Genomic DNA, 144,179 nt, shown 5'->3' on the forward strand with positions numbered 1-144,179 from the left:
TGTCTTTGAATGTCTTTTGACTTTTTTTGTTGAAAACTGGACATTTAAATATTATGGTATGATTCTGGATATCAGATTTCCCCTCCTTCCCCAGAGTTTCCTTTATTACGATTATGGGATTGCAGTCCATTTGTTTACTGATGTTTCCAAGCTATTTTGGCAGAGATTTGATTCCTTATTGTGGGTGATCACTGAGTCTGTTTCTTAACTTGAAACAGTATTTCCTTGAAAGCCAGGAGCTAAAACAAATACCTCTCCCAGTCTTTGCCAATTGTCTCTTCTGGGTTATTCCCTCAACACTTACCCAGGCTCGCACTAAGCCTAACAGCCCGAGTGGAAAACTTAGGATCCTCTCGGATCTTTTCTTACCATGCTTCTTGCCCTTGGCGTACGTGTGGCTTTCTAAATTTCTTTTGACTATATGCTTTTGAGTATCTTAATTTCCCAAAGGAACTCCCCCCCCCCGTTCCCCCCCACCCCAAGCTTTTTCTCCCAGTCTTTAGGTGATCTGTTGTGTATCTCAATGATATCTTTTCACCCAGGCCTTTGTGGATTGTTGGTTTGCCTTACACCCGTATTTGAGCAATACCTGTTGCTTTCTGGACTGAGTTTAAGGTGAGAGCAGAGATGAGTGCTCCGCTTCAGTCCTTCCACCATGGATAGGCTAGTGTAGATATAAACCATAATTTGTCAGTGGTCTGTTCTGTTCCTTCCAGCAATGGGGACCAAGGTCCAACACAGAAACTACCGCTGCCATTTTCAAGACTGCTGCCCCATCAAAAGGGCAAATAAAAATGTCACAAAGATTTCCTATCATTATGTTTATTATTTTTTCCAGTTTTATTGAAATATAGTTGACCTATAGCACTGTGTAAGTTTAAGGTATACAGCATAATGATATGACTTTCATGTATGGTGAAATAATTACCACAAAAAGTTTATTAATAATCATACATATAACAAAACAAACAACAACAACAAAAAAAACATGGGAAAAGTTCCATCCGTATCGTCACAAATGGCAGGAATTCCTTTTTTATGGCTGAATAAGATTCCTGTGTGTGTTTTCCCATTCTGCATGTTGTCTTTTCTTTTGCTGTGCAAAAAGCTTTTTTAATTTCATGTAGTCCCAATCATTTTTACTTTGTTCCTTGAGCTTTATGTAGGTGGCATATCCAAAAAATCATTGCCAAGACCTATGTGAAGAATCTTTTTTCCTATGTTTTCTTCTAGGAGTTTTATGGTTTCCAGTCTTTCATTTAAGTCTTTAATTCATTTTGAGTTAATTTTTGTGGATGGTGAAAGACAGGGGTCTAGTTTCATTCTTTTGGATGTGAATATGCAAATTTTCCACCACCATCTATTGAAAGACTATATTGAGTATTGTCTGTTTTGTCATGTATTAGTTGCTTGTGTAGGCATGGGTTTATTTCTGGGTTCTCAATTCTATTCCACTGGTCCAGATGTCTGTTTTTAAGCCAGGACCATACTGTTTTGATTGCTGTAGCTTTAAAATATAGCTTGAAATCAGCAAGTTTGATGCCTCTACTTTGTTCTCCTTTCTCAGGATTGCTTGGGCTATTTGTTTTCCGTGTAAATTCAGGATTTTTTTTTTTTTTCTTTTCTGTAAAAAATGCCATTGGAATCTTAATGGGAATTCCATGTAATCTATAGATGGTTTGGGGTAGTATGGGCATTTTAACAATATTAATCCCTCCAATACATGAACATGAGATACAGTTCCCTTTATTTGTGTCTTCTTTGATTCGTTTCATCAGCATTGTATAGTTTTTAGTGTATAGAGTTTTCACTTCCTGTTTAAATTTAAGTATTTATATTATTTTTGATGCTATTGTAAGTGGGATTGTTTACTTCACTGATTTTCCAAGAATCATTGTTAGTTTATAGAAACACTACTGATTTTTGTATGTTAATTTTGTTTCCTGGAACTTCACAGAATTCTTTGGTTAGATCTAAATGTTTTTTGGTAGAATTGTTAGGAGTTTGTACATATAAAATCATGTCATGTGTGAGTAAAGTCAATTTTACCTCCTTTCCAATCTGATGCCTTTATTTCTTCCTCTTGCCTGATTGCTCTGGCTAGGATTTCCAGTACTACGTTGAATAGGAGCTGTTGAGAGGGAGTGCATTTGTCTTGTTCCTGATCTTAGTAGAGGGAAAGCTTTGAACCTTTAACCATTGAATATGTTAGCTGTTGACTTGCCATAAATGGTCTTTTGACAATTTATAATGTGTCTCAGTGTAGGTCTATTCAAATTCAACCTATTTGGGGTCTTTTGGTCTTCATAGATCTGGATGTTCATTTTTCTCTCAAGGTTTTGGAAATTTTCAAGGATTATTGCTTTAAATATACAATTGATCTTGAACAACACAGGTTTGAACTGTGTGGGTTCACTTGTACGTGGGGTTTTTTTTTTTGACACTGTGGTACTGTAAATATATTTTCTCTTCCTTGTGATACTCTTAATATTTTATCTTCTCTAGCTTAACTGTAAGATTACAGTATATGTATTATATATTAAATCCATATGCAGAATATGTGTTAATTGTGTTATCAGTAATGCTTCCAACACTCATAGGCTATTAGTTAAGTCATAGGCTATTAAGTTTTGGGGGAGTCAAAAGTTTTATGTAGATTTGCAAGTGTGTAGGGGTTGGCACCCCTAACCCCTGCATTTTTGAAGGGTCCACTGTACTTTCTATCCCTTTTTCTTTCTGGAATTCCCATAATGATATTGTTTCTTTTGATGGTATCCCATAAGCTCCATAGACTTTCTTCACTCTTTTTCATTCTTTTTTCTTTTTCCCCTCTGGATAATTTCAAATGTCCCATCTTCAAGGTCACTGATTCTTTCTTTTGCGTGGTTGAGTCTGCTTTTGAAGCTGTCTATTGAGTTCTTCAGTCATTGTATTTTTCAACCCTAGGATTCCTGTTTGTTTGGCTTTTCTTTCTTTGTTGGACTTCTCATTGTGTTTATGCATTGTTTTCCTAACTTCCTTTAGTCGTGTGTGTGTGTTCTTGAAGTTCACTAAATTTCTTTAAGAGGATTATTCTTTTTCTGACAGTGCACAGATCTCCATTTCTTTAGGGTCAGTTGTTAGCGTTTTACTAGTTTCCTTATGGTGTCATGTTTATCTGTTTTTTTTGCAACCCTTGACTCCTTATGTTGATATCTACACATTTGAGTAAGCAGTCTCTCTTCTAGACTTTTTAGGATTGCTTTGGCAGGGAAAGCTCTTCACCATCTTCTCAGTTTGAATGTTTAGACTTGTCAGCTGGTAGCATCCTTGGGCAGGCGGGACTTGCTATCAGGGTCTATTTTGGGATGAGGCCACTGCTGGAGCTCCGAGGTGGGTGTGGGATGCTGCTGGCTGAGAACATTGGATAGGACTGCTGGCTTATTTCCCTGATCAAGCAAGGCTGTAGATTGGGCTCTGTGGTTGCCTGGGTTCTCTGGTCAGGCTTACTAGGCAGGATGAGGTGCTATATTCAGCAGCAGGTAGGATTATGAATTAGCCACCCTGTGCTAGCAGGGCAGCAGAACAGGTCCCAGGTCCTGCACCGCAACTTGTTTGGGGACGTACATGGGACAAGACTGTGCACTGAAGTCTCCGGCCCGATGGAGCCAGCTGACCCTGCTAGAGTCTCCACTTAATTGTTGCTAGGCTTATGGAGCTTTCCTGGTGTTCCAGCCAAGCTTTCTGGGCCAGCGGGATTCAGGAGCCACCCTCAGCAGTGGGAAGGGCTGTCAACTAGCTTCCCTACCTAAATAGAGCAGGAGAGTGAGCTCCAAGCAGCCTCCCAGCTGTTCCTGGTTAGTTTTCCCACTCAGATGGGGCCAAGAGCTACTCAGCAGTGATTGGGCCTATGATGTAGCTTCCTGCCCAGAAAAAGCAGGAAAGCCAGCTCTCAGCATCCTCTTAGGTGTTCGTAGTCAGGCTTCCCGGTTAGGAGGGACCAGGAGCTACACTTGGCAGTGTTGCAAATTTTTCTTCTCCACCCTGGGTGGAGCAGGGGGCCTAGCTTGAAGTCTGGATAAGTAGGCTGTTTGTGGTCTTGACCAAAGCTGACTTGCCCCCCAGGTTCTCCCGCTGAATGGTACCACTGGCTTTGCTCGGAGGATGGTCAACTCTGCCCTGCTGCTCTCTCTGCTCGAGCACAGTGTCCAGTGTCCTGACCAGGCTTTTCCAGGAGGTAAGACTGGGTGGGAGTCCCAGTAAGTGACCAGATGTGCGGGGGGATGCCGGACGTCCATCCTGTGTTCTCTTTTCCCCCTGGGGGAACCACAGGCTCAGGGAAGGCCTCTTGCTGTGGTGCTGCCTCAGCCTAAAGAGGGGCAACGTGGTGAGCGTGTAGATGCTTCTCTTTTTTAATGGAGTCTGTCTTGGTCTCTGTGGTGTGTGTGTGTAGGGTGCTTCAGCCTCACTTCTGTGTTCCAGGTTTTTTCAGTGGTGTTCATGCATACTTGTCAATTCTCGTGAGGAGGCACGAAGTCTGGAACAACCTATGTTGGTATCTTGGTGACTTCCTGCCTTTTTATAAGTTGCCTTTTATTTGATCCTGTGTTCGCTTGGTTAATATAAACATGACTGCTTCCCACAGTTCCGCAAAAGTTGGTTGTGACCATTCCTGCTTGTCTTTCAATGTTTCTGTGGGAGGACAAGACCTTGAATCTGCACATTCCATCATGTTGCTCAAGAGTGTGTTGTGTTTAAACCTCCATTTAGCGTTGCAGTAGGGCAATTAATGGTTTAAAAGAAATAACTCCCTGAGTCTTTTGTATAATGCACAGCATTCAAACTGTTAGGTTTTTCCTATTAGAAGAAGAATGATATATTTAACTTTTCAGTTTTCAGGGATAAGCTAGTCTTTAACCCATTAGAAGGGCTCCTCTGTTCCAGACACTGTGCAAGGCATCTCATGTCTCTTATTGTTCATCAAACCTTATGAGACAGGTGCTTCTACTCCATTTTACAAATGAGATCGCTTTAGAGAGGTAAGCAGCTGTTCTGAAGTGGCACAGATGGTGGCTGGTGGGGCTAATGTTGAACCTCACAAATGCCTGAGTCAGATCTCTTTGGTTTTCTTTTTAAAGTTTATTTATTCATTTTGAGAAAGAGGGGGTGGGAAGGAGCAGACAGAGGGAGAGAGAGAGAAATCCCAAGCAGGCTTTGTGCTGTCAGGGCAGAGCCTGACATGGGGCTCGCACCCATGAACAGTGAGATCATGACCTGAGCCAAAATCAAGAGTCAGACGCTCAACTGACAGAGCCCCACCCCAGAACTAACTATCGATCTATCTATCTATCTATCTATTTATAAATGTTTATTTTAGAGAGAGCACGCGAGCAGGAGAGAGAGGGAGACAGAATCCCAAGCAGGCTCTGTACAGTCAGCACAGAGCCTGATGTGGGGCAGGAACCCACAAACTGCAATATCAGGACCTGAGCTGAAACCAAGAGTCGGATGCTTAACTGACTGAGCCACCCAGGCGCCCCCTGAGAATTCTTTTAAAATCGGTTTTTAAAAAAGTCTCCAGGGGCGCCTGCGCTGCTTAATCAGTGGTCCCTGCAACCCTTGGTATTGGGGTTGTGAGTTTGAGCCCCATGTTGGGTGTAGAGATTACTTAAAAATAAAAGCTTTTTTAAAAAAATGTAAAAAGTCTCCAGACTTTATCAAAATACCAAGGACAGTGATGGATTTTAGTGTTTTAAAAAGCTCCTGATGTGATTCTAATGTACAACTATTTCTGAGAATCACTGCATTTAACATTTTGCCTCCTATAGAAACAGCAGAATGGAGGTGAAATTCAAGGCAGGTCATTTTGCTTTAAATTAGGCCTCTAACTAAAATGCTTGGGGTGTTTTCAGTGAAGGCAGTAGAGTGACCAAATTGTTCTGGTTTGCAGGGGACTTCTCCGATTTTGGCACCAGAAGCCCTGCATCTTAAAAACACCTTAGTCCTGGCAGACTGGGAAGGCTGGCCACCCTACCAGGCAGATATTTATGAAATTTAATGGTCTATAATAGTTGTTTATGATTTAAAAATCCTAGAGGTGTTCCTAAAAATTTGAGCACAATAGGGAAGTCGTTTCCCTATGTTTTTCCCTCTCTAGCTTTAAGAAATCCAAATGGGGCACCTGGCTGACTACGTGGATAGAGCGTGCAACTCTTGTCCTTGGGGTTGTAAGTTTGTGCCCCATATTGGGTGTAGAGATTACTTAAAAATAAAATCTTATACAAAAATAAGTCCAAATGTGTCTAGGAACATTCTGTGTTTTTCAGTGAAAAAGCTATCAGTGGTTCTTTCTCACTTTATAGAACATTTAGTTTTTAAAACATTTTTAATCTTTTTTTTTTTTGAAGTTTACTTATTTTGAGAGAGAGAGAAGGGATTGGGGGAAAAGAGAGAGAATCCCAAGCATACTCCTCGCTGACAGCATGGAACCTGACTTGAGACTTGAAGTCATGAACCCGTGAGATCATGACCTGAGCCAAAACTGAGTCAGATGCTTAACCAACTGAACCACCCAGGTGCTCCTGTTTTGTTCGTTTGTTTTTGTTTTGTTTTAATTTACATGCAAGTTAGCATATAGTGCAACAATGATTTCAGGAGTAGAATCCAGTGATTCATCCCCTACATATAGCACCCAGTGATCATCCCAACAACTGGGATGGGCCCCTTGCCCATCTAGCCCATGCCCCCCACCCTCAACTCCAGCTACCCTCAGTTTGTTCTCTATATATTAAGAGTCTTTTATGTTTTGTCCCCTTGCTATTTTTATATTATTTTTGCTTCCTTTCCCTTATGCTCATCTGTTTTGTATCTTAAATTCCACATATGGGTGAAGTCATATTTGTCTTTCTCTAATTTCGCTTAGCATAATATCCTCTAGTTCCATCCACGTAGTTGCAAATGGCAAGATTTCATTCTTTTTGATTGCTAATACTCCATTGTATGTATATACCACATCTTTATCCATTCATCTGTCGATGGACATTTGGGCTCTTTCCATACTTTGGCTATTGTTGATAGTACTGCTATAAACGTGGGTGTGTGTGTCCTTTTGAAACAGCACACCTGTATCCCATGGATAAATGCCTAGTAGTGCAATTGCTGGGTTGTAGGGTAGTTCTATTTTTAGTTTTTTGAGGAACCTCCATACTGTTTTCCAGAGTGGCTGCACCAGTTTGCATTCCCACCAGCAGTGCAAAAGAGATCCTCTCTCTCCGTATCCTCTCCTACATGTTGTTGCCTGAGTTGTTAATGCTAGCCATTCTGACGGGTGAGGGGGCATCTCATTGTGGTTTTGATTTGTATTTCCTTGATAATGAGTGATGTTGAACATTTTTTCATGTGTCTGTTAGCCACCTGGATATCTTCTTTGGGAAAGTGTCTATTCATGCCTTTTGCCCTTGTTCTCTGGATTATTTTTTTGTGTGTTGAGTATGATAAGTTCTTTACAGATTTTGGATACTAACCCTCTATTTGATATGTCATTTGCAAATATCTTCTCCCATTCCGTTACTTGTCTTTTAGGTTTGCTGATTGTTTCCTTCGCTGGGCAGAAGCTTTTTATTTTGATGAGGTCCCAGTAGTTCATTTTTGCTTTTGTTTCCCTTGCCTCCAGAGATGTGTTTAGTAAGAAGTTTCTGTGTCCAACATCAAAGAGGTTTTTTTTTTAAAAATTTTTTTTTAACGTTTATTTATTTTTGAGACAGAGAGAGACAGAGCATGAGCGGGGGAGGGGCAGAGAGAGAGGGAGACACAGAATCGGAAACAGGCTCCAGGCTCTGAGCCATCAGCCCAGAGCCCGACGCGGGGCTCGAACTCATAGACCACGAGATCGTGACCTGAGCTGAAGTTGGACGCTTAACTGACTGAGCCACCCAGCCACCCCTCAAAGAGGTTTTTGCCTGCTTTCTCCTCGAGGATTTTGATGGCTTCCTGTCGTACATTTAGGTCTTTCATCCATTTTGAGTTTATTTTTGTGTATCGTGTAAGAAAGCGGTCCAGGTTCATTCTTCTGCATGTCACCGTCTAGTTTTCCCAGCACCACTTGCTGAAGAGACTGTCTTTATTCCATTGGATATTCTTTCCTGCTTTGTCAAAGGTTAGTTGGCCATATGTTTGTGGGTCCGTTTCTGGGTTCTCTATTCTATTCCACTGATCTGAGTGTCTGTTCTTGTGCTGGTATCATACTGTCTTGATAATTACAGCTTTGTAGGACGGCTTTAAGTCTGGGATTGTGATGCCTCCTGCTTTGGTTTTCTTTTTCAAGATTGCTTTGGCTACTGGGGTCTTTTCTGGTTCCATACAAATTTTAGGGTTGTTTGTTCTAGCTCTGTGAAGAGTGTTGGTGTTATTTTGATAGGTATTGCATTGAATACATAGATTGCTTTGGGTAGAAATGCTATTGCATTTTTAACAATATTTGTTCTTCCAATCCATGAGCATGGAGTATTTTTCCATTTTTTTGTGTCTTCAATTTTTTTCATAAACTTTCTATGGTTTTCAGCGTGTAGATATTTCACCTCTTTGGTTAGGCTTATTCCAAGGTATTTTATGGTTTTTGGTGCAGTTGTAAATGGGATCAATTTCTTCATTTCTCTTTCTGCTGCTTAATTATTGGTGTATATAAATGCAACCGAATTCTGTGCATTGATTTTATACCCTGCAGATGCCCCTGTTTTTTAAGGAATTTTTAATGGGGCCCCCTAGACCACAAGAAATGCTTAGTACCATTTATTACTTTATTTAAAACATTTTAATCATTATTAAAGACGGAGTGTGAGCAGGGGATGGGCAGAGAGAGAGGAAGACCCAGAATCTGAAGCAAGCTCCAGGCTCTGAGCTGTCAGCACAGAGCCCAATGCGGGGCTCGAACTCACAAACCGTGAGATCATGACCTGAGTTGAAGTCTGATGCTTTCACCAACTGAGCCACCCAGGTGCCCCATGCTTAGCACTGTTTATTAACCAGTTAGGTCTAAATATTTAAAAATAGTACATATTTAAAATATTGCATCCTTAAATTATAATTACTAATTGGGTTGTGTGTATCTGCCCCTAAGCAACTTATCAAACCTTGGAATCAAATTGGACATTACTACTCATTTTCTGTTCCACATGGACTTTCATGAGGTACTTGCTTTTATCACAGTGTCAGAAGTTCAGAAATAACAAAACCAGTGAATCACCAAAGTAGTAATTAAAAATAGTTTGTAAACTGGGAGCACTTAAACCAAAACATGGAATAAAGCTCAGGTGTGTGTGTGTGTGTGTGTGTGTGTGTGTGTGTGTTTAAGTTTTATTTATTTCAGTAATCTCTGTACTCAATGTGGGGCTCGAACTCATGACCCCGAAATCAAGAGTCTCACGTTCTTCTGACTGAGCAGCTGGATGCCCCTCAGTTGTATGTTGGTGTGAGCAGTTTATATAGTGAGAAAGCAGTGACAGTTTATTCTAAATTCATTGGTTGTATTAGAATTTTCTTAAATGATAGTGAATTGGTCAGTGGTTACCTCATACCAACCTTGGGAAACAGTTTAAGTTTTATTTATGATTTTTAGAGGTGTAAACAAGAAATGACCCAGGTCGTCAGTCTGGCAAAATAAGCTAAATTAAGCTTTGCTTGTAGGACTAAACTGGTTTTGCCTGCTTAGGGAATTTTCAAGGCTGGTCTCCATTTGCTTTTAACAGCGGCCTCTGGAAACCCAGCTTCACAAATACGTGTTGTCTTCTAAAGTACTGTAACATGATCTAACGCTGACACTGAACAGCCTTGAGCTAGAAACTCCAGTGGTTTGTGAGTGGTGTTGAGTACTGCTGTCTCCCTTGAGAATTTAAAATGTCCCACAATGTCCTGCGGGTTACGACAGTGCCCAGGGCATCTCAGCTTAGTTTGGGAACTGCTGGGTCTATAGATACTTAATTCTGTCTTGAAACCATCTATATGAAAATACTCAATTGAATCGTCAACCTGAATCCTCTTTTTACAGGCTTTTTATTAAACGTTAAATCTTTATTGACATTAATTCACATTTCTCTGGACTAACTCCATGCGACTTGACTAAGAGAATATTGTCAACATAAATTAGTCCTTGATTCTCTTACAGAATTTTCCTGGGGGCATTTCTGGTTAGCAGATCACACTGAATCCCTTATGTGAAATCCTTCAGGGCAGTGACTCTAAGGTACTATTCTTGACGGAAATGTGTTAGGTTTAGGTTCATTTGGGTGGAAAAGGGGTTGAAAACCACTGGTCTAGTGGCACCTGGGTGGCTCAAACGTCTGACTCTTGATTTTGACTCAGGTCATAATCTCCTGGTTTGTGAGTTTGGGCTTTGCACTGACAGTGCAGATTGGGACTCTCTCTCTCCCCTCTCTCTGCCTCTCCCCCACTCACTCTAACTCCGTCTGTCTCTCTCAATTATAATAATAAACAAATCCAACACTGGTCTAATGGACTAGGTATGTTAAAAACAAAAGTATCTCTGGATATCCCTACCAGTTTTCCTCGGTTAACATCTAATGACTTTAGAAAGTATCACGAAGAACAATTAGTATGGTATTCAACGGTACTCAGCCCATGGGTAACAGTGTGTGAGATAGTTCACTATTCCAGACGCTTGTCTGACCTATAAAGTATTTTAAAAAATTGATGCACCACTATCACATTCAATAAAACACACAGATCTTAGGTTTTCCATTCGATGAATTAACTTTGAATACACTCCTGTACCCATCATGCAAATCATGTTATAGAGCATTTCTATCACTACCAGATTCCTCGTCTATTTTCATTCCTTCACTTTAGGTCTGTTCTTACGTTGAATCATGAAGTATGTATTCTTTTCTAACTTCATTTAATGATGTTTTTGAGATTAAGTTATATGCATTAGCCCATTTCTAATGCTGAGTTTTCCATTTTATGAATACACCAGTTATACCTTCTGTTTTGGGCTATTAATAAGGCTCTTATCAACAGTTATGTATACTCATGTTTTTGTGAACATATATATTTTTTTAATGTTTATTTTTGAGAGAGAGGGAGAGAGAGACAGAGGGGGAGCAGGGTAGAGGCAGAGAGGGAGGGAGACACAGAATCCGAAGTAGGCTCCAGGCTGAGAGGTCAGCACAGTGCCTGACGCAGGGCTCAAACCCACAAACTGTGTGATCATGACCTGAGCCAAAGTCCGATGCTCAACTGACTGAGCTACCTGGGCGCCCCGACATATTTTATCTTGCATAAATGCTCAGGAATGGTTTTGCTGAATCGTATGGCAAGTGAATGCTTACTAAGAAACTGATGAATAGTTCTCCAAAGAGGTTGTTCATTTTATACTTCCAGCAGCAACATAGGAGTGTTCCAGTGGCTTCACATTCTTGGCATTTGTGGATGTTAGTTTTTTTTTTCCCCCAGTCATTCTAGTGTATGTGAAATGGTGTATCATGGTGGTTTTAATTTGTACTTTCCAGAGGACCTAAGATGTTGCGTAAATTTTGAATTTTAAGTCCAACTTGTCCTTTTTTTTTCTTCGTTTAGTACTTTGTGTCCAAGAAATCTCAAATTTTTTTTTCCTACATACTTTTGTTTTTGGGTTCTACATTTAAATCCATGATTTTGTGTGTGTATGTGTGTGTCTGAGTAGAGAATAAGAGTCAAGGCTCTTTATTTCGTACATTCAATTGTTTCACCAATATTGTTATACTTTCCTTTTCCCACTTAATTAACTTGCCATCTTGGTTAAAATTTGTGTACGTCTGTTTCTGGACTCTTGACTGATTCTAATACCACAGTCTTGATTACTTAAACTTCATGTAAGTTTTTTGTTAAATAGTAATCTCTACACCCAGTGTGGGGCTTGAACTCACACCCGCGAGTTCAGGAGTCATAGCTCTTTCAACTGAGCCAGCCAGATGCCTCCTTTAAATTTTGATAGCAGGTAAACATGTCTTCCAACTTAAGGTTGTTTGGCTCTTGTAAGGTCTTCGCACTTCTGCATAATTTTTAATATATTAAACGTCTTTTTTTTTAAGTCTAATGGAATTTTGATAGGGATTGCGAAGTATAAATCAATTTATGGAGAATAGACCCCTTAACCGAAAACTGTTTTCCAATTCACGAACATGATGTCTCTCAAGTCCAAGTTTTCATCTTCTCAGCAAAGTTTTGCTCTTTACTGCAGAGGTCTCATAGATCTATACATTTGTTCCTAGGTATTTGATGTTTTTTTTGCTACTAGAATGTTACTGTTTTTAAACTTTAAGTTTCTAATCAGATCACCAGCATGCCCCAGGCCTTGATTTTTCTAAGATCTTGCTAAATTCACTTGTTAGTTCTGGCTGGTTCTCTTTTTCTTGCAGAGTAAGATTTTCTGTGTAAACAGCCATATCATTTGTGAATGACTATTCTGAGCTCTTGTGTTCCAATCTTTATGACTTTTTCTTGATTGTATGGCTCTGACTTAAAGAACAGTGTTGAACAGAAATGGTGAGAGCAGACATCCTTGGTTTGCTTAGTATTTCACCATGAAGTATGATGTTAAGTGTAGATGTTCTTTTGCAGATGCTCTTTGTAAGACTGAGGAATTTAACTCCTAGGGTTTGTATTGTGAGAGGATGTTGAATTTTGTCCAGTGCATTTTCTATAATCATTGATAGGATATTTTCCTCTGTTCACAGGTAAATCATATTGATTGACTTTCTAATGTTAAATAGACCTTGCCCTCCTGGAATAAAACCTATTTGGTCAAGATGTATTATCCTTTTAATACATTGCTAGGTTCAATCTGCTAATGTTTGAAGGACTTTTATTCTTGTGTTCATGAGGGATATTGGTCTGTTATTGTTATAGCTTTTTCAGGTTTTGAATCATATATGGTATTTCTTGGGAGTCCTCTACATAAATATTTTGTCACAGGCCTAAGAAATGCAAAAATCAATTGTTTTTGAGGTGTTTTTAGTGTCCATTTTTGGGTTCCTAAGAGTCAATATAAGTTTTTTTTACAGAAGAAAGATGACTTTTTAAAATTTCATATTCTTTATATGAACAAAAAGCTGAAAAAAATCCAGGGAGAGAATTGAGATGTGAGATGAATTGTTAACAGGAAGAAGAGAAAAAATCTGCACTGGGGATTAAGGAAGTTTCACAAATGTTTTTGATTATCCTCCATTATAATATATGACGGATAAAAATCTTGAGGTTCAAACTCCAAGTATAATGAAGCCTACTATAATGAAATTTAAATTATTGGGAGTTTAAAGCAATTTGTAGTTTTGAAAGCAGTTCTAATATTTCCCATTCTACAAAAAGAAAAATCTCTCTAACCAAGTTAAAAATGTAAACATGTCCAACACAGCTTTAATTAAAAATGCAGGGGCACCTGGGTGGCACAGTTGGTTAAGTGTCCGATTCTTGATCTCAGCTCATGAATTTGAGCCCCATGTTGGGTTCTGTGCTGATGGTGGGGAGCCTTGTGGGATTGTCTCTCTTCTCTGCCCCTCCCCTGCTTGTGTTCTCTTTCTCAAATAAACTTAAAAAATTTAAAAAAATACAAAAGTCAGGGAAATTTCCAAATGTACACTTTATTAAAACTAAAATTTCATATGCAATAAAGATCTGCCTTTTGTGTTAACACACACATGTATGTTTGTGTTAAGTAGAGAAAAAGTCTGAAATGGTAACATTAAAATGAAAACAGCAGTTACCTCTGGGACAGTAATTGGTGCAGGAATGCTAAATGCTTTCTAGAAGAGATCCTATTCTTATATAATTTGTGTAACTAAAAGAGCAAACTGTTCGGACTAGTGAATCACAAATAGAAATAACACATCAATCTGTTAAAATATACACAGCTTCAGGGACACCTGGGTGGCTCAGTCGGTTAAGCATCTCACACTTGATTTTGGCTCAGGTCATGATCTCATGGTTTCATGAGTTCGAGCCCCACGTCGGGCTGTGTATGCTGACCATGCAAAGCCTGCTAGCATTCTATCTCCCTCTCTCTCTGCCCCTCTCCTGCTCATGTTCTGTCTCTCTCAAAATAAATAAATGTTAAAAAAAAAAAAATACACGGCTTCAAAACTAGAGGTGAAAATGTCAAAAACTAGAGGTGAAAATGTCAGAAGCCACATGCTGAAGTCCTTCAGCATGAAGTCCATGCTGAAGATAGTATTTTTTTCCTGATATTCTTTGGGGCAATAATTTACAAAATATATATTCAGGGTCACCCTGGAGTTAATGAACAGATTTAAGAAAAAATTATTAGTAAACTCATTTTGAGAAATTTTCAGTCTCTTTTCAATTACACAAATATTTTATCGGAAAGTTTATTACATGTTCTGAATATTCAAAATACGTGTATCCTAAGCCTATCACCAATGACAAAAACCCTAACAGAAGAGAAATCTAAGTACTTAACAAGTAATGTTAGCACACTAAAAACATCATACATTAAGAGAAAAAATGACAATATGGAAAACAGTAACATAGGATAGACAAAACATTGGTATCTTTAAAACAAAGTTCTTACAAAGCCATTAACATGAGTGGATTTCAAAAAGAATTACAAATGGCCAAAAAAGTACTGACAGCCAAAAGAATAATTAAAATTTTTTACATCTACTGAATTTGTACTGAGTTAAAAAAAAACAAAAACAAAACCTATGGCAGGGCGGGGGGGGGGGGGGGGGGGGTTTGCTGGCTTATTACACTTGTTTTGGCACAATACATTGGTACAGATTTCTGAAGGACAATCTGACAATCAATAGTTATCAAAAGCCTTAAAATACCTTAATCAGTTAACCCTTAGCAAATGATTCATTCCAATTAAGATTTCCATTTTAATTTTTTGTGAATAGAGATGGGATGAAGAGAAGTAACAGATGTTGCTATGGTCAGTTCAGAAGACTTACCAAAGCCAAAGCAGCAAGGTTTCCCCAACTCCTCTCTTACAGTGGAAAAGAAGTCCAAAGAATCAAAGGGAAGTATGTTAACTCTTACTGCTCCTGTGGGCTTACTTCCTGCAAACACCACAGAGGGGCAGCCTTTTGCGATACCAGAAGGTAAAATAAGGCGAAAGAATGGAGGGAGTCCTGCGGGCACCGCCGCCCCAAGCAAATGAGCCATGAGTGATTATATTAAAATCTCACGTTAGTACTTCCCACAGTTTGCTCAAACTTCTTTAATTACTGATTTAAGATGGTCTAGGTGACTTTCTTCTATGAAGGATTCTGCTTGATTCAAAGCTTTTATTTTCACCAGAATAAGAATTATTTCTTTGACTTCATCCCTGGGAAACAAAAAAGGAAAATGAAGTGCATGAGACAGGGAACCATTAATTGTTAATCTGAAAAAAAGTTTCAGCCAGTATCTCATATTCCAGACTTTACCTTTTCCAAATAAGCATTCCACTATAGACTCTTATTAGATGTGTATGCTGGCAAATTTTAATGTGAATGGCTGTAAAAAGTTAAAGCTATCATCAGAAAGCTGAGTTGCGGCATGGGGGCTATCAGCTTGTATGGGCTATTATGGTGGGAGTCTCAGTGGGAATATTTACCCACAGAAATGCAACAAATCTAGGTTTTTTTATTAAAAAGAATTTTTTTTTAAACATTTATTTATTTTTGAGAGACAGAGACTGAGAACGAGCAGGGGAGGAACAGAGAGTGAAGGAGACACAGAATCCAAAGCAGGCTCCAGGCTCTGAGTGGTCAGCACAGAGCCCGACGCGGGGCTCGAACCCGCGAACCGCGAGATCATGACCCGAACCGAAGTCAGTTGCTTAACCGACTGAGCCGCCCAGACGCCCCTTGGTTTTTTATTTTTAAAAATGCTTTAGTTTGATTTTGGAGAAGTGCTTAATCAGAACGCAACTGTACTTAAACCCCTAAACATCTAGTGAGGTGAATGAGACACCCAAAACAGATCTAGCTACTCCTGGGTAAACATCAGGCTGCAGACCTGCACTTAACAATTACTGAGGTTTTAAAATGGCTAGGAAAATGAAAAACACTTTGAAAACCTGCTATAAGAGGTTTTTGATTTATAGTTTCCCAAATCCCCTGTGCAATAGTTTTCTGGAAATGCTTACTTTGGAAGAGATTTACATTTAAAAATACGAACTACTGGGGCGCCTGGGTGGCTCAGTCAGTTAGGTGTCTGACTCTTGATTTTGGCTCAGGTCATGATCCCAGGAACTGTGAGATCGAGCCCCGTGTCAGGCTCTGTGTTGCACTGACAGCGCAGAGGCTGTTTGGGATTCTCTCCTTTTCCTCTTTCTCTGCCCTTCTCTGCTCAAAATAAATATGTAAATGTTAAAAAAGACATGAACTATTATGCGTGAGGTGTGAGTATAAAATAGTGATTCCTAAGATTGCACATGAAAATATCTACTAATTCTACAGTGATAGTCTCTAAGGACTTATTATTTATTGATTTAAAGATTTTGTTTTTAAGTTATTTCTATGTGGGGTTTGAACAACCCCAAGAGCAAGAGTTGCATGCTCCAGCCGAGCCAGCCAGGGGCCCCTCCACAGAGTTTTTCCAGAAATAGAGTGAAAGTACAAATTTTCCTAAAAATTGCTGAGTGTAAAAAAGAAACCTTGAGCTATGCTTATGGAGATACAAATGTGCACAATTACCTGAATTCACTTCTGGATAATTTCTGTGCAGACTGCAACAAGAACTGAATGAAGTTTTCTAGCTGGGGAATAGACGTTCTCATGGCAGAGCTTTGGAACCATTTTGCTGGTAAATATGCTGCTATCTGTTAATCAAAATACACATTTTTTAGTAACAACAGTTATCTAAGGCCTTTTGCTAACATCAATCATCTCATTTAATCCTTATAGTGACATGCAGGTTGTATATTTTCCCATTTTATGGCTTATGGTTGATTATATTTGGAGAAGTTTTCTCGGTCAAGGGTTATACTTTCAAAAAAATCCTGTATTTTAATGCTAAGAGCTTAAAATAGGCTATTCTTTATGACTAATCATTAGTGGTATTTGTGGTACAGAATAAATTTAGTGGTACAGAATAAAAGAATTATGGCTCTGATCTTCTAATTTAATACACTGCTTTAAAAGTTCATGGCAGCATATAGAGTCAATTACATTCAATTTTTCTTTTTTGGGGAAAATACCACTTTACCATTATGCTATAGGTAATGCATGATTGGGGGAAAGTTTGGTAAAAACAGAAAAATGTTTAAGTAAAAAAAGAAAATTTCCTCAGAGCAGAAGAAGACTAGAAGGAAAGAGAGAATGAGAGAAAGGAAAAACCTGAGATCATATACAAAGAAACTCTTTGACAAACAGGTTATGCTATAGTTGGTAATATCAAGATCAGTACTTACAAATGTAAAATTGGGGGGGAATATATACCCTGTACACATTACAAAATGTTAAGTGGAAGTTCTGGAATGTATGCTTTTCAAAACACAGTTGAGGCAAAGATTTAGCCTATTCTTTAATCACCTTTTTCAATTATCCAGAAAAAATGGGGAAACATGGACTGCCGAGGGGTAGAAATATTTAGCTCTTTTCCAAGGTTTAAATACTAGCCCTTACTGGACTGAAATTTAAAGTTATTTGCACACGCTTTTCACTTGTTTGTATCACCAATCTCAATCAGATTTCCACAGAACTCCTTCACTTTTCCATAAATGATCCCAGGACTTAAAGCCACACTGTCTTAGCATGGTTATCTAGCCACAAGCTGTGGAGAGAATGTCCTGTGTCGTCTTCTCTACTTCTGATAGTAGACTCTTCTGGTCAAAAAGGACTAAACTGAACGTGAAATACAGAGCATGGGCATTGAATTCAATTTTGGGGAGATAATGTAGTTTAAAACTATGTGATATAAAAACCATAGCCCAAGAAATCAGAGTGGGGTAGGAATTGCTATCCAATGTTTTATGTTGTTTTAAAGTTTATATTATAAACATTTTTCCATATTCTGAAATTCTTAAAAATGACTTATCTGATGAACAATGTTTTTGGATATCTAAGTTGTTTCCGACTATTATAAGTAATGCTACAATAATATTCTTTGTACTTAAATTCCAGTAGAAACAGCTCTTTACAACAGCAAACCCAAGACTTCACTGTAGTTTCAAGTCAGCCCAGGAATGCCACTTCTTAACCTTCAATCTTAACCTCCAAATTTCTGGAGAGGCACTAATGAGGTTGTCATCATGATTAAAAAGGTGGCCTTCTCCTCCCCAGTATAAGACAAACTCCTGGCCTGAAACAATCCTTTTCTTTTGCTAATAGCTTTTTTGCTCCACCCTCTTTCTTATGAAAATCTTCCATTTTGTACAACTCCTGAGAGATCTCTCTGCTTGCTATGTGGAATGCTGCCCAATTCATTAGATCTCAAATTTACTCCGCTGAATTTTCTGTTTTAACAAATTTTTATGTGCATCTCGGATTTTTAACTTAGGATAAATTCCTTGAGGTAAAATTACTAAGTCAAAGGTAAGAACTTTAAAGGTTTTGTAGTCATCATGCCAGAAGTCTCCAGAGTTCTATCCCCTATTGCAGCAGTGGACTGTTTCTCAGAACCTCTGCACCACACGTTGGAGGTGCCCCTGACATGATGTGACTGTGGTTTCCTCATGCTTTTGACAATACAAGCAATTAGGAAATAACAGAAAAAAAAAAAAAAAAAGAAAAAAAAAGCAAAACAAAACCCAGCCAGCGTAACAGGTAAAATAATATCCTTACTGTATTATTTTGCATTTCTCTGATTATTAGTATTCTTAATCTTTTCTATCTATGTGTTTAGGAATTATTAGAAATCATTTTTATATATTCTTTTTTTGGTGAATTTCCTGTTACATGTCTTTTGGCCATTTTTAATTGGAATACCTGAATTGTTTACTAATTTTAAAGAGCTTTTTAAAAATGTAGATATTAATCCTTGTTATGGTTTACAACTTTTATCAGTTTTTTAGCTCCCTTTCTTTTAAACTTTTCATTGTAGAAAATTTTAAACTTTTCATTGTAGAAAATTTCAAACAGGAGAAGGAATAAGTATGGTAACCCCAATGAACCTATCCTCCAGTTTTAACAATAATCAAATAAATAATCCTGATATTTAATGCTTTTTGATTCACTGAAGTTTTACACATTCATCATCAAATCACTTACCTTTTTTTGCTCATTTCTTCTTTTAAGTTCAAAAGGATTCCCTTACCATCAGCTATATTTATCTTCTTGGTACAATATTTTATAGTTTCATTTTTATACTTTATTTCATCTGAAATTTATATTGGTATTTACTGAGAAGTGAGGATTTAATACTATTTTAGTTGGTTTACCACTATTTACTACTTTTTCTTCTCCCTGCTGGTGATAATTCAAACCAGTATACTAATTCTTACTGAGGTGTTGGTTGCTTTTGGGTTTCTAGACTATTAAATTGATTTGTTATTATGTGATACCACAGTTCTAATTATTCTGTTACAAAATAGATTTTAAACTTTAAAGGAAAAAAGTAATCTCTACACCTAAAATGGGACTTGACCTCATGACCCTGAGATCGAGAGTCACATGTTCTACTGACTGAGCTGGCCAGGTGCCTCACAAAACAGATTTTAAGAATCCATTCCTACATACTTACCTGGCTGCACTTTTTAACAACATCTGGCCCAGGACTGGCAGTAAGAAGAGCTGTCATAAGGTAGCGATTCAGCAGCTTCCCGAGTCCTAGTTCTTGTAACGTGTCATCTGGGAGGAGTCCATTCCAAAGAAGAATATTGCGGAAAAGCTAAAGTACAGTATCAAGTGAGTATGTGTAGCTGTTTCTCTAAAGAAAAACCGTAATAGTTTCCAGCAAACATAAAACACTGGTCAAATTCTTTTAAACTCTCCTTATTAGTACTGGTAGAAGTGTCAGTTTTATTTATTTTTTAAAGTTTATTTATTTTGAGAGAGAGTGAGAGTGAGTGATCATGAACAAGCAAGCAGGGGAGAGGCAGAGAGAGAATCCCAAGCAGACTCCCATGTTGTCAGTGCAGAGCCCAACATGGGGCTCGATCTCAAGAACTGTGTGATGGTGACCTAAGCCAAAATCAAGAGTCAGATGCCTAACTGACTGAGCCACCCAGGCACCCCAGCTGTGTCAATTTTAAAAACAGCAGAAAAGATTTTTTATCAATTGCCTAATTCTTCCCAAACTCTATATATTTGCTCATCCTATCTCAATTTTTAGGACTATCACCTCAAATCCATCTCAAATAAGTTCACTGGAGCCTTCCTTTCCAGATCAAAAATTTTCCTCCTCAATTTACATGCCCAGAGCCTGGGGCCATGGGGAAGACCACAGGACTCAAGGAAGGATTCATAAAAGACTACTGTTAAGCCAGTGGTACTGGGGCACTTGAGTGGTTCAGTCAGCTAAGTGTGTAACTCTTGGTTTTGGCTCAGGTCATGATCTCACACTTGGTGAGTTCAAGCCTTGCATCAGGTTCTTTGGCACTGGGCTCTCTGCTGTTAGCACACAGCCCGCTTTGGATCCTCTGTCTTACCCCTCCCCCACTCACTCTCTCAAACATAAACACTTAAAAAAAGAATGAAAAAGACAACTCCTCAAAAAAACAAAGCCAGTGCTAACTGTTTCCAATGGATGATCCTGATATACCATCAAAGCTGACAATCTTATTGCTCTGATATATAAGATTAATAAGAAATTCTAACAAAATTAACACTGGTTGCCTTTTTTCCTCCAAATCCATCTCTTTCAGTGCATTTTATGGTGTTTTCCATTTTCTTTCCACACTTTGTGCTATATTTACTGCAGTGTCTTTCCACACTTCGTTTCATTGTTGATGCTGCTCCCTCTTCCTGGGAAGTCTTTTCCCTGACTCAACCATGTGATAAATAATGGATTCACCCTATTAAAATCTAGACTTGCTGAGGTCACTTACAACCTTCCAATTGTCAAACCCAGTAAACATTTTCAGTCTTTCTCCCAATTCTCTTCGGTCGCATTTAATACCCTGCCTTCATTCTTAGAAACCCTTTGATTAGTTCTCATGATGCCACCCTCTTGTGACCACTCTAAGCTTCACAATAAATTCTAAGGTTTCTTTTAAGACTTCATTTCTCTGCCTGCCTCTTACGTCAGTGTTTCCCAATGTTCTGAGCCTTCTTCTCGTACTTCACCTCATGAACCTCTCCTCAGAGGCTGTCATTTCTGACCATGGCTCCAAACACTGCCTAGATGTGGCTGACTCCCAAATTCCCAGCTCAGATCTGTCCCCTGCAATTCAGACACCTATATCTGTTCCTGTATTTGTCTCACGGGTATCTTCAATTCACTATATCTGAAACAGACCTTTATCTTTCTCCAAACCTATTCCTACTGTATCCCCTCCAATGCCCTCAAAGAATGTCATTATAAGTTGCCAAAGTCAGAAACTTGGCTGGCACCCGAGTCTTCATATGTAACTAATTAGTCATTAAGTACTTTCAGTGCTTCATCCTAAGTATCTTCTGAACCCAACTTCTTACCATCCCTCCCTATTACCACTAACTTAGCCATGACTTCATCCTTTATCTTATTTTTCTAAATGTTTATTTATTTTGAGAGAGAGAAAGCAAGCACGTGCCTGAGCAGGGGTGGAGCAGAGAGAGAGAGAATCCCAAGCAGGCTCTGTGCTGTCATTGCAGAGCCTGACGTGGGGCTCGAACTCACAAACTGTGAGATCATGATGTGAGCCGAAATCAAAAGTCAGATGCTTAACTGACTGAGCCAACCAGGTGCTTGCCTTCCTTTATCTTTTACGCCAGGATAGGACAATGAGGGATTATGGGTTAAATCTAGCTGACTGCCTGGTTTTGTAGAGCCGATAAACTAAAAATGGTTTTTATATTTTGAAATGATTAAAAAAAAAAGTAAAAGGGTAACGTGAAGATTATGATGTTGAGATTTCAGTGTCCAGAAGTGAAGTTTTACTGAAATACAGCCATGCTCATTTGTTTACAAATTGTTTATAACTGTTTTTGCACTACAAAGGCAGAGCTAAATGGTTCAACAGAGAATGTATAGCATTCAAAGCCTAAAATATTTACTATCTGGTCCTTTACAGAAGTTTGATGATCTCTGCTCTATAGTACTCTGGATTTAAAATTTAAAAAATTTATTTTTGTAGCTTTTGCTTACCTTTACACTCGACCAGAACTGTCTTTCTTGGAACTTTGAATGTGGTGATGTTTTGTTTTCTATAGTGCTAATTTGAAACAGAGAAAGAACAAAATGCAAACTGTTAATCTTCCAGAACCAGAGTTTAAAAAAACTCAGTTTTCTTTAACCAAACTAAGCCTTAACACATTAACAGAATGTACATGGAATGCTCTGATGACATCGAAATTACAAGTACACTTTGATCCAACAACCCTATTTCTGAGAATGCCTTCTATACGTATACAGAATGGTAGGTCTATAAAATTATTCCTAGCATTGTTGCTAATGGTTTATCACTCACATGCCCACCAGGTACAGTACATTATATGAAGGTATATTATGCAGCTTAAAGAATGAAGAAACTACTCTTGTGATGACGTGAAATGACCTCAAAGATGTACTAAGTCAAAAAAAAGTAAGGTACAAGACAATGGTTATAATTGTACTCCTTTCCTATAGAAAAGGGGGGGAAATAAAGACTCCACCAAAACTACTAGAACTGATAAATGCATTCTGTAGTCACAAGATACAAAATTAGAGAAATTTGTTGCATTTCTCTACACTAATAATGAAGTAGCAGAAAGAGAAATTAAGAAAACAGTCCCATTTATAACTGTACCAAAAAGGATAAAATATCTAGGAATAAACTTAACCGAGGAGGTGAAAGACCTATACTCTGCAAATTATAAACTATGGATTAAAGAAAGAAACTGAAGACGACAAAAACACATGGAAAGTTAATTCCATGCTCAGGGACTGGAAGATCCAATACTGTTAAAATGTCTGTATTACCCAAAACAATCTATATAGATTTAATACAATCTCCATCAAAATACCAATGACATTTTTCACAGAACTAGAACAAATAATACTAAAATTTGTATGGAACCACAGAAACTGCACAAAAAGTCAAAGCAACCGTGAGGAAGAAGAACAAAGCTGGAGGTATCACAATTCCAGATTTCAAGATATATTACAAAGCTGTAGTAGATAACAGTATGGTACTGGCACAAAAACAGGTACATAGATCAATGGAACAGAATACAGAGCCAGAATTAAACCCAAGCTCATATGGTCAATTGATGTACAATCAAAAGGGCAAGATACACAAAGTGAAAAAGACAGTCTCTTCAACAAATGCTGCTGGGAAACTGGACAGCAACATGCAAAACAATGAAACTGGACCACTTTCTTACAACACACACAAAAATAAACTTACACCACACATACACAAAAATGGATAAAAGACCTAAATGTGAGACCTAAAACCACAAAAATCCTAGAAGAGAGCATAGGCAATAATTTTTTGACATCGACCTTAGCAACATTTTTCTAGATCCGTCTTCTCAGGCAAGGAAAACTAAAAACCAAAAATACCCTACTTGTTTCATAAAGTAAATCCACAATTCACAGATACTTTCTGGCTTTCTGTGCCAGGCACTGTTCTGAGCACTCTCTTTATCTTCACAAGGTCCTGTAAAGTAGGCATGAATTTACATACAAAGATACTGATGCACACAAAGGCCCAAAGTCAAATATCTAGTAATGCTAACTCTGGGCTCCCAGAATGTGTGGACTTAGCTACTCTGTGATGCCACCTGTCATGTTCTTAACATAAAAAAGCCTATGTCCAGGTGTCAGGCATCATACATGGCATACAAAATGTGACTAATATTTTTTTGAAATCTCAACTTGCATCTTAACAGGTATATTTATATTTGAGAACACTTAATATAGTTCTTTTTGCATTACTTTCTTAAATCTGTATTACATGATTAGCTATTTCATATAATCTAGATATTAACAGCTCTTACCTCTTTGGATATAGAGGAATAAAAACATCATCTTCTATTGCTTTCTTCACTCTCAAAACAATGGATTTAAGTAAGTCCTATTATATAAAAATTTAAAAGCATCAGTGATAGTCATAGGTCTATTTACCAAAAGAAGTAATTTTAACAGTATAGTACAAATATCAATTAGGTACAAGAGAACTTTATTCACCATGTTGGTGCATTTTCATTGCTATATAGTATATTCTGTTGCATGAATACTAATAATGGGACATTTAGGTGGTTGTGAGTTTGGGGGCTATTATACACAATACTGCATAAAAGTTCTTGTACATGTCTTTTAACATACATAGGTATAAATTTCTAATGGAATTTAGTTTATTCCATTAGATGTTAATGTCTCTACATTCAACTTTGTACGCAATGCCAAAATGTTTTCTGAAGCAGTGATATTCCATTTACATTTCCACCAGCTACGTACAAGAAATCCTGCCTCCCTACATCTTTACTAATAGGTGGTATCCTTTTGTTTTTTAATGTTTGCAATTCCTGGGAAATGCAGTCATACTTTATTAAATATTTTTTTTTACTTTGAGAGAGAAAGAGAGAGGTTGGGGGGAAAGGGTCAAGAGGGGGGAGAGAGAATCCCAACCAAGGTCCATACTCAGCCTGGACCCAGTATGGGGCTCATTCCACAACCTGGGGATCACAACGTGAATTGAAATCAAGAGTCAGTCCCTCAACTGACTGAGCCACTCAGGTGCCCCTGTTATGGTTTAATTTTTATTTTCCTTTTGAGTAATGTCATGATGAGTGTCCACTCATTCTTATTTGGCATTTGGACATGCCATTTTGCTAAGTACCTGATTAAAAGCTACTTGTCTATTCTTTTTTTAAAATTAGATTCTTTCTTACTGATTTGTAGAAGCCTTTTATATATTCTAGCTATGGGTCCTCTGTTGGTTTATCAATGCACTTTGATGTAGTAAATTCACTTTGGCACATGCATTTTATTGTTTGTGTATCAAAAATTGGGAACCAAAATATTCAATCATAGAGACTTTTTAGTCATCATGATATATCCATCCATTGCAAGAAAATATTAAAGTTTATAAAGACTACTGTAGTAACATACAAAATTAAACATTTAATGAGATAAGGGAAAGAAGTAGGATACAAATGTACACAGTCACTAAGATTATAATTTTGAAGTAAAAGGCTGGATGAAAACATCCTACAATGGTGTCTAGTCCTTGTACTAGAATGAAAATATAAAGGGAGTTTGAATTTTTCTTCATGTGTTACCAAAATTTCTATATTACCCTTCTTCTTAAAAAGAAATCCATATTTGAAAAATAAAAATTCCACACAACAGGCTATTTTTCAAGTCAGTGACAATGTGTGTTAGTACAAATTAAGCTGTCAAAAAACTCTATATTGGGGCGCCTGGGTGGCGCAGTCGGTTAAGCGTCCGACTTCAGCCAGGTCACGATCTCGCGGTCCGTGAGTTCGGCCCCGCGTCGGGCTCTGGGCTGATGGCTCAGAGCCTGGAGCCTGTTTCCGATTCTGTGTCTCCCTCTCTCTCTGCCCCTCCCCCGTTCATGCTCTGTCTCTCTCTGTCCCAAAAATAAATAAACGTTGGAAAAAAAAAACAAAAAAAAAAACAAACAAACTCTATACTGACCAAATTACTCATAAATGTAGAATTCAACCAAATATATTTTTTTCACAAAAAGTATTTCTAACTGAAGTCCTGTTTCTTTTTCCAGATATCTATGACATATTCCTCCATGGCTACATATCAATGTTTAATTAATATTAAAAACAAAAATTCAATTTTTTATACTCCAGTTCTTAAACATTCTGATATTTTAAAAGAATAAAGATAATTTTTCTAGGCAGTCTCCATGGAGTAGTATTTGAACTTATACATATATAAATTACTGAGTTAGTGTTTGTACTAGAAAAGCTATGCTCTTTTTTTTTTTTTTCCATTTAATTTAAATGTTTTTGAATGCTGGCCTGGACAAACAGTTTTTTTCTTTTTTAAGTAGGCTCTATCCGGGCTTGAAACTCACAACTCTGAGATCAAGACTTGAGCTGAGATTGAGAGTTGGATGCTTAACTGACTGAGCCACCCACGCACCCCTCCGTATTGTTTGAACTTTTGTTTCTTAAAAATAGTTCTCTCAATGCTATAAAGGACATTATTGAGTCAAACAATGGAAGTGGAACAGGGATGGTAGATTAAATATAGTCAAGTTTACTGAAAATGATTAAGTGTCCCATGGTTATGTAACAGACTATCTTCATTCTTAGCAATTAGGCAATTTACTCTCAAATTTGTTCAGGAGAAACAAATCATCATGTGTATATATGCAATGGGACAGCAAATAGTAAAGCAAATGGGGCAAAATATTAATGATAAGTGAATCTGGGTAAAGGGCCCATGAGCATGCTATTTTTACTCATGAGAATTTTCTCTAAGTTTGACATTTTTTCTAAAAAGACTGTTTAAAACAAATTAGTATATTTTAAAATTCTGAGCTTATTAACTTTCAGTATTCAAAATACATTATTTTGTGGGGAAAAAAAAGTTCTCCAAACAGTAACCACACAACCACACACACACACCTCTATATATGCTTTAAACTAGCTTTGAAAAGACTCAGAAGCTTTAGCTAGCTGGTTTTTACACTGCTCTTTATATTCACAGATAATCCTGGGTGGCTTGGGCAGATGTTGAGGCCCTCAAGGGAGAGCGTGGGCAGGCACTCACTACAGCACGAGCAGCTGTGCTTTTGTGTGTTTGTGTATAGGGGTATGTAAGAACTAATTTGATAAAAGGTCTGTTGATGAAAAAAAATTTTGAAAATTAGCAATCTAAATACATAACCGATATTATTTTCACATTTGCACTAACTAGTCAAGTAACCTATGCCTAAAAACATTTAATGATAGGTAATCACTATCTCGTGAGGCCACCCATATCTCTGGGCAGCTATTAACTATTAGATTTCAGTTAACAATGAGAAACAAACTTCTCTCCTGTTCTTCCACTCGCTGGTCCTAATTTACTTCTTAGGATTATACAAACAAATCTAATTTCCCTTCCACATGACAATTCTTTAGATTCTAAGACTAATACCTCACTTTTCTACATTTTCTCTTTCCCATACCATCTTAGATACTCTCCATTTAATATACTTATACCCAGAATTAAATGCAACACACCCAGGAAAATCTTATCCATGAGTACAGCACATATAACATTTTTACTCAAAACAGCACACACCCAGTAAAAAGAATTCCCCTTAGTCTTTCTGTTACTCAAGTGACACTGCTGACTCATATTGGGTTTACTGTTGATTATAGATCTCTCTCTGGTTTACCTATATTATTTCAAAGCTATTTCTTTCCTTTTATTTATGCAGCTGAATTTTTGAATGCAAGGGTAGTACATAATGTATATTCCTTTCACATCGCATATTTTGAGAGTCCATTTTCTCAGTATTTGAAATCTTTTTGGATACTATTCTACTATCCAGAAGTCTGTGATAGAATTCCTAGCTTTGTGCCATTGACAAACTTTATTACCATGCACTTTACATCTTCATCTAGTTCAAAAAAAAAATATTGAACAGGGCAAATACTGAGAAGATATCTCATACTAAAAGACTACCTCCATAGGTAGCCACATCCCTCTTGGTCAGTATTCTTTAGGTATATGCTACCAGTTTCTTGTATCTCACCATACCACTGTTAAGCTTATCATTCTCCATTTGATCCATAGGAACGATCATAGCATACTTAAATATATTACCTGCTCTAACTGCACAGTACCTTATTTATCATGAAAGTAACTGAGACAGTATGAGAGAATTTGAGTTTATAAGCAATCACCTGTATTTAGGCACTCTATCAATGACAGATTACAGTAATCACTACTTTTTTTTTTAAAAAAAGTCTTCATAATCCACCTCTGTAATCTATTTTAGAACTTAACAAGAATCAAAACTATTCTCACCAGGGATTAGCTTACAGAATCATCTGGTTCTTACTTCGAAAACAGGAACTATGCTGTATGATTCCACTCTTCTGGAACCTTTTTCATGTCTTCAATTTCTTACACATCACTGAAAAAAATACAGTGATCTCACTGGCAAGGCCAACTGTGTTAGTAGCCAGAAACATTATGTAGTTCAGTGATTCTTAACTAGGAGTGACTGTGCCATGCCCAGGGAATATCTTACGATGTCTGGAGATATTTTTGGTTGTCAAGACTGGGGAGCACTACTGTCATCTAGTGGGTAGAGGCCAGGAAAGCTGCTAGCATGCTACAATGCACAGGACAACTTCCCACAACAAATAATTATCTGCTCCAAGTGCCAAGGCTGCTGAAACTGAAAAATCCTGATATAGTCAAGTGTCTTACTAATCACACAAAGAACCCATTTTCAATATTCATAGTAGGAGGGCTTCCAGAATAAAAAATTACTGGTCTAAAAACTTCATGAGTCTATCTGTAACACTTTTGAAAGATTTTAGTTATTATAAGTTGCCAAGTATCAGACCTATTGCTTAATACCCAAGTAACCTTTTACAAGTGACATGGCCCTCTGGGCCCCACCTTCTTCCATCTGTAAAATGCAGTTAAAGTCAACACATTTTACAAGGTTGTGAACATCAAGTGAGATAATGTGAAAGTGTTTAATAAATGGTAAAGCACTGGGGTTACCTGGTGGCTCAGTCGGTTAGTGTCTGACTTTAGCTCAGGTTGTGATCTCACAGTTTGTCAGTTCGAGCCCCACATAGGGCTCCCTGGTGTCAGCACAGAGTTCGCTTCGGATCCTCTGTTCGCCCCTGCTCTCTGTCCCTGCCCTGCTTGTGCTCTCTCACTCAAAAATAAATAAACATTAAAAAAAAATGGTAAAGCACTATTTATATTTAGGTTATAATTACATAGTCTCATATAAGGAGCAAACACAGGATTCCGTATCTACTTCCTTATAGATCTTCTCTACTAATCATGGTTCCATGCTCTGTAACAACACAGAATAAATCTATTCCTTCTTCAAATACAGAATCTTCACGCATATCTTCTTCTAAGTTAAATATCTCTACTTTCTGCAATGATTTTCATATGTTATCTGTCTTTATCCTTTTGGAGAAAGGTGAAAAATGCCCTCTTTCCCATCAGTTGCTATGTTTAAATCCTTTACTTTCCATTAGGTCCTAGTTCAAATGCACCTTGAACATAAAGTCTTCCACTGTGAAACATAACTTCTTTCTCCTGTTTCTCTTTTGAAGTTTCATAGCATTTTATCCGGGCTGCTCAGGGAAGGCCACGTGGTCAGTGACATGGGCTTAGGCTTTAAAATAAGATTAATTAAGGTTCAAATCCTGGCTCCTGACTCAGGATATTACTATGAACAAATTTCTGACATTCAGGTTCTTCATCTGTAAAATGAAGCTATCATCCAATTTTTAATAGAGCTGCTAGAACCAAGTGAGATGTCACAGGTATAAGACCTAACAGAGTGCCAAGTACACAGTGGGAATTAAATAAGTGTTCCTTGTCCTCCTCCACCTCTCACTTCCTATTTAATTTATTTTTAAAGTTCATTTATTTTGAGGGAGAGAGAGAGAGAAAGCAGATGGGAAGGGGAGAGAGAGAGGGAGAGAGAGAATCCCCAGCAGGCTCCACACTGTCAGAGTAGAGCCCAATGTGGGACTTGAACTCACAAACCATGAGATCATGACCTGAGCTAAAATCAAGAGTTGGTTGCTTAACCAGGAGCCATCCAGACGCTCCTCATTTCCTATTTTAAGTAACAATTTATATAAATCTTATTTCCTTTAAGATTACATGCTTCTTGAAGGCAGAATCATGCCAATTTCCCTCTTCTCCCTCCTACTTCTTACAGCTTCCCTCCTTCATAATAATTCCAAGTGCTAAAATTTAATGGTGTTCAGAATATGAATGTGACATGTCTCCTTGCTTCTCAACCACCTTGGTTATTCTACTCCAGATACTCTCTAGATAGTCAATCTCTCTCAATTTCTTTAAAGTTCAACATATAATTGGTTTACTGAATTAACTGCATGAATATATGACATTCTCATCAACAGAATGATTAAAAAACAGAGTACCACAATAAAAGTATAAGATTTACTGGACTCTCATCAAGGCCTCTATAAGGTCCCTCCTTATATGTTAAGTAAAACTCAATTCTAAATCATGGTAAGATAAAAACCTATACTCTGAACTTTTTTTAAGGATTTTTTTAAAAAATTTTAAGTACAACTACACCCCAATGTGGGGCTCAAATTCACAATCCTAAGATCAACAAGACTCACATGCTCTACCAACTGGAGCCTACCAGGTGCCCCATATCCTATTGAACTTTGAATCTTAAAGGGATTACTGTTCTTAACTTTGGCAGACTACAAATATACAGTTAATATCATGAGTGTTAACCCAATTTTAAAATAACCATTAAAGCAAAGCCAAAATACTCCTAGACTTTTGCCAAAAGAACAAAGGTAAAGAATTATTTTCTTTTAGAAGGAACAAATTTGCACTAATTCATTTATGCCTGCTCATCTCTGCAGTGCCAATGTATATTCACAAACCTAAAAGATGGCTGGCTGGACCATGAGAACAAAAATCAGACCACTGAACAGAGGAATAAACTAATAAGAATAAAAGCAATAATATGGGTCTTATTACATGTATGTGTATTTTATAATTAATAACGATTGCCATCCCTGTTAAAGTGTTCATAAATATCAAGGTATAGTCTTTCATCTAATTATTACAAAGAGCAAGAAATGGTCAATCCTAGTTTTTATAAATCAAAAGTAAATCTATCTTTCACCAAACTGCGTTCTGGTAATTATTTCTTCTGCATCTTCTGTAAACAAACATTTATAACAAAATTACATTAAGTTATAAATAAATCAAGAAGTTTGTAACTCTAGAAATTATTACCTGTTTGCCTTTACTAACTTCATTTCCACAAGTGGAAAGTTCTTCAAGAATCACTGTGCAGTGTGTTATTAAACTTGTTGTCTGTGAGGTCGACAAGGGATCCCAAATGAATTCTACAAAGTCTGAAACAAAAGTTTCAGTAGTGTACAATTTATTTCCTAGATTGCTTTGCCTGTCACGTGTAAATAACTCAGGTCTTCAGAAAAGACTTCCCTCCTTCGTATTAAAATCCATGCCATTCATTACCATTATGTATTTGCATACATCTTCAATTTCCTTGTCCTTTTTGGGCTCTGCTGAACTTGTCTCACTCAATCACAGCCCTAGTTAAATCCACTGGTCATTGAGTCTGTGGCTCCAACTATGTGGCTAAAACATGGCTAGAAAAAAATACACTTTAAATTTATCACTGTGAAACTCCAGTGAACTCTTCAAGCTGTCTAGTAATCATTGTTTCCCTGGCCCATTCCCCCTCCCTCCCATGCAGATGATTATTTCCTGTGCTTTCCTTCCTCTTCACTCTGTTAATGGACTTGACTCTTCTAGATGACTATTTACTTTTTTTCTTCTCTTCCCTTGCTCTCATCTTTAGCTGATTACTTCCTCAACGATGAGAAAATAGATCAGAAGAGATGCTCTACAAAGGACTACCACAGAATCTACACACCTACCTGCATCTATACCCACATATTCTTGTCTTCCATTCTCATGGATAAAGCACCACACTCCTCGCTAAGGCCAATCTTTTATTTGTGCAAAAGGTATCAACCCCTTTGGCTTACTGGAAGATTCTGTTCCCAGAATTCTACCCTATTTAAATATTTTTAAAATATTTATTTATTTTTGAGAGATGGTGGGGGGTGGGGAGCAGGCAGAGAGGGAGACACAGAACTCGAAGCAGGCTGCAGGCTCTGTGCTGCCAGCATAGAGCTCAATGTGGGGCTTGAATTCACAAACTGTGAGATCACAACCTGAGCTGAAGTCAGGTGTTTAATTGACTGAGCCACTCAGGCACACCCAGAATTCTGCCCTCTTAACTCCGGTATTGCCATTGCTTCTACTGGATCTTCCCCATCAGTCTCCAATTATTCTCTTATATTAAAAATAATGCCTCCCTTGACCCTTCTTTCCCCTCTAGTACGGCCTTATTTCTTTCCTTCATTTTATAATAATTCTTCAAAAAACTCTCTGAACTATTTCCAATTTATCTCCTCCTATTAACTCTCAAATACACTTCAATTAGGCCTGATCTCCAACCATTCTACCTAAACAACTACTTTTACCATCACAGGTGACCTTCACATTGCAAAACCTAATGGTTGATTCTAGTCCCCATCTGATTTATCTGCAACAGTTGATCATTTCCCTCACAAACATTTTTAAAAATTTTTATTTATTTCTGAGGGAGAAAGAGAGAGGGAGAGAGAGAACAAATGCAGGAGGGGTAGAGAGAGAGAATCCCAAAAAGGCTCTGCCCTGTCAGTGCAGAGCCCCATATAGGGCTCGAATCCACGAGCCACAAGATCATGACCTGAGCCACCCAGGCATCACCAAACATTTTTTTTCTTGGCGTCCGGGATACCACTCCGAGTTTTGCACCTACCTCTCTGGTCTCCTTTGCTGGCTGCCTTTCATCTCTTTTGACTTTAAAAATGCTAGAGTACCTCAGGACTCAGCTCACTTACCTTCTTTTTCCTATTCATGTTTATCCCTTAGTATTTAAGGTCAGTTTTGCAGCTTTAAATGTCATCCACGTGCTGATAAATTCCAAATTTATGTCTGCTACTTGGACCTCTCCTTTATGCTGATATATTCAACAACCTAGCTGATATCTCTACCTGGATGGTAGGCATCAGAAACTCAACATTTGTCAAACTGAGCTCCTGATAACACCTCCTTACCCTAAAGCTCCTCTCAGTCTTTTCCATTTCAGGAAATGGCGAATCTGTCCTTCCAAATGCTCAGGCCCAATGCCATGCGGTCACTCTTGATTCCTCTCTTGCTCACACAACCAATCCATTCTCAAACTGTTAGTGCTGTCTTTGAAATGTATGCTTAATTCGACCACTTTTCAGCACCTCCACTTTTAACACTCTAGTCCAAGCCAGTATCACCTGTTGCTTAATTACTGCAAAAGCTTAAGTAGTCTGCCCACTGTTCATTCTCAACACAGCAACTACAGCGATTCTGTTAAAATGTTAGGCAGATAGTATCATTCCTCTGTTCAAAACTCTCTGGGCACCTGGGTGGCTCAGTCAGTTAAGCAACCAACTTCAGCTCAAGTCATGATCTCGTGGTTTATGAGTTCAAGCCCTGCATCAAGCTCTCTGCTGTCAGCACAGAGCCCACTTAGGATTCTTTGTCCACCTCTCTCTCTGCCCCTCTCCTACTTGTTCTCTCTCTCAAAGTAAGTATACTTAAAAAAAAATAACTCTTCAATTACTTCTCACTTTTTCACTTACAAAAAAAAAATGAAGTCCTTACAAATGATTATAAGGACTCACATAATGTAGCTCATGTCATTTTGTTAACTTCCACCTGCTTTCCACCCTTCCTCACTCTAGTATAGCTACACTGGCCTATGTGCTGTTTTTCAATCAAATTAGGCCAGCTCCTGCCTCAGGGCCTTTGTGTTTGCTGTTTCCACTGCCTTGGATTGTTTCCTCAGATATTCATATGGCGCACTTCTTCCTTTCGGAATTGGCCAATCTATTTAATTTAATTTATTTATTTTTTATTTTAGAGGGAAAGCATACATGAGTGGGGAAGAGAGGGAGAGGGAGAGAGAATCTTAAGGGAAATCTTAAGCTGGCTCTAGTCTAGGGCTGAGCCCAACGTGGTACTCTATGCCATGTCCCTGGGATCATGACCTGAGTTGAAATCAAGAGTTGGACGCTCAACTGACTGAGCCACCGAGGCACCCCTAGCCAATCTATTTTACATTGCACTCCTCTTCAATGATTTGTATCCCTTTCCCTTACCTTTTCATCTTAGCCCTCATAACTAATATGTTCTAGATTTTATTTATCTTGTTTATTATTTACTTTTTTTTTTTTTTTTTTTTACAGAATATAAGCTCCTGGAGGGAAGGGATTATTATTCACTATATATGCTGAAGCAACAACAGGGTCTGACATAGGACAGACCCTTGTAAAACACAAGTCAAATAACAGAAAAAATGAAATATGTTAAAAAAAAAAAGCAAAAAACAAAACAGTGATTTCTCAAGCATCTGGAAAGTTAGGCTTCTAATAACTTTAGAGATAACTGGTCAACTAATACTGAGAGCCTACTATGTACCTAATGTTCAGTACAAGAGACAGCATAAACAAGATTATTAGGCAGGTAGCTGCCTTTGGAGAACTCTAATGGCAAATACATTTATATCAGCAATTACAATTCAATGTGTAAGTATCACTACAAGTTCAGAGTGCTACAGGAACCCAGAAAGGTGTGCCTAAACCAGTTCCTAGAAGTGATGTCCATACTGAGTCCTGACAGATAAAGAGGAGTTAGCAAGATAGAAGAAGTGGGCTGGGAGGTTTGTCAAAAGGATGAAACATAGAAGATACAAGAAGAATACAGCTGAAATGCACAAGTGGGGATGAGGGAAAAGAGGAGTGGAGCTTAGCAAGAGATGGGGTTGGAGAATTACTAAGCAGAGAGGTGATTCTGAAAGACTAAGAAAGTCATATTAAAGAGTTTAGACTTCATCCCAAGGGCAGTTAAGAATAATAAAGTGTTTTAAGTGAGGTATGACAGAAGCAGATTCACATTTTAGACAGATTACTTTGGTTGTTGTATAGAAAATAGGTTAGAAAATGGAAAAAAAAACAGATGTGGCAATTGCTTATGGAAGGAAGGAAGGAAGGAAAGAAGGAAGGAAGATGGAGGAGCGAATGACTTGAAAGTCCTGGTTTGAATACACGGGTGGATAGATGGAGATGTCACTTTCTAGACAAGGAATACAAGAAGAACAGATCTACAGCAAAGGATTTAAGTATCATCTGATATGTGGACTGTGAGGTGCCTGTTGAACATCCAAGTGGATGTATTCGGAAGGTACTTTGATAAGAAAGATCCGGATTTTCTCTGGTTCCTTTGGACTTAAAATTGTGTAGAGGAGTATCATCCAAAGTAACTTTCTAAATGATGGAAAAAACACATTATATCTGCACTATTTGATGGACACAACCTACATATGACTACTAAGAATTTAGTGTCATTAGTGTGACTGAGGGACTGAATTTTAATTTTTATTTCCTTGAAATGTGTATTTTAATAACCACATTTAGTTACTGGTTACCACAATGAACACAAATATAGATAACACTAAAACAGAGTATGAAAGAGCCTAGGGGTTCATGAAGAGTACAGAGGCATCCAGGAAAGAACTTAAGAATACACAGTATTAATTTCTCATAATTCTACTTACTTGAGGTTTAATTTTAAGTGAAGTATTTGGAATTTTCAGAAGAGTATTTAAATCAGTCATATATATTCTGTGCTATCATTAAGACAACTAGATAAAAGTAGTAACTTAATACAACGATGACTGCACTGCAAGATATGCTGAGAAAAATCTTAAAGTTTTAGCCAAATTGGCTAAGAAGCAATAGAAAGTAGTTGCTTCATCATTTAAGACAGTTCTATAGACTTTGCTATCAAAATCCATTCTCAGGGCCATGGTGAAACAGATCTTTATCAAGTACAATTTCAGCTTAAATAAGCCTTCAGACTGAAGCACAAGCATCAATGCTAAATGCAGATATGAAGATGTAGTAATGTTTTTTAAAGAAAAAATAACAAGGGGCGCCTGGGCGGCTCAGTCAGTTAAGTGTCTGGCTTTGGCTGGGGTCACAATCTTGCAGTTGGTTGGGTTCAAGTCCCTCATCATGCTCTGTGCTGACAGCTCAGAGTCTGGAGCCTGCTTTGGATTCTGTGTCTCCCTCTCTCTCTGCCCTTCCCCTGCTCATGCTCTGTCTTGCTCTCTCAAAAATAAACAAACGTTAAAAAAGAAAATAACAGGAAAATAACAAATAAAAGAAAGAAAGAAATAAAAAAGAAAATAGAAAGAAAATAACAAGAAGTCAAGGGAAAGGAAGAAATACATGCAATAGGAATCAAATAAATGACTTAGGGGTTATAAAAGCAACACTAATGTCACAAATGCTAAAGGCTGAAGAATACTAGCTAGTCTGGTAGCCAATCACTTGTGCAAACAAGCTCTTTTAACCACCTTCAGTTATGACATCTCTTGATTTTTAATGCATATTACTTTCCTTGTATTTGAAAACTTCTGATAAAAGAATCTGTGACTGTAACAGAAATTAATGATCTTCGATCTGCCAGAGAACAATTTAATTTTATCAAGTTTACAAAGCAGTACCTGTAAGTCGAGGAATAACTGTTTTATTGATGATAGCAGACAAGATTTTCTTATCAGAACCATCTTCCTTCTTTGAATCTTCCATACTGCTAGCCATATATTCTTCTATAGATGTGAACCATGGCATCTGTTTTAAGCCTACAGCATCAAACTTATAAATAAAATTATTAAAGTTATCAATAAATTCTTACACAGTTTATTTTTAAAAAGTTAGTTTTTTCAGTAATCACTAGAGCTTTTCTGAGGAAAAAAAAGAGTAATTCCATATTTTAACCCCCTGTATAAAGCACTAGACCAAGGGTAGGCAGGATGGCATGACTAGGACAAGATGTCTCAAAAATATGACAGAAAACTACATTCCATGCATCACTCATATGACAAATATGCCAAAAATGCCACATTCAGAACCTACCACACTTTACTACTGAAAAAAAAAAATACATTTGTAAGAATATCACTTAAATACAGATTTTGTTTACAAAAATTCAATTTACATCATACAAAATTCACTTTCGGTTCCCTCAATTCTCATAGGCACAAATGTGTATTTTATAGGCAGTTTAGTTTATGAGGCAAGTAGCAGATAGCCAATTATGATCTGTTGAATGAATGAATGAATGAACAGATCTCCACTAGGTGTAACAGAGTACTCAATTTGGCCTGAGTGCTTAACAACGAGGCTCCTGTGCAACAAATTGCTTACCATTTTCTTAGGGATAAGCTTAGTTTCTATATTATGAAGACTGCCTGGCCCTGAACCCAACACAGTGAGCAACAGACATGCATGACTGGGGCAGAGAAAGATAAAAGGACATGGTTCTGTCGCCTTCACTTCGTTAAATTTTTATCTTCAGTTTTCCTCTATTCTTATAACTTTGTTTCCTCATTTCCATTTTCTTACTAGGCACATCCACATGGATGTTCCACTATCATTTCAGCATCCATGTACAAAGTAAAACTTCCTTCAAAATCTTTTTCCCTCTGGAAAGTTCCCGTTTCTATTAATGGAACTACCGCTGTTCTAATAACCCAGAATCAAAACACTGAGGTCACCTTTCAATGTGGTGTGTTAAGGTTATTCTTGGTATTTTACTAATTCTTTAATTTTAATTCCAATATAGTTAAAATAGTTATATTAGTTTCAGGTATACAATATAGTGATTCCATAATTCCATACATCACTCAGTGCTCATCACAAGTGCACTCCTTAATCTTCATTGCCTACTTCACCCATTCCCTTAACCCTCTCCCTTCTGGTAACCATCAGTTTGTTCTCCACAGTTATGAGTATATTTCTTGATTTGTCTTTTTCCTTTGCTCATTTGTTTCTTAAATTCCACATTTGAGTGAGGTCATATAGTATTTGTCTTCCTCTGACTTATTTCACTTGGCATTATACTCTCTAGCTCCATCCATGTTGTTGCATATGGCAGGCTTTCATTCTTTTTTATGGCTGAGTAATATTCCATTGTGTATATAGAGACACACACACATACCCCACATCTTCTTTATCCTTTCATCAGTCGATGGACACTTAGGCTGCTTCCATACCGTGGCTACTGTAAATAACGCTACTACAAATGTAGGGGTGCGTGTATGAATTAATGTTTTTGTATTTTGGGGGTAAATACCCAGTAGTGTGATTACTGGATCAGAGGGTAGTTCTATTTTTTAACTTTTTGAGGAACTTCCATACCATTTTCCATAGTGGCTACACCAGTCTGCATTCCCACCAACAGTGCACGAAGACTCCTTTTTTCTGCACATCCTCGCCATCACTTGTTTCTTGTGTTTTTTATTTTAGCCATTCTGACAGGTTTAAAGTGATGTCTCACTGTGGTTTTGATTTGTATTTCCCTAATGATCAATTATGTTGAGCATCTTTTCATGTGTCTGTTGGCTGTGTGGATGTCTTCTTTGGAGAAATGTCTATTCGTGTCTTCTGCCCAATTGTTAATTGCATTGTTTATTTTTTTTGAGGGTGTTGAACTGTGTAAGTTCTTCATACATTTTAGATGCTAACCCTAATTTATTAGATATGTCATTTGCAAATATCTTCTCCTGTTCAATAGGCTGCCTTTTAGTTTTGTTGTTTCCTTCACTGTGCAGAAGCTTTTTACTGATTCTTAATTCACAAAACCTCCTATAATCAACCCTTTATTTCTCTTCCCTTTATCACTATCACTGTATGTAAGGGATTCACTACCTTGGACTTGGGCTACAGCAATAGCCTTCCAGTATTATCTCACATTTCTTCCCTCCAAGTTAGCCAGCTGCTAGGAATTCCTAAAACATTACTTTCATAATTCTACTCTTCCCATTATTTATCAAAATAAGTTCCTATCTCTTAATTTAGGATCTGAACCTCTATGCAGCCTCTAGCTCCTGAACTAGGATTTCTCCTTACATACCTTTACAAAAAAAGTTTTCCTTTTTTTCTCCTGTTTTAAATCTTATATAACCTTCAAATCCTCATTTAAATCCCTCCTCCTCAGTGTAGCTTTCCAAACCAAATAGTCCCAATATAGCATCTCCAACTTCAAAACTCTTGGTACCTATATCACACAGACTAAAATTCTTAAAAGCTAATACTACCTTCACATTTTTCAATGATTTAAAAATGACCTTAACTTACCATAGAAGAAGCTGAAAGACAACAAAAAAGTGTTTCCTTGACAGATGTTTAGTGCTATTCAGCCTTAAATATAAGAGAAGAACCAAGAAAACATGAATGCAGACTACTACCCCAAAGCACTAATTATCAATTCCAACTCTGTGTATTTTAAAGCTAACCTAATAACAAGGGCACTTCAGTAATGAACAGGACAGAATTATTTCTTTCACATGTTAAGCTTAAATACCTTAAGAGGATTCCAATCAATCAGCTGAAGTCGGATTAGGGGATTTAAAAGCTTCGGTATGCATAAACTAATGAAAGCTTCATAATAAGAATCAGGAAACTTTTCTCGCCATTGTTGAAATTTCAACAAAATATTTTGGATATTACAAAAATCATCATGTACATCTTCAAAAATCTGCTTGTGATCCCGTAAAATTTCACCTGTAAACAAAAGGAGTCTCTGTATATTTTGCATTTTAAGGTTGTGAGCTTTGCTTCCTATAAACATCATCATATGTAACGACATATGTACTCAACAGAGCTGAAAACTTTCCTTTGATATTAACAGATAAATTACCTTTTATTTTTAAAAAATCACTTTAATAGCAATACTGACACTAACAAAATCGACCACTTATTGATTCCCTGCTATTTCGCCACCATAACTATCTTCTCTACAAGGTAGGTGTGACTATTTATAGACAAAAAAATTAGCAAACAACATGAGGGAGGTCAATGGATCTAAGATCACACAAAATAGAGACAGATGGGTTTGAACCCATCTGTTTGACTGTAAAACCCACATTAAAAAAATTTTTTTTTTAACTTTTATTTATTATTTGAGAGAGTGGGGGACTGGAAGGGGCAGAGAGAGAGAAAGAGAGAGAAAGAGAGAGAGAGAATCTGAAGCAGGCTCCAGGCTCTGTCAGCACAGAGCCTGACGCAGGGCTCAAGACCATGAGCTGTGAGATCATGACCAACCTGAGCCAAAGCTGGACACTTAACCGACTACACCACCCAGGCGGCCCTGTAAAGCCCACGTTCTTTCAAATATGTGACATTTTACCTATGAATCACTAAAATAATGTTATTAAATTTAAATGTTTTATTTATTTTCAAAAGATTTTATTTTTAAGTAATCTTTACCCTAAACATGGGCTCTAACTCCTAACCCTGAGATCAAGAGTCGCATGCTCTACCAACTGAGCCAACCAGACACCCCTAAATTTAATTGTTTTCAATTAAAAATGGTAATAGAGAAGGTATACAATAGAGAAATGAAACCAAATTGTTCATGGCTCCTTTATAAAAAATGAGAAAAGCTGAGGGAAAAAACTATAAGGATGCAGAAAACTCACAATGTTCCTCCATTTTATCCCATTTTTTCAAAGGTAGGAAAAATCTTTTTTTTTTTTTTTAAGTAAACTCCACCCCCAGTGTGCAACTTGAACTCATGACCCCAAGATCACAAGTCATATGCTCTATGGACTGAGCCAGCGAGGCACCCCAGGAAGTCTTAAAGGGGAAAAAAATGTGTTCCTTTTTCCTTGAATTTCCCCAACGATATTTAAGAGCAATCACAGCAAAGCATTTCCTACCATTTCGATACTTCAAATTAAGACATATGAGAAACCTGGTAACTGACCTTGGGTTTTTTGGAAGTCAATCATGTCTGCTGAAGACAGTTCATCATCACTAGATGTCCCTTCCTGATGATCACAATTCCCAGAAAGTGCCCTTGCTTGTCTTCTTTGTGACCTATGTTTAGCAATAAACCGAAAACAAATTTAAAACAGTTCCTAAAAACAAAAACAAAACAAAAAACAGTTCCTGCTGAAAAGAAATACTTTAAAATAAAAAGTAGGAGTCATCATTTATTTACAATGTCTAGAATATATACCATATTATTATTAGCACACAATTTTGTTATTATTTTTGGCATTTTAGCTTCGTTAATCTGAATTGGTGGTTCTCCCTCTTTTTCTTAAAGTACATTCCCATGGGCTACCCAGATTTTAAAGAGGGGGTAACAATATAATAACCGGCTTCTAGTTATAAGCAAGTCCCAGACTGATAAATGTCATCTTACCCATTCCTTTTGACTGATCCAATATACCAATGTGTCTTTAAACCCTGGGGGTAAGGAATGTTTAACTAAATTTTGGTTTTATGTCATTCTCACAAATTAATGTTCAGTTACGGTTATTATACCATATGGGCTAACTATGGTTAAGTAGTGAAAAATACTTGCTCAAGTCTTCACTTTATATATAGCTACCTTCGAGATTCAATCTCTTCCAAAATCCATGGAGTTTTTTCACCTACAGCCAAATTTCCATTTGTTGATGTCTCAGCTTTGCCTGTTAACAAAAAAAATTAATTTCATACTGCAAATTCTTAGAAGAAATAAAATGAAACATTCTGAAAACAAAAGTTGCATTTTGGGTGTATATACATGTAGGTATATAAACACACTTACTTTGCTTAAATCGCATACTTCATCATATAACAAAATTATAATGTTAACTCCCTATCACAATATTGATAGGCATTGAGCCGGCTAGCCTAAGATACCCTGGCTGGTGAATATAGTTCAGCACTTGAGAACAGTAATAAAATTCTACCGTGTTTCTTTTTCTTGTATTCTTTTTCAGGTGTTTTCACCAGTTTTTTTTTTTTTTTCTCATCCCTGAATTACTAGAAATATTTGCATTACCAGTAAGTTCTTCATATTATTTGTTACTTTGGTATGTACCATAATTTATAACTAACTACAAGTCATGTGTTTGAAAGTCATTTTGCTTTAATCAGCTACTTGGTTACAATCTCATCTCCTTCACTATTCCCCAACAGAACCTAATCAAAGGAAGGCATCTCTGAAAATACAAAACCAGTGTGAGAACTAAAAGGCAGCATCCAAATCTTATTTGAGATCTTACAGATGATTCTCTACTAAAACCCACCAAAATGTCTTTAACCTCCACACCTAATCCGTGGATAAGCCATGAAATCTTTAAGTTAGATTTCTGACACAGCCTACAGACTTATGTCAACTCATCTCAACAAAGTCATTATATAGCCATATACTGTCTCAAATACCAAATGATTAGAAGTTGTAATTTTTATTTTTTTTTGTCTTAGGCTTAATTCAAGATATTTTGAAGCCCTAGTTCTAAATATTTTGGGGTTTTTGCAAAGAAATAGGTGAAAGGTTAGTGGGAAAATACACAAAAAGGCATTTTTTAATACAGAAATAAAAATATTTTTATTCTCTAGCTGATAAATCATAAATGATATTGAATATGAAAAACACTAACGTGATGATTGTTGTAAATACGTTGATTCATGTTTTAATTCATCTTGCCTGCGTTTCATAAAGGTCATGGCTTGTTTTAAAAGGAGTGCATGCATGGATGACTCTATTTCTTGGATGCTGATAATCTGAAATACACATATAAATAACATTTTGTAGGTCATCAATAATTATAGAAAGTAATACTCAGATAAGCATATGTATGTGCTCAATACTCATATAAAAGAAACATTTCCAATACTACCACATTTTAATTAAAAAAAGATTGTGAGATAGAGACCTGGCTGCCAATACTTTAATATTGATAATCAACTTACTGCACTGAAACAGCTATAAATATCATAAAAAATGAAAGCAAATGGGTTCGAGTCTGGAACATGGATAGGAGTGAATAGATAAGAAATAGGATTTTTTTTTTTTTTAATTTTTTTTTAAAATTTTTTTTTTTTTTCAATGTTTATTTATTTTTGGGACAGAGAGAGACAGAGCATGAATGGGGGAGGGGCAGAGAGAGAGGGAGACACAGAATCGGAAACAGGCTCCAGGCTCTGAGCCATCAGCCCAGAGCCTGACGCGGGGCTCGAACTCCCGGACCGCGAGATCGTGACCTGGCTGAAGTCGGTCGCTTAACCGACTGCGCCACCCAGGCGCCCCTTTTTTTTTAAATTTTGAGAGAGAAAGCATACGTGCGTGAGTGAGAGGGGTGGGTGGGGGGTGGGGTGGGGAGAGAATCCAAAGTAGGCTCTGCACGGTCAGTGTGGAGCCTGATGTGGGGCCTTAACTCACGAACTGTGAGATCATTGACTGAGCTGAAATCAAGAGTCGGACGCTCAACTGAGCCACCCAGGCACCCCCAAATAGGATTCTTTTTTATTTGAGATATTAGGAGGAGAAAATAAAGGGTGCAGATATTTTTCATAAGCCGAGGGGGCAGACTGTAGGAGAGCACTTGAGGAAACTGTTAAATCTGAAAAAAGGGGAGAATGGAAGAGACCTAATCAGACAGGTAAGAAAGCTATGAAGCAAAAATGAATGATTAGTTTCTTACATTTCTTGAGCAACAATTCTCCCCATTCCAATGATGTTCCCATAGCAGCTGCCCTGGGTACATCAATGTGTAGGCCAATGAAACTTTAATTCTTCAAGGATCAATGAATAAAGTTGTATTGCAATAAATACTTCAGAAAGTAACTACCAAGTGACAGTAAAAGGTAGTCAACTTGAAACAACTGGAGAGAAAAAAATCCAATTATTTGGTAATATTTTAAATGTAAATAAAAAGCAATGAAGAAAGTAGAGTGTATTTTTTAAATGGTTTGTCTACTTAAAAAAAAAAGTCAACTCAAGACCCAAATGTAAGGACTTAGTATGTATAAAACAAAAGCAGACTTATAAAGGGAAAGAATGATTCATAAATCTGATTAACACAAAAATGTCAAATGATCAGGATGTCAAAAAAAACACTGCAAACGAAATCAAAAGACAAACTGGAAAGTTTACCTATTATCAAGTGGCATCAAAAATTTTAAGCAGTAAAGAATTTTCACCATATAAGGAAAAAAAAGGGGAAAAAAAAGAAAAATTGCCAATATGAAAAAAGATAACAAGGCAAAGACAACTCACAAAAAGAGACTGCATGTGTTAATAAAACAAAGGTTTTGTTTGAGATCAAAATAAGTATGTACAAGCAAAAAACATTATTTATTAAAAAAAATTTTTAATGTTATTTTTGAGAGTATAAGTGGAGGGGGGGAGGGCAGAGAGAGAGAGAGAGAGAGAGACAGACAGACAGACAGAAGATCCTAAGCAGGCTCTGTGCTGACAGCAGAGAGCCCAATGTGGGGTTCCAACTCATGAACCATGAAACCATTACCTGAGCCAAAGTCGGATACTTAACTGACTGAGCCACCCAGGTACCCCTGCAAAAATCATTTTTTAAATGAAGTAAAAGTAAAACTGATGCAATCTTTCTGGTATTCAAATAATTTAGCAATGTTTCATAGGCCTTAAAAGATATTTAGAAACTTTGACTTAATAATTCACTTTCTAGGAATTTTTTTAAACAAATGGAATTTTAACACAAAAATTTATATACAAAACTTTGTTATTTAGAATACCAAAATAATTGCAAAAAAACCCCCAGCTGTCCAATATTAAGGGGATACTTAATATCACAGCATGTCAAAAATGTGTAGGAAAACCCTGAAGGAAATTAGTTGTGGGATTTTAGACTTTCAAAAAAAAATCTCATGGTAAGGGGATTTCTTTATAAAAAGGAAATATTGTATTTATGACCATGTACCTTTTCATTAAGACAGTCAATTAAATTTTCCACATAAATTTTCATGCTTTTATAGAATTTAAAATTTAGAGCTTGATTTGATGAATTCTCTAGTTTCTGGATGGTACTCTTCGAACTCTTGACATCTTGTATGTATTTTTCATATTCCCTCAGGTGTGAGCGGTGAGTATCCTGTAGCAGTGTTAATCTAAATAAACAAAATAAAAATAAATGAAAACTGCCTTGTTTCTCCAACTTTGATTTCTACCACGATAACTATCAATCTAATGAAAATTTTTTTAAAGCTATCTTACAGAGCCCACCAAGGAAACGGACAAGCCTATAAACCTGTGTTTATGAGACTTGCTGAGCAAAGGACACCACAATGAAAAAGGTCTCAAAGGAAAAGGGAGGAAAGGACACTTACAGGTTTCAGGTGCTTCAGCTAATCAGAGGATAATTTTACAGTGAAAGTTAGTAAGTGTGGATTGATCAGAATTTGTAAACTAGGTGAGGTGCTAGACAATCCAAGGTCTTATATTTGAAATACGGGAATCCATGTGGAGTTACTGTTAAATCAGTTTGTGGTCTTTCTTCGAATATGGGTATTACTGAATAAGCTGGTATTAAAACCATTTGAACATGTTATGATTTGGTATAATTTAATGTTTTATGACTCGATGGGTTTTATCTGTCATTAGAATTTGATGTTCTTTCACGCATATTTCCTGTTTCTGCTGTAGTCCCCCATACACTGCTTTATTGATAACACAGCCTACTTTTATTTTATTTTTTTATTTTTAAATATTTACATCCAAATTAGTTAGCATATAGTGCAACAATGATTTCAGGAGTAGATTCCTTAGTGCCCGTTACCCAACAGCCTACTTTTTTTTTTTTTTTAACTCTTATTAGTATCACATGTACCAACTAACGTAGTAAGAAACAAATGTCAAATATAATTCAATGTCTGCTTATTTTTTAGAAGTCAGTTATCTCTCTGTATATTTGCCAGTAGAGGAATAAGAAACACTATTTCTTTAAAAATATCTGGAATGTGTTTTCCACTAATATTCGACACTGTGAGTACATTACAATTTGAGAATTAACTACAAATGAAGTAACAAATTCATAGTATGTAGACTTGAACTTTCTTAAAAAAATTCAACTCCTTCAGCTAACTTGCTGTGTATAATGAAAAATCATTAGTAAACACTTGCTTAGACCAAATGTCATCTTTTTTTTTCTTAAAGACCAAAAATGTCTTCTAAGTTTCCCTGGAACAATGACTAATGCATTCGTCTTTCCAAGTTTTTCCTTGCATTATGTAAAGAATGCAGACAGTTAAGAAATAAGACAATAATGTACAGAAAGCATTAAAAAACTGCTTTAAGTGGAATATTATTGGTTATAGCAGTAAGATCATAAATACATATTAAATGAAAAAAGCAAGGTAGAGAACAGGGGATATAATGTGCTTTAGTTTTGTATAAAAAATGGGGCAATATATAAGTATATATGTACTTGTATAGACATACATACAGACTACTTCTGGAATGAAACATAGGAAACCGGGAGGAGTGGTTCTTTGGGGAAGGTGACTTCCTTTTCTCTGTATATCCTTTTGTACCATTTGATTTTGTCTAGACAATAAAAACGTATTTTCTTCTTAAAATAAACTCAGTTAATGAAAAAATAAAATACACTAAATTTAAAAATAAAACCTATCCAGATAAAATGAAATGCTACTCTCTATTAGTGATCTGCTACCTTTTTTCCCTATAATGCATGCAAGACAACTCTCTCAAACACAATTCCAAAAAAGGCAAAAAAACAAAAACCGCTAAGTCCTGAATTATATGCAATTCTAGATGCAACAGCTGTAATTCTAGCTCTTTTCTTTCAGTTAACGAAGGACTATCAGAAGGACAGTAAATAGGGAAGTTATTACAAAAATAATACTGACTCAAGGCAATTTTCATCATTTAACATCACTACTGAAAACCAATCATCTAGAATAGAGGTTGGCAAACTTTTTCTGTAAAGGTCCAGATAGGAAATATGGTTGCTGTTGCAACTACTCAATTCTGTGATGTGGCTAAAGCAGCCACAGACAATATGTAAATGCACAAGTATGGCTGTGTCCCAATAAAACTTTACTTACAAAACAGGGAGTGGGTGGGGAGTTTGCCAACTCACTATAATACAGAGGTAGCCTAATATCTAAAAACTGGTATCATCTAAAGACTTTTATGTTTATTTCACTATACAATGCTATTGAATGTCCTTTTCTTTGTCAAACCATATAAATGAACAACTATGACCAATATATTTTAGCTGCAATATAATTGAGAAGTGAAGCTACTTTAAAGCTGATTTATATAAAAGACACAGGGTAAGAAAATTTTGAACCTATTACCAAGTATTAGAAGAAAAGTTCCTAAGTATTAAAAAAAAAAAAAAAGGCAAAGAAAACGTTTTTTTTTTTTAATTTTTTTTTTTTAATGTTTATTTATTTTTGAGATAGAGAGAGACAGAGCATGAATGGGGGAGGGTCAGAGAGAGGGAGACACAGAATCCGAAACAGGCTCCAGGTTCTGAGCTGTCAGCACAGAGCCCGACGCGGGGCTCGAACTCACGGACCGCGAGATCATGACCTGAGCCGAAGTCGGCCGCCCAACCGACTGAGCCACCCAGGCGCCCCGAAAACGTTCTTTATGAATACTAACTTTGTCAGGAGAACCAAGTTCTCTCTTTGTATCACGTTACATAAGACTATTTAAACTTTTCCTATCATACTCATTCTTTCAAATATCTAAAGAAGCACACTAGATTCTGAGTAGTAAAACAGAAAAATATTTAAGGCAAAACAATCTATCATGATGGGTTTGCCTTATCTTTAGCAAAACATACTATTTATATTAATACTCTCCACTTAAGAGATAAGTTTTAATAGGAGAATAAAAGTTAGATGTGTCCAGACTGGCAATCTATTTCAAGAGCCATAAAAATATGCATCATTTTACCCAGGTCACCTTTCCTCAGACATTTAAGAAATAATGTAACAGATTAAATAACTTACAAGAACATTCATTATCTTTAGCATTTATGAGAGAAAACTTAGAAGTCAGAATGTCCAACAGAGAAATATTTAAGTAAATTATTATAAATCAAGTATATTAACAAAATATGCTTATTTTACTGCAGTCAAAAAACATGTAACAAAATTTATAATCTTAACCTTATTTTTAAGTGTGCAGTACAGTATTAACTTTATGCACACTGTTGTGAACAGAACTCTACAACTTTTCATCTTGTAAAACTGAAACTTTATACCCACTGATCAACAATTCCTCCTTCCTCTCCTCCTCCTAACCATGGCAACCACCATTCTATTTTCAGTTTCTAAAAGTTTGATATTTTAGAAAGATCATGTAAATAGAGTAAATGTAGTATTTACCTTTTGTGAATGTCTTATTTCATTTAGTCCTCAAGGTTCTTGTTGTAGCATATACTGAGATTTCCTTTTTTTTTTTTTTTTTTTTTTTTTAAATTTTTTTTTTTTCAACGTTTATTTATTTTTGGGACAGAGAGAGACAGAGCATGAACGGGGGAGGGGCAGAGAGAGAGGGAGACACAGAATCGGAAACAGGCTCCAGGCTCTGAGCCATCAGCCCAGAGCCCGATGCGGGGCTCGAACTCACAGACAGCGAGATCGTGACCTGGCTGAAGTCGGACGCTTAACCGACTGCGCCACCCAGGCGCCCCTGAGATTTCCTTTTTTAAGATTGATAATACTCCACTGTATGTAAAGATATTCTTTCTTTTTTTTTTTTAAAGGTTTATTTATTCTCAGAGAGATAAGCACATGCTTGTGCACAGGGGAGGGGTAGAGAGAGGAGAGGGAGAATCCCAAGCAGGCTCCACGTTGTTAGTGCTGAGCCCTACGCGGGGCTCAATCCCATGAACCCATAAGATTATGACCTGAGCTGAAACTAAGAGTTGGATGCTCAACTAATGAGGCACCCAGGCGCCCCTGTAAATTGTTTTCTGTCTTATTTTGTGCACATACACACACACACAAAAGTGGAATTGCTGGATCATATGGTATTTCTATTTTTAATCTCTTGAGGAATCTCCATACTGCTTTTCACAGCTGTGGCACCATTTTACAGTCTCATCAATAGCGTATAAGGAAGGGTTCCCTTTCCTTTGCATCCATGAGAACACTTATCGTTTTCACAGTGGCCATCCTAATCATTGTGGCTTTGATTTATAATTTCCTGATGTTTAGTGATGACCATTTTTTTTTTCATATGTTTTTTGGCCACTAATATGTCTACTTTAAGAAATGTCTATTTTTCAGTTGGATTTTTGTTGTTGCTGAGTTGTACGAGTTCCCATACTTTGGATCAGATAGTTTGCAACTCTTCTTACTCCACAGTGTGCCTTTTCACTGTTCATTACTTCCTTTGCTGAGCAGAGGCTCTTTAGTTTTAGTTTGATGTAGTCCCACTAGTTTATTTTTGCTTGTATTGCCTATGCTTTTCTTTCTCAAGACTGTTTTGATTATTGGTTTAAATAATCAAAACAGTCTTGGGTCCTTCCAGATTCCATATGAATTTTAGAATTTTTTTTCCTATTTCTGCAAAAATTGCCACTGAAAATTTGATAGGGAATGTGCTGTATCTGTTGACTGCTTTGGGTAAAACTGGGTATTTTAACAATATTAAGTCTTCTAATCCATGAACATGAAATGTCTATTTATGTCTTCTTCAATTTCTTCCAGCAATGTTTTATAGTTTTCATTGTACAAATCTTTTACCTCCTTCATTAAGTTTATTCCTGAATTTTATTCTTTCTGATGCTATTGTAAATGACTTTTTTTAAACACACTCTTTGGATTTTTTATGGTTAGTCCATAGAACCATAACTTTTTGTGTTGATTTTGTATCCTGCAAATTTGCTGAATTAGTTCTAACAGAGTTGTGTGTGTGTGGAGTCTATTTAGAGTTTATGACATATAAGATCATATCTATATAGAGTTAATTTTACTTCTTCCTTTCTTATTTGGCTGCCCTTTATTTCTTTTACTTGCCTGAATTCTCTGGCTAGGACTTCTAATTCTTTGTTGCACAGAACTGGCAAGAATAGGGGTCCATGCCTTGTTCCTAATCTTACAGGAAAAGCTTTTGGTTTTTCACCATGGATTATGTTAGCTGTGGGCTCTTCCTATATGGACTTTATCATGTTCAAAAATTTCCTTCTATCCCTATTTGGTTGTTTTTATCATGAAAGGGTATTGAATTTTGTCAGGTGCTTTTTCTGCCATCAACTGAGATGATCATGTGGTTTCTGTCCTTCATCCTGTTAATGTAGTGTATCACACGAACTGATTTTTGCTACCAATCATCCTTGTATTAAGTAGATCTCACTTGGTCATGATGTAGAATCCCTTTAATATGTTGTTGAATTAGGTTTGCTAGTGTTTTGTTGAGGACTTTTGTATCAGTTTTAATCAGGGTTAGTGGCCTATAATTTTCTTGTTAATATTTTTGTCTGGGCTTTGGGATTAAGGTAACACTGACCTCATAAAATGGGTTTGGAAGTGTTCTCTCTTCTTCAGTTTTCTGGAAGGGTTTGAGAAGGAATAGTGTTAATTCATCTTTAAATGCTTGGTAGAATTCTCCAGTGAGACCATGTTATCCTGGGCTTTTGCTAGTAAGGTTTTGATTCAATCACCTTACCAGTAATAGGTTTGATTAGATTTTTAATTTCCTCATGAATCAGTCTTGGTAGGTTGTACATCTCTAGAAGTTTAACAATTTCTTCTTGGTTATCAAATTTGTTGGTATATAATTGTCCACATTAGTCTCTCTCTCATGATCCTTTTAATTTCTGTGACATGTTTTAATTTTTTGATTTGAGCCCACTCCGTTTTTTACTTAGTATAGAGCTAAAGGTCAATTTTTGTCAATTTTACTAATCTTTCACACAAAATAACAAACCCAACTTTGTTGATTTTTTTGTTGTGTATTTTCTGTTACCTCTGCCTTGATCTTTATCATTTCCTTCCTTCTGTTAATTTTGCACTTAGTTCTTTTTCTAGTTCACTGAGGTGTAAAGTTAGGTTGTTGATTTGAGATCTTTCTTTCTTTCTAATATAAGTGTTTATTGCTATAAATTTCCCTCTCAGTAATGCTTTAGCTGTGTTCCCTGTTTTGGTATATTGAGCATTTGCTTTCATTTTTCTCAAGAGATTTTAAAATTTCTAATTTGATTTCTTCTTTGATCCACTAGCTGTTCAAATGTGGCTTAATTTCTACATATTTATGAATTTTTGCTTTTCTTCCTGACTTACAGTTTCATTCCATTGTGTTTGGGAAAGGTACTTGGAAAGACTTCAATATTAAACTTGTTAAGACTTGTCTGTTACCTCACATTAGATCTACCTTGAAGAGTATTCCATGTGTGCTTGAAAAGAATGTATATTCTGCTGCTGTTGGGTAGAAATGTTCTGTATGTCTGGTTAGGTCCATTTTGTTCAAGATCACAGTTTCCTCATCGATTTTCTGCCTGGATTTTCTATCCATTATAGAAAGTGGGATACTGAAATCTAATATTATTACTGTATTACTATTTCTCTCTTCAGCTCTGTCAGTATTTGCTTTACACAGGTGCTGTAATGTTAGAGGCATATATAACTGTTTACTATAATTCCTGATAAACTGATCCCTTTATATCCTATGTCATTCTGTCTTTTAAAATAGTTTTTAACGGGGAGCCTGGGTAGCTCAGACAGTTGAGCATCCAACTTTGGCTCAGGTCATGATCTCACGGTTTGTGAGTTCAAGCCCCACGTTGGGCTCTGTGCTGACAGCTCAGAGCCTGGAGCCTGCTTCAAATTCTGTGTCTCCCTCTCTCTGCCCCTCCCCCTCCTGCACTCTATCTCTCTCTCAAATAGTTTTTATGTCACTACTGTTCTTTAGTGTACTATTTGCATGTGATATATTTCTCAATCCTTTCAATCTCAGTCTCTATGTATTCTTAAATCTATGTCAGTCTCTTACAGACAGAATATAATTGGATTTTGATTTTTTTAATCCATTCAGCCATTCTGCTTTTTGACTGTAAAGTACTATTAATACAGAAGGACCTGCTATTGCCATTTTGTAAACTGCTTTTTTTTTTTTTAAAGTTTATTTTGAGAGCGAAAGCACCCATGCACACTACTGGGGGAGGGGCAGAGAGAGGGAGAGAGAGAATCCCAAGCAAGCTCCCTGCTGTTGGTGCTGAGCCTAATGTGACGCTCAATCTCATGAACCTGTAAGATTATGACCTGAGCCAAAATCAAGATTCAGATGCTCAATGAGGCACCCAGGTGCCCCTGTAAATTGTTCTCTAGCTTGTAGTTATTTTGTGCCTTTTCCTCTCTTGCTACTTTAGTGTTTTGAATTTGTAGTGACATGCCCTCAGTCTTTTCTCATTTTCTTTTGTGCTTCTATACATTTGTGTGTGTGTGCACACACCATGGGGATTACAAAAAACATCTTATAGTTCTAATAATCTATTTTAAGCTGATAACAACTTCAATCACATACAAAAATTCTTATTCCTTATTTCCTCCACTTGTTACTGATGTCCCAAATCACATTTAAAAAATTGTTATTCATTAACAATGTTATAGTTTTTTGTGTTTATCTTTTAAATTTTATACCTGAACTGATTTTTACATCACCCTTAGAATACTACATGATTCTCTATTTGTCTACATAATTAATCTTTACCAGCTTTATATGTATGTATTTTAAACCAAAGCTGTGTCAAATTATTATTTTCTTTAAGTAAACTCTACACCAAACATGGGACTTGAACTCCCAACCCTGAAATCAAGAGTTGCATGCTCGCCTACTGACTAAGCTAGTGAGGCACCCCAGACAGCCTTAGATTTTCATATGCTTCATATGCTACTGGCTGGCCTCCTTCCATTTGAACTCGAAGGACTTTTTTTTATTTTTATTTTTTTTTTAAGTATACTTCCTTTATTCAGGGTGATAAACCAAACCAGAATCCCAAACATGTAAAAACCCAAGGTGCTAGAAATACAAACTTAATTCACATTCAAGCTTGTCCAGACCCTGGCCACAAACCCTAGTGAGGTGCATGTGAATACTAAGTCATGGAGAGGGGGACAGGAGTGAGGCCAAGAGAAAGGGTAGAAAGGGGCTCCCATAGTCCCCCTAGGGATCACTTGACAGTGGTACCTCTACCTTCCCAGTGACAGTGAAGGCTAAGTCCTAACCTTTTAACCCCCACCCATCCCTAGCCAGGGCTTTGAATGCCAGTCCCAAATGGTTTTACCCTCTCTTGACCCATCCTCACTTGCTCAGACTTCTAGCCTCACTCTTCTCCTCCTCCATACTCTTCTCTGTGATTACTACCAGATTAGGGTACTATTTGAACTACAGTGAAACTAGGGTAGAGAAGTTAGGTACTACTTGAACTACAGTGAAGCAGGGTAGAGACAGGTGAAAAAAGAGCAGTCCAAGAATCTCCCTCTTCATGGGATCCCAAACTATACAATCAGCTCCTCTTTCGCATCTGCTTGGATTTGAGCAAGTGCACTGTAGGCATAAGCAGCTATCCTGGAGACCCGCTGCAAGTCAGAAAAGGAGATGGGCTTGCTGGCCAGCACTTGGGACTGGATGGTAAGACATGGCAGCGGCAGCAGCTTCTTCCAGTGGGTTAGGCTGCTCAGCACAGCCAAGTGGGTGCGGTACTCCCTTGGCTGGCCCGTGTACTTGTGCTGCTTCATGCCCTGGGAGTCTGTAGCAGACACGTCAATGATATTGCTGGCTCCCTTAGCAAGCATGGGGAGAGCAGGGCCTGCTCATCTATGTGAGTGGAAGGCAGGCTGGTAGTTGGGCTCAGCTCCATTGAAGGCTTTGGTAGGGGGGCTTCTAGGGTCAAGCAGTAGCAACTGCTCCTCTTGATCTTTATCTCAGTCCTTATTCTCACTGCTCTAGCAGTGACCCATGGCTGGGTTCAAGTGTTCAAGTTGCGCCGAGGGACATGTCCAATGGCAGCCCTTTTAGTCACATCTTGAAGGACTCTCTTTTTTAAAAAAAATTCTAATATTTGTCTTTTATTTATTATTACTTTATTATATTTTTAATGTAATTTATTGTCAAGTTGGCTAATATACACTGTATACAGTGTGCTCTTGGTTTTGGGGGTAGATGCCCATGACTCACTGCTTACATACAACACCCAGTGCTCATCCCAGTGCCCTCCTCAATGCTCATCACCCATTTTCCCCTCTCCCCTCCCATCAACCTTTCTGCCTCCCCCCTATCAACCCTCAGTTTGTTCTCTATATTTAAGAGTCTCTTATGGTTGTAATAAACGATTTCACATCATGATCCCATCTATGACCTAAGTCATATACGGATTATATCCTTCTTTTAACAGAAACTAAAACATAAAAAGGAAAAATGATCTGTTTAAGATTACTTATTGAGTCAAAGACATAGAACTCAAATATAAGCTTTCTGTTATTTAATTCTTGTTCAACTTTTTTTTTTTTTTTTTTTTAATTTACATCCAAGGTAGTTAGCATATAGTGCAACAATGATTTCAGGAGTAGATTCCTTAGTGCCCCTTACTCACTTAGCCCATCCCCCCTCCCACAACCCTGCCAGTAACCCTCTGTTTGTTCTCCATATTTAAGAGTCTCTTAGGTTTTGCCGTTTTTATATTATTTTTGTTTCCCTTCCCTTATGTTCATCTGTTTTGTCTCTTAAAGTCCTCATATGAGTGAAGTCATGATATTCGTCTTTCTCTAATTTCACTTAGCATAATATCCTCCAGTTCCATCCATGTAGTTGCAAATGGCAAGATTTCATTCTTTTTGATTGCTGAGTAATTCTCCATTGTATATACATACACCACATCTTCTTTATCCATTCATCCATCGATGGACATTAGGGCTCTTTCCATTGGTTATTGTTGATACTGCTGCTATAAACACTGGGGTGCATGTGCCCCTTCAAAACTGCATACCTGTATCTCTTGGATAAAAACCTAGTAGTGCAATTGCTGGGTTGTAGGGTAGTTATAATTTTAATTTTTTGAGGATGCTCCATACTGTTTTCCAGAGTGGCTGCACCAGTTTGCATTCCCACCAGCAGCGCAAAAGAGATCCTCTCTCTCCCCGCATCCTCGCCAACATCTGTTGCTGTCTGAATCGTTAATGTTAGCCATTCTGACAGGTGTGAGGCGGTATCTCATTGTGGTTTTGATTTGTATTTCCCTGATGATGAGTGATGTTGAGCATTTTTTCATGTGTCGGTTGGCCACCTGGATGTCTTCTTTGGAGAAGTGTCTATTCATGTCTTTTGCCCATTTCTTCACCGGATTATTTGTTTTTGGTGTTGAGTTTGAGTTCTTTATAGATTTTGGATACTAACCCTTTACCTGATATGTCATTTACAAATATCTTCTCCCACTCCATCAGTTGCCTTTTAGTTCTGCTGAGTGTTTCCTTCGCAGTGCAGAAGCTTTTTATTTTGATGAGGTCCCAACAGTTCATTTTTGCTTTTGTTTCCCTTACCTCTGGAGACGTGTTGAGTAAGAAGTTGCTGTGGCCAAGGTCAAAGAGGTTTTTGGCTGCTTTCTCCTCGAGGATTTTGGGCTTTCTGTCTTACATTGAGGTCTTTCATCCATTTTGAGTTTATTTTTTGTGTGTGGTGTAAGAAAGTGGCCCAGGTTCTTTTTTCTGCATGTCGCTGTCCAGTTTTCCTGGCACCATTTGCTGAAGAGACTGCCTTTATTCCATTGGATATTCCTTCCTGCTTTGTCAAAGATTAGTTGGCCATATACTTGTGGGTCTATTTCTGGGTTCTCTGTTCTGTTGATCTGAGTGTCTGTTTTTGTGCCAATGTTTATTTTTGAGAAAGAGAGAGAATGAGAGAGAATGAGAGAGCGAGCAAGCAGGGGAGGGGCAGAGAGAGAGGAAGATACAGAATCCGAAGCAGGGTCCAGGCTCTGAGTCGTCAGCACAGAGCCTGGCGTGGGGCTTGAACCCATGAACTGCAAGTTCATGACCTGAGCTGAAGTCAGCGTTTAACTGAATGAGCCACCCAGGCTGTCCTTGAAGGACTTGTAATAACAATTTTTTGTAAGGCAATTCTAATGGTGATGGACTCTCTTGGTTTTTATTTATCTGAGGTCTTTATTTTTCCTTCATTGTTGAAGGACATTTTTACTGGTTATAATTATCTTGGCTGGGAGTTTCTTTCAGCACTTTGTACACATCATCCCAGTCCTTCCAGCTTATCAAGCTTCTGTTGAGAAATCTACTGATAATCTTAGGGGGATCCCTATTACGTGAAAAGGTGCTTTTGTCTCGCTGCTTTCAAATTTTTTTCTGCCTTTGAAAATTTGATGGTCTCAGTGTGAGCTTCTCTGGTTTATCCTTCTAATCTTTTGAGCTTGAACCTGGATGTCTACTTCCTTTCTCAGATTGGTAAGTTTTTGGCCATTAGATCTTCAGACAAGTTCCTGCTCCACTCTCTTCTCCTATGTGGACTTCCATAATGTGTACATTGTTCTGCTTGATGTGTCCTGTAAGTATCTTATGTTTTCTTCACTCTTCTTCATTCTTTTTTCTTTCTGTTCCTCTGACTTGTAATTTCAAACCAATGGCCTTTACTGCTTCTTTCTTCTGCTGGATCAAGTAGGTTGTTGACCCCCTCTAGTGAATTTTTCAATTCACTTACTGTATTGTTTGGCTACAGAATTTTTTTTAATAGTTTTGTTTTGTTGATATTCTCACCTTGTTCATGTATTGTTTCCCTGATATTGTTGTGTGTGTTCTCTTATAGCACATTCAGCTTCTAGAAGTAGATTATTCTGAATTGTTTGTCAAGTAATTCATAGATCTCTGTTTCTTTAGAATTGGTTCTAGAGATTTATTTTGCTCCTTTGGTTGTGCCACGTTTCCCGATTTCTCCGTCTCTTGTTATTTTTTGTTGTTGTCTTGTACATTTGAAAATGCACTTAAGGGAAATAGCTTCATATAGTGGAAGAACATCACCAATCAGCCTGGCTAGAGATTTGGAGGGCAGGGAGAGGTCTTCTCAAATCTTTTACAAGGAATACATCTCCTCTGGGTTTCTATATGAAACTTCCCTATATGAATTTGTGGGTTTTTTAGGTGTTTGCAGTCTCTTGCTCCCTTTGGTGTTTGTCTGAAGTCCTCTAGGCTTTCTGGGTGTGCAGCAACTGAGCTCTCTTTTGTTCTCTGTGGCCCCCAGATATCCAAGGTATGACATTCAGGATGCTGACATAGCCAAGGCAGGAAACAGTCCCTCAGGCAGTTCCTCCAAAAGCCCAAACATTAGATGTATGTTTCACTCTTTTTTCCCTCTCAATGGAGAAGCTGTGAGCTGGGCTTTTTTGTTCTCTCACAAGTAGTGTGGGCTTGCAAGAGTGGCTGATGCCACTGAAATGAAATGGCTTTTCTACCCATTACAATGTGGCTCTTGGCTTTGAGCTTGCTTGGGGTAGTGCTACTTTCTAACTGGTTTCTGGAGTTCTCATAAAGGCTTTTTGGACTGTATATTGCTAAGTTGGTATTCTAGGAAGAAATGAGGTATGGAGTTTCCTACTATGGCATCTTGCCATCACTCCCAACTTATTATTTTTAAAAATTAAAGGTTATTTAACAATGCAGATACAAGCTTACAAAAATATTAAAACAAGAATTTAATACTTATGAATTTAACCATGTGGTATGTATCTATTATAAAAATTAAAATGACCTATATAGAAAGGAAATCAGTTGTACTAGTGGGGTAACACAGGTGATGCTATTTTTTCCTACAAATATGTTTAATATTAGTGTTTGTACTTAATAATTAAAAAGAACATAGTGCTTTTTTCACTATTAAATGTCTGGGACAAATTATTTTAAAATCAATACTACTTACCTAGTATTTAATTGCTTCTTTATAATTTCTAAATTTACTGGTGGAAATGAAGTGGAAGTATCAAACTTCTTCATTGTCTGAGATTCACTGTTGTAGGAAAGATCTAGGTCTCGTCCCTAAAATTATGAAAATTTGTATTGTTTTAAAAAACTCGTTAATCTTACAAATATCAACAGCATGAGAGAAGACTGGGTATCCAATGTCTCACCAGCTCAAAATTCCATGCCTTTGACATTTTTCATAGTTACAATAAAACGTTTTTATAATTCTCACAGTTTTAAAATATGGAACTTTAAATATGCATGCAAGAGGCAAATTACAAAATCTTACTTTTCACAAAAGCTTGCTTTTTGGTTATTATTTATTTTAGAGAGAGAAAGAGAGAGTGCACAAGTGGGGAGAGGGGCAGAGGGAGAGACAGAGGGAATCTTAAGCAGGTTCCATGCTCAGTGAGGAGCCTGACGTGGGGCTCAATGCGATGACCCCGGGATCACGACCTGAGCCGAAATCAAGAGTTAGACCCTCGACCAAATGAGCCACCTGGATGCTCCCCATATTATGCAATTTTAAAATTAGTTATAACTATGTAATAGAAACAGGGGAAAACATTTATAACATGTCAAGCAAACAAACCAGAATTTGAAATTGTATGCTATTGTGGTTCCCAAACTACATGCCAAGGCATCCACGTGAACTCAAAGGGATGCTATGAAATATTTTAAATATACATTCTATTTATTTATTAAAAAAAATTTTTTTTTAATCTTTATTTTTGAGAAAGAGAGAGAGAGAGAGAGACAGAGCATGAGCAGGGGAGGAAGAGAGAGAGAAGGAGACACAGAATCCAAAGCAGGCTCCAGGCTCTGAGCTGTCAGCACAGAGCCTGACACGGGGCTTGAACCCACGAACTGCGAGATCATGACCTGAGCTGAAGTCGGATGCTTAACCAACTGAGCCACCCAGGTGCCCTTAAATATACATTTTAAATATAAATATTTTAAATATTTTCAGGGAATACATATTCATCATTTATTGAACTACTAGTTTTAACTAGTTCATAGCTCCAACATTAGATTGTGCTACAGTCCTTTGATGAAGTCTTATTAGCAAAAGTGGGTTTTTGGTGGATGTAATAAAAAGTAAGTACCTACTGAAAATTAATTTAGAAAGGAGAATGGCAGTGTCTAATCTTGAGGTGTCATGCAGTGCCCAAGAGATGCACACATTTCATTAGTAAGTGTGGTTATTTAAAAATGAAATTAAAAGATTTTTTTTCTTCAATTTATCAGTGTTATTTTTTCCAAAGACTACTGAGTTATTAGGACATAAATAGTATTAAATTCTATCACCCTAAGTACTCAATAAATGGAATTGCTTTAGTACTTCTTTTGGCCTAAGGGCATCAGAATAAAGTTAAAGACACTGTGGGTTCCATGAATGGGAAGTCTGGGAATTTCTGATATACACTATGCCTATAATTAAACAAATACTTAAAAAGGAATTATGCAAACCTGAGCAGAGTAAGGACTGTGACATGTTTTTTTCTCCAAGTATTTTTTTTTCATGCTGTTGCTACACTGATTTTACTAAAAAGGGGAGGGGGAACCTAAATCTATTATAGTTATAAAAATAGCCCTCTAAATCATTTCTCTGGTCAGAGATTTCTAAATATTGTTACAACAAAGACTTACCTTTTCTTAGCTTCTTAGTTTTAATAACACGGAGATCTTAACAATACTTTATTTAGAAAAGCAAATAATCTTTCAAAGGACTGTTTTTTGCTTTGTTTCTTGTGTGTGTGCAAGCAGGGGAGGGGCAGAGGGAGAAATTCTTAAGCAGGCTCCATGTCCAGTGCGAAACCCAACATGAGATCTCATGACTATGAGACCATGACTGGGGCTGAAATCAAAAGTCGGACACTTAACCAACTGAGCCACTCAGGTGCCCCTCAAAGCATTACTGTTAAACAGATAAAAAATAATAACTTTATATTTATGTAATGTATCAGCACTTTATTTTAAATCATTATGATTTTGAGACTTACAGCTACCTACTCATGTAGGTAACATTATCTTCCCATTTTATTGATGAAAAAACAGATTTAGAAACTTTGGGGAGCCAAAGTAGCTCAGTAATGGACCGGTAGCTCAGTCCATTAGGCATCTGACTTCGGCTCAGGTCATGATCTCATGGCTCCTGGGTTCAAGCCCTGCATTGAGCTCTGTGCTGACAGCTCAGAACCTGGAGCCTGCTTCAGATTCTGTGTCTCCCTTTCTCTCTGCTCCTCCCCGCTCACACTCTGTCTCTTTCTCAAAAATAAACACTAAAAAAAGAAAATTAAATAATTTGCTCAAAGTTTCACAAATATTTATTGACCACTCACCACATTAGGCACAGAAGGATAAAACACTGAATAGTTCATAATTGTCGACCTCATGGAGCATATATTTCAGTGGTGTAGCCAGTACCCAAATCCAGGACTTTCGAGCTCAAGAACAATTATTTTTTTTTATTAGTTTTGCTCTAAACATATTTGTTTAAACTTTACATTTACACACCTACCGTATGTTGCAGTCACCATAAAACTAAAGATAAAAAAAACATGGTCCCCTTAAGTGGCCTAATAATATGTGGAAGGTGTTTATAATCTAGTGGGAAAAGAATATGGTATATAAGGTGTAGTGAGTTGAACAGTGACTGAAAGATAGGTCTATGTCCTAACCCCTAGAACCTGTGAATATGACGTATTTGGAAAAAGAGTCTCTGTGTTTGTAATTAAACAAAGTATCTCAAGATGGGAACATCCTACATTATCTAAGTGGGCCCTAAATCCAATGTTAAGTGTTCTTGTAAAAGACACATAGAAGCACAAAGAAGAAGGCCATGTGAAGGAGACAGCAAGGGGTTATGCAGTCACAAAGCAAGGAACACCTAGAGTGACCAGAATTTGAAAGACAAGAGAAGATTCTTGCCCCTAGGTCTTCAAAGGGTGCACAGTCCCGCTAACACCTTGCTTTCAGATTTCTAGCCCCCACAACTGTGAGAAAATCAATGTCTATTTTAAGCCATCAAATTTGTGATAATTTGTTATAGCAGCCACAGAAAATTAATACACATGGTATAAAAAAATTATTACCTCTGTGATTTTAACTGCTTTCCTCATCTGCTGCCGTTCCCAAATATCCTGAGTTTCATCTTCCTGACTTTCTTCACTTGTTTCTTCATTTCTAGGTGCTAGGGGAAAAAAAAAAAAAAAATCATGAATGGTATTTATCTCTTCTAATAGCATCAGCTAACATTTTTGGGGGGCTTATAATGTGCTGCTGGCTTAGCAGCTTTACATATGTTAACTTATCCTTCACAATTCAGGGAAGAAAGCACTATTATCATCCTTATTTTATAATGAGGACACTCCTATCAGGAATTTAATAATAACTTGTCTGAGGAATGTGCTGAAGTGGAGACCTGAATCTGGGAATCTGTACTCTTCACCAAACTGTCCCACTAAAAACACTTCCATAGTTTCACATATGGAGAAAAAAACTTGAAAAAAAATGAAACATTTGGTATTCCTTAACAGAGATTATAAATTCTTTTTTTTAAATGCTTATTTATCTTGAGAAACAGCAAGAGCCCACACACGAGCAGGGGAGGGGCAGAAAGAGAAGCAGAGAATCCCAAGCAGGCTCTGCGCTCGATCTCATGAACCATGAGATCATGACCTGAGTGGAAATCAAGAATCAGATGTTTAACCTACTGAGCCACCCAGGTGCTCCCAGAGATTATAAATTCTACCTGAGAATCTAAATATTGAAAAATAATTTCTGGGTTATAAAGAACCAAAAGTCTCATTCTGAAAAAATATTATTTGAAGTGACAAAAATTTTGGTAAAACATATTATTGTTTATAAATGAGAAATGTGAGAATAGTCCTTCGAGACCCAAAGACTATTGGGTGAGGAAATTTTTTATTAGAGCAGGGGAGATTTTAATAAATGAAGCCTAAAATCTCTGTATATGCTTCCATGTTAAAAAAAAAAAAATCTTTACAAAGGTTATAATGAAAGTTTTCAATGTCAAAAATAAGACTGCACAATTCTTTAATCTGTCAAAAAAGATCAAGTGGAGGTCAGACAATATTAAATATTATTACACGTTATGTTTGGTAATAGTATTTTAATAGATTTATCTTTTATAGACTATGATGTCATTGACCAAATTGGTATTAAATAAAAACCAACTTCTAACAACTTTTAAAATATGAGACATTACATTAAGTTTTTATGGAGATTTGATCATGATAGTATATTCCAGCGAAAAATCCCTTAATGTTCACATATTGTAAATAAATTAAGTATGTACTTGTTTCATCAGCCATCCTTTGTCTAAGTGTTTGAGGCTTTGGGGTAAACGGTATTCTCTTTTCATGGTCATCAGGCTCACTCTCAGGATCTTCATCACTGTTTTTCTTCATCCCAGTGATGATAGAGGTATGTTTTACATCCAAAGAAATATAGTCATCTTGGGTCCTGGCCAATTCACGTTTCCTGCGGGCTGCCTGAATAAAAGCTGCATCAGGGATATTTACTGAAAGAAACAAAGAAGGAAACACTGAAAACCAAGTACCAACAAAAATACATATTCCCTGTATTTAAATAAAATAAAAAGGCATATTTTTCTAATTTTTTTACTATTCTGATAGAATGTAACTACACAGCTCAAAACTTACATCCATTATGAAAGAAAATTATTTTTTATAGAGATTAAATGTAAATCAGAAAATTAACCAAGTCTAGAAGTTTCAGAAAATATACTGATACCACTTCATTTTATCTTTGAGCTCTCTTATTCATCAGATGTTGTTGCTGACTTTTTGTTGAGGGGTATTTCTCACTTCCAGAAGCTCTGAGATTGTGAGGGGAGTAGGGATGTGGAGAGCTGAACATGGAGTTGCTGAGTCAATGAGAACTGTAGACGTGAGAATGATGGGGGAGAGGCCAGTTAAGACTCACAAAGACGGAAGCTGTAATTATGCCCTGCCCTACCCCAGACCATCCAAGCATATAGGGAGTGAGAAAGAAACTAAAACCACACAGCCAACTCAGTCTCTAAGGTCCTGTGGTGATTTCCACATGAATAAGTGAAAAAGTGTAAAGAAAATAATCAGGTTCATTGAAGAATATTTAAGTGACAACTTTTAATAGAGCCTTGCTTTAGTCTATTTTTGTTTTCATGTTTACTTTTGAGAGAGTGAGAGCATGGGTGGAGTAGAGAGAGAGAGACAGAGGATCCAAAGCAAGCTCTGTGTTGACAGCACAGATGTGGGACTCAGACTCACGAACTGTGAGATCATGACCTGAGCCGAAGTCCGATGCTTAACCAACTGAGCCACCCAGGCGCCCCTAGTTTTAGTTATTTTATAGAGTATAAACCACATTAATGTGGACTCTTCCAACTTAAAACAAGTTTCTTCATGCATGATCTAAGCTGAAATTTATCTTAACTTTCTGGAAAAAGAACAGTTTCTTAAGCAAAATACTAAGGTAAACAAAATGGGAAAAGAAATTTTCACTATTTGAAGCACTTCAAAATGTTAATTAGGGATGTCAAGCCACCAAGGCTCAAGTAAAATGTTCTAAACTTTACCACAAACTGATCCAGATTCTTTTTTTTTTTTTTTAAGTTTTTTTTTCTTAATGTTTACTTTTGAGAGAAAGGGAAAGAGACCCAGAGCATGAGCGGGGAAGGGGCAGAGAGCGAGCAAGACACAGAGTGCAAAGCAGGCTCCAGGCTTTGAGCTGTCAGCACAGAGCCTGATGTAGGGCTTGAACCCATGAACTGCAAGTTCATGACCTGAGCTGAAGTCAGATGTTTAATTGACTGAGCCACCGAGGCACCCATGATCCAAATTCTTTGAGAAATAAATAGAAAAGGTCATGTGCCTGGAGACGTGAAAACGCTCCAACTTCTGAAACAGAAAAAAAGAGACAATTCAGAAATTACTGACCAAAATGCTTGACACTGGTCTAAGGAAAACAAAAAGTGCTTGAATTATGAAATGATAAGTGGTGATCACTAAAAATCAGTATGTTCATTAAGAACAAGGAATATCATGGGGCGCCTGGGTGGCGCAGTCGGTTAAGCGTCCGACTTCAGCCAGGTCACGATCTCGCGGTCCGGGAGTTCGAGCCCCGCGTCGGGCTCTGGGCTGATGGCTCAGAGCCTGGAGCCTGTTTCCGATTCTGTGTCTCCCTCTCTCTCTGCCCCTCCCCCGTTCATGCTCTGTCTCTCTCTGTCCCAGAGATAAATAAACGTTGAAAAAAAAAAAAAAAAAAAAAAAAAAAAGAACAAGGAATATCAAATCAAGTGATTTACTTTTTACAGACTAGTACTAATTTAAGATCAGGGAAATGATGCAGGTCAGATGTTTCTCCATCCTCCCAAAGCATTTAATAGTTTCCTTGTGGATAATGTTAAAATACGTGGGGAAAATTACATATTGCACTGGATTCTTAAGTGGCTGAATAATTACTAAAAAAAAAAAAAAAAGGTGATCATGAAGCACTGTAGTCATCAGCTACAGGGCCTCTGTATTTTGTCTTGTCTGCACTGCCCCTGTTTTAATGATCTTAATGTGATATGAAGATAAAAAGACATGTCTTTAAAGCTGGGAGGGACAGCTAATATAACCTAAAACAGAATTAAGACTCAAAACCTTCACAACAGGCTATATAGCATTTCTTGATGCTGGTTACACATTAGTATCACCTGGGGATCTTGATAATCTACTGGCACCCAAGCTCCCCATCCCAGAGATTCAGATTCAGTTGATCTGAGGTGGAGCTGAGCAACAGTGTATTTTTACAGCCCTCTGGGAAACTTATTGTAAAATCAGGGTTAAGATGATATACTCAGGTTCAAATACTCAAGTGTATGAATACAAAAACAGAAATACTTGAAGTGGAAATGATGTTTGCAAATGACTTGGCGGGGTTTAATAAGTCACAAGAATGGACTCAGCAGTGAGATACTAGTTGTACATAAAGCTAATCCTCTCTCAAGCTACAATAAAGAAGTAAAACTTCAAGAGTATTATCCTCTCTTGTCTAGGCACCAACATCTACCTCAAAGGTTCCCACAGAGCAGATGCTGGCCAGACATGGAATGAATTAATAAAGTTAGCATACTGCTGTATAATAACAACATGCAGATTTATAAGTTAAATAATTTTCACATATATCATCTTATCTAAGGAGGAGAGATTGAGATCATGCTCCATGAGTAACACACTGTATCTGCAACAATATCAAGGCAGATATTTCACTACTGGATCATTCTAATAATTCCACTGTCTGAACAAAAAAATAAATGCACTCCTTGGTCCATGTACCAATCTCCAAACTTCTCCCATGCCTTCATGTTTTCTCCAGAAGAAAAAAAAAAATGTATCCCTCACAGAACAAGTTTTCAACATTCAGTGTTTCTGAAATGCACATTTCAGAACGGAAAATTCCTCTCTGTGCTGTACTGTCCTGTACTCTGGGAGACACTTATCATTTCTTGTCTCTAGGGCACTACAGGCCAACAATACCTCAGTCACAATGATGATTAAAAACTATCCCACACATTTGCAAACACTGTCTTCTGTCCTTAGGTGGACATTGCTACCAACACTTTATAACCACTGGCTTAAAAGGCCTAATCTACCATCTTCTATAGCAGTACTGTGACCATTTAAATTTATCCAAATTCAAAATCCAGTTCCTTAGTTGCATCAGCCACATTTCAAGAGCTCCACAGCTCTATGTGGCTAGCGGCTAATGTACTAGACAATGAAGATACAGACCGTTTTCATCATCAAAGAAAGTTTTTTTTTTTTTTTTTTTTAAATTTTTTTTCAACGTTTATTTATTTTTGGGGGGACAGAGAGAGACAGAGCATGAACGGGGGAGGAGCAGAGAGAGAGGGAGACACAGAATCGGAAACAGGCTCCAGGCTCTGAGCCATCAGCCCAGAGCCCGACGCGGGGCTCGAACTCACGGACCGCGAGATCATGACCTGGCTGAAGTCGGACGCTTAACCGACTGCGCCACCCAGGCGCCCCAAAGAAAGTTTTATTGGACAGCCCTCTATCTAGAATCTAGACAAGGCTTCACCTATCTACTAGGTTTCAATTCTTAATACTGGTTTCATCATTAAGCACTTCTGTACCTTGTGAACTTGTATAAGAAAAAAAAAATTACAAGAGCCACTGTTTGTTATTTAATGTTGATAAAGCAGTTATTACTACATTGCAAGTGTTTAAAAACGCATTTAGGGGCGCCTGGGTGGCTCAGTCTGTTTGAGCGTCCGACTTCAGCTCAGGTCATGATCTGATGGCTCAGAGCCTGGAGCCTGTTTTGCATTCTGTGTCTCCCTCTCTCTCTGCCCCTCCCCAGCTCATGCTCTGTCTCTCTCTGTCTCTCAAAAATAAATAAATGTTACAAAAAAATGTGTAAAATAAAAAAAAATGCATTTAAACAATTACATTTTAAGTTAATTTATTTCTTTTATAAAACTACATAATTTTATTTTCTCAGAAGGGGTCCCAGACTTTATGAGACTGACAAGAGTCCACAGCACAAAACAAGTTACAAATCCTTACGCTTGAGTAATAAGCCAGAAAAATATTTTCAGCTCTGTGAGCCATCAAGTCTCTGGTACAGCTTCTAAACTCTGTCGCTGTAGAGCAAAAGCAGCCACAGACACTTATTTGCAAAAGCAGGTGATGGATCATATTTGGTTCACAAGTGGTAATTTACCAAGCCCTAAACTGGACTGATCTTTCTAAAAGACAAAGATGGTCATGCCATTTATTTGCATAAAATTTTCAGTAGTTCCCCCAAATCCTGTATTATCTGACTCCAATTTGTCTCTCTGCATTTTTTGTTGTTCCTCTATCTTACGCTCCAACCAAATATTTTCATTCCAACAACTATTTTTAGTTCTCTGCATATGCTATGTTGTCTTCCCTAGAGTTTTACATTTGCTATGTCCTGTACCCCAAACATCCTAACAAATTCTTACCACCCTTCAGACATTGGCATTAATCACCAAGTGTAGCACACTGGTTAAGAACACAGGTTCTGGGGCAGACTGCCTGGGTCTGAATCCTGGCTCTGCCTTTTACAAGCAGTCTGACCTTGGGCGTGTCATGTAATGGAAAAGAGCAGTCAAATCTGGCACTTAGACAATCATTAGTAATGATGTACTTGCCTCATGCTTCACTAGAGTTGGTTGTGTTACCAATAATAAGAACCACTGGTATAGAAAATACTATTAGAAATAAAGTTAACCAAAATCACAATATTTACCAACCTATTGACGAAAATTCCTCTTCCAGAGAGCTAGAGCTGTTGGATGATGAACTGTGATCATCTTTACTTTCTGGGGAATGATGTGTTTCACTCTCTTCATCCGTTGAAAGATCAACCATTCTGGATTCTAACAGGACATTTTTTGAATATAACAAAGAGTCAAGATAGTGTAATCAATAACCTAAATTCTACACAACACATAGCATATACACAGTACAGTGTTTTAATTTTCCTCCATGTATTTGAAGCAATGTACAGATCTTTCTCCATTTCCATTGTTTCTGAAACCAATGGATGATCTAATACATGTACAGACTTACCCTATTTATACAATCTACTTATGTAATAAAATATTCTCTTAAAATATGCAATGAGAAAAGGAAACCATACAGAAAAAAAAGGCAACAAAAAGTGAAGGCACATTTAAACAAGAAAGAAAAATAATGGTGGTGAAGTTGAAAAAAACCTAATGTACACTTACTATATGGTAGGCACTGAAATCTGCTTTACAAGGTCTATTTCACACAATTGTAGAATTTCACAATTCCGTAAAGTAAATGCCTGCTATTATTGATGAGGACATTAGGGACTAGAGAGGCTAAGTAACATGTCCAGTGTCACAAAGTTACTAAGTGGAGAAGAGGGCTTTCAATCTAATTTCACTCAACTCTGGAATTTAGACTCTCTTTATACCATACTTCAATGGCTGGTGGCAAGCAGTCCTGTAATGAGCACTGTGGTCTCAAATCACGAATCTCTTTGCTTCTACTCTGTGATTTTGGGAAGGACAGTCTGCCAAATAGTCTATTGAACAAAGATAACATTAAGAGATAACACCCATAAGGGTGTTGTGAGAACTGAATGAACAAAATGTGAAGGAATTCATGGTATTATTGACAAGAAAGGGCTTGTCAGTTTACAATTATTTTGTATTTTTTTATGAATTTTAAAACTTAAAGACTACATACATAGTACTCTTTATCTTTTTTTTAAAATTTTTTTAATGTTTATTTTTGAAGGAGAGAGAGACAGAATGTGAGTGGGGGAGGGGCAGAGAGAGAGGGAGACACAGAATCGGAAGCAGGCTCTGGGCTCTGAGCTGTCAGTACAGAGCCGGATGCTGGGCTCGAACCCATGAACTGTGAGATCATGACCCGAGCCCAAGTCGGACGCTCAACCAACTGAGCCACCCAGGCGCCCCAGTACTCTTTATCTTAAAAATGTCCCGCAATTAACAGACCTAGGTAGAGTTAAAAAAAAAAAAAAAAAAAAAAAAAAAAATCTGAAGATCAAAACTTAGAAGACAAAGGAATACAAGTACAGATTCCCTCTTTCTTTGCTACTATTTATGACAACCCCTACCTGTTCCCAAAGTGGATGAACACCAGAGCAGTGGTTCTCGGAGCATGGTCCATCAACCTCTGGAAGTCCCTAGGACCCTTTCAGAGGGTCTGTGAGTTCAAAACTACTCTCATCACAATATTAGCATGTTATTTGCCCATTTTAATCTGATGCTATTTATATAATGAAGCAAGAGCAGAGGCGGGTAAAACTCTTGGCTTCTTAGTATAAATCAAGACAGTGACAGCAATGTGTAGTAGCAGCCATTGTATTCTTCACCACCATGCATTGCCAGGAAAAAAAAAATCCAGTTGCACTTACCATCCTCAATGCAGCAGTTAAAAGTCACTAACTTTATTAAATCGTGACCTTTGAGTCCACATCTTTTAAATATTCTGTGGAACAAAATGGAAGTGTGTATAAAGCACTTCCGGGTCACGCTGAAACACAATGGTTGCCTCACTGAAAAGCACTGTGTGAGCAGATGCAAGGTGAACTAGTCACGGTCTTCAAGGAGCAACACCATTTTACTTGAAAGAATGACAAATTCTAGTTATTTCTACATGTACACCTGACAAACTGTCTCAGAAATGAGTAAAGCTGTGCCTATCACTTCCAGAATTAGAGATTTCAAGTGAAAACTGGAATTTTGGAAAACATATCCTGCACCGTGAGCATCTTTGCAATACTTAAAGACTGATGATTAGCAGTAACACAGCAGTAACACAGTAACAGTAACAGATTTTGGGGGAGATACTGTATCATAAAATGTACCAACTTTTGCAAACTCTGTGAACCAATGCTTTCCATAGTCCGTGCATGATGTAACCAATCATGCATGGGCAAAAGTTCCATTCAAGTGCAAAACAGACCAGTGGATTTTAATGCAACAGACTGGGGAAAAAAACCTGACAGATAACTGTTTCAGCTGCTTGTTGCAAACTGACCTTTAAGAAAGTACTGTTTGTTGACCTTTGTTGTAACACCAAAGCAGAACACCCTCAATCATCTAAAAGGCTATTAAGTATTCCTATTACACCCTGTACCTGCGGTTTTCTTTTCATATTTCAAATGAAACAACCTACCACAAGACTGAACGCAGAAGTATCAAGATTTGCAAATGGAAAACAATGTCACTATTTTTTTGTAAAATTAGTTATGTGGGAGAGACAATTTTTTAACCTCAAAACTAACTGAAAACTGCATTCTTATTAAGCTCCAATTCTAACTGGAACACATTTTATGTAAACATCTTCATGCTGCTTAAATTCTAGATTTAAAAACGCAAAGGTACTTCAAAACTACTGCACTGTAGTTCCCGCCATTATTGGTACAGTCTACGGCGTCTTCAATTCATTGTGCTACCTGGTGACATCCACCGTCGTTGTAATCTGCGTTCCTGCAAATAACTGATGAAAAATACAACACGCAAAGGAAACGTGCCAAGTCTGTCACCTAGATTCTTCTGATGTACTATTCTGGTTAAGTGTTTTCTAGAAAGCTAACTGGGGACGTTTCCAAAAGTACATGAAACTTCCCCCTAACAGTACCAGAAAGTTTTTTTTTTTTTTTTTTTTTTTTTAATTCTACGACGATTAGGTTCTTCGTAAACAGCAAGTACCGCACTAAACCTATAACTGGGGAGAGTTCACCCGACGGTGCGAACACACACGAGCGACAAACCCCAAAGGATTCTTTGTGGTCGCCCCAAGGAGCCCGACTTGGAGATGCGGGCAGCGGGCGAGTGAGTGCTGGGAAGCGTGCAGTCTGGCTCCAGGTCGCCGGAATTCAGCACTGCTGTAAGTTAGAGCGGTCACGGGAACCACCGGAGAAGCCCGAGGGCCTCTTCCCGCAGCCCCGCCCCTCGCCCGGCGTCACGTCGGCTCCTCCGCAGCCCAGCCTCACCTGGGACGTCGGAGCCTTCAGCGCGCGGAACCGCCCCCGCGGCGCGCCGGGAACTTGCCCACACTCGGCCACGACCGCGAGGGCCCCGGGCCCGAGCACGCCAGTCCGTCACCTCCGCGCGGCCCCCGCCACTGGGCGGCCCTTCCTCTGTAGGGCCCGGGGCCGCCTGCTCCCCCGGAGCCTCGGGTTCAGCAGACCGCTCCTCGGCGTCATCGCTATCACTGGAGTGGGCTCGGCGCTGCCGGAAAGTCCTCTTCGGCCTGTGAGCCATGGCTGAGGCGCACGGTCTCTTCCGGTACCCGCCTGCGGGATCTCTGGCGTCCACGCTGGTGCGCGCTCCCGCTGATAAGGCCTGGCCGCCGCGTGCGCGCGCTCGTTTCTCGCGCCGTCCGCTCCGCCTTCGCCCTGCGCATGCGTATTCTGCCTCTTTTGCTCTTTCGAGTTCGGGTCCCAGGGCTTCCCTGGTTCCCTGGGCTGGCCTTGCAAAGCGTTCTCTTTGCAAGGCTTGGCTGTGCTGTAGTGTTACGTGGTTGAAAGAGTCCCGTAGCCTCCTCGCGGTGAGCGCCACGATGGGCAGCACTCACAGGCTCTCCTTGTGCAAACCCTATCTAGGAATCAGGCACTATACCCACATCCTAGACTGGAACTGCATCTGCTCTTCTCTCTCCAACCAAGAATTAAACAAAAAACCTGAAGTGTGTGGGGGTGGGGGATGGGGTGGGGAGGGTGGTAGGGAGATTGCTTCTGAAAGCTAAACAGTAAAATCTACACATAAATGGTAGGTGCACGAATGAGCAAATATCAAACGATTGCTCTCAGGTGGCAAGGTTTCAACAGAACCTGGTTAAATGCTTTGATCCTTAAGAAAAAAGAATATCTGAGAACAGAGAGTGATGTTGACAAAGATGCACAGCTGTAAGAGGGATGGCAAAAACCGTGGGAAACTTGGACTGTATTCATTAGCTCTTGGGAGAGAGAGGAAGCCTTCACCAGGGACTCTGCGTTGTTGGTCTCCTTGGTAAAGCCCATTCTTATTGGATGCCTCTGATCATACCATCTGAAGCAAATAACCATTCAGTTCATTTAAATTCTCTTGCTGGGCTTTTCAGTCCATGCTTTAAAGTTCAGGAAGTCTTTCCAAGAGGCTTGTGGAAAAGATTGTTTTAAGAGAGAAATTTCCAGGTGCTCACCTCCCTCCGTACGTAGCTGCCTGAGAACCCCTACATTCATGCAGCTTCTGCCAATGTAGCCTTTCCTCCCCTTCTTATGAAGAAGAGACACGATTCTTTGTCCATTCCAAATGTACTACAGTACATACCCCCACATGTAAAAGCCTTTGCAGCATGTAAAATTTTATTGTAGGATAAGAAAAAAAAAATACCTCTGAAGTCATCATAACAATTCTGGAGGTCAGAGGTTTCCAATGGCTTACTTTCAACAAAAATGGAGGACCAGTAGCGTCAGCATTGCTGAGTTGGTTAAGTAACCTGCAGATTCTTGATTTTGGCTCAGGTTTGTGGGATCAATCCCTGTGTCAGCCTCTGCCCTGATAGCATGGAGCCCGTCTGGGATTCAGTCTCCCTCTCTCTGCCCCTTCCCTGCTTGAGTGCATGCACACGTGCTCTGGCTCTCAAAAACAAAACAAAACAAACAAACAAAAAACTTTTTAAAAAGTGGAGGGCCAACTTGAGCTGTCAACTACTCAAAATAATGTTTAATTACGAATCACTGATTTTTGCATGGAGTTCAGAAAGAGTTCTAAGAATAGATAGGCATTGAGAAAACATACCCTTTCATATGTGGAGGGTTTTCTCAGTGCCTGTATAATATAAAATCAAAATATAATAATGTAACAATTAACCCTATACCATTGTAGCAATAAGTTACAGCTGTCTGTGGATGCATGAACTAATGTGTGTGGGCAGACCATCTTTGTCATTATGGGATGCATTCCCAACAAAAATGTTCTTTTGTCAAAAAAATGTAATGTGTTTTGATGTATTTATAGTGTGTTTTTCAAGTGTGTTGAAGTCCACTGGCCAAAAGCTACCAGGAGGACACTAAGTCAAATAAAGTTTATTTACCTTGTCTCAGAAAAAGAACATACAGACCAAAGAAACCATGCATTTCTTTGTAAGAGGGAGTAGAGTGTGGCTTATTAAAAGATTTAAGTTTGTGGTAGGAACTTTTTTTTTCAAGTTTTTAAATTCTAATTATTTAACATACAATGTATTATTTGTTTTAGGTGTAGAATTTAGTGATTCATCACTTACACCCAGTGCTCATCAAAAGCACCATCTTTAATCCCCATCACCCTATTTAACCCATTCCCCTACCCTCTCCCCTCTGGCAACCATCAATTTTTTCTCTATAGTGAAGAGGCTGTTTCCTGGGTTTCCTCCCTTTTTGCCCCCATGTTCCTTTGTTTTGTTTCTTAAATTCCACTTATGAGTGAAATTATATATTTGTCTTTCTCTGTGTGAATTATTTCCCTTTCTGCTGGCAGTTTTTTTTTAATGTTTTATTTATTTTTGAGAGAGAGAGAGAGAGAGAGAGAGAAAGAGTGTGAGTGAGGGAGGAGCAGAGAGAGAGGGAGACACAGAATCTGAAGCAGGCTCCAGGCTCTGAGCTGTCAGCACAGAGCCTGACTTTCTGCTAGGAGATTTTTGAGAGCTCGGGGAAGCAGGGTCAGATTTCGATTGCATAATGTCAAAAAGCTGGGAGAGTTCAGCACCTGGGTACTTTAGTAACTTTTTTCAAGAAATGGGAGGAACAGAACAAGAATCTGGGGTTGGAGTGTCATTAGCAAGAAAGTGGCAGTCACTCAGAAGAAAATTTGCAGTCACAGTATGGTCTTGACTTCCAGTTAAGTTGATTTTCACTTTCTTATTATTAAAATTAGAATGATGACTCAATCCAGGATAAAAAATTAGAGCTTTGCATCACAAAAAATTATATATATATGTAAAATATACACACCACACAGATACATATATAAAATGTATACATACACACCACACACACTTTTATAGGGAAATATACATTGATAAATAAGAGACTTTCAAAGGGCACCTGGGTGGCTCAGTCAGTTAAACATCCAACTCTTGATTTCGGCCCAGGTCATGATCTCACGGTTCCTGAGATTGAGCACTGCATTGGGCTCTGCACTGATAGCACAAAGCCTGGTTGGGACTCCCTCTCTCCTCTCTCTGCTTCTGTCTCTCTCTCTCTCTCTCTCTCTCTCTCTCTCACACACACACACACACATACATACACAAAATAAATAAAATTTAAAAAATTTTAAAAATATGGGGCACCTGGGGTGACTCAGTTGGTTAAACATCTGACATCGGCTCAGGTCATGATCTTGCAGTTGGTGAGTTTGAGCCCTGCATCCGGCTCTGTGCTACAGCTCTGAGCCTGGACCCTGCTTCAGATTTTGTTTCCCTCTCTCTCTGCCCCTGCCCCACTTGCTCTCTATTACGCGTGGGCTCTCTCTCTAAGATGGATAAACATTAAAAAAAAAAAAACACTAAAAAATTAAAAATTAAAAAAATTAAGCATAAATGATATTTTATTAGATAAAATTTTGTAGGGCATAAGAATATGAATTGGAGGAGAAAAACAATGGTGTAAAGGGCTTGCATTTTTTATTTTATTTTATTTTTTTTTAACATTTATTTATTTTTGAGAGACAGAGAGAGATTGAGCACCAGTGGGGGAGGGGCATAAAGAGAGGGAGACAGAATCCTAAGCAGGCTCCAGGCTCTGAGCTGTCAGCACAGAGCCCCACTCGGGGCTCGAACTCATTAGCTGTGGGATCATGACCTGGGCCGAAGTCAGATGCTTAACTGACTGAGCCATCCAGGCGCCCCTAGATTGCATTAGGTACATTTAAATGAATGATAGAACACATCCATTTAAAATAAAAGTGCCAAAATGTACAATACACCAGAAATTACATCCTTGGCAACTGTCAAAATTTATGATGAGAACTTATAAATGTATACCTGAAAATGTGATGAGATAATGGATTTATTATTTATTTATTGACAGAGGGTGGGGAAGGACAGAGAGAAAGGGAGAGAGAGAGAGAGAGAGAGATTGAATCCCAAGCAGGCTCCGTGCTGTCATTGCAGAGTCCCGATGCAGGGCTTGGTCCCACAATGGTGAGATCATGGTCTGAGCTGAAATCAAGAGTCAGACGCTTAACTGACCGAGCCACCCAGGCGCCCCTGAGATAATGGAATTTTAAAACTTCTGAATGAGTACTAAAGGAAAAAAAAGTGTGGAGTTCACCATCACAGATGACTATAGCACCTCTAGCTTCTTTCTACTGACTATGGAAACCCCAGTTGCTCAAAAGACAGAAAGAACACTTCTTGCCTGGAAAGTGTCATAATAAGGATTGTATTTTTAAAATTGATTGGAGGGTAGAGTTATGGTTAAAATAGACATTGCAGTGCTTTTTAAGGGTATATCCTATCAGTAAGCCAATTCTCCTCTAGAAATCCACCCCCTTTCCCAAATCAGATTTCTGTAGCTATGTCCATCTCCTGGGAGAAGGCTAGCAGGATCAGAATAGATACCTAACGATGGCAGATGAAATAGAATCTTTCACTAGGATATTAGCTTTGAGAATGAACCACAATTTATTGTCTCCACACAGTCTTGAGTTAACACTGCTGCTGGGAATGAAGAACTTGACAGCTGAGGCCAGGGTAGTGGCAACACGTTTGACATGAGGAAGGTTGGTGGCTCTTTAGTTTCTCAGGTGAGAGTGTCAGAGGAGATGTAGTGGGTGACAGGGGAGAAACAGGTTGCTGAGCATACTAACTTTGGTGCAGCTGTGAGAAAGACCCCTTCCCCAAGTGTACCCAAGAAGTTGCAACTTTAAAGGGGACGATGCCCCATGTGTTTACACATGGAGATAGGAAAGGAGTAGCCAGAGAGCAAGAATTGCTCTTTTTCATGAATGCTAGGAGTTTTTCTCCAAAGAGGGCAAGGATAATGCCGATCTCTTTTTCACCCTACACCCTATTTACAATAATAGGTTGTTAAATTAATCCACTGATTATTAGGAGGCTTTGTATTATTTACCTGTTATATAATTAAAAACTCCAAGTTAGTAATTGGCATATGAAAAATATCGGCTTCTGGAAATCAGTGTCATATTTACTCAGACTTTTTCCCCTGAAATGAAATGACATTTTATTTAGCTTCTCTTGCCCTTGATCTGTGGGTTCTGAGCTCCCTCTAGTGAGACACAGGCTACTTACAGAAGAATTGTGTCAAATAATCATTTGGAAATTGCTTCCTTCTTATTATAGAGCTATTTTTTCACTCTTGTTACAAGTAATGGGTATATATTCACTTTTTAAGCCAAACTATGTCAAAATTTCTCACATGACAAAATTTTGCACAGTCATGTTTATAAGTAAAGTATCACTCTCTCCCCTGAAAATTGAAAAAAAAGAAGTTATTGTGGAAATGCATCCATAAAATATGGACCTAATTGTACTTTCACTTTTCGGTATCTAATTTTTGAGCACTTACTATGATAGAAAACTTGTGCTGGGACGAGAGAGTCACAACATACATGGGATCCTGCTTCTGATGGTCAAATGCTATTAGCCAAATTAGCCCTAGAGGTTGACTTTACTGGAAATGCTTTTTTTTTTTTTTTTTTTTGAAAGGGCAAAGGAAGCAAGAATGGGGAAAAGACAGTCTTTTCAATAAATCATGTAGGGAAAACTGGATAGCTACTTGCAAAACAATGAAACTGGACCACTTTCTTATACCATACATAAAAATAAACTCAAAATGGATTAAAGACCTAAATGTGAGACTCAAAACCATAAAACTCCTAAAAGCAAACATAGGCAGTAATCTCTTGGACATTGGCCTTAACAACATATTTACGGATGTGTCTCCTCAGGCAAGGGAAACAAAAGCAAAAATAAACTATTGGGATTACATTGAAATAAAAAGCTTTTACGCAGTAAAGGAAACCATCAACAAAACAAAAAGGCAACCTAGTGAATGGGAGATTTTTGCCAGTGATATGTTTGATAAGGTGTTAATATCCAAAATATGTAGAGGACTTATACAACTCAACACTAAAAAACTCTAAAGAATCCAATAAAAAAAATGGGCAGAGGACCTGAATAGACATTTTTCCAAAGAAGACATACAGACGGTCAAGAGACATATGAAAAGATGCTCAATATCACTAACCATTAGGGAAATGAAAATCAAAGTCACAGTGAGATATTACCTCACACCAGTAAAAATGACTAGTATCAAAAGTTAAGAAATAACACGTGTTGGCAAGGATGTGGAGAAAAAGAAGTCTTCAGTACTGTTGGTAGGAATGTAAATTGGTACAACCAGTCTAGAAAATAGTATGAAGGTATTCAAAAAATTAAAAATAGTTATGCCATATTATCCAGTAAGTTCACTGTTGGATATTTACTCTCAAAACCAATGAAAATAGTAATTTGAAAAGATATGTGCACCTCCATATTCACTGCAGTGTTATTTACAATAGCCAAGATATGGAAACAACCCAAGTGTCTATAGATAGATAAATGGATAAAGAAGATGTGGTGTATATGTACAATGGAGTATTACACAACCATAGAAATGAATGAAATCTTGCCATTTGTGACAACGTGGCAGGAGCTAAAGGGCATTATGCTAAGTGAAATAAGTCAGACAGAGAAAGACAAATACCATGTGATTTCACTTATAATCTAAAAAACAAGCAAACGAACAAACAAAAAATGAACAGACGCAAATACAGAAGACAAATTGGTGGTTGCCAGAGAGGAGGTGGGTAAGGGGATGGGTAAAATAGATGAAGGGGATTAAAACAATTTTGGGTATAAACTTCCAGTTATAAAATACATAAGTCATGGATATGAAAACTACAGTATAGAAAACATAGTCAATAATATTTTAAGAACATTGTATGGTGAGAAATGGTGACTACACTTTTTGTGGTGAGTATTAGTAATGTATAGAATTGTTGAATCAATATGTTATATACCTGAAACTAATATAATACTGTATGTCAATTATATTTCAATAATAAAAAATTGTGGTAAGAACACTTAAAATGAGTTCTACCCTTTTAACAAAAATTTATTTATGTAAAGTTTATTTATTTATTTTGAGAGAGAGTGTGTGGGGAAAGAGAGAGAGGGAGAGTGAAAATCCCAAGCAGGCTCTGTGGCCGTTAGCTCAGAGCTCAATGTGGGGCTTGATCTCATGAACTGAACTGTAAGATCATGACCTGAGCCGTTTTCAAAAGTCAGATGTTTGAACAACTGAGCCAGCCAGGTGCCCCACTAAAATTTGTTTAAAGATTTTATATTTTTAAGTAATTCCAACATGGGGCCTGAACTCATAATCCCTGAGACCAAGAGTCACATGCTCTACCAACTGAGCCAGCCAAGCACACACCTTTTAACGAGACTATAAGTGTACTGTACAATATTGTACAGCAGATCTCTAGAACCTTTTCATTTTGTGTAACTGAAACTTTATACCTGTTGAACATCAACTACCCATTCTTTCTCCTCCAAGATTCTGGCAACCACCCTTCTCCTTTCTGCTTCTAAGAGTTTGGCTATTTTAGATACCTTATATAAGTGGAATTATATAGTATTTGTCTTTCTGTGACTTAGCATAACATCCTCAAAGTTCATCCATATTGTTGCACATGGCAGGATTTTCTTCTTTAATGCTGAACATTTCATTATACATGTATACCACATTTTTATCCAGTTATTGGATGAAGGACATTTAGGTGGTTTCCAAATCTTAACTATTGTGAATAGTGCTGCAATGAACATAGGAGTGCATATATTTATTTGAGATCTTGATTTCAATTCTTGTGGATAAATACCCAGAAGTGGGATTGCTGGATCACATGGTAGTTTTATTTTTAATTAAAAAAAATGTTTATTGATTTATTTTGAGAGAGAGAGAGAGAGTGTGTGTGTGTGTGTGTAGGGGAGGGGCAGAGAGAGGGAGGGAGAGAGAATCCCAAGCAGGCTCCTCACTGTCAGGACAGAACCCAATGTGGGGCTCAAACTCATGAACCAAGAGATCATGACCTGAGTCGAAGTCAAGAGTCAGATGCTTAACTGACTGAGCCACCCAGGTGCCCCTATTTTAAATTTTTGAGGAACCTCCATACTGTTGTCCACATTGACTCTGTCATTCTACATTCCCACCAATAGTGTGCAAGAGTTCCAATTCCTCCACAACTCTGTCAACACTTACTGTTTTTTGTTTTAAATACTAGTTGTCCTAACAGGTGAGTAGTGATATCTCATTGTAGTTTTGATTTGGATTTCCCTGATGATTAGTGATGGTGAGTATCTTTTACATACCTATTGACCACTTTGGAGAAACTCTATTCAAAACTTTGCCCATTTTAAAATGGGATTATTTGTTTATTTGTTTGCAAATGAGTCATAGGAGTACCTCATATATTTTGGGTATTAGTCTCTTATCATATGTACAATTTGCAAATATTTTTCTTCCTTTTCATAGGTGATCTTTTCTCTATGTTGCATATTTCCTTTGCTGTACAGAAACTTTTTAGTTTGATGTCATTCCACTTATCTATTTTTTATTTTGTTGCCTGTGCTTTTGGTGTTTTATTGAAAAAAAAAATCATTGCCAAGACCAATGTCATGAAGATCCCTAACATTTTCTTTTATGAGTTTTATAGTTTAAGGCTTTGTAGTTTAAGGTTAGAACTCATTGCATTAATATATTTTGAATTGATTAGTTTGTGTGTGTGGTGTAGAATAAAGTTCCATCTTTTTTTTTTTTTTTTTTTTTTTTTTTTTTTTTTGAGAGAGAGAGACAGTGTGAGTGGGGGAGAGGGACAGAGGGAGAGAGAGAAAATCCCAAGCAGGCTCCACACTCAGCATGGAGCTTGATGTAGGGCTTGATCCCATGATCCTAGGATCATGACCTGAGCAGAAACCAACTCAGACAGTCAACTGACTGAGCCACCCAGGCAACCCCTGGGCCCTCTATTCTGTATTGTTGTTCTATTTGTCTGTCCTTATGGCAGCACCATACTGCTTTTAATTATGGTGGCTTTGTAATATGTTTTGAAATCAGGAAATATGAAGTCTCCAACTTTGTTCTTCTTTCTTAAGGTTGTTTAGCTATTTGGCCTGCTTTATGGTTCCATATAAATTTTAGTTTTTTTAAATGTTTTTCTATGAATATGCAACTGATCCAATTAATTAAAAATTATGGAAAACTTCCAAACATATATAGTAAGTACACAGAACAATTTAATTTATCTCTCAGCTTTGATAATTTTCAACTTATTGGTAACTTGTTTCATCTCTACTCCAGTTCACTTTTCTCCTCATATGTGATTTTTCATCCATAATATTTCAGGTATCTCTAAAATGTAAGGACTATACTATTAAAAACCATAATTATAATACAATTATCTCACTTAAAAATAATTAATACTTTTTAACATCATAAAATGTCAATTACTATTCAAATGACAAATATTCATAAACATATATATATATATATATATACACATATATATGTATATATTTACTTTAAATTTGAATCAGGATCTAAATGAGGGTCAAGATAGTGATTAGGTTATATCTTTTAAGTTTATTTTAATCTGTGATAACCTCTCTTTCTCTCACTCTTGGTCTTGCTTCCCTCCCTTGCATTCTTATAATTCATCTGTTTAAAACACTGCAGATTTGTTTTCCAGAGTCTGGTTGTTTTTTTGCTGATTGCTATGTACATGTTGTCATGTTTAACATGCTTCTTTGTCTGTTGTGTTTCCTATAAGTAGAGGTTTACTCAGATTCAGGTTCAACTTTTATAGCAAGGATATCTCATAGATAGGGTTATTTTCTGCCATCAAAAGGCATATAGTGTTTAGTTGTCTGTGTGTGTGTGTGTGTGTGTGTGTGTGTGTGTGTGTGTGATAACAACTGCCATCAAAGCTTAATATCTAGGTCTGATAATTCAATAGGGTTTGAAAATGGTGATATTCTATCATTCATTAAAAAAAAAACTTATTAGCTGGAAGGTTTTTTAAAAAAGAAACTTTGGGACACCTGGGTAGCTCAATCAGTTAAATGTCTGACTCTTGATTTCAGCTCAGGTCATGATCTCATGGTTCATGAGTTTGAGCCGTGCTTCAGGTTCTGCACTGACAGTGCGGAGTCTGCTTGGGATTCTCTCTTTCCTTTTCTTTGTCCCTCCCCTGCTTGTGTGTGCGCTCTCTCTCTCTCTCTCTCTCTCTCTCAAAAATAAATAAATACACTTCCAAATTAAAAAAAAAAAAATAAGGGCGCCTCGTTGGCTTAGTTGGTTAAGTGTCTGACTTCAGCTCAGGTCTTGATCTCACAGGTTTGTGAATTTAAGCCCAACGTTGGGCTCTGTGCTGACAGCTCAGAGCCTGGAGCCTGCTTCGGATTCTGTGTGTGTGTGTGTCTCTCTCTCTGCCCCTTCCCCGCTCATGCTCTGTCTCTCTCTGTCTCAAAAATAAATAAACACTAAAAAATAAAAAAATAAAAATAAAAAAGAGAAACTTCTCATCTAATATTGGGTATTGAATAATATCATTCATGCAGGAGAAAAAGAGTCTAAATGCTTATTCCTTTCTCTTTATTTAAACATTTTAAAAAAAAAGTTGCTTCATAACATCCCCCTATAATGACCAATTAGTATTTTTCAGGTTTTATATGTGCTCACAGTTTAAACACAGAGGATGTGTTTCAGATCACTACAGTTGTTCTTCTAATTGATAGTCAAATTATCGCCACTTTAGCCAAGGGAAACAAATAACGTATACCAATGTTACTTGGGCAAAGAGGAAGAAGGAAGAGGAAGAGGAGGAGGAGGAGGAGGAGGAGGAGGAAGGGGAAATATTATCAAAATACAGGGTGTTTTATGAATGGCAATATAGGTAGTTCTTGTACAGACCTGGAAAGTAGAAATTGGACTCTTTCCGTATCTTTCGTTGGCATGTCTGCTTCCTTATCTCTCATGAGGAATGAATCAACTCATTCTCTCAACTTCTTAATTTTCATAGTGGGTAGAAATCCTTCTGAGTTTTACTCCATTCTAGCTTTATCTTTTACTCAGAACCTCCACTATTCTTATCATTGAGAAGCCTCAGGAAAAAATGAAGAGAACATAGGGAACTCTAAAACTATGACTATTAAAGTTTCAAGAAACTTCACATTTTCAAGGCTGAATTCTTGCCATTAGCCATGATAGCAATAATGATTCTCCTTCTCGGAACCCAAAGTTATCTCTTTGTGAGTTAAAAAGAGGTTGCTTCGAGAATTTAGGCATTGTTCTCAATCCTAATTTCTAGCCTATTATAAGCCGATTAAGACTGAATGCTACTGGAGACTAATACGGAGCTTCCAACTTAATTATCAACAAGCTGCATTTCTAAAACCTACCCACCTAGGTAGACTCTGCAGGATCTGAAACCTGGATATTTAGTCTTGTAAAGGAAACATTAGAGAAAAAAATTTCCTGAAGCCTCAATGGAATAGACATTACCTGGTGATGCTAACAACTGACATCTTGGTAACACTCCAAGGTTTTGATCTCAACTTAAAAGACATATATTACTTTTCTCTGACTATTTGATGTCCATTCCATTCAGAGACCTTAAATTTATAATTTTTAGGAATTGTCCAGAAGGCTCTGACTACAGAAATCTTTTACCCAAGATGACAGAACACATTGCTAATTCCAGAAAAAGTAGCTTCCACCCAAGAAAAGATTTATTTTCTAATTTTTTTTATCACTCGTTTGCTTTTCCTTTACTGTACCGTCAATCTTATTTATTATTGTATTTTTGATACCCTCTCTGAACTAAGTAAAAGACTTCTCAATGCAATCTCCCTTATCTTTATTCTATTATTTTGGACTCTGTATGGTGTTTGCCACTTAAGAAAAAAATGAAACTTCCTGATGTGTTTTTCTCAGAGCACAGCTAGGCTGTGAATTTAACTGTCTGCTGACAAATTTAATAACTGTTCCCTCAAACCCTTCAAAAGGTAGATTATCTTTTATAGGACCTTTCATAACTTAAATTTTCCTCACAACATTAATCTCAAACTTTATTTAGTCTTGCAGAAGTGAAACCTTGATTTCATGTTAGAAAAATGCGTTTGCTAAAATCATTACAAGTATATCAGCAAAACCTAGCCTTTCAAAAATAAGAACTAATATTAGGGACATTCTTCCTATAGCAGTCAGTTTGTTCTCTTCAGAGTTACACCTACTTTGCACCTCTTTTAACTCCACTCAAGGAATCTGCCCAATTTGAGGAACAAAAATTTTGCCTGTTCCTATTGTATTAATGTATACTTACACTCTTGGTATACTGTCTCTGTTAGAGTACTACTTACATGAAATATACCTGCTTTCCACACACTAATGTAATCTGTGCATTCAGAATAATGGTTAAAGATTTCCAGAAAATTAAAAGTATTGGGAAATCATGTTTCTCTGAAAACAATGTCCAGAATATATAAAAAGAAGCAAGCACAGGCTATTTGGAAAAATTTCGGGTAAGGAAAACGAATTCCCTCTTTATGCTTGGAAAGCATAAAGGAAAACTAACTCCCTCTATACATAGGCTACAATTCCCACAGTTAAAAAAAAAAGCACTACTGAAAAACAATGTAAAAAATTAGTAAAACTCACAAATTATACACCTTTGCCTCTTATAAACCGATAAACCAGTTTAAATTTAAGTTCATTAGCTAGAGTTATTGTAGAAAGTCACATAGCCTTAGAATTATTTTTAACTAGTGAAGGAAAAACATACGCTATAGCAATTATTTTTTTGTGTTTATGTACTAGAAAGCAAGTAAAACAGGGGCATGACTAAGCTAAGGAATAAGCTACCTGCTTTCTAAAATAGACTCAGGTAGATTCTGGGACATAGTTTCATTGCCTAGGATTTATATTGTAGGCCCCTGGCTCTGAGACTTATTACAAAGGTGAATAAATAATCATTTTGTTTCAGGTAATTGCCCTTTCTTTCTTTCTTTGTTTCTTTCTTTCTTTGTTTCTTTCTTTCTTTGTTTCTTTCTTTCTTTGTTTCTTTCTTTCTTTCTTTCTTTCTTTCTTTCTTTCTTTCTTTCTTTCTTTCTTTCTTTCTTTCTATTTTTGCAGTTGGCCAATGTATGTCATCCAGAATCTTAAATGTTACAGCATGACCATTGTCCTGTGAGATGACTCAACAACTCATCCTATGTCAGAAGGGAAAAGGGATGAACTGAAACCTTATTAGCTGTAAGTTGCAGAACACCTAAGCTGGTCAAGTACAAGTAGAATTCCCAGACACACTGAGGAGACTGTGAGGCTGTATACCACAGATTTAAATGACACCAACGCTCAGGACTATGGTGTTTTCTCCAGCAATGCTCGGGTGCCATTGGATGCCATGAAATGGAGTGGGGGAAAGTCATAGATTCCATGAATTCATAATTGGGGACATTGAGACAGGGTAGGGCTACGTAGTTAAGGGCAAACAACAGAGAAGTCTGATGGGGCATTGATTGAGTCCAGACTGATTACAGAAGGAAGAGAGGCCCAGGGAAGGTGCCTGGACAAAGCAGACAGGACAGGTGAAAGGAATAAAAGTCTATAGCCGATGAAGAGTTAAGGCAGCAGGAATCAAAGTGTAAGAGAGCTTAAGGAATGGAAGACTAAGTAATAAGAATAGTGGTGTTTTGGTAAACAGCCAGCTCTTCAGGAGAAAAGCCCTAATTTGTAGGGTTTTGCTGCTTTCCATGGTACTGGTTTAGATACTGTCACACTTACCTAGCTGGCCCCTTCAGCTGCTGCTGAAGACCCATGCAAGACTTCAGTTCCCTGAAAGTTCAGATCCTCCTCTCTCTTCTTCTAACTCTGCCTCCCCTTCCAGAGAGCATCTCTTCCTTCTGTTGCAGGTGCTCTCTGTTCAGTGAGCAAAGATCCGTCTCTGTGTCCAGTGCACTCAAACACTGGACTGCACTCAAACACTGCTCCTGCCTCTCCCAGAAAGAAAATCACTTGTGAAACTCTGCTGCTCTTCCCTTGCCAGTGACCATGCCTTACGGTCCAGTACCAATAAGTGTGTCCCTAGGAAAGATAAATAATTGGATACCCATTCAAGCTGCCTTTAAAAAATAATTCACCTTTAGGGGCACCTGGGTGGCTGAGTCGGTTAAGTGTCTGCTTCAGCTCAGGTCATGATCTTCCAGTCCTTGAGTTTGAGCCCCACGTGGGGCTTTGTGCTCAGAGCCTGGAGCCTGTTTTGGATTCTGTGTCTCCCTCTCTCTCTGCCCCTCCCCCACTCATGCTCTGTCTCTCAAAAATGAATAAATGTTAAAAAAAAATTAAATAAATATATAAATATATAAATAAAAATTCATATGGTGTGTACTTCTCTGCAATAGAAAATATGATATAGGGGCACCTGGGTGGCTCAGTCTGTTGAGCTTTGGACTTCGGCTCAGGTCATGATCTCACGGTTCATGAGTTCAAGTCCCAGGTCGGGCTCTGTGTTTGGAGTCTGTGTCTCTCTCTTTCTCTCTCTGCCCCTCCCTTGCTCATGTCCTGTTTCTCTCTCTCTCTCTCTCTCAGAAATAAATAAAAATATTTAAAAAAGAAAATATGATATCAAAAAAGTAAAAATAAATAAATAAAAATTCACCCTTATTTACTGGGGACAGGAAAAGTGGATTTTCTATTAACTAGATGCTATATTTACTTCTTTATAGTAAAAATAATTTACCTGGTTTTGTTGAGCCCCATACAACTTCTTAAATTTTATAGGATAACATTAATCATTTGTTCTTTGCACATAGTATTTTGTCGTGTAGTATTTGGCTTCAGGATTTTAGCCATCTTGATCTGTGGAGGACTGTTAGCTGGCTACTCTTGGTTTGCAGAGTATAATTAGCTTCCTGCATATTTCTGAAAAATACTCAATAGCAATAGGTCACCCATAGGAGTGTTTTTCTTTAAAAATTATATATATTTTTTTCCACATGAGGGCACTGTCTACTTTGGCTTTGGCAGTTCTCTGAGGACACATTTCCCATTTTGCCCATTGCTGTTGTAGCACCCCTTCTAGATCTGCTTAACTCTACTGCATCTATAACTGTCAGGCTGCAGTTTTACGTGGGAGTTGAGCATGGCAGGTCCTTGCCTTACAGAAAAGGAAAAGTGGGTAGTACTCCTCCAAAAGTTCTTCTCTGTTGTTTGAAAACAATGTGGTCCTCCAGCCTGAGCCAAGCAATCTGTTTGGTGGCCTGGCCTGACATAGATGGTCAACAATGCCATCCATAGACCCTGGCAGAACTTGGGTGACTGGCAATATCTATGGGTCAGCTTCAAGGCTTGCTGGGTAAGGTATTAGATAAGGTTTCTGAGGCCCTGAGGATTTCTGAATAGATATACTCACTGCAAATAGTGAAGTACGTTTGGTACCATGTCTACAACTTACTGGCTATTGTCCCGGGACTGCTGGCCCATCTATTCTCCTAATTACTACAAATCCCACTGGCAAGCACACACTCCTGTGGGCAGAGAAATTCCTCCAAGGGTGCTGGGTCTATGGGTGGACGTTCATTCGAATACAAGACTGAACGCTCCCGAACTTTGTACCACATCCTAGGTTCTGGCTACAGGAACTGATGCTTCATGGAATTCTGGGTGATTTGTTCTTGCCTTTGCATTTAAATAATGATGGACCCAGTGTTTTGACCCAAGGCCCAGGAAGCTGGGCACATCTAAGGCCAGTTATCTCATGAGGAGACAGCTGCTACTGACACTAGGCTGCATGAAGTCCACCCCAAGAGGGCACAGCATGCCAGAACAAGACACGCAGACGACCTAAGGTCAGGGCAGCTGAGGGAGACTGGGGCATTCACAGTGCTCCAGAGGTGTATTATCTGAATCTCTTATCATCCTGTAACTGTCAGCCTGAACAGCCAAGGCATGTTCTATCCTGGAATCTAGGGTGCTATGGGTTCGAGCAGACACTTGCACCCTCAGCAACCCTGTCACCTGAGCTTTTGCAGCTTGGCAAGAGCAGCAGGCAGATAACTACACACAAAAGTGCTGCTCTGAGAACCAGTTGCTCACAGCTGCCAGACTGGCCGGGGCCAAATAGGTAGGGGAGCTAGTCTCGAATGTGGGAGACTGTGTATCCCTTCTGGATACCTTACCCAGGCACTTTGACTATGCCATGATACCATCTGGCTAGCTGAATCACAAAAGATGATCCAAATGGGTTTTTGTTGGATCAAAGGCACAACATCATCACTTCTGATATTTTTGACAGGACCATGAAAAGACCCCTGTACCTAAAAGAGCTGCTGTGTCCCCTTGAGATGGTCTTGCTTTACAGGACATTCCTTTTCATGTTTCCATTCATGTCATGCTTTGGGAGTGATGGACGTTTTCTCTAAGATGCCATACCAGGCATGATCCTGCATGCATCTCGTCCCACTGGCGTCTTGATATCATCCAGCTGTCTGCCTTCTCAGGCTGCTAATCCCCTTGGGATTGGACACAACTCTTAGTTTGTAGCCTGATTTGAAGGGTGTTATATCAGACTCAATTCCTGAAGACACATGGTCAAACAGGACAAATAATTTGAGTGCTTAGCCAATCCATGTTGGCTATCAAAATACTTATTGAGTGAGCGTTTATTGTTTGCCAAGAAGTGCTACCTGTAAATTGAGTATTAGTAAGACAAAGAGGTAGAGAAGGCAGCTTTCAGGCAGAAGGGAAAACAAGAGCCTTTTGATGGGAGAGGCATGGTGAGTTCAAGGAGCAAGGTGATGCTCATTGTGTTGGAGTGGGGAAGAGCTAGGGAGTGGGGCTACATGGTTCTGGAAAGGCAGGCCAGTGAGAGACATCCATAATTTTACTGACCCTGCTAAGCATTTGGGGCTTTATTCTAAATGCAGCACGACTCAAAGATAACTTGCATTTTTATTTCTCCTTCTGGCAATGCTTTCTAACTATAATGGGATTTATATCTGTGATGAGAAGGAAAACTACTATTTTAAGCAAAATTGACTGTAGCAACTTTTATATTATCGGGCAGTGGTATAATCTCAGGGAAGCTGGTTTTGTTTTTTTGTGTTTTTTTGGATTTGTTGTAAGAAAACACCATAATAAACACACCTCAACATAATAAAGCTCATTGATGAAAATCCCATACTCCATGGTGAAAAACTGAGAGCTTTAACTCTAAGATCAGGAAGAAGACAAAGATGTCTATCTTTACACTTTTATTCAAAGTGTCCATCCACTTTACACTGGAAGTCTAAGCCTCAGAAATCAGACAAGAAAAAGATACAAGAGACATCCATATTTGTCAAGAAGAAAAACTGTCACTGTTTACAGATGACATGACACTATACATAGAAAACCCTGAAGACTCTATCAAACAACTACTTGTAGTGATAAATGAATTCAGTAAAGTTGAAGGATACAAAATTAATATGCAGAAATTGATAGTGTTTCTATATACTAATGACAAAGTAGCAGAAAGAGAAATTAAGAAAGCAATTCCATTTATAATCGTACCAAAAAGAATAAAATACCTAGGAATAAACTTAACTAAGGAAGTGAAAGACCTATACTCTGCAAACATAAAACACTGACAAAAGAAATTAAAGATGACACAAACGGGGGTGCCTGGGTGGCTCAGTCATTTAGACACCTGACTTTGGCTCAGGTCATGATTTCGTGGTTTGTGGGTTCGGGCCCTGCGTCGGTCTCTGTGCAGACATCTCAGAGCCTGGAGCCTGCTTGGGACTCTGTCTCTCTCTCTCTCTCTCTCTGCCCTTCCCCTGCTCGTGCTCTGCCTCTCTCTCTCTCTCGAAGATAAACATTAAAAAAATTTTTAAAAAAGGATGACACAAACAAATGGAAAAATATTCCATGCTCATGGATTGGAAGAATTGGTATTGTTAAAATGTCCACACTCCCCCAAACAATCTACAGATTCAATGAAATCCCTATCAAAATACCAACCGTATTTTTCACAGAACTAGAACAAATAATACTAAAATTTGCATGGAACCACAAAAGATAGCCAAAGCAATCTTGAGAAAAAAAACAAAGCTAGAGGTATTACAATCCCAGATTTCAAGATATACTACAAAGCTGTAATAATTAAAACATTATGACACTGGCACAAAAATAGACACATAGGTGAACAGAACAGAATAGAGAGCCCAGAAATAAACCCACACTTATACGGTCAAATTATCTATGACACAGGAGGCAAGAATACACAGTGGGGAAATGACAGTCTCTTTAATAAATGGTGTTGGGAAAACTGGACAGCTACATGCAAAACAATGAAACTGGACCGCTTTCTTACACCATCCACAAAAATAAACTCAAAATGGATTAAAGACCTAAATGTGAGACCTGAAAACATAAAAATCCTAGAAGAGAGCAAAGACAGTAATTTGTCTGACATTGGCCAGAGCAACATTTTTTCTAGATAGGACTCTTAAGGCAAGAAAAACAAAAGTAAAAATAAACTATTGGTACTATATCTAAATAAAAAGCTTTTGCACAGTGAAGGAAACTATCAAGAAAACAAAAAGACAACTTTGTGAATGGGAGAAGATTTTACAAATAATATATCTAATAAAAGGTAGTATCCAAAAAATATAAAGAAGTTACACAATTATCAAAAAATAATTGGTTAAAAACTGGGCAGAGGGCTCAAATAGACATTTTTTTCCAAAGAAGACATAGCTAGCCAACAGTCAAATGAAAAGATGCTCAACATCCCTAATCATTAGGGAAATGCAAATAAAATCACAACGAGATATCACCTTATACCTGTTAGAATGGCTAAAATAAAAAAGACAAGAAATAACAAGAGCCTTTTGATGAGGATGTAGAAAAAAAGGAAGTCTCTTGCACTGTTAATGAGAATGTAAATTGGTACAACCACTGTGGCAATAGCATGGATATTCCTCAAAAAATTAAAAATATAAATACTATATGATCTAATAATTCTACTACCAGGCATATACCCAATGAAAATGGAAACACTAATTTGAAAAGATACAGTCACCCCTATATTTATTGTAGCATTGTTTAAAATAGCCAATATGTGGAAGCAACCCAAATGTCCACTGATAGATGAATGGACACACACACACATACACACACACACACACACTCTCTCTCTCTCTCTCTCTCTCTCTCTCTCTCTCTCAGTCACTGGAATATTACACAGTCATAAAAAAGGATGAGATCGTGCAATTTGGGACAACATGAAAGGATCTGCAGGGTATAATGATAAGTGAAATAAGTCAGACTAAGAAAAACAAATGCCATATGATTTCACTCACATGTGGAATCAGCTCCCCGCCGCCCCATGACAAATGAATAAATAAAAAGTAGAATCAGACCTATAATTCAAAGAACAAACTGATGGTTGACAGAGGGGAGGAAGTTGGAGAGATGGGAAAAATGGGTGAACAGGAGTGGAAGATACAGGCTTCCAGTTAAAGAATGAACAAGTCACAGGAATGAAAGGCACAGCATGAGGAATATAGTTAATGATATTGCAATAGTGTTCCATGATGATAGATGGTCGCTATACTTGTGGTTAGAGTAGCATAACATATAGAGAAGTTGAATCACTATGCAGCACACCTGACATTGATGTAACACTGTATGTCAAATGTACTAAAAGAAATTATTAAAAGAGACCATCGTAATATAGCTTGATGTGTTTGGGGTTGAGGGATTGGAGCCTCCTCTGACCTAGTCTGGAGGGGGTAAAGGTAGGATAAAAAAAGAAAATTAAATTGTTTTGCATAATAGATAAGAAAATTTTCTCAAGGGTGTTTATTTAGAAGTGCAATTTGCTGGGTTATGCAGTCTCACATTCTCTACTTTACTAGGTATTATTACATTGCCTTCCATAGTGCTTGTTCAAATTCATACTTGCGTCTGCAGTTACAGAAGAGTTCCTGTTGCTCCGTATTCTCACTGATCTCTGGAATCGTCAAACTAAACTTTACCAATCTGATGAGTGTGCATGTTTTCTCATTATTGTTTTAATTTGCATTGACCTGGTCACTGCTGAGGTTGAATATTTCCTCATATGCCTAATGGCCATTTGTTTTTCATTTTTTGGTGTGAACATTTTTCTTTTCATAATCTTTGTCCATTTTTCTTTTGGATTTTTCATCTTTTGCTCACTAATATTTAAGTATACCTTATGCATTCCAGATCTATTCCTTTGTTAGTTTTATCATTATAAATATATTCTCCCAGCCTGGACTGGACATGGTTTTTAAACATTCTTTCTGTGAAACAGAAATAGAATTTTTAAAATTTAGGGTAGTAAAATTTATCAATATTTACCTAAATAAGTTGCGTTTTGGGGGATGTTGTTTAAGAAATCTTGTTTAAGATACCCGAGTACAAAGTTGTATTTTCTTTTAAAATTTCAGTTCTTTTTTTTTTTTAAAGTTTATTTACTTACTTTGAGAGAGAGAGAGAGAGAGAGAGAAGGGAGAGAGAGAATCACAAGCAGGCTCCACACTGTCAGCAGGGATCCCCATCTCCCAATCCATGATATCATGACCTAAGCCAAAATCCAGAGTCAGGCACTTAACCAACTGAGCCACCCAGGTGCCCCTAAAGTTTTCTTTCTTATGTTTAGGTCTTTAAATCACTTAGCACATATTTTTGTATAGGATGGAAAGTAGGAATGTAATTCAGTTTTCTTTTTCTTTTCTTTTCTTTTGTTTTCTTTTCTTTTCCTTCCCTTCCCTTCCCTTCCCTTCCCTTCCCTTCCCTTCCCTTCCCTTCCCTTCCCTTCTCTTTTAATTGTGGATAAACTGTCCTAATGGCATTGACTGAACAGGACATTCTGCTTTTCAATGTTATTTCTGTCACATACCATGTTCTCTATATTGTTCCTTTGGACTATTTGTCTGGTCCTGTACCAGTATCATGCAATCTTATTACCATGAGTTTAAAATGAGTTTAATATCTGGTGAGGCAAATTGTACTCTGTTGTTTGTTTCCAAATCATCTTGAATATTCTTGGCCTTAATTTTTTCATATGAATTATATGTATATATTTAAAGAATTTATTTACTATGTTTTAAGTGAGATTGGGCTACGTATTTTTTCTTATACTGTTCCTGTCTGGTTTTGGCATCAGGGTTTTCTATGCCTCATTAAATATCAGACAGGAGCGCCTGGGTGGCTCAGTCAGTTAAGCATCTGGCTTCAGCTCAGGTTATGATCTCGCAGTTCGTGAGTTCAAGCCCTGCATCAGGTCTGTGCTGACAGCTCAGAGCCTGGAGCCTGCTTCGGATTCTGTGTCTCCCTTTCTCTCTGCTCCTCCCCGGCTTGTGCTCTGTCTGTCTGTCTGTCTCTCTCTCTCAAAATTAAATAAACATTAAAAAAATTAAAAAATAAGTTGGACAGCTCTTCCTCTTCTATTATATGAAATGGTGTATCTAATATAGGAATTACACTTATGCCATATATTATAGTAATCAGTGGCTATATGTGGCTCGTGAGCACTTGAAATGTGGCTACTAGGAACTGAATATAAATTCTCAGTGGATTTCAAAGGCTTAGTGTGGAAAAAAAGTATGTAAATTGTCTCACTAATACTTTTTTTTTTTTTATGTGTGAAAGAGAGAGTGCACAAACTGGGGAGAAGGCAGAGGGAGAGAGAGAGAATTTCAAGCAGGCTCCGTGCTCAGCACGGAGGCCGATGCATTGTTTGATCCCACGACCTGGGGATCATGACCTGAGTCCAAGTCAAGAGTCAGATGCTCAACTGACCAGCCACTCAGGTACTCCTCTCACTAATGCTTTGAAAATAAACTTTCTACAATCATTATCAAAATGAAATATTTTCATTATTGTAAATAAAAATATTATTAAAATGAATGTCACCTTTATAGTGTGGCCACCAGAAAAAATAAAATCACACAGGGGTTCACATAATATTTCTATGGAAAAACACTAGATTAGATGTTCCTTTAAGGTTTAGTAAAACTCATTTATGAAACTATCTAGGCCTGTTGTCACTTGTTGGGAGAGAGAGGATATTTTTGATTGTTTATTCATTTATTTACTTCCAAGTTTTATTTAAATTCCATTTAGTTAGCATATAGAGTAATACTAGTTTCAGGACTAGAATTTAGTAATCCATCACTTGCATATAACACCCAGTGCTCATCCTAACAAGTGCCCTCATTAATGCCCATCACCCATTTAGCCCATCCCATTTATTTATTTATTTATTTATTTATTTATTTATTTATTTATATGATTTACTATCAACTTGGCTAATCTACTGTGTATACAGTGTGCTCCTGGTTTTGGGGGGTAGGTTCCTGTGATTCATCACTTACATACAACACCCAGTGCTCATCCCAACAAGTGCCCTCCTCAATGCCCATCACCCATTTTCCCCTCTCCTCCTCCCCCCTCCCCCCAATCAACCCTCAGTTTGTTCTCTGTATTTAAGAGTCTCTTATCATTTGCCTCCCTCCCTCTCTGTAACTATTTTTTCTCCTTCCCTTCCCCCATGGTCTTCTGTTAAGTTTCTCAAGTTCCACCTATGAGTGAAAACGTTTGATATCTGTCTTTCTCTCACTGACTTATTTCACTTAGCATAATACCCTCCAGTTCCATCCATATTGCTGCAAATGGCAGGATTTCATTCTTTCTCATTGCCAAGTAGCATTCCATTGTATATATATACCATATCTTTTTTATCCATTCGTCAGTTGATGGACATTTAGTTTCTTTCCATAATTTGGCTATTGTTGAAAGCACTGTTATAAACATTGGGGTACAAGTGCCCCCATGCATCAGCACTCCTGTATCCTTTGGGTAAATTCCTAGTAGTGCTATTGCTGTGTCATAAGGTGTTTCTATTTTTAATTTTTTGAGGAAGCTCCTCATGTTTTCCAGAGTGCCTCACCAGTTTGCATTCCCACCATCAGTGCAAGAGGGTTCCCATCTCTCCACATCCTGGCCAGCATCTGTTGTTTCCTGGTTTGTTAATTTTAGCCACTTGATTGGTGTGAGGTAGTATCTCAATGTGGTTTTGATTTGTATTTCCAGCATTGAGCATCTTTTTGTGTGTCTGTTGGCCATCTGGACGTCTTCTTTGGAAAAGTGTCTATTCATGTCTTCTGCCCATTTCTTCAGTGGATTATTTGCTTTTCCAGTGTTGAGTTTGGTAAGTTCTTTATAGATTTTGGATACTAACCCTTTATCTGATATGTCTTTTGCAAGTATCTTTCTTCATTCCATTGGTTGCCTTTTAGTTTTGTTGATTGTTTCCTTTGCTGTGCAGAAGCTTTTTATCTTGATGAGGTCCCAGTTCATTTTTGCTTTTATTTCCCTTGCCTTTGGAGACATGTTGAGTAAGAAATTGCTGTGGCTGAAGTCAAAGAGGTTGTTGGCTGTTTTCTCCTCTAGGGTTTTGATGGCTTCCTGTCTCACACTTAGATCTTTCATATATTTTGAATTTATTTTTGTGTATGGTGTAAGAAAGTGGTTCAGTTTCATTCTTCTGCATGTTGCTGTCCAGCTCTCCCAGCACCATTTGTTAAAGAGACTGCCTTTTTTCCATTGGATACTCTTTCCTGCTTTGTCAGAGATTAGTTGGCCATACGTTTGTGGGTCTAGTTCTGGGGTTTCTATTCTATTCCATTGGTCTATGTATCTGTTTTTGTGCCAATACCATGCTGTCTTGATGATTACAGCTTTGTAGTAGAGGCTAAAGTCTGGGGTTGTGATGCCTCCCGCTTTGGTTTTCTTTTTCAACATAAGTTTGGCTATTTTGGGTCTTTTGTGGTTCCATATAAATTTCAGGATTGTTTGTTCTAGCTTTGAGAAGAATGCCTATGCAATTTCGATTGGGATTGTATTGAATGTGTAGATTGCTTTGGGTTAGCCCATCCCATTTATTTAATAGTTATTGGTTCACTTTGGTTTTTATTTCATGTTGAGTCAATTTTGCTAATTTATATTTCTCTAGGAAATTTTCCATTTTACTCAAGCTTATGAGTAAACTTGGGGTGACAAGGTATTTTTTAATACTATTCTATTATATAAAAATCTCAATTCTATGTGTATTTTTTTGTTCCTAATACTTCTTACTTTTTTTTCTTGGTCATTTTTGCCAGAGATTTTAAATCTTATTCATATTTTCAAATAAACTGCTTTTTGTTTTGTTGATAGTCTCTATTGCTTTTTTTTCTAATTAATGAATTAATTCTGAGTCTTCCTTAGTTTTTATTTTCTGTCAACTTTTTTGATTTTTGAGATGTATAGTTAACTCATTTAATTTTTATCTCTTTGGTTTTTTATATATGCATTTAAAGACATAACTGTAACACTAAACATTGCTTTAGTTATATCCATTAGTTGTTTTTTTTTTTAACATGTATTTATTTTTGAGAGACAGAGAGAGAGAGAGGAGGGAGAGAGGGAGAGAGGGAGACACAGAATCTGAAGCAGGCTCCAGGCTCTAAGCTGTCAGCACAGAGCCCCGATGCAGGGCTTGAGTTCATGAACCATGAGATCATGACCTGAGCCAAAGTCTGATGCTTAACTGAGTGAGCCACCCAGGCGCCCCTAGTTGTTTTTTTTCTTTTAAAGGAATCTCTACACCCAACGTGGGGTTTGAACTTACAACACTGAGATCAAGAGTCTCATGCTCCATCGACTGAGCCAGTCAGGTGCCTTGTCAACATTCACTTGTTTCAATACATAGAACTTTCATCATTATCCTTTTATTTATTTAGGAATTTCTATTATTATTTTGTTTTAACCTATGAGTTAAGAAACCATTTTATCTAGGTTTTCAAACATATGGATATCTTTGAAAAAATGTTCTTTTTACTATTGATATGTAATTCAACTTCATTGTGGTCATAGAAAGAGGTCTGTATGATACGGATTTTTAAATTTTACTTTATTTTTAAAAATGTTTATTTATTCTGAGAGAGAGAGAGAGAGAGAGTGTGTGTGTGTGTGTGTGTGTGTGTATAAGTGCTCACATGAGTTGGGGGGGGGGGCCAGAAAGAGGGAGAGAGAGAATCCCAAGCAGGCTCAGTGCTATCAGTACAGAGCTTGACATGGGGCTTGATCTCATGAACCATGAGATCATGACCTGAGCCAAAACCAAGAGTCAGATGCTTAACCGAGACACCAAGGCACCCCAAATTTTACTTTATTTGTTGAGATTTTTTAGTTTATAAGTTTTTTGCTCAAATAATCCATATACTATTTTTTTCCTTTGCTTAATATACTAACTTCTGACTGTGGTAACATGATTGTTTTGTTTTTAAAAACATTTCTTGGGGCGCCTGGGTGGCGCAGTCAGTTAAGCATCCGACTTCAGCCAGGTCACGATCTCACGGTCCGTGAGTTCGAGCCCCGCGTCGGGCTCTGGGCTGATGGCTCAGAGCCTGGAGCCTGTTTCCGATTCTGTGTCTCCCTCTCTCTCTGCCCCTCCCCCGTTCATGCTCTGTCTCTCTCTGTCCCAAAAATAAATAAACGTTCAAAAAAAAAAAATTAAAAAAAAAAAAAAACATTTCTTCATCTAATCCTGTCAAGTTTTGCTTTATCTACTGTAAAACTTTGCTGCTACTACACACAAGTTCAAAAGTATTACTCTTTTGTAATTATGTAATGCCCCTCTTTATCCCTTTTAAATAATTCAATTCCATTTTATCTGGTATGAATATTGTTACACCAGCTTTCTTCTGGTTAGTATTTGTCAGTGTGCCTGTCAGCTTCCCTGACTTTTTATTCCTCGTTTTCTTTTATTTCTTCTTCTTTTTTTTTTTTTTTGTAAACACAATTATAGAGTCAAATATCCTGTGAGGCTTGTTGTAAAAAAACTAGCACACCCTATTTCTCTCCTCCTAGATGAAATACCTTTAAGTTCTTTTAGATGAGTCTCTTAGTATTTATCTCTCCCTCCGTAGTATGCTAATATTGCTCCTTCTCCACTTTTTTTTTTTTTTTTGTAAATATATCTATTGGCTTCTCACTATGGAGTGATAACAGCAAATATATATAGAAGACTTGCTTTGTGGCAGACACTACTCTTACGTGTTTTACATACATGACTCATATAACCCTCAATAGCCCTATGAGGGGATCTGGGGAACTGCTTCTTAAACACTTTCAGCCAGTGTTCTATTTGCAGTATAACTTTCATTATTTCTCCCCATTCCAGAGATCCCTGGTGCTACCAAATCCTAAGCATTTGTGTCTGCAGTGTAAATCACGTTGCTTTCTTGTTTTTTTCACTACCAGCTAAGTCAGTTACCAAGAACCCACTGGCTTTACAGCTTCCAAAATTTTATGGCTAATGTCTCTTTTGTCTTCGTCTTTGTTTTTGTAGGTGTAGGCCTTAAAAGCATTTACTGCTATTTTTAGTGGAATTTCAGACTGGATCACAAATAAATTCATGTGTTTCATCTGTCATTTTTTTTACCTGCAAGTCTGGTATAGCTTTTTATCCATTCATTCTCAACCTTCCCATATTGTTTTCATTTAGGTGCATGTCTTAGATATAAAATTAGAATCAAAAAATACTTCTGTCAGTTAAGAGAGGCATTTAATCTGTTTATATGTATCATGAATTATTTCTACCATTTTATTTTATGTTTTCTCTTTATTATCCTTTTCCTTTGCTTTATTTCCCCCCATATACTGGAAGGTGAAGGTTTCCATTTTTTCTCCTTATTTTTTTCCCAAGGAGGTTTGGAAACTATAGACTGTATTTTTTATACTTTTGTTGGTTTTCCTTACATATTTAATATAAAGTTGTTCAATATCTCTAATCAACTCCTAAACAGGACAAGGACCATATCAATCATCTGTTTATCATTGAACCCTCCTTTTTTGTCTAGAGTTTTAGTGGGCATATTGGTTTTTTTTTTTTAATTTTTTAAATGTTTTTATTTATTTATTAAAAAAATTTTTTTTAATTTTTTTTTAACGTTTATTTATTTTTGAGACAGAGAGAGACAGAACATGAACGGGGGAGGGGCAGAGAGAGAGGGAGACACAGAATCTGAAACAGGCTCCAAGCTCTGAGCCATCAGCACAGAGCCCGACGCGGGGCTGGAACTCACAGACCATGAGATCATGACCTGAGCCGAAGTCGGACGCTCAACCGACTGAGCCACCCAGGCGCCCCCAAAATTTTTTTTTTTAACATTTATTCATTTTTGAAAGGCAAAAAGAGAGAGCGTGAATGGGGGAGGGGCAGAGAGAGAGGGAGACACAGAACCTGAAGCAGGCTCCAGGCTCTGAGCTGTCAGCACAGAGCCCAACGCGGGGCTCGAATTCACAAACTACGAGATCATGACCTGAGCCGAAGTCGAAGCTTAACCGACTGAGCCACCCAGGTGCCCCGAGTGGGCATATTTTTAAACATACAAAATTAGTTCCTATTCAAAACATTTTTACAGTTGATAGCTAATTACATTTATCAGCACATTTAAGCACTTGCTGCACCGCCATTATTTTTTTGTGTTCCCCGAAATCTCTCTGGTTTTGCCCTTCTTCTAATAAAGGATTTTTTAGTAGTTCCTTCAGTGAGGGTTTGTTCTTGACAAACTTCCATAATGTTTGTTTATCTGAAAACGTCTTTATTTCCTTCCATCTTGGAATTATAGTATAGATATATTTTTTCTTCCTTCCTTCCTTTTTTTTTTTTTTCCATTCTTTTAACAAATAACAGTGGTGTGCTGGAGCCAACTTATACTGGCTCATGAGAACCAATTGTCCCTATGGTTCCTTAATACCATATTTAGTGTCACGTAGCTTGAAATTGGATGGTGGGAGTATATTCCCCGTTGAAATTGGCAAATGCTACAAATCAGAGTTCTGTTTTTGTTTTTTGTTTCTGAGAGCTGGTCACTAAACATTTATCAGCACAGTACTATATATGGAGCACCTATAGTATGCCAGGCCCTGTTTTAGTTGTATGACCCATCAGGAATCAAAATAGATGAACATCCTGACCTCGGGGAACTTAACACTCTAGTGGACAGAGATAGCAAGAGTTGATTAAATAAATTGATACATAAATAGTATTTCTAATGATCATAACTGCCGTGGTGAAAATATAAAGTGGGGGAGGGGATAAGGAGTGTTGGGTAAGTGGGTGGATTTGCAAGGGAAGATTCACTCACTCTTGCAAAGCTCAGAGGAGGTGAGGGAGTGAGGACTGCAGATATCTGATGGAAGAGTGGTCTGAGTAGAGAAAACCACTGCAAAGCCCTGATGCGGGAAAGCGTGACGTCTGCTGTGTTCAAAGAACATCAAGTTGTCTATTGAGCTTCTGAGTGAGATGAAGGCTGGGAGGTGGTGGAACAAGAGCCCTTTGAGATGAAGTCTAAGTAGAACAAAAAATCAGATTAGATAAGGTAATGTCATTCAGTATGAGGGCTTTGCTTTTCATTCTGAATGATAATGGGAAGCCATTGAGGGGTTTTGGTCAAAGAAGTAACATGACCATAGATTGAAAATAACCACTCTGGGGCGCCTGTGTGGCTCAGTCGGTTGAGTGTCCGACTTCGGCTCAGGTCATGGTCTCGCAGTTCATGGGTTCGGGCCCCGTGTCAGGCTCTGTGCTAACAAACAGCTCAGAGCCTGGAGCCTCTTTGGATTCTGTGTCTCCTTCTCTCTCTCTCCTTCTCCCCTGCTCATGCTCTGTCTCTCTCTGTCTCTCAAAAATAAATAAATGTTTAAAAAAATTAAAAAAAAAAAAAAAGAAAGAACCACTCTACAAACTGAGGGTTGATGGGGAGTGGGTGGGGAATGGGCTAGATGGGTGATGGGCATTGAGGAGAGCACTTGTTGTGATGAGCACTGGCTGTTGTATGTAAGTGTTGGTGAATCACTGAATTCTACTCCTGAAACCAATATTGCACTGTATGTTAACCAACTAGAATTTAAATAAAAATTTGAAAAGAAAAAAAAAAAAAAGAAAAGAACCACTCTAGTAACTGTGTTGAAAACACACTCTAAACCTTAGTGATGTTTCTTAACCAATGGTATGTGGTAAAAGTGCTTTTCTAGGACTTTCAAGGCTGAGTGATAAGAACCCTTGCACTTCTGCCTGGGTCTCTTAAATATTTACTCTGGGCATCAGGCACCATGTAAGAAAGATCTGTTACTCTGAGACTACCATGCTGTGAGAAAGTTAGAACACTTCATGGTGATAGAGATGCCTAACTGGCCTTCAACTGTAGAGTTATCCTAACCTAGGCACCAAATTGGTAAATAAATAAACTTTATGTGCCTCCTCCTTCAGACTGCCCAGCTGAGTCTGTCAACCCCAGAACAGTGAGAGATAATAGTAAATTGCTATTTTAAGCCATTAAGTTTTAGAGAAGTTTGTTGTGCAACAGTAGATAACTGAAACAGAATTCTTAGATAGATGGCATAAGGCTATGAGGCCAGAGGAGCTCATAAGGAAGAAGAGATAAAGGAAGGAAGAGATCCAAAGATTGAACCCTGGACTGTTCCACCATTTACATGTTGGACAGATCATGAAGAACATACATACATACATACCTACATGTATAAATGCAAGACAGACAGTATCTCTCAATGCTTTTAAGATTTTATTCTGTTGTCTTCTGAAATGTCTTTCTGGAAGAGATAAATCTGCTGTCAATCTCAGTATTTTTTATTCTATTATTATTTAAAAAAATTAAAAAAAAATTTTATGTTTATTCATTTTTGAAAGACAGAGAGAGAGCACAAGCAGGAGTGGGGCGGAGAGAGAGCGGGAGACACAGAATCTGAAGCAGGCTTCAGGTTCTGAGCTGTCAGCACAGAGCCAGATACGGGGCTGGAACTCAGGAACCACGAGATCATGACCTGAGCTGAAGTCAGATGCTCAACCGACTGAGACACCCAGGCGCCCCTAAAAAAATTTTTTTTAACATTTATTCATTTCTGAGAGACAGAGAGAGACACAGTGTGAATGTGGGAGGGGCTGACAGAGAGGGAGGCACAGAATCCAAAGCAGGCTCCAGGCTCTGAGCTATTAGCATAGAGCCTGATGTAGAGCTCGAACCCACAAACAGTGAGATCATGACCTGAGCCGAAGTCGGACGCTCAACTGAGCCACTCAGGCACCCCAATCTCTGTGTTTTTTTAAATAATATCTTTTCTTTCTGGTAGCTTTTAAGATTTTTTTTTCTTCTTTTTTTTTTTTTTTTTAAATGTTCTATAATTCCTCTCTCTGGTTAAGTCTGGGTTTATTTTTATGTATCTTACTCAGTAGTTGGAGTATGTGTTTAATGTGAGGACGTATGCTTTTGATGCTGGAAAAATTTCAGCCACTAATTTCTCAAAAGTTGCTCTTCCACTCCTCCCTCTAGTCTGTGGGATTCCTATGGGACATACGTTGACAGCTCTCAATTTTTCCTCAATGTCTCTTACTGCTCTCTCTCTCTATGCGTGTGTGTGTGTATGTATGTGCATATATGCACATGTATAAATGTATGTATGTATAATTTTTTCCTGTCCTCACTGTTGTACTTGTGGTGAATCTCAGGCTATTTTCTGCTTAATCAATTCTCTCTTCAGCTATATCCTTTCTACAGTTTGTCTCAGTCATTGATTTAAAGTTTTTTGATATTTTCATATTTTAATTTTTCCAAGTATCTTTTCTATATCCACCTATACTTTAAAAAACTTCTGCTTGCTTTTATTCTATAGTTTCCTTTTCTTTTTTAAGGCTGTATATCCTTTATTTACGTAATTGAAAGGCCTAAAATGTTTATTTAAGACTCATTCAGACTGTTCTATAAAATTAAGCTCACTTGGAATGAATTCAAGCTCATATTCAGTTTGTTAAATGTCTTTCTTAGCATTAGATATCATCTTGTTATTTGGAATTCTGTTTTATCTGTGTCTTTGGCCTCCCCATGGCTCTTATTATCTGCAGTCCAGCCAGAGCTGATAGTTTTCTTTAGCCTGCTTTCGTGAAGTGCGGATCCGTTACTGAACCCTGTCTTAGGCAGTGGGTGTGCTCTGATTCACTGCCTGGTTTAGTGAATCATTTTTATTCCCCATTACTTCCTAGGAACTGAATTTCTTTTTTTTTAATGTTTATTTTTTTATTATTGAGAGACAGAGAGACAGAGCATGAGCAGGGGAGGGGCAGAGAGAGAGGGAGACACAGAATCCGAAGCAGGCTGCAGGCTCGGCGCTGTCAGCACAGAGCCCCACGCGGGGCTTGAACTCACAAACTGTGAGATCATGACCCGAGCCAAAGTCGGACGCTTAACCCACTGAGCCACCCAGGCACCCTGGAACTGACTTTCTAATAGCTCCTGTTCTGCTTCTTGATCCAGAGCTCAGCTCCCATTTTGCATTTCTTTTCCATGTATGGCCTATGAAGGTATTTATCTTTTGTTTTTGAACACTTTTTGCTTGTTTTGTCATTTTCATTTTTTAAATTATTACTGCTATGTATTTGCAGCAGAAAGAGTGTTTCAAAGTGTGAATTTACTGCTCTCCCTTCCCTGAGCTCTTGCTTTATATCTTTTTGTTAGAGGTTTAGTGAAGTTTATTGTTCGAATCCTGCTAATTGCCCCTATTCCCTATTTAGGTTTTTGTAGATGAAGTAGAGTCCCAAACTGAGTCAAGGAGTTCAAAGCATTCTAAAGTATAGGCCTGTTTTTTTTTTTAATTAATTAATTTATTTTGAGAGAGAGAGAGAGAGAGAGTGTGTGAGTGCGCTAGTGGGGGAGGGGCAGAGAGGGAGGAAGAAAGGAGATCCAAGCAGGCTTCAGGCTGTCAGTGCAGAGCCTGATGCAGGGCTCAATTTCATGAACTGTGAGATCATAACCTGAGTTGAAAGCAAGAGTCAGACGCTTAACCAACTGAGCCTTGCACGCGCCCCTGAAGTATAAGCCTGTTGAGTAAAGTGGATTGAAGAACTGGTGGCACCTCTCCTTCCAATCCTAGACCTTGGGATCTGCTAATTCTGACTTCCTACTGCCCACCCCCACCCATCTCACTTATAGGTCCTGAGGCTTAAAAATGCAGTCACTCCTGTGCGCCTGGGTGACTCCATCAGTTAAGCATCACACTCTTGGTTTTGGCTTAAATCATGATCTCATGGTTTGTGAGTTCGAGCCCCACATTGGGCTCTGTGTTGACAGTGTGAGCCTGCTTGGGATTCTCTCTCCCTCTCTCTCTGCCCCTGCCCCTCTGCTCTCTCTGTCTCTCTCTCAAAATAAATAAACTTAAAAAAAAAAAAAACCCAAAACAAAAAACGTAGTCACTCCTTCCTGCAGTGGTGGCTGTGGTGGGGTCCCAGCCTGGTGATCTTATTTCAGGAGCTAAGTGAGCAGATGTCAAGGGATGGGATGTACTTCACAGTAACCAAACCTCCAAACCTATACCAGAGGCTCACTTTCTCTAATTCTCCAACCATATTAGCACTCTTCCTTCCTATGCGGGGGCCAAGTTCAGGGTGTATGCAGGGTCTGGAAGTGTTTGTACCTGGCCTATCCATGCACTGTAAAGACATGGGGAGCTGAAAATAGAGTATTCTCTTAACACTTCTAATCCAATAATTCTATTTCTGGAAATCAATCCTAAGGAAATAATCAGAGATGTGGTCAAGATTCATGCATAAATGTTTGCCTTAACTTTTACCTATAATAGTAAAAAAAATTAAGGAGAAAACCCCTAATGTCCAAAACTTACAGTTCATTTATATGATAGAACATCGTATAACTTTGATTTTCAGGATAGTTAGTGACATGGCACATGGTCACAGTATAATACTAAATGGAAAAAAGCATAGTTAAATGTTACAATATGTGCTATAATTTAAAATTTTAAAAGCAGAATAAGAAATGTAGAAAACATTCTTAGAAAAAAAGAACTGGGAGAAAATATTCAATGTATTAATAAGTTTCTCTTCTATATTTTCAAAAATTTCTTATATAAATATATATTACTTTTACAACCATAAAAATACATTGTTAAATTAAAAGACATCTGTCCCTTAACAGATGATACGTTTTGATATATGAAGTAGCAGAGTCAAAAATTGGAGGTTAAGCTAATACCCAAACACCTGCTGTTATGAAATTTCATTGTATGTAACTGTGTATAACTTTCTGTTCTAGATAGTTAATGTAAAGATAAGGAAAAGAATAGGAGTTGTGGGCAATTTAAAAACTTTGCTTGCAGGCACTTAAAAAATCTCTAACAGAAAATAAGATCACATACAATCTTTTTATAGCAGGGTGACAAATGTCTCATTAGGTAAAGTGCATGTTGGCATAAAAATGAATGTAATTTATATTTGAATTTTTGGCTAATCAAATGACATATGTTTTATTGTCTTGCAGTTATATTAATGAGCAATATTTAATTAAAAGCTAATTGAATATTCTAGGCAGCAATTATCTTGCAATAGAGATGCCAAATCTGACATGAGGAGGCAGGTGAGCAGAAAGCAGAACTTGTGTAATTATTCCTCTGGGAGATGGAAGAGAAGGAACCACATCAAGCATTGCCACAGAAAAAGATTTGGGAAGATCTGCCCTAAACCACACGGTTTCTTTTGTTGAATTTTGTTTACATTTTCTCCATAGGGTAAACCATGTTCGATCTAAGGCTACTGTATCAGTATTTCTTGATTCACAAATGCAGTTCCATAGTCTCCTTTGAACCCAAGCCGGGGAGAGGGGGAAGGAGTCTCACCCACTTTCATGAATTCAGACATGGATTTTGTGTAATGGGGCTTGCGTAGGTGTCCTTCCACCTGATGTGGCAGAAGAGAAACCAATAAAAATAAGAAAACTCTTTTTTTTTTTAATTTTTTTTCAACGTTTATTTATTTTTGGGACAGAGAGAGACAGAGCATGAACGGGGGAGGGGCAGAGAGAGAGGGAGACACAGAATCGGAAGCAGGCTCCAGGCTCTGAGCCATCAGCCCAGAGCCTGACGAGGGGCTCGAACTCACGGACCGCGAGATCGTGACCTGGCTGAAGTCGGACGCTTAACCGACTGCGCCACCCAGGCGCCCCAAGAAAACTCTTTTAAAGTCAGAGGAAAAGTGGGCAGAAGCAACAGGTTGAATTAAATGGAATCTTTTTATTTTTGGAGACATTTCATTTTATATATACACATATATTTCCCCTGATTTAATGATTCATAATTTATATGTGGTAAATGCACTCATTTTTAAGTGCACAGTTTAGTGAGTTTTGACAGTTGTATACATCTATGAAACCACCAGCACAATCAATATTTAGAACATTTCCATTATTCCGAAAAGTTCCCTTGTGCCCCTTTAGAGTCAATCCTTTCCCCATGTCCCCAGCCTGAGGCAACCATTAATCTGTTTTCTGTCACTGTACTTTTGTTATTTCTAGGATTTTATGTGAAGAGAATCATACAGCATGTAATTGGTGTTTGATTTCTTTCTCTTAGCATGATGTTTTTGAGATTCATCCATGGTATTGCATATTTTATGTAAATCATGGCACAATCTTTATTAATGAGACCACTTCATTTTCTCCTATTAATCTGCCCACCCAGAAGAATTCAGCCTTGTCATCTCAAAAGAGTGAAGTATCTCTCAAGCTTGTGTTTTTGGTATTTTTGTGGCAGAGAATTGGGAGAATGGAAAGTGGGAGATGAGATTATAGAGGTGGGAGGAAAAGAGGACACAGCCAGAGAAACTAGAATGATGTACATCAGAGATTCTCAAAGAGTGATCTCTGGAACACCCAGCATCACTAGGGAACTTGCTAAAAATGCAGATTCTTTGGTTCCATCCTAGACCTCTTGAATCAGAAACTCTGAGATGAGTAATCTGTGTTTTAACAGTAATCTGTGTTTTAACAAGCTCTCCAAGTGATCCTGATGCACATTAAACACATTATATAACAAACTAGTGAGATAGGAAAAGAGAGAGAAGACAGATAAATCCAGTGGGTTGGGGGTGGAAAAGGAGTTTCAGAGAGAGGCCCAGGAGCAGCTGTGGTATATGAAGGAGGTAAAGATTTAATTTAGAATTTCTGTGGATTAGGTACTAAGATCTCTTTCTGGTTTTCAAGACACCCAAGTAAAGATTTGAGCCATTCTGAAATTGTTGTTGTTGTTGTTGTTGTAATTGTTGTTGTTGTGTGTGTGTGTGTTTAGTAGCACTTTTCTGAGTACATGTGACTGAATTTATGAGATCTATAGGCATATATCTGTTCATTCTCTACTCCACAAGTATAATTGCCCAAATAGGAAAATGGTGGTATTGAGTAACAAAGTCTGGACAGCAGTTAGAATATAGGCCAGGAGCACCTGGGTGGCTCAGTTGGTTGAGCGTCCAACTTTGGCTCAGGTCCTGATCTTGTGGTTTGTGAGTTTGAGACCCACATCGGGCTTGCTGCTGCCAGCCTGTCAGCCCGCTTGTGATCCTCTGTCCCCCTCCCTCTTTGCTCCTCTCCTGCTTGTGCTCTCCCCAAAATAAATACGTATTTTAAGAAAGAAGAAGAATGTAGGCTAGAACTTGTCTTTTAAACTTTGATCCAATATTTTTTCACCACGCTTATACAATATTTCTAGGCTCGGAAGACAATGTGAGGAAGAAAAGAAAAACTGCAAGGCTCTGACATTGAGGAGGGGGGTGATGGAACTTTTGAATGAGTGTCTTAAGCATGTTGCAGATGAACCATGGTTTCACAGCACTACGCAGATGCTTCAGGGGGCACAGCGTGAAGGGTGAGCAAGATACGCTGTGTGAACATTCAGTTGCTTACTAAGACAGTAGTTGCAGTGTTTAGGAGGTGAGGAGAACATTTTGCACAATGGAAAGCTAATGGTGCATTGATTTTATTTAAATCCTCAATTAAAAAACTCCACTGTATGATCTTGGCACCCCTGTGAAGGATCAGTTGATCGTATATGTGTAAATTTATTTTATGAGTACCTTGAATGGCAGTGGGGGAAAGGATAGTCGCTTCAGCAAATGGTGTTGAAAAACTCGATATTTACACAAAAAGAATAAAATTGGATCATCATACCATACACTAAAATCAACTCAAAATGTATTAAACTCTTAAACATAAGATTTGAAACTGTTAAATTCCTAGAAGAAAACAGGGGAAAAGCTTCATGATATTGGTTTAGCAATCATTTTTTGGCTATGACAAGAAAAGCACAAGCAACAAAAGCAAAAATTGATTAGTGGGACAACATCAAATTAAGAAGCTTCTGCACAGCAAAGGAAATAATTGAGAGTGAAATGGCAACCTATAAAATGGGGGAAAATACTTGTAAATTCACTGATAAGGGGTTAATATGCAAAATATGTAAGGAACTCTTACAACTCAAGAGCAAAAAAAAAAAAAAAAAAAAAAAAATCCTGATTAAAAAATGAGCAAAGGAGGAGCACCTGGGTGGCTTGGTTAAGCATCTGACTCTTGATTTCAGCTCAGGTCATGAATTCATGGTTTATAAGTTCGAGCCCTGCATCCGGCTCTATGCTGGCATTGCAGAGTCTGCTTGGGATTCTCTCTCTCCCCCTCTCTTTCTCTGCTCCTCCCCTGCTCATGCTCATGTTCCTTCCCTCTGCCTCTCTCTCTCAAAAATAAATAAACTTAAAAAAATTTTTAAAAAAGTGAACAAAGGACTTAAACACACGCATACAAATGGTCACCAGGTATATGAGAAGATGCTCAATGTCACTAATTGTCAGAGAAATGCAAATTAAAATTATAAGGATAAATCATCTCGTACCTCTCAGAATCACTGTTATGTGTATATAAAAAAAAGACAAGTGTTGTGTGAGAATCTGGAGATATTTTAACCCTTGCACACTGTTGATGGGAATGTAAAGAGGTGTAGCCATTATGGAAGACAGTACAGGGGTTCCTTACAATATTCAAAGTAGAACTGTCATATGATGCAGTAATCCTACTTCTGGATATTTATCCAAAGGTATTAAAGTCAGGATCTCAAGGACATACATCCACTCCCATGTTCATTGAAACACTATTCACAATAGCCAGGATGTGGAAACAATCTAAACGTTTATCTACCAATGAATGGATAAAGAATATAAGGTATACACATACAATAAATATTATGCAGCCTTAAGAGAAAAGGAAATCCTACATGATATCCATATATGATAATGCAGATGAACCTTGAAGACATCATGCTAAGTGAAATAAGCCAGTCACAGAAAGACAAATACTGCATGCTTCCATTTGTATGAGATGTCTAAAGTAGTCAAACTCATAAAACAGAGAGTAGAGTAGTGATGGCCAGGGGCCGGAGATAGGGGGAAACTGGGGAGGTGTTGATCAGTTGGTACAGGGTTTCAATTTTGCAAGATGAAAAAATTCTAGAGATCTGTACAACTTTGCACTCAGGCTTAACAATATGGTATTGTGCACTTAAAAATTGTTAAGAGGATAAATCTCAGGTTGTGTTCTTATCACAATAAAAAAACAAATAAAAATCCCAACAAGCAAATAGAGGAAGGTAAACAAACCCATTCTCCCTGTCTCTCATCAAAAAAGAAAAAGAAAGCTCGGCTAACATGTGTTATAGACCTCTCCAACATTATTGGGGAAACCCATGTCAACCATACATGCTAGTTTACTCATGTTCTGAGAACAAAGGCTCAATGCTGTTTTGAAAGAGAATTTACAGGGCCTGGGTGGCTTAGTCGGTTAAGCATCTGACTTCAGCTTAGGTCATGATCTCACAGTTCATGGGTTCAGGCCCGTGTCAGGCTCTATGCTGACAGCTTAGAGCCTGGAGCCTGCTTTGGATTCTGTGTGTGTGTCTCTCTCTCTGCCCCTCCCAATTTGTGCTCTATCTCTCTCTCAAAAATAAACAAACATTAAAAAATAAATTAAAAAAAAAGAGAATTTACAGAATGGTTTTTATCAGCCTAGGATTGGAATTGGGTTTAAAGCTTAGGTGACTTGAGGATATAATTTAACAATTTGGGATTAGGTGACATAGGCTGGTTGCAGTCACTTTCAATTGTTTCAGGGGCATAGAATGGGGTTTTCAAGCAGGTTGGTCACTAGAACTTTTAGGGTTTTAGCTTTTTTTCTTCCAGAGAAGTATGTGGCAATGGGGGTAGGCCTTGCTTTTTAAAATCATCTTGGTAAACTTCTATGTTTAGTGTTCTAAGTTCAGATCTCATTTCTCAGTCTTTCATTCTCATAAGAAACCATAACAACAGACTATTTTAATCTTTTGTATCTTAAAAAAACACATTTGCATATCATCTATAGAATGATTAAGTGCATGTCAAGTCCATTTTGTACTGTGCTTTGACGAGTTTTAATCTGGGATTATCAGTGACCTCTATTCCTCTTCATTCACCTTTTTTTTTGATACAGATGTTACTGGATTTTGGAATTTCTAGAACAATTCCTTGTCATTTGTATTCATGGAGTTGATGATGCTAGAGATTTTAATTACATTATCTTGTCTGACTTTGCGTTAAGTTAAAAACAAACGTAAAAGAATTCCCAATCTTCTTATAAGGCAGTTGTCAACCTCTTTATTATTCATTTTACCTGTCCCTGGACCTTTAAGAGATCTATGAATGGTGGGATATTAATTGATACATTTCCCTAGCTGCTCTACAGCAAACTATACCGGTTATCTCTGTGACTTGAGAAATGACTGCAAATGTTGCCTCTATTTTGTAGTGCTGATGGCCTGTCCAAGGAAATTAGCAACTAAAACAGTGTTCAATATCTAATCTGGAGATAAAGCCAAGAATTAGGTACAAAGCTTGCAAAACAGATTAGATTGCAATCTGAAAGCCCACACAGCCAGCTGGGCAAAGAAATATTAATGATGTACTGAAATGTGATTTCTGACATCTCTTTTAGTCTCAGAGCTGAGTGATGAAAACATGATCCTCTTTGAGCTACAGAGGAGCTTATAGTAAATTCCAAAATATGAAAAGAGATGTGGTCTTTTTATTACCACTATATCATTATCTTGCATTAATAGCTGTAATTAGTCTGAGCCAGACTATCAGCTGCTATTGAAATATATGGAACTAATTAGACATGAGATATGTTACTGGAACAAGATTGGGAGACTGAAAATTTACACAAATGAGGCCTTCTGAAATGATGAACACAAGTCATAATAATGTTTCTGGAATAAAGCGAAAACAAGACCAAAGAGAGAATGAAATCAATCAGGTAGACAGAAATCCTACTTTTCCTACATGCGTAGTAGGGAAAAGACGCCACAGGTAGGGAAAAGGAAATGGGGAGGGATACAGAGACAAGAGACCATAAGATCTGGGGACTTCAGTGAGCCTTCAAAGGAGCAATCATTCTTTGCTAACACCAGGATCAAGTGGGTACCCAGTTTTTTTTTCTTATTGCTGTCTGTTGCATGTACTAGGATAGTCTTCATGCTATTATTTATAAAAGTGAACAATTGGAAACCATTTTAAGCCCCCAAATGAATAAATTCAAAAGATTACATTTGGTATCTGCACACGGCAAAATACTAAGTAGGATTTTTAAAAGCATTTAAGAAAATATTTATGCTGTTTTCTGTAATTGAAAAATGGGTTTCAAAATCTTACACAAAGAATTATTCCATTTATTCACCTAAATGTATGTCTCTGCATAGGAAAAACACTTATTGACAACATATATAATTTAATATTTAGCACTGCTTATCTTTGGGTGGTGATATAAGATTTTTGTCTTTATGTCATTTGTTGTTACATTTTTAAGGATTTTTTTGCTTTAAGTATGTGTTAATCCCATAGTTAGAAAAATACATAATGAATGCTATTTAGAAAAGAAAAACTAAATGTGAAAACCAAATCATAAGAGAACCAGAAAGAGATATAGATGAATATTTATTTCATCATTAGCAAAGAGCTTTCAGTGAGGAAAAGCAAAGAAAGAACCTACAATTTTCAAAACTGGAGATATTTGCATTATAAAAATGTTTATAAAGTCAAAAAATTCCAAACTAAATTTAAATTAGAGGAAAAATATTGGAAAAAGATTGATAAATGTATCAGTAGGAATAGACTAGGTTATGCTGAAGAAACAAGCAGCCCCCAAGTATCAAGAACCTAATACAACAGTTTACTTTTTGTTCATGTAATACGCCAGTGTGGAGCAATTCGAGGGTTCTACCAGGTTTAGCCACTCAGAGATCCAGGCTGGTGTAGTTTATTATGTAACTAATAAAATTTAAAAACATATATTAAAATCTAGCATTGGGAAATAGCTTAGTTCTGCTATCTGAATGCCTCATTGGGAGTGTAGTATTAAATTGCAAATTTTGGGGGGGGAACTCCACTGCATATAACAATATAAATACACAATAATGGTTATTTATTAAATATGAATAATGAATCCAAATTCCATAATAATATACAATCACTAAAAATAATATTTCGGAAGAGTATGTAGAAACATGGAAATAAGGACTCAATGTATTCTCTAGAGTAATAAGTGGTTTGTAATGTATCAGATATAGAGTATATGATTCTCAGTAATCAATTTGCATAGAAATACAATCTGTATAGAAAAATGATTAGAGTGAAACACAACAAAGTATTTTTATTTTATTATTTTTATTATTTATTTATCTTTATTTTTAGAGACAGAGAGCAAGAGTGGGAGAGAGAAGCAGAGGGAGAGAGAATCTTAAACAGGCTCAATGCTCAACGTGGAGTCCAACACAGGTCTTGATCCCACAACCCTATGATCATTACCTGAGCTGAAATCAAGAGTCGGACACTCAACTGACTGAGCCACCCAGGTACTGCACAACAAAGTGTTTTTAATAGTAAATATTTCCCAATTAGTGATGTTTAGTAACTGCAGCTGATTTGTACTTTAATCTGGAATTTTTCTATATTTTTAAAGATGTCACCAATTACTTGAGAAGGAAAGGATTAGCAGGGGCCCTGCATTTACTCTTTTACTTTATGGAGGGAAGACTTGGGAAAAAGAAAAAGAGGGCTTGGTTAAGTCCCTTTGTGAATGTGCTAATGACAGACCTACTAGCAAACATATCATTAGTATTTAACACAGGGGCATCTCTGACACACTTTTAGCAAGAGGTACCTGGTCTGTCTAGAATTGTTTATACTAAATAAACCTGGAATCTATGGGTTTCTGGAGCATGAGTCACTGGAAGACGTCACAAAAGCTATGTACTTACCAAAGTATAAAATAGAGATGTTTCCTGACTACATCATTAAGTATAAATGGTACCTGTACCCATCACATAAAGACCCTGTATGTTAAATCTGGGCCAGAACAAGAAAGAACTTTGGCCAAGGTGTTGGTAGTTTTGGACGTTTCCATGATTTGTGATTATGTGAATTCCTGTTTTTGTTTTTTTTTTTTAAGTTTATTTATTTTGAGAGTGACAGAGAGAGCATGAGCAGGATAGGGGCAGAAAGAGAGGAAGAATCCCAAGCAGGCTCAGCACGATCAGCTCAGAGTCTGATGCAGGGCTCAATCTCAAGAAACTGTGAGATCATGACCTGAGCTGAAATCAAGGGTCAGATGCTTAAATGACTGAGCCACCCAGGTGTCCCATAAGTATGTGAATTTTAAAGTTCTTATTAAGATGCAAAACTGAATAAGATCTCTGGTTCTTGTGAATCTAATTTGATAATATGAATCCTTTGTGTTAGCTCATAGGATATTCACTACCAGAAAAAAATGCTTAAAGAACATAAAACAAGTAACAAACTCACAGAAACATAAGGTACATGCTAGATTCAAGAAAATAGAATCACTGGGATTACTTATTACTTGGCTTCCAAAACTATAAATGGTTTGGAAGCACAAGATTAAATGAAATACTCACAAGGAGGCTCTTTGACAATTCTATGATCTACATTACTATGCTCACTAGTAACACCATTGAAATCTATGTGTAATCAAATGCAGGTCCTCAGTTAGTTGGTTGGCTGCATGGAACACTGGTCCTAGTGAGAACAGTTCTTTACTGCCTTCAGCTGGCATGGCTCACTCTACATCCATGAAGAATAAGTCAACTCAGCCAGGAGTTGGGAGATAAAATGGTATATTGGATTCTGAGGTTAAGGTGCCTGGGAATGAAATCTAGGTACAAAATTTACCAGCTGTATGACTCTGACAATTCAGTGGCCCTTTTCATGCCTGAGCTTATTCATTGGTAAATTACGTATGGTTGTATCCGTTTCCTCATGCATGAGAACTAAAAGTACATGGAGGCTATCACTATGCCAGGGCCAATGGAGGTGCAGTTATTAATTATCTGAATGAATTCACTATTTCCTAAAAGCTTAGCTAATTACTTTCCTGCCTTCGCTGAGATAGGGTCTTCATATAGCCTTCTGCATTCCTCCATATTCCTCCATACCTTTTGGCACATGGTTTTTCTCATGACTAGTTGAAAGCCTGTAGGTTAGAGTACAAGTAATCAAAACAAAACAAAACAAAACAAACTCCCTTGTGGAGTTTTGGAGTAAAGCAAATAGAAAGAAAGTCATTTGTACTGATAGGATTTTGGATTCCTAGAATGTGACCCCAGAGTGTTTAGACTCTCTGGTCTAAATGGATTAGACCATTCATGGATTTTGAATATTTTCTGATTTTTATCCTATATAATAATCATCTCATCATCGTTTCCTGTTTTCAGAAAGCTTTGTATTATCAAGCAACATACTGAGCTCCCAACAAGCCATTCAAATAGCATTACTAGGCAGGTGCCCAATGTTGCCAAGGAAAACTGCTCTATTTCCCTCTCAGCTTCATGACTTTATTTAATACTTGCTTGTCAAAGCTGATGGGGGTTCCATGGCCCTGATTCCTGTCTGTTCACCCAAGACTGTCATTTTCTATTTCTTCAAATCTTTTGGTAGTAATAGAAATAAGAACTCTTTACGATTTCTATAGCAAGAGTTTCTTCCTCACCTTGTGGAGATGCTCATCTTTAACTAGTTAACAGATTAAGGCAAGCCTAGTTCTCATGTGTGCTCTAAACAGAGAACTGCGATTGGGTCCAGCTTTGCTTGACAGATGCAGACAATCCCTTTTTCCCACCAGAGCCCAGGGCTTGACTGCAGCCAGAGCCCTTATTGCATTCTGCGTGGAAGTCACAGAACTCTGAGCGTTCAACAGTAATGATTCCGAAGTCACATTTCTTTTCAATGGATTCATCTCCTGAAATTCATCTTTCTAATTTCTGCTGTTCTGAATCCCAGCAGAGTTATGATGAGTTTAAGTGTTCATCAATTAATGTCAAAACTCAATGTAACACCTTCAGAACTGCCTTTGACAACCACTAGAATACAAAATGAATTTGCTAATGATCAGTTCTTGAACGGAAAGAGTCCTAGGAAATTTGTGATGATGGGACATGTAAGCTCAGTTCATAAAATATGCATGGGTTTTTAAAATGGGGATTAAAAAAATTGGGAGCACAGAATAAGATGAGGAAACAAAGAACAGTCACATGATACCAAAACCCTGGAACTCTTATTTTTTCAAATTTAGAACTTTTCTGTTCTTTTGGTTAACTACAGTTTACCCTGCTGCTGTTGGAAAAATGCACAGGCTTTTCTGAAATCTCAATTCTTCCCAAGTCATATTTTATTGGTATTTATTTTGTTGTAATGATAGAAAACATGGGCATTTCTATTACTTGTAAGTGCTTCAAGTCAATTCTATATTGATGATTTTTGACAGAATGGGCTTAATTTCTTCTGGGGACAAAGCAATAGTGCATGTGTGTTCCCGTGCAAATTCTCACATGCTCTATTCCTGCTTTATCACACCCATATTGTGAACTGATAGGGCCTTAAAAGTACCGGTTTGGACCCAATTTCTTCAAGGGAGGTTTCCAGTGCTCCTATATTGAGTGTCTGCAGCTCTATTCCAAGCTGGGCTACATGGCTCTTTGTCTCTTCTACATGGGCAAGAGCACAATCTTTGGTTTGTTTTTGCATGAGAAAGCTTTACTTTTATTTTGATACCCAGAGGAATGCATTGCTGTTGTGTTACAGGCCATGCATAGGTACAGATTTAAGAAATACTGGCAACCGTTTTTTACATTTTTTTCCCAACGAATTCCTGCAATGGGAGTATATTCACATCCTCACTGACATCATCTCAGATTCCTTGATATGTTTCTCTCTGCCAAGCTAGCTCGCTGGGACCCCAGGAGATTGCATTCCTTAGTGTGCTGGGGGATGCCCACTGGGGTCTGATGTCTGCCCGTCTTTACAGTCTCCTCCCACCCAGACTCTAATTCTAGACGCTAAGATTAGAGTCAACTTTCTGGGCAAACTGAGCTCTTTCTTTCACAAGAAAGGAGGTGCTCCCCGCCTGGAATGCCCTTTACTCCTTGTCATCCAGAAAGACTCCCTCTCAGCATTAGGCAAAGTCAAGTTCTTTCTCCTCTCTTCTTGCGGCATTTGACACTCCCTTACAGCCTTTATCACATTTGCTGAAGTTGTTTCCACATCTGACTTTTGTGTCACTTTATCCTTGGCATCTGGGAATGGAAGCAGTGCATACTGGGAACCCGATATGTCTTTGTTAAATGAGTAAAAAAAACCAAAAAAAAAAAACCCACAAAAAAACAGGGGCTCCTGGGTGGGTCAGCTGGTTAAGTGGCCAACTTCAGCTCAGGTCATGATCTCGTGGTCTGTGAGTTCAAGCCCCATGTTGGGCTCTGTGCTGACAGCTCAGAGCCTGGAGTCTGCTTAGGATTCTCTGTCTGCCTTTCTCTGCCCTTCCCCTGCTCATACTTTCTCTCTCTCTCTCTCTCTCTCTCTCTCTCAAAAATAAACAAACATTAAAAAAAATGAGAGAGAAAACCGCTGAATGACAGGGCTGAGTTGGGTAGTTAGTTGGTATGCGATTTGATTTCAGATTAGTTTGAAGATCCTTCTGCCCTTGTCTCCCTTCTCTGGTAACAAATGCCTAAAATGTCTATTTACAGGCAAATGTAACAGATAGATAGATATATTCAATGCATTTTCCAAAATGCGTTACATGGAACGTGTCCCATAAGTAGTTTCTTGAGTAAGGGACTCCATGGATGAACTAACTTTGGGGACTATGCCTGACCATACCAGCCTGTGTCAGTTCAGGTCTTCCAGGAAGCAGGTGCCAAATGGGATTAGACATAAGAGATTTATTTGGACAGTGCCTGAAGAATATAAAAAGAAGCAAGCACCAGCAGAAAAGGAGAGGGGGGGAAAGGAGGAGGACAGGTAGGAATCTCAGGTTACAGTGCAGTGCTAGGAAAGCTTCAGTGAGGATGGAGCTCTAGAATGGAAATTACCTGTTGGAGGAGTCCCATGTCCCACAGGAATGGGCTTGCACTGGGACCCACACTGTGCCCTCCCAGAGGGAAAACATGGCATCTGCACAAATGCAGTGGTGGATCCAGAGGGCTGGCAGCTGGAGCCATCAGTCAACTTTTCTTTCTGCGGCAGGAGGTCTGAGAGGCATATTTTCATGCCTGTCACACAGGTTTTATTCTAAAAGTACTTGGTATGTATCATTTCACTTGAGCTTTATAACAAACTCATGAAAAAGATAAATTCTATTATTGTCTCCATTTCATAAGGCATAGGAAGGCTGGTAACTTTCCCAAGACTCTACTGACAGATCTGGAATTGGAGCCTAATCACTCTGGCCCCAGACACGGTGAGCTTAACCACTGCATCATATTGTCTCACAATATCCCCTTTTGGAGAATCATAATGCACCTTCTCAATACCCCACTCCACCCTATTGCCATATCCGCTTCTTGTTTCGGTGTGCATAACCACAACCAAGCCTCTGAGAAGTTCTGCAGTAAACATACATGTTTACATGTGTTTAGTCCGGTGCTTTCCAAATTTATTTGCCTATGGAACCCATAATTCATAGTACCGATGTTCTCTAGAACACATTTGGGAAAATAGACCAGTTTTAAATGATTGACAACAAATTCCTCCCCCAAAACAAGGTTCTATGGGAATTGAAAAGACACTGTGAAGGTAAAGCCCCTAGTTGGGCAGAGATAAGTTGTCATAAAGGCAAAGGAGGTTCAGCATAGAGTTCAGGCCTCAGTTTCTCTGCTTTCTGAAGGAGTGGCTTGGTTTGCTAACCCCTTAGCCTCAGCATTTTAGCAGTCAATCATGGATCACAGTGCAGGCTTCCCAGGGTTATGATTCAAATTAAGTATGAATTTACATAAAGGTACTTATTCCAGTGTCTGGCACATAACAGCTGCCATCAAATATTAATTTCCTTTCTTAGTTTTCCCTCATAGAAGAACTAACTGCACTTATTTACCCTTTAGCTGAGGGCTGGTTTTCTCAGTGACAAAGTGTGCCTGCCTGACCAATGTGCAATGGCTCTTTGCTTTAGGATAGTTATTGGGAAAATTAACTGGAAATAGAAATTTTCTGTTGAGAAAAGAATTAGGGGAAATGTTGTGGATTGGAGGGGATTTCCATATTGGACTTTGATTCAAATCTAGGAGGATTTGGGGCACCTGGGAGACTCAGTTGGTTAGGTGTTGGACTCTTGATTTCAGCTCAGGTCATGATCTCACAGTCATGAGACTGAGCCCCGCATTGGGCTCTGTGCTGACTGAGCTGATCCTGCTTGGGATTCTCTCTCTGCCCCTCCCCTGCTCTCTCTCTCTCTCAAAATAAATAAACGTTTCAAAAAAAAATCCAGAAGGTTGTGTCTTTAACCTATGTCTTGGAGGACAGGAGGACAGGATTAGCTGTATCCCCACTTGCTTCCCTCATATCATAAAGAGAAGAGTTGAGCACCAGGAATGAAAAGGGGAAAGGTAGAGGAAATATCGGCTCTGGAGGGGAGATGAGCAGAGACAGGCTGCTGTATCCTCTTTGCTCCCTGGGAAGGAAGGCCTGAGCACATCCCTGGGCTGATGGCCCTGTGCTCCTCCCTCTCCTCTCCTGCTGTGGGACTCACTGGGTAGCTCCAATTAGTAGGCCCCCCTCTCTGGGCTGTATGGGTGGGGATGGGTGGTTAACAGGCTCTGGGCATTAGGACTTTCTACACATGAGCAAATGTAACACTGGAGACATGATAACTTGGCTCTTCTGATTGCTCTTCCACTTTTTCTGTAATCCCAAAGTACAAAGTAGTCCATTGCCCCTTCATTTCCCCATGGAGACTTTGCCCCCTTCTCTCCCTTCTGGGCTCACAATGGACTGCCCAGAAAGGCTCCTCCTCTCTGGCCCTTCCTTCCTCATTTAACACATTTTACACCTTCTTACACATTTTGCATCTTCTTTTTGTTCCTATGTTGGCTCGATTTTTCATTCTGACCTCTTCTCTTTGTCCCTTCTCCACTCTCTGCACAAGTTATTTATATGACAGCCTACCTTCTCTCCTCTTCTAGGATTTGGCACTTTTCAGGCTTCCTCCTGCTACACCTGTGCTGCTATTTGAGTATCTTCAGCCTTTAAGGGCTGACCAGGGGCAGAGATGCTCCCTGTCAGAAGACAAGACCAATTGCTTCTGGACACATATCATTATGTAGCTGGCCCTGGCCTTTATGTCTTTTCTGGTACAAACAAACAGATACAGCAAAGTATAATAGGTGGGCTGTTAGGAGAATTATATGAACAATCCCTTCCCTCTAGCCTAAAGAGACCAGGTTTTATTTTTGAGCCCCGTAGACTCTTTCCCTTGACTAAAATTTTTTAATTTTTTTCAGAAGTAGCAGGTTCATCTTAGTTTGCCTTTTTGTTTTGAAATCCTACTGATCCTTCAAGGTTTAATACACATGCTGCACCATCTGCGAGCCTTCCCTGAGCTCTCTGTCAGACAGAATTACTCCCTTCTCTCTGTTCTTAGGGCACCTTGTTTTGATCACCCTAATAGCCCTCTGCCTCAGTGCAGTTTGCATGGGAGGTAGTTTTCATGTTATTCTCTTCTGCTGCACTGTCAGCTACTAAAGGCACCTTTTTCAAATCTTTAGCACTGGACTCAGCCAGGTATTCTGGAGGGAGCAATGATTCTCAAGCTTTAGTGGCTGAAAGGTAGAATATACAAACAGACAATTGTCAGACTATCTATGACAATAGAACCTGACCTACAACCAGTGTCACAAGCAGCCTGGGAAGCCAAACCACAACCTTTATAGCCATTTGCCCAGAGCGGTTAGATCTTGGTTGACAACTGCCAGCTTTGCTAATTTTTGTTCCCACTTTCAACTCAGGACCAACCAGAGAATGTGAAATACATTTTCAAACCAATCCCATAGGATGTCCCACTTCTAGTTAGCTTCCTTCAGCTTTCTTACATCAAGAGCCTCCAATCAGGGCACACCTGAAGTCTTTCCTTTCTTCCACTATAAGGCTTTCCCACACCTTTGCCTACCTTTGAGTTTCTGCCAATTGGTGGCTGGTTCTTTTGCTATAGCAAACTCTGAAAAGTAAGTCTCTGCTTGTGCTCATTTGGATGATCTTCTACGTGGCACAAGAATCACCCAGAGAGGGACACCTGGGTAGCTCTGTCAGTTGACTCTCCAACTGTTGATTTTGGCTCGGGTCATGATCCGAGGGTTGTGATATGCAGCCCCATATTGGCCTCTGTGCTGAGCATGCTGCTAGCTTGATATTCTCTCTTTCTCTCTCTCTCTCTCTCTCTCTCTTTCACCCCTCACTCCCCCACTCACACACACACACACACACACACACGCTCTCCCTCTCTCTCTCAAAAAAAGAATCATCTGAAAAAGTTGTTAAAATACAACCGAGACCCTAATTTAGTAAGTATGGTGGGGCCCGAGATTCTTTCTGCATTTTTAATGAGCCGCCAGATGACTTTGAGTAGCACTGAGATGGAATGTTTAGGTGAAGTGATACTATTATGAAATATTAATCTATGTTCTCCTTCCACCAAATTTCCTTTCCTTGTGCCTTGCCCCATCACACGGGGAGGCTGTTCTGAGTTCAGGTTCTCAGGGGAGAAAAGAGGCAGGCAGGAAGGAAATACTCAGGGACTTTCCTTCTGGTTTTTGTTTCACAAAAGTTAAAGGTTTCAAGGTAGTGATTTTTGACATGGGGCTCTTTTTCTCCTTGCAGGAAATATTTTGCCTTTCTGGTTGTCACAGCTAGGGGTTATCTAGTGGGTATGTGTAGGATGCTGCTAAACATACTACAATCTAGAGGATACAAAGGATACAGTCTGGAGGATACAAAGAAGTATCATGTTAATGTCGGGGGAAGGATGAGAAACCCTAATATAGAAGAGTAGAGAGTCATAGATGGAGTGTTTGAGAGCAGCAAGGGCTTCCCCCATCTTTTAAGGTTTCCTAGATTGCAGGAGCTGGACAGAGGAAAAGAGATGAGAGCAGAGCCATATGTGGGCTATCTCCCCATATACAGGGGCCTTGTACCAATGTTCCCTGGATAGAACTGCAGGGAGACAAAAGACATAGCAGGGAGGGCTGCGAGTTGAATCCAGATCAAGAGGGACTGCTGGACAGCTTCAGAGATGACCATCCAAAGCTACAGTTGTCCCTTAGCCCAAAGCATGGAGGTGAGAGAGAGAGTTGCTGCAACGTGATCATACCAGGTGATGGGGGCGGGGGAAGGGATATCTCAGGGATAACGATGAATAGATGACCAATAGCCAGATGGGAGGGCTCCTTGGAGAACAGATGGCATAGAGAACCAGAAAGGACTCCCTCCCCTTGCCTTGTACTTCGAGAGCCCCTGAAACCTAGATACAGTCCTGAAATAAGAGACATGATGGACCCTAATAGGCTGAGATTAATTTCTAGTGTAATCAGGACCTGTGGGAAAATAAATCTTCCTGTATTTTTCATTGTTCATGGATAATCTGCTCTGCTCCAGAAACCTCACATGTGTATTCAGGATAATATTAATGAATACGGATATTAAAAACTTAACAGGATCCCAAATAGAAAACAGGCTGAATTAGAGAAAAATAAAAAGAATGTTTCCTGCACATCTGAATTTTGGCCTGAGATCCTAATAATTAAAAGCATCTACCCCCACATTCAGCCTGGACATTGAGAATTAAAGCCATGCCCTATTGTCCACATTAATATGACTTTATGCTATTCCTCTGTCTTCATTAGCAGAACTTGACTATTTGGGCAAATGGTTTGATTGTTCATTATAGGAACTTCCCCAAAGACCCATCAACTCTTCAATGGAAAACATCAACAGACAGTTTAAGCCTTGAGTTTTTAAAATCTCTCTCCCTAAAATCCTCACTTTACTGTTTCCACCAATCCTAGACTATTGAATTGTAATCTTGCACAATCATAATCCAACCACCAAGTTTTCTCCTCAATCCCCCCTTGAAAAAAATCAAACTTCCAATTCTTAATACATTCTGACCTTACCTCATCCTTTCTTGGCTGCTGCCAAAGCACTGCTAGATGGTTTTCTCCCTTAGTTTTGATAAGCAGTGAACTCAGCTTTGTCTATTAACAGGTTGTGTTGGTGATATTTGGGGAGCCAACTTTCCATGCTCGGAGATGACAGTAACAATTAAGGGATGCTGTCTTGTTCCCAAAATTTCCCCTTTTCCTGGGCCTCCTTGTGTCCTCAGGCATCCTGATTGCATACATTAACCCACACACATTACAGATGGCCTACTGGATGCTTGGCATGGGTGCAATTTGTTCAGTATTCCTTTGTTGATTGCAAAAGATTCATGTTGTGTCTAGAGGCAAGGAGGTAATGACCAGCAGAAGCAAGTGATTTGGTTCATAGGATTCTTATCTGGCCAGATGCTTCTGGGTTTCATGGTACACCTGGATAGGTTGAGTACTGCTGGGGAAATATAACTAAAAACAGAGTCTTTTTCCAACCCAGAAAACCTCTCCACAAAAGTAGTAGAGAAAGAAAATGGACTTATTGAGTAAGTATTAAACCAGAATGTGATGTGCATCACAGGCAATCTGCTAAGAGATTGCAAAGACAGAAAGGAAGCTCACTCCCTAATATAGCCAAGCAGACACAGCCTATTCCACACATGTTCTCGAGGTAAACAAGAACTAGTCCTCAAGTAAAAGGACTTGATCACACACAGTTCATCTTAACTTTATTTTGTAATTGGGGTAATCACTCGTGTTAGCTAAACTGGCTTTATCCAGACGAAAAATGAGTATCTTTATGACAAGAGGTAGTTTTTGCAACTTGGAGCAAGGCACCCACCACAGCTGAGTTCCTAGCCTCTCACAGAAATAGCAGTGCTGTCTCTCTTGATGTCTCCAGTTCAAAAAGATGGTTCCTAGGTCCTTAAGAAAGACATTCCTGGGTCATAAAGCTGACAAAAGCTCTATCTAGTTTTCAAAAAGATTTATATAGATCTCAAAGAGAGAAGAAAGTACTTACAGTTTTAAGTTTTTGAAAGTCAATGCAATGCCCTAAGAAAAGGAGAGGGGACTCTCTTTTAGTTCCACAGGGAGAGGAGTGTCTTATTTTAAAGTTTTCCTTATGTTATGCAGGGATCCAACTGAAAGGACCAGTTCTGCCATGATGGTTATTTCATCTGTAAGGGGAAGACTCTGTGCTTCAATGGAAAGCCATGAACTTTCTAGAGCAAGACTTCAGGGTTATTCAGTTCCACTTCTGATATCTTTGTGCTATTTTGCCACTCTAAATAGATAATGGACGGCAATGCAAAATAATTCCAGTGTGTATGTTAGAGAAAGAAGCTAGTTAGGTTTTAACAAGATGCCTGGAGGCCAACAAAGGGGGAGTTAGGGTCAGCTAGTGGGAAAGTCAGATACCTATCCTGGTAGCACTCCACAACAAAGCCACAAGAGAGCCAGATCAAACCAGATAGGCCTAAGACCCAGAAGGCTGGAGACACTGACCAAGTAAGGGAGACAAGGCAAAAAACCCAGCTCCCCAAAACATCCCCTCCCCGTATAATAAATATTCCTCCCTCTAGTTAACAACTGTCAATAAATATAGAGACCCAAACCCTGGAGCCTGCAGCTACCCCTTGATCTCACGTGTTCTCACATCTCAAGAGTGAGCTCTCTCTTGCACCTCTCAACCGCTGTCTGGTCTGGCCTGTTATTCTCTTCTCACGACAAGACTAAGACCCTCTGGTGACATCCAGAGGATAGGCTGAAAGGAGGTCTCCAGGCCGGAGGTCTCCCTAGTTCACTGGCAACATAGAGACATGCAAATTCTGTTCTATCCAGTAGAAGTTCAACTGACTGTTCTCTACTGTGGCAAGGAACAGTTTTGCCTCCATTTGCACATTAATTTTAATATTTATTTTGTAATATTTTTTAAAGTTTTTTATTTATTTTGAGAGAGAGAGAGAGAAAGCAAGCAGGGGAGGGGAAGAGAAAGAGGGAGAGAGAGAATCCCAAGCAGACTCCACACTGTCAGCACAAAGCCCAATGCAGGGCTCAAACTCACGAACCGAGAGATCATGATCTGAGCTGAAAAGAAGATTCGGATGCTTAACTGATTGAGCTACCCAGGTGCCCCTAATTTTAATATTTCTGATCTATAGATACCACTTCTTATTTGAACCAGTTTTCCATCTGGCTAGGTTCCTGCAATGAGTAATAAGTTAAATAGAATGTTTAGTATATGTTTGTTTTATATCTGTATGAGAGTCAGGAGTTTACTGTTTTTGAAAAGTACCCTAAAGGGTACCTGGCAGAGATCCAGTCTTACCAGCATTCCTGAGTTCCATTCTCTGCTCTAACCTTGGCTGTATGACTTTGGAGAAACCCTTGAGTTTATGACTTACTTTTTAGATGCTACTTAGAAAAAAATAGTAGAAATGGACACTGATTGGGAGTAGAACCTGGCCAGATACCTCTGACAGAACCACAGATAACCACTGTGTAACCTGGTTTATTCAGTCAAGGGAGTGGGATTCATTTTGTTCATCTGTTTTCCATCAGTAGTTCCCTGTGTCCTTTGTATTGGATGGTCAGCCTTTTATTTATCTAATGTACTTTATTCTTATATTCAGGGGGAAGGTGATATTTGTTCATCTTCTTGCTCTATAATGTTATGGGTTGTTTGCTTTTTACTGTTCTCAAAATGGCATCAGGATTTATGGTATGATTCTTCTGGTTCAGTGAGCCTCTTATCTCCTGTCATTGGCAGTGCTCCAATGCCGGGAGTTTCTGAGGGAACCAAATAATAATAATGACAATAATGATTTGCCCAGGCATTGTAAGATGCTGTACATGAAGTAAGAAGTTTTGTTTCCAATACCTTAAGAGAAGAGGCATTTGATCTGAAGCATGAAGTGTGATGAATTCACCCTTGTAATAATTGAGATTGAATTGTTGTTAATTTCTATGGGCACCTTCATTTTTGGAGTTCTGGTATTACACTTGTATTTGACTCCTAGCTTGCAGCTTACTAGCTGCATTGCCTTAGGCAAAGTTGGTTAATCTCTCTGTGCATTAGTTGACCCCTTTGTTAAATGGGGTTAGGGATAGTCTTTACTCCCAAAGCTTCTGCCCAAGATCTCCATCTCTCTACAGTGCTTGTCCTCCCACCAGCTGCCAGATGGATGCCTTTCAGGTGAGGACTCAAAGGACTTTTTCTCAGTGAGGGTTTCCCTTCTCTCTCTTTCAATTATATTCTCCTTGAGCATCTTAATTTTTTTTTTAATCACATTGTTCACGGTTTGTAATCATGTATGGATGAGTGTGTTTATTCAATTTCTGCCTCCCCTGATAGGGTGTATGGTCTGTGAGGGTGTAGGTGGGGTAGGATTCTACCACTCTATGCCTAGCACCTCATACTGTGCCAGGTGATGAGTCCGTGTTCAGTGACCATTTGTTGAATGAACAAATGAAATATTTAAAACAGTATCCCCAAACAGAAGCACTTAATAAATAATGCTAGTTGGCATTGTTGCTGCATTCAAAGAAAGAAATTCAGGGCATTTAAAAAGCAGTAGATTGAAAATGGTCTATTTTGGATATTCAAGTAAACTAGGAATGATGGGTTTTTGGGGGATGCTGGTGGGGTTCAGAGCTGATGGCCAGGAAAGAATTCTTGAAGACGTCTTTGGTGCAAAAAGATGATTTTATTAAAGCATAGGGACAGGACCCATGGGCAGAAAGAGCTGTACTGGGGTTGTGAAGAGTGACTGGTTATATACTATGAAATTGAGGGAGGTAAGTCAAGAGGAAGTTTCTTTTCTTTTTTTTAATTTATATCCAATTTAGTTAGAATATAGTGCAACAATGATTTCGGGAGTAGATTCCTTAATGCCCCTTACCCATGTAGCCCACCCCCCCTCCCATAACCCCTTCAGTAACCCTCTTTGCTCTGTATATTTAAGAGTCTCTTATGTTTTTATACCCCTCCCTGTTTTTATATTATCTTTGCTTCCCTTCCTTTATGTTCATCTGTTTTGTATCTTAAATTCCTCATATAAGTGAAGTCATTTGGTATTTGTCTTTCTCTAATTTCGCTTAGCATAATACCTTCTAGTTCCATCCACATAGCTGCAAATGGCAAGATTTCATTCTTTTTGATTGCTGAGTAATACTCCATTGTATATATATATACCACATCTTCATATCCATTCACCCATCGATGGACATTTGGGCTTTCTCCATACTTCGGCTATTGTTGATAGCACTGCTATAAACATAGGGGTTCATGTACCCCTTCAAAACAGCATACCTGTATCCTTTGGATAAATGCCTAGTAGTGCAATTGCTCGGTCATAGGGTAATTCTATTTTTAATTTTTTTGAGGAACCTCCATACTGTTTTCCAGAGTGGCTGCACCAGTTTGCATTCCTACCAGCAGTGCAAAAGAGATCCTCTTTCTCTGCATCCTCGCCAGCATCTGTTGTTGCCTGAGTTGTTAATGTTAGCCATTCTGACAAGTGTGAGGTGGTATCTCATTGTGGTTTTGATTTGTATTTCCCTGATGATGAGTGAGGTTGAGCATTTTTTTCATGTGTCAGTTGGCCATCTGGATGTCTTCTTTGGAGAAGTGTCTATTCATGTCTTTTACCCATTTTTTCACTAGATTATTTTTTTGGTGTTGATTTTGATAAGTTCAAATAGGTTTTGGATACTAACCCTTTATCTGGGATGTCATTTGCAAATATCTCCTCCCATTTCATCAGTTGCCTTTTAGTTTTCCTGATATGTTTCCTTCGCTGTGCAGAAGCTTTGTATTTTGATGAGGTCCCAGTAGTTCATTTTTGCTTTTGTTTCCCTTGCCTCTGGAAATGTGTTGACTAAGAAGTTTCTGTGGCCGAGGTCAAAGAGGTTTTTGCCTGTTTTCTCCTCTGGGATTTTGATGGCTTCTGATCTTACATTTAGGTCTTTCATCCATTTTGAGTTTATTTTTGTGTGTGGTATGAGAAAGTGGTTCAGATTCATTTTTCTGCATGTCGCTGTCCAGTTTTCCCAGCACCATTTGCTGAAGAGACTGTCTTTATTCCACGGGATATTCTTTCCTGCTTTGTCAAAGATTAGTTGGCCATACATTTGTGGGTCCATTTCTGGGTTCTGTATTCTGTTCCATTGATCTGAGTGTATGTTTTTGTACCAGTACCATACTGATGATTACAGCTTTGTAATACAGCTTGAAGTCCGGGATTGTGATGCCTCAAGCTTTGTTGTTGTTTTTTTTTTTTTTCAAGATTGCTTTGGCTATTTGGGGGTATTTTCTGGTTCCGTGTAAATTTTAGGATTGTTAGTTCTAGCTCTGTGAAGAATGCTGGTGTTGTTTTGATAGGGGGGAAGTTTCTTAAAGGGATTTTCCATATGCTAAAGACTCACAGATTACTGGAGGCCTAGCTATTGTCAAGCTAAGGTTGTTTTTCCCTCTAGCAAAGCACTAACATTAAGACAGTAGGGAGTCCCTGGATTTTAAGCTATTGATAAATGGCCCTTTTTTCATAATTGTACTAAGATATTTGTAAACTGATGGAGACTCTTAACAGTTTAACCATCTGTTTTCTGTCCTTTCCTTTGTTCTGGGGCAGCCAGGAGCTCCTGAGAAAAATTACACATATTCCAGCTTGAAGGGGAGATGGTGTGTGTGCTAGCCTGTGCTTGGCCCTTAGCTTGCCTTCTGATCCCTCATCAGGAACACTTTTTTTTAATGTTTATTTATTTTTGAGAGAGAGAGAGAGACAGAGTGCAAGCAGGTGTAGGGCGGGGCCAAGAGAGAGAGAGGGAAACACAGAATCTGAAGCAGGCTCCAGGTTCCAAGCTGTCAGCACAGAGCCCAACATGGGGCTTGAACCCACAAACTTTGACCTGAGCCAAAGTTCGACGCTTAACTGACTGAGCCACCCAGGCACCCCAGGAACACCTTTTAACATAACTTTATTCTACAGGATATGTATTCTCTCTTCCCCATTATTCATTTAAAAACTATATTCCACCCCAGCATGCTCTGAAATTCTGTTAATGTTCTGCCTCAACTTCTTGTATCATATTCTATATACTGAGCATCTTGTGTGCTGATGATATCCGGCTGATAATCAAATTAATTTTTATCAAAAAATGTAAAGGTAAATGAAGTGATTTCTTGACAGATTTGCAAAGCTCTGTGCCAGGGTGCTACTAGTTCTGTAAATGCTACTTACTGAAAACAAACAAAACTGATTATTTAAAATGGTTCTGCATTCTCTTCTGCTGTGCATCCCAGATTATTATCATGTGATGAGACAAGCCGAAAAGTGAAAACAGAAACACTGGGAGAGCATGGGAGATTCTTTTGTTGTTTGAGACCATCATTTTGAAAGAGTAATTTCACTCAAACCAAGGTTTCTAATTCTATTTTCCCCCCATACAGTGAAGCATTGAGTGTTCTCAGGGAGGCCATAAAATCGAGACATTGTATTCCTTTGAAAGTCAAATTCAGTCTGCTCAAAAGACAAGCTTTAAATTACAGCCATAGTTTTCCTTTTGGCTCCATTCTGGGGATTTCTGCAGCACAGCCACTGCTCCCAGCATTAATGTGTGCACACAGGTCCCATTAATGTTGGTTGGAGCTCCGAGTGTGGAACAAGCTTAGATCTGTAGGTGGAAGGTCAGCACAGCTACACTGACCCTTGGCACGTGGCTCCCCCATCCAGAGAGACACAGGCAAAGCCTCCAAATCTGTCAGTGTCTTCAATGACCTTCCTCCATGGTGCTTTCTGTTGTCTTTGCCCACTCAACGGGAAGCTTCCAATCCATTACTGTGTCTGAGAGGCTCCACGTTAGAACAGAAGAGAGCCAATTTAGAGGTCATTTACTCCAACTCCTTCATTTTGTAGAAATGGAAGGTGTGGCTTAGAGGGGTCAAACACCCTGCCGGAGCCATCCTACAGGGAAGTGGCAGTGCTGGTGTGACAATCGAGATCATCTAGTTCCTGGGAAAAGTACTAGTACACAAAACTGCTTGGCAAATGAAAGCAACGAGGTTGTCCTTTCCTTTATTTTTAAAAATACCTTTTCTTTGTGCTTGGAGTTTGGAACCTGCAGAGAGGAATGCCTATGTTTTACAACCCTTCGCAGTTGTTAATTGTACTTGGCAAGTCAGTCTGTTCCCAAAACAGCTCAACAAAGGTTCTTGCAAAACGACTGAGGTCCGTGTAGCCAAGAAGCTGGGTAAAAACTGATTAAACATTCCTTTTAATCCGAATCTGCCCATGTCCACCCACTGGTGGCTTTGATCCTCTTCAAGAGCTTTAATGAAAATTGCCAAAGTATTCCTTTAAGTATTCATATCATTAATACTATTTAAGTGAGGAAGCCGGGTAGAATCACCCGGAATTTCCACAAAAGGGCTTACCAATCCTCCTTCGCAGCAAGCTGGTTTTCAGAAATTACAATGATTTTTCTTTCCGTATCAGTATTATTTCATCTTGGGCCCCCTTTTCTGTCATTATACCTAATTCTGTGAATGGAGTTGCTTCTATGTCAGACAATGGGCCGCCTGCCGTGTGTAAAGCCCTCCAATCTCCTTATTTTCATTCATACCATTTATACTAACCCTGTCTCAAGTAAGCAGCTCTTTTGACAAATCACCTGTATCTTCGCCCTTTAAGGCAGAAATGAATCTTCTGTGTTCTTGCAAAACACCACGTACACAGCATGTAGAATCTTGAGTTATTTAAAACACACCGGAAATATATTGGAGCACAAACCAACCCCTTAATCATGGGTTTCTGAAATAGGCTAGGGGTTGATTTCTTTTAGAAAATTCATCAGAGGCAGCTAAGCTTGTAGATAATCCTCCAGGTAACTGGGAGAACTACACACTGGATTCTGTGAAACGAGCATCTTCTACTGATCCCTCAAATTTGGAATTATGTTCACCTTCTTTTCCCAGATCCTTTGATACTCAGATTTGTCTAATGTGGTATTTTGATGTGTGAAAGGAACCCTAACACTTTCACTTTTCAAAACCAAAGTCTTAGATCAAATAAAGGCTGCACATCCCTTAACATTTTAAATTCTCAGCTACAGCAATATACTGAAAGTCTAGATGAAGGGAAAGCATTCTACTGCCTAAGCCTGATAAGTACCAAATAAACATGACTGCTCTGGAAACACAAATTATTATTTGCTTGTGTTCATGTCCGTGGTCACAAGAGGAGTCAAATCTATTTTGTCACTCTAGTTTGTCAATATTTATGTGCTAAACTCAGTATCATCTAGAATTTCTTTCTGAACGTGAGTACTAGGATGCTGATGTCTCTTTCATCATCATTTATGTGTATCTTCCTGGGGCCTCACTTTCTAGGCATCTGAGTCCCAGGACCACTAAGGCATGTCTGACTATTGCCAAAATGCAAGGTCTGGCAGCTACCTGTATGTCCTATGCCTCATATGAGATGAGTGAGATGTGCACTTTTGGTCAAGCAAATAACTACTACTTCTTGGGGTTGCCAGATTCGGTTCTTTCCATCTTCATGATCACTACACTTGCTCAATCCACAATGGCTTTTGGCTTAGACAATAAAAGAGTCTCATTTCTAGTGTCTCAACCTCACCTCTCACCCCTTGCCAATCTTCTCATGACTTATAGATAAGTAATTTTAGAAAATATCTTGGATAAGATTATCAGGTTGCTAAAAATATTTTCATATCTTGATGATAAAAATATCCCAAGTTCTTAGTGTGGTCTATACTACCCCACAAAATCTGTCTCCTTTTCTGCCTTAACATCAGTAAATTCCTCTGTTTTCCTTACCCACCTCATTTCAGTCTCTTTTTTCTGACCTTTGAATACAAAAGGCTCTTTCTGTCTGGAGGTTGGATCTCCCATATTCAGTTCCTTCTGGCTGGACCCACCTTCCCACAGCTTTTCACAAGTCTGACTTCTTGCTATCCCTTAGATCTTTTCTCTAGTATCTTTTCCTCAGAGGGCAGTGAGGGCAGAGATGCCAACATCAGTGTTCCTTTACAAAGTGTGTAGTTGTCTCAGGGAAGTGACTGATCAGTTATGAACTACATTTCCAAGTTTCCCTTGCATTGGGATGGGGTCATGTGACCACTTTTCATTGATGGGATATATACAGAAGTGATGTGGCCATTTCTGTGCTCAAGGGCTTAAAAAGTACCCTTGGCTTTTCTATCCTCTCTGTTTCCATCCATTGGATTAAAAAAAAAAAAAAGGATTCTGAGGTTTGAGGAGATGACAGAGACAGGGGATGAAAGGAGCCTGGGTCTCTGAATTACTATATGGAAGGCTACCTAGTGAACAACTGATTGGATTATATGTGAGTGAGAAATAAAAATCTATTGTGTTAAGGGTGCCTGGATGGCTCAGTGAGAAATAAAAATCTATTGTGTTAAGGGTGCCTGGATGGCTCAGTTGGTTAAGCATCCAATTCTTGATTTCAGCTCAGGTCATGATCTCATGGTTTGTGAGTTTGAGCCCCATGTCCAGCTTCACGCTGACAGCATGCTTTGGATTGTTTCTCTCTCTCTGCCCCTGCCATGTGCTCTCTCTCCCTCAAAATAAATAAATAAACTTAAAAAAATCTATTGTGTTAAGTCATTGAAATTTTGTAGTTTATCTGTTAAAAGCAGTTGCTAGTATTACCTTAAACCAGACCAGAGGCTTTCCCAAAGAGGTTTTTGTTATTTTTGATCACTGCATTTTATACATTTTCTTTACAACACATATGAAAAATTGTACTTATATATTTGTTTATGTTAATTCTTCTCTTCTGTTTCCCCACAAGGTTATATATTTCATGTAGGCAGGAAAAGTATGTATATCCAGTGTCTAACATAGTACTTGGAACATTAATAGGCACTCAATAAGTGTCAGTAGAATGAATTGATACATGACAGAAGAAAAGGTGAAAGTAGTGGTAAAGTGGTAAAGCTTTAAAAAAGGTACAAAGAGGTGCTCCTCTAGGGAAGATGGTGGAAAGGAGGATCCTGAGCTCACTTGGCCTCATGGCCACACTGATGTAACAACTACATCTACACAACTCTGCAAACAGTCTGAAGGCTAGCAGAACAGACCTTTTACAGCTAGTCATAGAGAGAAGGCCACATTGAAAATGAATGGTAAAAGGGGCAGGGATGTGGCTGGCAACTACACAACTAACTACAAACAGCAGGGACATCACAAGCGTGCAGAAGTAAGAGAATCAGATCCCACACTGAGCACAGCACCCCCAGAACTGGGGACTCACAGTAGGATGGTGAGTCCCCATGACATCTGGCTTTGAAAATCAGTGGAGTTTAATCTGGAGCATTAAAAATCAATGGGCATAACTCTAGGAGAGCCAGAAGGTAATAGGAAATGGAGTCCCTGCCATTAATGAGATAGCATACTAAATAACCCAGCCTGAGACATGACACAGAAGAAGCAGTTTGAAAAGCACCTGGAGCACATGTGAATGAGATCTATTGACTAATCAATCTTAGAATATTTGCTGGAGGGGCGTGGAACTGCAGGAGATTTCACAGGGAACAAAAGTGGGGATGGGCGCCACTTTTCTTCCCCTACTCCAGCCTAGATAGCCAATGCTTGCAGGGGCCAGGGCTAACCCTGTCTGTCTGCTTTGTGCATCACATGCCCCCCCCCCCCCCCGGAATTCCCCTGGCAGACTGCTCTATTAACCTTCCCTCCTTAGCAGGCATTTCTCCAAAGTGACTCCTGCCTTGGAGAGTGAGGCAGATAACTGCCACATACCAGTGTGTCTACAGTTCCTGTCGCTGGAGCTCTTAGCTGGCTGTCGAGGGAGTAAGCCCTTTGGTACTCCTGCAGCAGTGGCAGAGAGGCTACTTGCAGGCAGTTAGGCTGACTGCCAATTCTGCCCAACAGACTACAGTAGCCAGCAGCCAGGCCTCTCAACAGCACAGGGAACAAATGCTCCCAGTGTGCTCATAGCAGGCCAAGCTCAAAGCAGCCACCTGGGCTGAAAGCAGTCATGGCTCAGTCACAACAGGAGGGTGCACTCAGCCTATACAGGGGAAACCCTGGTAATGCCTGGTTCTAGTGACCAAGAGGGGATTGCACCACAAACCTCTCCTATACAAGGTCACTACTTTCAAGGCCAGGAGATGTAGCCAGCCTATCTAATACATATAAACAAACACAGAAAGGTAGACAAAATGAAGAGACAGAGAGAGGTGTCCCAAATGAAAGAAAAGACAAAATCACAGTGAAAGAGCTAAATGAAATGGAGATAGCAATATGCCTCATAAAGAGTTCAAAGCAATGGTCATGAAGACACTCACTGGACTTGAGGAAAAAAATGGATGAACTCAGTGATAAATTCAACAGAGACAGAACCTATTAAAAAAAGAAGCAGTCAGAGCTGAACAATTCAATAACTGAAATGAAAGATACACTAGAGGGAATCAACAGCAGATTAGAGGATGCAGAAGAATGGATCAGTGATCTGGAAGATAGGGTAATGGAAAGCACCCAAGCAAACAGCAATAAATGAATGAATGAATGAATGAATGAATAGTTAAGGGAACTCTGAGACATCATCAAGCATAATAACATTCATATTATAGGGATCCCCGAAGGAGAAGAGAAAGAAAAGGGCAGAAAACTTACATAAAGAAATAATAACTAAAAACTTTTCTAATCTGTAGAAGAAAACAGACATCCATGTCTAGGAATCACAGAGATCTACTAACAAAATGAACCCAAGGAGGTGCATACCAAGACACATAATAATTAAAATTACAAAAAAAATGATAGAGAATTTTTAAAGCAGTGAGAGAAAACAATGACATACAAGAGAAATCCCATGAGTCTATCAGATTATTTTTCAGCAGAAACTTTGCAGGCTAGAAGAGAGTGGCATGAAATATTCAAAGTGGTAAAAGGAAAAAAGAAAACCCTGCATCTACCCAGCAAGGTTATTATCTAGAATGAAAGGAAAGATAAAGAATTTCCTAGACAAACAAAATATAAAGGAGCTCTTACTATTAAATCAGCCTTATAAGAAATGTTAAAGGGAATTCCTTAAGTGGAAAGAAAAGTCCATAATTAGAGGTAAGAAAATTATGAAAGGAAAAAATTACATAAGTAAAAGCAAATATATATTAAAAGTAGATTAATTACTTATAAAGTCAGTGTGGAGGTTAAAACACGAAAGTAGTAAAATCAATTATATCTACAAAAATAGTCAAGGGATACACAAAATAAAAAGATGTAAACTATGACATCATATACATAAAACATGGAGGAGGGAGTAAAAACTTTGTGCTTTTAGAATGTGTTCAAACTTAGGCAACCATCAACTTAATTAACTTAATACATTAATTTAATACAGACTGTTATAAATATAGGATGTTATATATGAATCCAATGGTAACCACAGATAAAAACCTGTAGATGATGTACAAAAAATAAAGAGAAAGGAATTAAAGCAAAACACTAAAGAAGCCATCAAACCACAAGGGAAGAAATCAAGAAAAGAAGAAAGGAACAAAGAAGAACTACAAAAACAACCAGGAAACAACTAATACAATGGTAATAAGTACGTACATATCAATAATTACTTTAAATGTAAATAGATTAAATGCTCCAGTCAAAAGATGTAGGGTGACTGAATGGAAAAAAACAAGACAAAGTTACCTGTTGCCTATAAGAGACTCACTTCAGACCTGAAGACACAGACTAAAAGTGAAGGGATAGAAAAAAGATATTTCATACAAATGGAAGTGAAAAAAAGCTGGGGTAGCAGTACTTATATCAGACAAAATATACTTTAAAACAGAATGTAGCAAGAGACAAAGAAGGGCATTATACAATGATAAAGGGACCAATCCAACAAGAGGATGAAACCATTTAAAATATCTATTCACCCAACACAGGAGCACCTAAATATAAAGCAAATATTAACAGATATAAAAGGAAAAATTGACAGTAACACAATAATAGAAGGGGACTTTAACACCCAGCTTACATCAATGGATAGATCATCTAAACAGAAAATCAACAAGGAAATAGTGGCTTTGAATGACACATTGGATGAGATGGATCTAACATCTATATTCAGAACATACCATCCTAAAACAGCAGAATACAATTCTTTCAAGTGCACATGCAGCATTCTCCAGAATAGATTGTATGTGAGACCACAAAACAAGTTTCAACAAATTCAAAAAGACTGAAGTCATACCATGCATCTTTCCAACCACAACACCATGAAACTAGAAATCAACCACAAGTACAAAATCTGGAAAGAACACAAACACATGGAGGTTAAATAATATGCTCCTAAATAATGAATGGATCAACCAGGAAATCAAAGTTATTATCAAAACTACATGGAGACAAATGAAAACAAAAACACAATAGTCCAAAATCTTTGGGATGAAGCAAAAGTTGTTTTAAAGAGGGAAGTTTATAGAAATATAGGTTTATCTTAAGAAATGAGAAAAATCTCAAACAACCTAAAGGAGCTAGTAAATGAACATACAAAGCCCAAAGCTAGTAAAAGTAAAGAAATAACAGAGATCAGAATGTAAATAAATGAAAGGCTAAAAAAAAAATTCAGTGAAACCAAGAGCTGGTTTTTCAAAAAGATAAACAAAATTAAACAAAATTGATAAACCTTTAACCAAGAAAAAAAAAGAGAGGGCTCAAATAAAATTATAAATGAAGGAGGAGAAATAACAATACTACAGAAATACAAAGAATTATAAGAGAATATTATTAAAAATTTTATGCTAGCAAATCAGACAACCTAGAATAATGGATAAATTCCCAGAAACATACAATCTTCCAAAACTGAATCAGGAAGAAATAGAAAAAACAGACTGAATATCATAACAAAATTGAACTGGCAATCAAAAAGCTTCCAACAAACAAAAGTCTAGGACCAGTAGGCTTTATAGGTACATTTGACCAAATACTTAAAGAAGAGTTAATACCTATTCTCCTCAAATTATTCAAAAAAAAAAAAAAAAAAGAAGAGGAAGGAAAATTTCCAAATAAAAAGGTAAAAAAGGGAAAGTTCTTCCTCTAAGATCAAGAACAAAACAAAGATGTCCACTTTTACCACTTTTATTTAGCATAGTACTTGGAAGTCCTAGTTGTAGCAATCAGATAAGAAAAAGAAATAACATCCATCAAAATTGGTAAGGAAGAAGTAAAACTCTCACTATGTGCAGATGATATGATACCATGTATAGTAAACTCTAAAGGCTCCACCAAAAAACTGTTAGAACTGGTAAATGAATTCATTAAAGTTTCAGGGTACAAAATTAATATACAGAAATTTATGTTTCTATACAGTAATAATGAAGTAGCAGAAAGAGAAATTAAGAAAATCCCATTTACAAAAGCACCAAAAAGAATAAAATACCTAGGAATAAATTTAACCAAAGAGGTAAAAGATCTATACTCTGAAACCTATAAGATATTTTTGTGTGTGTGTGTAACTTAACTTCTCCTTTAATTAATGATCCCAGAGATTTTTCAAATGATTTGTCTATCTTTTTAAAAAAAATTTTTTTTTTCAACGTTTATTTATTTTGGGGACAGAGAGAGACAGAGCATGAACGGGGGAGGGGCAGAGAGAGAGGGAGACACAGAATCGGAAACAGGCTCCAGGCTCCGAGCCATCAGCCCAGAGCCCGACGCGGGGCTCGAACTCACGGACCGCGAGATCGTGACCTGGCTGAAGTCGGACGCTTAACCGACTGCGCCACCCAGGCGCCCCTGATTTGTCTATCTTATACTCTTCATCTGCTTACTTAAAAGTTTTGTGAAGTTGGAAAAGTTTTGTGAAGAATTTCCTTTTTTTTCCTTATTATTAGTTTTTTAATATGAAATTTATTGTCAATTTGGTTTCCATGCAACACCGAGTGCTCATCCCAACAGGTGCCCTCCTCAATGCCCATCACTGACTTTCCCCTCCCTCTTACCTCCCATCAACCCTCAGTTTATTCTCAGTTTTTAAGAGTCTCTTATGGTTTGGCTCCCTCCCTCTCTAACTTTTTTTTTCCTTCCCCTCCCCCATGGTCTTCTGTTAAGTTTCTCAGGATCCACATAGGAGTGAAAACATATGGTATCTGTCTCTCTCTGTGTGACTTATTTCACTTAGCATCATACTCTCCAGTTCTATCCATGTTGCTACAAAAGGCCATATTTCATTCTTTCTCATTGCCAAGTTGAAACCTATAAGATATTGATGAAGAAATTGAAGAAGACACAAAAAATGGAAAGATATATTATGCTCATGGATAGGAAGAATTGATATTGTTAAAAGGTTCATACTACTCAAAGCAATCTACAGATTTAATATAATCCCTATCAACACACCAACAGCATTTGTCATAGAAGTAGAACAAATAATCTTAAAATTTGTGTGGAACCACAAAAGACCTTGAATCACCAAAGAAATCTTTAGAAAGAAGAACAAAGTTGGAAATATCACAATCCTAGATTTAAGTATATACTACAAAGCAATTGTAATCAAAACAGTATAGTACTGGCACAAAAGGAGACACATAGATCAATGAAACAGGATAAAGAGCCCAGAATTAAACCCACATTTATATGGTCAATTAATCTATAACAAAGGAGGCAAGAATATACAATGGGGAAAAGACAGTTTTTTTCAATAAATGGTATTGGGAAAACTGGACAGCTACATGCAAAAAAATGAAACTGGACAACTTTCTTTACCATACATAAAAATAAACTCAAAATGGATTAAAGACCTAAATGTGAGTCCTGAAACCATAAAACTCCTAAAAGAAAACACAGGGGGTAATCTCTTAGACATTGGCCTTAGCAACATATTTATGAATATGCCTCCTCAGATAAGGAAAAAAAAAACAAAAATAAACTATTGGGTCTATGCCAAAATAAAAAGCTTTTTGCACAGTAGAGGAAACCATCAACAAAACAATAATGCAACCTAGTGATGGGAGAAGATTTTTGCAAATGATATGTCCAATAAAAGGTTAATACTCAAAATATATAAAGCATTTATACAACTTTGGGACACCTAGGTGGCTCAGTCAGTTGAGCATCTGATTCTTGATTTTGACTCAGGTCATCATCCCACAGTCATGGGATTGAGCCTCGCATCAGGCTCTGTGCTAAGTATGGAGCCTGCTTAAGTTTCTTTATCTCTTTCTTCCTCTGGCCTTCTCCCCTGCTTGCACACATGCTCTCTCTCTTAAATAATAATTAGAAAGAAATTCTACAACTCAACACCAAAAAAATCAAATAATCTGATTCAAAAAACGGGCAGATGACCTGAATAGACATTTTTCCAAAGAAGACATACACATGACCTACAGATACATGGAAAGATGTTCAGCATCACTAATCATCCGGGAAATTCAAATCAAAGCCACAATGAGACATTACCTAACAGTCAGAATGGCTAGAATAAAAAAAACAAAAAATAACAAGTGATGATGAAGATGTGGATAAAAGGGAACCTTCATACACTATTGGTGGGACTGAAAATTGGTGCAACCATGGAGAACAGTATGGAGATTCTTCACAAAATTAAAAGTAGAAATCCCATATGATCTAGTAATTCTACTACTAGATAGTTATCCAAAGAAAAGGAAAACACTAAGTCGAAAATATATATGCACCCCCATGTTCATTGCAGCATTATTTATAATAACCAAGATATGGAAGCAACCCAAGTATCCACTGACAGGTGAATGCATGAAGAAGAGGTGCTATGTATGTGTGTGTGATATATATATATATATATATATATATATATATATATATATAATATAATGGAATATAATGGAATATATATATATAATGGAATTATATTATATGGAATTATATATATATATAAATAAATTATATATAAATAAATATATATTATATGGAATTATATATATGTATAAATGGAATTATATAATGTGTATAATTCCATTTATACATATATATAATTCCATATAATATATATTTATTTATATATAATTTATTTATATATATTATATATAATTTATATATAATATATATAATATGTATATATAAAATTGAATGATACATAGCCATAGAAAGAATGAAATCTTGCCATTTGTGACAACATGGGTGGACCTAAGTGAAATAAGTCAGAGTAAGACAAATACCATATGATTTCACTTATATGTGGAATCTAAAGAACCAAACAAATAAAAAAACCCAGATTGTTTCTTATTTAATGTTTATTCATTTTTGAGAGAGAAAGAGAGAGAGACAGAATACGAATGGGAGAGGGGAAGAGAGAGAGAGGGAGACACAGAATCTGAAACAGGCTCCAGTCTCTGAGCTGTCAGCACAGAGTCCAACATGGGGCTTGAACCCACGAACCATGAGATCATGACCTGAGCTGAAGTTGGAGGCTTAACTAAGCCACCCAGGTGCCCCCGCTCCCCAAAGCCCAGATTCTTAAATGCAGAGAACAAACTGGTGGTTGCCAGAAAGGAAGTGGGTGGGGGATGGGTGGAATAGATGAAGGGGATTAGGAGGTACAAACTTCCAGTAATAAAATAAATAAGTTATAGAGATGAAAAGTACAGCATCAGAAATATAGTCAATAATATTTAATAACATTATTTGGTGACAGATGGTGACTACACTTGTGGTGAGCACTGATTAATGTATAGAATTGTCAAGTCAATATGTTGTACACCTGAAACTAATATAGCATTCTATGTCAATTATAATTCATTAACAAACAAACAAACAAACAAACAAACAAATAACCATACAAAGACAATAGCTATCACCCATCAGAGTCAAGAGTAGAAGCTTGAGTAGTTAGGTATAAGCTCTGGAGGTGAAGATGTCCTACTTCTTAGTTTGCATATGACTAAAAATTATGTTAACAGCCAGAATCACTAAATCTTGTATCGGTATCAGTTGTTGTACAGGATATGGAAACAACTAACTAATCATGGTACTCTTTGCTTGTATAGTTTTGGGTTTTTTTTTTTACTTTTCAAAAAAGAATTTATAAGAATGCTAGTCCCTTGTAAATGGACTGATAATGTACAGAAATGTTGAATCACTATGTTGTATACCTGATACTAATATAACATTGTATGTCAACTATACTTCAATAATAAATGAAAAAAAATTGTCACCATCGTCAGTAAAAATACTCTCATATTTTGAGGAATGTCTCTCTTAGAATATATGAAAACAGATTTAATATCTATATGGTAATCTCAGATGTTTCAGAAATATCACAGACTGGGTGGCTTAAAAACAGAAATTTATTTTCTCAGAGTTCTGAAGGATGGAAATTCAAGATCAAGGTGTTGGTAGATTTGGTTTCTCCTGAGTCCTCTCTCTTTGGCTTGTAGTGGCTACCTTCTCACTGGGTCCTCACATAGCCTTTTGTCTGTGGGCATGCATCCCTGCCATCGCTTCCTCTTCTGATAAGGACACCAGTCATATTGAAGTAGGGCCCTACCTTTATGACTTTACTTAACCTTACTTACCTTTTCAAAGGCTCTTTCTACAAATGCAGTCACATTGGGGGTTAATATACGAATTTGGGGGGACATAATTCAGTGCATAACAGCAGAGAAACTCCACATGAGAAAAGTTAACCCCAAAGATTTTAGGTTAGAGCCATCTCCAGAGAATCCAGGCTGGGATTTACCTTGAACTTTTGAGCCTTGTCTTTAAAAAAGAATGCTGATATATTTTGGTGAGGCCTCTCAATTTTTTATTAAGGCTGTAGATGCTGTATAAAAGTGCCTGTAGATCTGTGCAGTACCTGGAGATTTATCTAGGCTCCTCCTTCAACAACCCCCTGGGTACTTCCTTATTTTTGTTTGGTGTCCCTCTTGCCTTGTTGCTGGATTTTAGTTCTTTGCCCACTAATTTTTTTGCATCGATCTCTCAAAAAGACTCCCTGTTTGGCTTTTAAATTTGCCCTGAATATAGCCCTAAGTTTCTTGCCCTGAGACCTGAGGCCATTGAAGTACACTCTTAAACACTCTTAAACACTCAGTTTAGTCTTAAACAACCTGGGCTCTAGCTTATCTGGGAAAGAGATCGGACCTTGCTTTGTTTGTCATGAAAAGTAAAATGCAGCTATTTTGTACTTTCTATAGGATAAACCCAATTTGAATTAGATTAGTGAAAGACTATAATTATAGATAATTTATAGAAAACATCATCTTATTAATTTGAGGCTTGCATAATGAATGGCAAAATCAGTACACAGTCTGTGCCATTTTTAGGCAGAATGCTGTAAAGAACTCAAAATGTTGGGCTTTTACTGTTCAGGAAGAGCATTGGAGAGCTGGTCATATCCAAAGGATAGTTACGTCAATGTTTTCTGCTCCTTGAAAGTAAAGTAGAGTGTTAGAAAATTATAAAATACAATGATAACCTTGAGGAAGTGAAAAAAAGAATTATAAATTTAATGCCATAAACAGTATAGTTTGTCAATTCCATGCCTGTCTCACCTATCCATTAATTATATGTTGCTGAATAAATAGAAGCTTTACCTGTTTCTTATTGAAAGGACACGTAGACATTGCTTCTAGCTACATGAGACAGAAAACTTGCTAATGTTTGAAATATCCATTGAAGTTTTCTAGAAGCAGATGGTTATAAATGTGCTATATTTGAACTTTAAAAGTGCTTTGAAGAAACACACTTGTCTCAAGTGTCTGAAGAACAGAGATTTGTCTTAAGAAAATTGGTAGAAATGCGACAATTTGAAGTTCAAGAAGTTCTGGACAGATGAGGAATTAACCATAATCTAGTTGCTATTTAACATATAAGTTAAACCACTGTGGCCATATCTTTAGACAAGCTTCGTAAATTTCCAGAGATATTAAACTCTAAGATCCTAAATGCCCAAGGCAAAGAAAGTAAAATAACTAATACAGTTACAAGGTCTCATAGGAAGCTAAGTAGATTATTATCATTCATAAGAAAATTTCCAAATTAATGACCTAGAGAGAATAATATTTGGGTTTAATGATTCTCACAAAAGACATGTCTCTAATAATGAGTAAATAATGTCCATTTGATTTTTACCTTGTGGTGGGCTGGCCTATGGTGAAAAGTAAAGTAGTTAACACATTTTATAACCTTGGAAAAGCACTGTGGGAAGTAGCCTCATTATATCTGGCTTCAATTTCTTAAACTTCATGGAATCAAATTCTAAAAGGCAGCCATGTTAGAATAAATGTATCCCTATAATCTATGAATTGTAAATCAGAATTTTTGAGAGAACTGAAAAGTGAAAAGTTCATTTAACATATTTTTGAATACAAGAACCAACTAGCTTTATTCTCTTTCTACCCCACCAATTAAATAAATCAAATTCATTTATTATTATTTTTGAGTCATTGATCATACTGTTGGATTTGATTATTTCTGCTTCTTAGGCATTGCATGTGACAGGAGTGAGATAACATAAAACTACAAATTATATTTAGCTTAATTTGATGGAGTTTCCTTCTAAATGAAAGCTAATTTTTATCTCTTTCATATTTGATACCGGTGATTCCTTGTCTTTGAACTCAATTATCCTGTAAAAGCTGAACTTCTATCAAATGAATCCACAGAGACCCAGAAATTTCAATTAATTCATCAGTCCAGATACTGTTGAATAACTGGCTATTGGATAATCTGAACTTGGTGACATACAAGCATGAAAATATGTTTCTCCACTCATTACTTTTAATCATGCTCTGTTGCATTTCCCCTTTTTGCCTCTTAACTACCTCTCAGGTACTTGTAGATATTAAAACCCAAACCAGTCCAACTCCAATCTCATCTAATTCTCAGCGGATGCCTGATCTATGGCTGGCTGGACTTGTAGTGGGAAGGTGTGTGGCAGTTCCTGTACTTCTCCCAGCTTCTCTGGGTTGGGACAATGGGGAGGGAAGAGGGTAAAAGGCAGAGGCCCTTACACTTACTGGCTTGCAATTGTAATCCCTTCTTGCACACTGCAGCTTCTCCAGTAAACAATGATGGAGCGTGTAAGGCCTCTCTGTGTAAGGACGGAGGTGCTGTTCTCTCTTGGGACCTATGTATAGGTTCTTCTGAGGCCCTGGGAGGAAGGCCTGCAAACCGCACAGCTGCCTCTGTAGGAGATGTGACTTTGGTTTCTGCTTTTCTATCCCACTTCTCTGTTCCTGCCTCCCAGTTGTCTCCCTTCCCACCCCTGGGTCTCTTGTTCCAGGATTCTACTTAAAGAATAAGGAAGTTCAGGTCAAGCCAACTTGCCTATGTGTCCACCTGACCCAGTGGAACTGACCTATCTTTGCCATGACAGAAGATGGGGTTTTCCTCCTATGGCCCCCACCTTGTCCTGCTACCCCCTCACTGATTCTCATTTCTAGCTGAAATCGGCACAGGGAGTGTATCAGCAAAAGTCTGTTTCAAAATCCAACTTCATGAAGGGGTGTGTCTCCCTTCCTGCAGGCTCCTGCATCTCAGTGAATGAGTCTCTGGTGTCTCCTTTGTTACCTCGGAACTGGGGAAATCTTCCTCTTCCATTCAATGGGACCAAGAGGAAAATCTGAAATTTCTGCTGCCAACTCTGATGATTTTTTTTGATCCTAGCCTAGTCATTTGCTAACAGACACAGGATCAGATTGGAAGATGATGCCAGATAAAGAAGGCTGAGTCCATGGTCTTGGAGACACCATTCCTCCAGCCATTCTTGGTTCACGGTCAGCAACGTATCTTCAATGAGGGTCTGGCAGCAACCACCAGAACCCACTGTAGTGATACCTCTGAATATTTGGTTCTAGTGATCTATTATTTATGATTTGGTAATTATAAATTGTTCTATTAGTCTGTGCTATATGAAATTGCCATCTCTTCCTAAATCAAATAGTCAAATATTGCCACTTTTATAATGTTAAGCCTAATTACAATGTGAATTTAGTCATTTTCAATCAGAATAATACATTTTATTATTTTGTTTGCATTCAGAATTGAAAACCCTCCCTGACAGTTTTGGAGAAGAGAGAAAATGGAAGTTTTGAGCCGAAGTCCTGACTACTGCCCTAATTTAATATTCAGCCAAAACCAACGAGCTTCCCCTGATTACTGAAGGAAACTTAAACAGGAATGAGAAGGCAAACTTGCAGTGATAGGTTTTGTTTCGGTTTGTTTTCTGTTTTTTAGAGAGTTTTTTTTTTTTTTTAATTTGCAGTAGAATTTACCAATTTGAATAATGGCTTTGGTACATATTTTAAAAATATTTCTGGGTTTTCTTCATGAAAAAGAATCAAGGAATGCCACCAGTTATCTAGAAAATAATAATGTATAAGAAGTCAGGGAAACCTGGTCACAGTTTTTAGAATTTGTCAATTGTTAAATATTCTCTTTTTTGGTAAAACATTCTACTAAGTAAATTCCGATGGAATATTCCTGTCTGACATTGTCTGTTTCTGCCATTACTATTGTTACCAGGAAGCCACGTCCACAGAATCTCTGATTTGTGGGACATAGATCTTCTCACAAGGTTGTTAGGAAAACAGAACAATCTCATGAACTAAAGACCCCTTTGTACCAATATGGACAAGACAGAGAGAGAGAGAACATAAGTTTAATACTTATCAGGCTTACATGCATGTAAGGTAGCATTACATGAAAAGAAGTGACTACAAAGTCTGGACAGAATTTTACACAGATTTACGTAGATAAGTAGAAGACAGAACAACAAAAATTTCTCTTATTTCCTTGAGAGACCGGGGATGCACTTGTGATTATCTTACATATACTTTGTGAGAGACCTGAATTATGGAGGTGCTTACAGTTTCAAGATCAGAAGACCTGAAAACATACACCTTGATGTTAAAAGGTTGAAACTTTTCTTTTCTTTTTGAGAGAGAGAGTGTGAGCAGTGGAGGGGCAGAGACAGAGGGGGACAGAGGATCTCAAGCAAGCTCTGGGCTGACAGCTTCCACACTGACAGCAGCTAGCTCAATACTGGGCCCAAACTCATGAACCCTGAGATGGTGACTTGAGCCGAAGTCGGATGCTCAACCAATCGAGCCACCCAGGTGCCCCAAAAGGTTGAAACGTTTAATAGGCCTATTGTATGCTTAAGGAGACACCCTGATGAGGTAAGGGATTTCCTCCTCCAAGAAAATGTCATTGATGTACACTTACAAGGTCCTGGTTAGAGTATTAATTGATGGTGGCATTTGTAGAGAATAGTTGTTGTGTATCACAAGACTTAAACACATTCACATCCTTTGACCCAGTGATTCAAGCTCTGGAAGCTAATTTCTTTTTTTTTTTTAATTTTATTTTAATGTTTATTTACTTTTGAGAAAGAGAGACAGAGTGCAAGTGGGAGAGGGGCACAGAGAGAGGGAGACACAGAATCTGAAGCAGGCTCCAGGCTCCGAGCTGTCAGCACAGAGTGCCACATGGGGCTTGAACCC

At 38.1% G+C, this 144,179-nt stretch overlaps 1 protein-coding gene and 1 pseudogene across 9 annotated transcripts; both read right to left on the reverse strand.

Moving 5' to 3' along the window:
* Positions 1 to 13,594: 13,594 nt before the first annotated feature.
* On the reverse strand, positions 13,595 to 70,554 carry GCFC2 (GC-rich sequence DNA-binding factor 2). Of its 9 annotated transcripts, XM_045446632.1 has the most exons (18): positions 70,206 to 70,553; positions 66,961 to 67,086; positions 61,966 to 62,190; positions 60,740 to 60,837; positions 57,604 to 57,719; positions 50,200 to 50,241; positions 44,633 to 44,819; positions 42,335 to 42,458; positions 41,296 to 41,377; positions 40,663 to 40,775; positions 39,259 to 39,458; positions 36,398 to 36,548; positions 31,009 to 31,130; positions 24,036 to 24,112; positions 22,201 to 22,267; positions 19,657 to 19,803; positions 16,671 to 16,795; positions 13,595 to 15,316 (listed from the first exon to the last, which is right to left on the reverse strand). In XM_045446632.1, exons 1-18 carry the CDS (start codon positions 70,474 to 70,476, stop codon positions 15,199 to 15,201), a joined length of 2,391 nt encoding a protein of 796 aa, XP_045302588.1. In that variant the 5' UTR covers positions 70,477 to 70,553; the 3' UTR covers positions 13,595 to 15,198. The 9 variants fall into 9 exon arrangements, 5 of the variants coding, with proteins under 5 accessions (XP_045302588.1, XP_045302589.1, XP_045302590.1 ...); XM_045446633.1 differs by lacking the exon at positions 50,200 to 50,241 and having other exon boundaries at positions 70,206 to 70,554; XR_006703559.1 differs by lacking the exons at positions 13,595 to 15,316; positions 16,671 to 16,795; positions 19,657 to 19,803 and adding an exon at positions 28,076 to 28,150 and having other exon boundaries at positions 22,229 to 22,267.
* LOC123581021 lies at positions 51,555 to 53,648 on the reverse strand (annotated as a pseudogene).
* Positions 70,555 to 144,179: the final 73,625 nt, after the last annotated feature.

Source organism: Leopardus geoffroyi, chromosome A3, assembly GCF_018350155.1.
Source record: "Leopardus geoffroyi isolate Oge1 chromosome A3, O.geoffroyi_Oge1_pat1.0, whole genome shotgun sequence".
Taxonomy (NCBI): Eukaryota; Metazoa; Chordata; class Mammalia; order Carnivora; family Felidae; genus Leopardus; species Leopardus geoffroyi.

Bases quoted from the DNA above. Each gene is read 5' to 3' on its own strand.
- GCFC2 (XM_045446632.1), bottom strand. From the start codon at position 70,476: ATGGCTCACAGGCCGAAGAGGACTTTCCGGCAGCGCCGAGCCCACTCC. The intron at 67,087-70,205 runs GTGAGGCTGGGC...ATGTCCTGTTAG, and splicing joins TGAAGGCTCCGACGTCCCAG to AATCCAGAATGGTTGATCTT. The intron at 42,459-44,632 runs GTACATGGTCAT...TGTGTATTTCAG, and splicing joins TTGACTGTCTTAATGAAAAG to ATTATCAGCATCCAAGAAAT.